The sequence below is a fragment of the Astyanax mexicanus genome, chromosome 3 (genome assembly GCF_023375975.1).
Source record: "Astyanax mexicanus isolate ESR-SI-001 chromosome 3, AstMex3_surface, whole genome shotgun sequence".
NCBI lineage: Eukaryota > Metazoa > Chordata > Actinopteri > Characiformes > Acestrorhamphidae > Astyanax > Astyanax mexicanus.
In genome coordinates, this window is record NC_064410.1 from 14080129 (window position 1) to 14219389 (window position 139261).

Genomic DNA, 139261 nt, shown 5'->3' on the forward strand with positions numbered 1-139261 from the left:
ACGCTACATGTCTTGCACGGCGTGTATGATAGGGCCCAATATGTTTAAAGCGCAGCAGCAAATTATCCACATTCTAGTGTGAAAACAGCTGAAAGTCTGTAACTTAAAACTATACATGGAAAAAACAGAATGAATAAAAATCGAAAGCTCACTAATGTTTAAACTTTGAACATAATTGATGCATGCATCAATTGATGCCTGTGTTAACAGGCCATCTTAAAATCATATTCTCCTAATATTTGCTTATGATAATATTGGCTATGAACAATCATTAAGCAATGACTCTGATTGATTCTCCATCTTCTCTCAGCTTCACAGCTACTTGTTTTTACCCAAAGGCTGCTCTGCGGTTTTCATGTTGGTTACTCCTATAACTATAAATGCACAGTCTGCACAGGCAAAACCCAAATCTGAAATTAAGTGTCGACATTCAGCGCTATTTATTGTCTGAATAGTCAGTGTTGATGTTGAGTGAGTGTGCACTGGGGGCAGGATTGGGATGGGGAGTCGAGCAGGGAATAAGTTCAGCATCCTCACAGGCTGATGGATGGAGCTGTCCCTCAGTCTGCTGGTCCTAGGCCCAAGACTCAGCCTTCTTCACCCTGACGGCAGCAGGCAGAAGAAGCTGTGTAGAGGGTGGGTGTAACGGGTAATGGGTTATGGCTTTTAGGGCTCCTGCAGGAAGGTAACGATGATAATGGTTATTTGATGGGTTCTGCTGGAAAGGCCTTTTTTTGGTTTCCAGGCTGACTGATGATTTGCCTGAGAACGTACACTGAATAAACAGCTCTTTTAACTGTTCAAACACATAAAAAACAGACATGTGAACCACTTGGGGGAGTAGTGTATATCAGTGGCGGATGCTGGTCTTTCAAGGAGGGGAAGCTCAATTTCGGCCTACATCTTAACATATGTCGTTTTATTTATATGTAAATTCTACTCTCCCTGAGATGTTTTTTTTTTGTAAACAAAAGGCATTATTTTTAAGTTTTCACTACACAAAAAAGGTACCCATTCTTTACATTGAACAATTATGTAAAAAAAAGACGCTATGACATGAATAAACATAAAATGATCATTAAAAAATACATTTCGCAAAATCTTTAAAGTTGGTAAAGGAATAAAATGCAGGTAAATTTAGTTCCTTTTTGAACAGTTTTAATTTCCTTGAATAATCCCTTTATTATTTGTAATTATTTTTAATGATAACACAATACTTACTACTGGTCCCTGTTAATTTATGTCCTGAGATGGTTTCATCAAGAGGAATGGCCATCAGTACATTTTATTTGTTACAGCACTTCCAGTCAGTCAGCTCACTTTATCACACCAGAAAAGCTGAAAATACCTGTTACTTTTCCCCACCTTTTAATCTGAGCAGTTGATCTGCCCTCCTGTTTAACTCTAAGTTTTTCTTTGTAAGGAAGACTATCAAATGGCTTCACCAAAATCCGTCCACAACATTAAAACTGTCTGACATTATGTGATGTCAGACAATGAACGTCGCCTCACTTTGCCAAACACTCACACAAAACAATCCAGACTGTTCTCATACAGAGTTCCCCAATGGTGGAACAAACTACCTTCCACTACCAGATCAGGAGAATCTCTCGCTATCTTTAATAAACTCCTGAAGACAGAGCTCTTCAAAGGGCACTTACTCTCCTAACACCTCTAACACACTAACTACTTCTAACCTCATTTCCTTCTTCCCCTCCTTCACTCCTCTATCCCTTTATTTCCCTTTGACCTCCTTTAAGCCCTATCTAAAAATGGGTTATCTTAATTCCTATTACTTTTGTACTTCATTATTGTAAGTCGCTTTGGACAAAAGCGTCTGCCAAATGAAATGAAATATAATGTAATGTAATGTAATGTGCAGCTTGCACTGGAGCGAGGCTAGTGTGAAGTGTGTCCATCTGTGAGTGCTTTGTGAAGGGCTGAGCAGCACCCGCTGGACAGAAACTGCGATAGAAAAGAGTGATAGAAGTCAGAAAGAGTGATAGAAGTTTTTAATAAAGAAAATGCCGCTATAAGGATTAGGAAAGTCTCCGGTTCAACTCAGAACAGAATTAAAATGCTCCCAGCGCACATGTTTACACCCAAAGATCGCTGATTGGCTCATTTCGCTGTCAATCAAAAAGGGACTCCGCCTCAGACAGGTCATCCAATCATCATGCAGAAGCCCATGCCAGCCCACTGCTCCATAGACCCCCAGAGACGCTGAGCGTCCGATGGGCGGGACAAAGCCCAGCATTTATCCAATGACTCTTCTTGTTTCGCCGCGCGCTTTGCTCCGCTATTGAGCTCTGTGCACTGTTTAAAGCAGCGCTGTGAAGCTGCAGGAATGAGTGAGAGGAAAGCCGCGGCGTTACCAGTGATAAGAAGCTGATTCTGAACTAAGTTTAGCGCGGTGTAGCACATAATTAATCTGTGACATGTACACACAACAGTATATATTTAATCACTTTTTTTTTACATATTAGAGGAAGCTGGGCTTCCCGACAGTCTTAGAGCAATCGCCACTGGTGTATATGTATATACTGGAGATATGTACTACTTTTCTCCCCCCCTCTCTCTAGTAAGAAATTTGCATGAATAACAAAGTTAAGTCTGAGCAATCCAGTCAATGTAAAGTCAATGAGTAATGACTCACTTTAACAAAGCACAACCTCAATTCTATTCAAATGCATATAAAAACAGTATGCAAGGTACTCTCATAGGCCCATATTTTATTGACGATAGAACGTAGAACACATATCAGAAAAAGTTGAAAGTGAAACATTTTACCAGACTGGAAAAGTAGGTGGTACTAAAAGAAACAGCTGCTATTGGAGCAATTTGCTAAATTTCATGACAATTAAAAAAGGGTATACTAGAGAAGTAGAGTCTCCCAGAAACCAAGATGGACAGAGATTCATCATTCTGCAAAATAATCTGTGTCTAACAATTGTGGGAAAAAAAATCAGAAAACCAACAACAGCTCATAATATTATTAAAAGATGCAGAGAATCTAGAGAAATCCCTGTGTAGAAGGCACAAGACCAGATGTCAGTATTGGATGCTGGTGATCTTTGGGCCCTCAGGGCCAGTACTAAATACTACTGCATGGACTCAAGAACACTTCCAAAAATCACAGTCTGTGAAGTTTACTGTGCTGCAGTCCACTAAAGCAGGTTAAAACAAAACAATTTAATAAGAAGCCATATGCTAATAACATCCAATTGTGCCAGTAAAGATTATAAAGATTATAAACATTATCATCCACTGAATATGGCTCAAAAACTTGATGATTCAAAATTGTCTGGCTTTCAAATAAAAAATGTGTAATTAAAATATATATTGTTTATTAATACAGTGATACAGAATACTGAATGTACCTTTTGGCTGGTTAAATGGTACACATTTGTACTTATTGCTGTTAGAAACTGCTTTGTACTTCAGAGGGAACAAATCTGATCCTGTGAAGACCAGTATTGTACCTTTGAGGGTACAATTATGAAGATTGTACCTCTGAGTACAAAAAAAGTACTCCTATCGTACCTCTGTTTTTTAGAGTGTACTTACACCAGTTGGATAAGTGGCCTGTGCCCACGATTGTGTTTTGCGTATCGGAGTGTATTTGACTAGAAAGGAATGCTTCAGTAAGATTCAGGGTGTTTCAAAATAAACATGTGACTCTGTTAGCATTATGCTTCAGTGATAGCCTTCATACTCTACAGTTCTACTAATGTCATGATGATGGTAATGTGATAGAACAGTTCCTCATTTGGCATCCAGGAGTACACAATGCACAATGGGAGGAATAAAAAGTGAAGCCTCATGCAGCATATTATTTGCAAACCTGTTTCTCTAAAAATATATGAGGAAACAATCTGCAGGTGAAGCTGCTGGTTGGTGTCTGTACTCTGTTTGAAAAGCACCTACTGCATAACATGAGGCCTGTACATTCTAACATTTATGAATAGAATAGATACAAGTGTTAATGGGAATGAGTTTTTAAACTTTTTTTGCCATTCTGGTCTACAATTTACTTTGTATTTCACCATCAAACATACTTTATCCCATTGTAAGGGCACCTATAGGGCACCACATCATAGGATAATCATATCCTGTTCACTAGAAAGAGCCCCTGCTGCAACACTGTCTAGTTAGGGTGTAAGAACTTCTGATTGACTGCTAAAATCTGGGGTGATGTGAAATGTCTTGAGGGTGTGGGTGTGACTTTAACATTATGTTTGGTACAATAGTTCATTAAGCATAATTTAACATTGCTGGGTGGATTTAAAAGCTATGAGAAGTGACAGAAACCATAAGATGAGCAATAAACAGACTGACAGATTACATTCACTGAACCCTTGTAGGGGAAACTGAACGTGATACACACGGAATATGCATAAAGTGAGGTCTCTGCTGAGAAAGGAATGAGGAAGGGTGTTAGACAATAAATGTTGATGTTGAGAGACGGTCTCAGGGTGAATTAAAGGATATTTGTGTGAATTTTTTGAAGTCAGTTTTTATAGAAATATGGTTTTATTGTGGAGCTCGGTGAGGCAGTGTTTATTAGGTCAGGCTGCTGTTGACAATGTAGATTTCTCACATTTAGATCTCACATTTCTGCAGTGACTTGCAAAAGTATTCATAACCCCTGGATCTTTTCCACATTTTGTCACCTGACAACCACAAACTTTGTTGAGATTTTAAGTGATAGACAAATATATAAAACAGCAAAACTGATATAAAACAGCTCAAGCTCAGTCAGGTTGGATGAAGAGCATCTGTGATCAGCAATTTCATTTTCATTCAATTTCCCCAGAAGCTCAATGCGATTAAAGACTGGGTCATTCTAACACATTATCAAATTCTTTGATCTATATCATTCCACTGTAGCTCTGGCTGTATGTTTAGGGTCATTGTCTTGCTGGAAAGTGAAGTTCCTTCCCAGCCTCAAGTCTTTTGTTGCCTTCAACAGGTTTTCTTCCAGGATTGTTCTGTGTAAAAATCTACCCATTTTCCCATTAACTCTGACCAGCTTCTCTGTCCCTGCTGAAGAAAAGAATCTTAACAGCATGATGCTGCCACCACCATGTTTTAGAGTGAGGAAGGAGTGTTCCCACTCCTCCATGAGGACATCACAGAGCTGCAGATATTCAAGACTTTGTGCTCCTCCAGCTTTTGCTTAAGGATGCCCCAAAGATGTTATATTGGGTTTTGGTCTGGAGACATGCTTTACCTTCAGCCTCTTCAATAAAGCAGTGGTCATCTTAGAGGTGTGTTTGGAGTCATTATCATGCTGGAACTGCGACCCAGTTTCTGGAGGGAGGGGATCATGCTCTGCTTCAGTATTTCACTGTATATATTGGAGTTCATGTGTCCCTCAATGAAATGTAACTCCCCAATTAGGAGATGGTTCCAGTAATCCATGTCCTCAGCAAACTGTTTGCGGGCTTTTTTGTGTACAGACTGCAGAAGAGGCTTCTTCTGAAATATTTCTTCTGAAATATTACTGGTTAGTATTATTATGATTGGCCAAGCTGTATAATCTATTCATGTATATTTCTTTTGATTTGTACAGGTTTCCCTGAGAAAAGTGCCCTCTTTTCTCCCCACCAGTGGATCCTGCCGGTGGGGTTAAAACAGGCATCACTTCAAGATTGGACCCATGTGGACCCCCAGCAGTTGTAGAGGAAGGACGACTTGGTAAGTACAACAAAACTATACACACTCTTATTAATGTCACATGAGTTTTGGTGATTGGGAATACTTTCAACCATCAGGGTATTTTTTTTTTCATTGATGGCAGGGGCATTTTCACACATGGATTGTTCACCACAGAGTCCAGATCTTAACCTTATTGAGAATCTTTGGTATGTGCTGGAGAAAGCTTTGTGCGGCAGTCAGACTCTACCATCATCAATACAAGATCTTGGTTAAAAATTAATGCAACACTGGATTGAAATAAATCTTGACATTGCAGAAGCTATTCAAAATAATGCCACAGCAAATGCCTGCCACAATAAAAACTAAAGGTCCATCTAAATTTTAGAGTTGTGACTTTGCTTTGGCCAGGCAGTGTACAATTGCACTTTATTTGCTATTACTTAATGTATTTATTTAATGCTTATTACGATTATGTTAATATTACAAATGTATCTATATTTGATTAGGTTATTAGGGTTTAGTTTCATATTCTTTTTTCATTGCAACAGAGTAATGTTAACAGGTGTGCAGACTTGAACAGGTGGGGTAAAACATGCTTTTGAACTGGAGCCACACCCACAGGAAGCAGATATGAAGGGCATTGCACAAATAATTGTCAACTAATTAACAGATTAGTCGCTGTGTCTGAAAAAATTACTGAAATGTCCTCTCCCACATTATGCTGATTTGATAAACATATGGGCCAGTTAAATAGTCAGCTCTGCTCATAAAAAAGTAGAGACAGATTCAAACTAATCCCTTCCAGACATGATTTTATTCAAACTCTGACCAAATGTGAGAAAAGAAAAATAAGAATACAGACACATCAAAAACTCAATCTATGTGAAAATTAGAAAACAATTCATCTTTATTGTTTAATTTACCGTAGAGGACTACAGAGGAGTAAAAGCTAATTCATACTGCTTTACTGTATGTCTACAAACTGACATGACTCCTGATGTCATTTAAATCCTTCCACAGAAATATGAATCTGACTGTAAACATGTCTCTGTACAATCAGCTAAGAAAGCTGCAGGTGTGTTTAATGAGTAACATGTTTATATTCTCTCTCTCTCTTTATCTCTTTTTATCTCTCTCTCTCCACGGCTACCTGATGTTCATCTTGACCAATCACTGCACAGCAGGGTCATCACCAGTCTTCTGAACCCCTCAGCGGTCCATCCCGCCATCCTCCTGTGGTTGCCGCCGGAAACAAGCCGCACGCAAGCGTTCACAAAACTCAAGCTCCTCCTGCAGATTGAGAGAGTCATATGTATATATTGCATTCATTAAATACAATTATTAAATATACACTGTTGTCAGAAATATTACCATATTAGGTTTAATTTGGTTTCTTGAGATAAATAAGGTTTATCTGAGTAAAAACTGTCCTGTCCATTAGATCAAAAAAACATAGTAAAAAAAAGGATATGGCTGAGTGTACCTGGCTCTCCTCTCGCCCCTTTAGTTCCTTGACTTTCTGGTTTAGTAGCTCTTCCAGCCCCAGAGAGGGATCTGTACAATCTGATACACCACGCTCCGACTCTTCCACTAAACTATAGACAGACACACACACACAAAGAGACACACACACTTGTATTTATTGAATAAACATTATTATTATGTATTTTTCTTTACGTAAGTGTGCTGTACTATTTGTGCAATGTTTAAAAGCTAATTAATACTAATATTAATGTAATACTACTATATTTCAGAGCTTTATAATTATTGTATGATTCACACTAAATGAATTGCTTCTGGAAATAACCTTAAGTTGCAGCCTTAAGGAAAGTACAGAGCATAGAGGGTCAGGGAGAGGGCAGACGCAGTAACTTTACTCACCAACAGAGGACGCCAACGACATGTTCATGCACTGCAGAGTGAGGAGAGCGAAGCACTGCAACTAACTGCTGTACCATTCCCATACACAGCACTGTCTCTGAGAGAGAGAGAGAGAGAGAGAGAGAGTAATAAGGAAGGGAATATGGGGAACTTTATTAAATAATTAAATTAAATTTCTACCTTTGTGTTCAGGGTTGCTGGTGAGAAGGTTGAGGAGCAGGAAGGCAGATTTGGTTCGGAGTTTCTCGCTCTCTGCCTGCATCCCCCTCATCAGCACTGAGAAACCATCCCGAGATAAGAACTCCCGCAGACCCACTTCCTGCTCCCGGACCAAGCCTGAAAGAGATCACGCACGCATATCAATATACTGTATTATTTTCATATTCATACAGATAAATCCAACATCATTAAACATGACAATTAACTTACAATTAAGCTTAATTAACATTGTTGATGATAATAGAAAAGTGCCATAACACATCATTAACAATAATTAAAAATCCATACTTTGATAACAGTATTCAATCTTTAAAGCTGACTATATTGTATTTAATTTGCTATATAGTGTGAAGTTTTAAGGGTATTTTTGTCTAATTGTTTGCAATTTATATAGATGCACTAAATGAGGGGTGTTCAAACTTTTTTGGTTGGGGGCCGGAAGAAGAAATATATTTGAAGTCACGGGCCACAGACTCTGTAATACAACAAATAATGAAATATACCACTTATTATCATTATTATTTTCATTTACACACCATTTTACACCATCTTATACAGTGTTGTGTAAACTAAGATTTTTCAAATTGATGTTTACTTTCATGATGTCTTTTAATATTAAACTCCTTAATTACAGCAACTTTTAGACTCTTTGCCCAGTTTTTCTGCGCTACAACTGTGCACTCTCTCCGCAAAGAGTCCAGAGTGTATTGTGCCCAATGACTGCCAGTAGTGGCTCTGGCTCCCCCGCGACCCGAAAAGGATTAAGCGGTTAATGATTAATGAGTGTTTGAGTGATAACATTAATTTTGTTGCAGTACTATATTCTTAAACTTATATTGCCAATATTGTTTATCGTAAAAAGCCCTTATAATGTTGGTATTATTACAGAGTTGATATTATTATAGAGCCATATTGCCCACCACTAGACAAAACAGACATGCACCCACACACATACTCTTGACTTACAGGACACAGCGTAGAGTGCTTTAACGCGAACGGTGGGATTTGTGTCGTGGTCAGTTAGCTGCAGCAGTGTGTGTAGCGCCCCCTGCTGAAGTAGGTACTCCTGTACCTCGGGCATGTTCTGGGCACAGCTGGCAATGAGCTGAGCTGCTCTCCAGCGCACACCCGCCTCAGAGTGACACAAACACCGCGATAGACACACCTCCAAACCGCCCATCTTCATCAGGTCTGAAAAACACACACACACACACACACACACACAGTAAGCAAATATACTACTGAAATATTGTTGCTGAGCAATATGTTCACACATTATATACAATACAAATATATAGAGGTTTTAGTGATTTTCTTAGCAGTAATAAAGCAGCAGTAATAGATCTCATACTGTTAAAACTCTAGATCCCATTAGGTCAGATAATAATAATCATAATTGCTGTAAAAAGAAAGAAGAACTTCACATTCTAAAAAAGTAGTTGAGATGTTGTGAGCAAATGTGAAGAACAAAGCTCAGTTCCAAATTTCTCCTGGTCAGCCCAGCCAGCTCCCCAGTGGTTGTGTTCAATTCCATCACCAGCTCACCTGATTTACCATCATTAAGCTCTGATTTAACAAACCATGTGATCTAAACTATAAATAGTACTAGACTTAATAGTGGTGTACAGCCACAACTTTTAAATCCCTATAGTAATAATTCTTTTTAAAAACAAATTATTAACGCTACCAGGTTTAACCCCAGCTTGCACAGTAATCTGGCCCATCCCCTCCCATTTCTTTTTTTCTGGAGCGATTTGGTTGTGGTAAGATTGTGATCTGATCTCAGTTTGCACAAGCTAATTAGCTAAACTATCTGAGATTTATTTTTTCTCAAGGATTATTGAATATTGCATGAAAAATGTCTTCTTACTTTACTCATTAAGGGGGTGAAAGTTTTAATTAGTTAGTTTATGGAACTCAAGTAAAAAAAAAAAAAAAGATAAACAATTTAAAAACTATAAACTCAATGTTAACGAGTAAAAAAAGAGAAAAACATTTTATGAATGTAAAAAACAAAATCAGGTCATGTTGTTAAGTACTTAATAAATAATTAATACAATAAGTGCATAGTAAAAGAAAACACAAAAATAAATTATATCATCTTGTTAAATATCTAGTTTTATGACAATATAGAGAGCAATGTTTTTTTAAACCAATTTTATTTAGGCTATTGTAAATTTAAAAAAAGAAATCTTCATTTTTTAATATCGAAATGTACTTTTGTGTCCACCTTTTTGTATGTTATGTTTTGTGTATAATTGAAAGAAATGTAAATAATGAGGCTGTTAGGAGCATTGGCTATAAGTACTGTATTTTAGAAAGCTAAGGGGGTGAACAAAGGGAGAGCTATTCAACAAAAGTTTGTAATTTTTTCATGTTACACTACAAACATTTTGCTCTCCTTTAAACATTGAAACTTATTATATTCACGCACTCTGTCTAAATACAGAGACATACAGTTAGCATCGCAACTAACACTCAAGCTTGTCGAGTCCGGCTGTTAGCATTGTGGCTAACCTGATATTCTAGGCTTTATAATGCAGGTTCACCTGGCTAAGACAGAGCCAGTTTAGGGAAATCTTGTTATAGCATTAAATCACTGCAAAATGAGTGCAGACGAGTGAGTGCAAAATGAATGAGGGTGAATGGAGCTAAACTGTGAGAATTTTTTAAATAGTAAATACCCAGTTGATTAGGATATTCCTTTAATTTTTTGCAGAATGAAGTAGAATACATTTCGCTAAAAAAGCCAAGAAAACAGGTTTTAGGCAATAAAGGCACAGTTGACTGGTTGGTGAGCTAATGCTGTTGTTACAGTCAGAGCTCTGAGTTTTAAAGGTTTATAACTGGAGTTCTAATGCTTTAAAAATTATGGATGCGGTTCTGAAACTTTTATTGTTCTGTCTTGATGAAATTTTCAGTATAAAAATGATCAAAGCTTCATAAACTATAATTTTGCTCAAATGCTCCATATGAATACATTCATTTTGGTGTATATTATTACTCAACCTGGAGCTCCCTCTGGTGGTGTAACCAACCCAGAAGTGATTCTTCAGTGAGTATTCTCCCCTCTAAAGGTTATTTGGCAAAGCACAGACAGATAAGAGTCCTCTGGCCAGATCGTATTTATCAATGACTGTACATAAACATTGGTGTACACAATTACTGGTATTAATAAATAAAAACTAACAAACAATTAGCTAAGGACATCCAGGTTTAATTTTACTTGGTACTGGCCAAGTGATCAGAATAAGGCACAAATGAAAACATATTCATAGTAGTCTAGGATCTTCTGAAAATGACATCTGGCATGTGTAACTGTTTTTTATTATTTTGGGGCATATTGCAATACATACAGCGGTGTGAAAAAGCGTTCCTTCCCTTTTTCTTTCTTCTTTCTTTTTTTTTTTTTTTGCATATGTCACTCTTAAATGTTTCAGGTCATCAAACTAATTTAAATATTAACCAAAGACAACACAAAAAATACATTTTTTAAATAATACTTTTCATTTTTAAGGGAGAAAAAAAACAAACCTTCATTGCCCTGTGTGAAAAAAAATAATAGCCCCCTAAAACTAATAACTGGTTGGTCCACCCTTAGCAGCAATAACTGCAATCAAGTGTTTGCTGTAATGAGCAATGAGCCTTTCACAGAGCTGTCGAAAGTTGTCCAGCATGAACTGCCTTTTTTGAGGTTTTAAGCAACTCAATAGGATTCAGGTCAGGACTTTGACTAGGCCACTTCAAAGCCTTCAGCCAATCAGTGGGGGACTTGCTGGCCTGTTCAGCTTGAGGTCACAAACAGATGGTCGGACACAAGTGTGGCAGTAATCAGGCATGGGCGTAGATAAAAAAAAAATGAATTTAGGTGTGATAAACCACAGTCAAGTTATGTTTTAACTCAGGGGCAAACGCTATTTCACAGACTATTTCACAAACGTTCACACCGCTGTACAACTTTTTGTACAGTATATGGACATTACCTTAATCATTTTTGCTGATTTCACTATCATCAGTTATGTTTTTTCTTAGCAGGAGGAACCTAAACATTAATGAGCCATTTGCATTCAGAACTTAGAAGTTTTATTTGTTTAGTATATTTAAAATATTTATATTCCAATTTCAACTTTTTTTTTACTGCTTTTTTAAAAAGGTACAACTGCATTACAGTATATACAAACAAAAACAGCTATCATAATAAATGGTAACTTATTCAAATCAACCAAAATTAAGAAAATTTCTATATCTTGTCACAGAGTCCAGCCCTAACATAGCCTCAATCAAACACACACGTACCTCTAGCATTATCCAGATTCTCACATAGATCAGACAGCAAATCCAGCACAGCCTCTCTTTCATCCTCCTCCTCCTCTTCCTTCTCTCCTTCCTCTCCCCCCATCTCTCCATCATCCCGCAGCAGCACAGATACACACTGCTTCATTTGCTCCACCTCATCCATCTGCCCTTTACACACCTCTGCCAGCGCTCCACGAAGAAACTCCAACCTCTGCGCACAGAGAGACAAAGAGAGAAAGGAAAAAAATGGATAAATTCATTATTTAACATAAAAAAGTCATTATTTTAGGACACTAGAAGAAAAAATATCACAGAGAATGTGTCGTTAGTTTTTTTTTTTTTTAATTAATAATCCATCATGCATTTACCTCCTGGGACATCGGCTCACTGGCTGTGGGGCCATCGGAGGCAGAGCCGGCATCAACAGCCAATCGCAAAACTCCCTGTAAATTATGCTGGTGTCTTCTGTTCCCTTCAGCCATCTAAACCCAGAGAAATAAACAATAACTGATTATTGGTCCTCAATGATGCAGACGCACAATTCATTATTTACAACAGAAACTTCCAGCTGTCGAGGAGGTCAAGTTTAATGACCACTGTACAGTACAGTATCCATAACAATGGCAATAAAAGTACAGCTAATTGTACCAACAATGGGTAGAGTAACAGTTACATTGACAGTAACAGAAACAACATCAGCAACATTGCCTGTACCAGTCACAGCGCAGCAAACAGTAACAGTGCCAGTCATTAATAGAAACAGAAACAGGAAGAGGGATAATAAAAGGAAAAACGCTAAAAGTAACACTGACAGTAACAGGAACAGTAACAGTACAAATAAAAGAAACAGTCAACAGTAACACTAAACTGTACTAATACCACTACCACCATAACACAGATATGATAATTATCAGCGGTTGTACATAAACCAGGACCAACAACAGTACAGCTAACGGTACAGTTAACAGTAACATTGGCAGTAACAGAACACCTACAATAATAACAGTACAGCTAACAGTTCAGTTAACAGTAACATTGGCAGTAACAGAACACCTACAATAATAACAGTACAGCTAACAGTACAGTTAACATTGGCAATAACAGAACGCCGGTGTTCTGTCGAATTCTCCTACCTTGTCGAACCGTGCTGCCCCAATGTATATTTAACTGTAAAAATACAAAAGAAGCACTATTTTAGGGCATGTACCCAGTGATATTGCAGTAGATGTACGTTATTAGATTTGGATTGCATAATTCATTGTACCATGGCAAAGTTATAGTAAATATAGCTCATTACAAACTGCTTTTGTATTTTATTTATGATAATAAGTGTAATTTTTAGTTTCCATTTACACTTTTGTGCAATGACAGTGCGTCCAGGTTGTTTAATGCACATAAACCCCCCCTAAACCAGATTAATTATACATAAAACAGGAGAAATAATTAAATTGTGTAGGTCGGCGCATGCGCAGTACGTTTGGGAAGCATGTATCGATGGGTAGGAAAATTCGACAGAACACCGGCAATAGTAACAGTGCGGCTAACAGTAACATTAAACAGCACAAGTACCACTACCACCAATCAGCATCAGCACAGGAACCTGTACAGGGTTAAACAACTTTACATACAATTGTAATACTGATAGATAAATGTACAACACACACACATAACTCACTTACCTCTGGGCAGGTGTTTTCAGTGCTCTTCTGTTTCTCCTGACAGTAACTCCGTGATTACTGATCAGATAGTTTGTAACAGTGTTTAAGAGAGTCTGATGGAGAGTGTGTGTATAAGAGTGAGTGTGTTCTAATGAATGAGTGTATAAGAGTGTGTGAGTGAGTGAGTGTGTGAGTGAGTGTGAGTTTGTATATAGTGCAGATCAGGCACTGGAAGGTTCTCAAACTCTCTAGTCGTCGCGTGCAGTTTACCAGCATGACAGACAGCGAACTGCGCTCTATGATGACGTTTATACCGTAATTATGTTAAACATAGAACCCTCTTCCTATAGATTTCGAGATAGGAGTCTGTTTTCTCTTTCCAACGGTATAATGTGTCCCGTACGCAAATACATAGCTTTCTGATCAGGGGTCAAGTAATCCCGTTTTTAAAAAAAAAAGATACTGTTAAGAATTGAATGATGTAACAACGATATTGTCCCGCAGTTATAATAATAAATAATGTACCATTTTAGATAAATTAAGAAAAAAAACATTAGAAAAAAATACGTTTAAGGCGAATTAGATACATACACGACAAGGTATAGATCTATGTTTAAGTAAAATGAACATTGTTGTTTTATTCTATAAACTACAGACAACATTTCTCCCAAATACCAAATACAAATATTGTCATTTAGAGCATTTATTTGCAGAAAATAAGAAATGGCTGAAATAACTCAGAGCTTTCAGACCTCAAATAATGCAAAGAAAATAACTTTGGTGGAATAACCCTGGTTTTAAATCACAGTCTTCATTCATCTTGGCATGTTCTCCTCCATCAGCCAACTTTATGCCACTCCTGGTGCAAAAATTCAAGCAGTTCAGCTTGATTTGATGGCTTGTGATCATCCAATTTATTTAACATTTTATAGCTATATATACAGTTTTAATAGCTTATGTACCTTTGTTTTTCTTAGGCCGTGTTTTAGGTGGTTTACGTTCGCTGTCTTTGTAGTTATGTTTTTGCACATGCGCAGTCCAGCTCTTCGTTCCTCGGAAATGGCTGCGCTCGTTGGTCTCCGTGCGGGTTTCTCCGGTAAGCGTGACCGGGGAGCGGCGGGGCTCGTGGCCGGGTGTGCGGGTGTGGGTTTTGGGAGTGCAGTGGGCCGGTACCGGCGGTATGAACCGGGCTGATGCTGCAAGAGGGGATGGCGGGAGGCAGCGCGCGCCGGACTGAGATCACGGGGCGCGTGGATGCTCCTGCAGCAAGAACAAGGTCACGGTTCCGCCGCGCGGAGGGAGCACGAGACTCTTTGCACCTTAAAACTTACCTTAACACACATTTAACACTGCGCGCGAGACACTACGGACACTGAAGCCTTTAAAGCTGTTGCAGGTGTTAAAAGCGAGGGCTGTGTACCAATTCACTAAAGTGCCCTACTAAAGTGTTTATAGTCTGTGTTAGACCCAGATTGTTCCCTAAGGTTCTTCAAGTTCACTAGACTAGTTCTTCACGATAAGACTAGTCTAGTGCTGTAAAGTTAAGCGTTTAAGACACGGCTCATATCGCGCATTCTAATTGTAAAAGTATGGCGTGTTGAGCATGGGCTGCGTCCTAAATGACCCTTTACTGTAAACCTAGTCCACTTTTATGATGCTATTAAGTGTTAAGCATGGGCTGTGTTCTAATGCACTCCTTACTGTAAAATCTAGTGCCCTAATAGTGTATGTAACATGTTAGACCCGGATTGTACCCTAAATAATAAATACATTACAGACTAACTAACACTTGGAGGTGACAGTTTTAGACATGGTTCATCACAAATGCATCCGTTTTGTAAAAATATGTTAGTCCGCTATTAAATAAGCTTTAACTGTTAGAGATGTTTACTGCCTGCTGAATTATTCACTTCTTTCTTGAAACCTATTAAAGTCTTTATAGTGGGTCTGTAAAAGGTGCTGTAATTGTTAAAAAACATGGCCTGTATATAGTGAAATATCCTTAGTGAAAATGTAGCTAGTGGTTAAGGTATGGTGTTATGTTGTTAAACATAGGCTACATCCTAAATGCCCGCTTACTGTAAACTGTATACTATTAAAAGTGCTGTAAGATTTAAATGCATATGCTGTTTACTAGCTAACTGTAAATCTAGTGCAATATTAAAGGGTTTGTAGTGTGTTAGACCTGGATTGCTCCCTAAATGAGTTCATTAGTTAATGGTAAGGGTTTGTACATGATAAAGACATGGTCTGTATCTCAAAAGCATCCTTACAGTATTTTTTTTTCTTTAATTATATGTATTCTTTTATGCTTTGCTTGACATGGGCTGTGTCCTACAAAATCCATTACTACAGAATCTAGTCCACTGCTAAATGTGAAATAGTGTATTTAGATTGTAAATCAAGTGCTATTATTTGGCACTTAATACTTTTAGCTAGACACTGTTAGTTGGCTAGTTTGCTTGATAATCTGCTTATTAATTTATTATGCAGGTAGTTATATAAGTAGTATAGTGTGGCTCATTTCTGGATGTGTCGCAGCCTAAAATTGTATGCTCAATTGTTGGGAGTATTGATACTTGCGTAGGTTATTCTGAGTGAATAGCTGAGTATAATGAAAGTGACTTAACATTTGACTGTATCAAAAGCATTACATAAACTGTTTCAAACTCTGTTTCAAACTCCAAATTGGGGTTACATATACAAACTGTTTTTTTGTTTGTATTTTAAGAATCTGAGGGGTGCAATATGTATTAATTATGTATTAATAATTTACGATTAAATTCAATATTAGGATAAAAATAATTATCATATATTGTATATCAAATATATCATATATCATACCAAAAAGAACCAAAAAGATGTACAATGGTTGATGTTTTCCCCTTTTTCTCTATCAGCTCTGCAGCTGACCTCATCGGGTTTACTGCACAGCTCCCTTAAACTGGTAAGCAGAAGCCGCAGTACAGCCATTCTGAAAACTGAACAGAATTATTTTCCCGAAGAGCGTGTAGGCCTGCTTATTTACTTTTATGACTCTCTCTCTCTCAGTGTGCAGTGCCCCTTGCACAGAGGAATTTTGCAGCTGAAGCAAAGAAAGTTTTCTCCCGAGAAAAGCCTCATGTTAACATTGGCACTATTGGACATGTAGACCACGGAAAGACCACACTCACTGCTGCCATCACCAAAGGTAACCCCTCTATAAAGTTTTGGAATGATTTGTAATATTTGTGATCCACAAGTTTGTTGTTACAGACTGTAATACACTACAGGAAGTGTAGAGGGCACTCTATAATCATGTGTTAAATGTGTTAGTTCTGGCGGAGGCTGGTGGGGCGCGGTATAAGAAGTATGAGGACATTGATAATGCTCCTGAGGAGAAAGCCAGAGGAATCACCATCAATGCCTCACACGTGGAGTACACCACAGCCAACCGGCACTATGCACACACAGACTGCCCCGGACATGCTGACTACGTCAAGGTAAACATTGGGGCTGAGCTATATGGAATTGTACATGATATTATCACAGCCATATTTTCTAAACAATAAAAAAAAATAAAGCAGTTATGTATTTGCGTTGCTATCTACTGTGTTGGATTGTTTACATTACATTATTTTTTACATTATTTATTTATCATGCATGAGTAATTGGCATTAAAACTTATTTATTTCTAAAAAATATTTTAGTTCTTTGTCTATCAATCATTCTTAATAAACACCTCTATATCCCTGTTAAATCTACTACAATACTGTCAATGATGTCCAAATGTTTGTTATACTTATATTGAATGTTCTCTCCCTCTCTTTCTAGAACATGATCACAGGCACCGCTCAGATGGACGGCTGTATCCTGGTTGTCGCAGCGACGGATGGTCAGATGCCCCAGACTCGTGAGCACCTGCTGCTGGCGAGGCAGATTGGGGTGGAGCATGTGGTGGTGTTTGTGAATAAAGCGGACGCAGTGGAAGATAAAGAGATGGTGGAGCTGGTGGAGCTGGAGATCAGGGAGCTCCTCACAGAGTTTGGCTACGACGGAGAGAACACACCAGTGGTCATCGGATCTGCCCTCTGTGCCCTGGAGGTAAAGAGAGATAGATGGATGGAAAACTGGATGAATTTATAGATAAATGGAAGGCTAGCTAAGAGCATGGATGCAGGGATAAACAGAACAATGTGTGAATTATCAATATTTTGGATGAGTATATGAATATTAATATTAATTGATAGGTGAGCAGGGTAGTAGTGGACCAGTGGTTAGAGCACCTAGGTATTGATGTTGTGGATTCAATACTAGGACTGCTGCTATCGATTAATTTTGTGATCGAGTACTCTACTGAAACATTGATTCGATTAATCGGATAAAATATATTTGCTTGCCTAAAAACCTATTAAAAACTTCACTTAATAATAAATGACCAATTTGTTTTTTTTTTAATTCACAAAATACATTTCCAAATTGCAAACATAAATAGAAATAAATAAAACAAAAAATAGACATGAATACCACAAGTAATAATTTAATAATTAAATAAATTAAGTTAAGTTAAATTTTGCCCGAGTTGGATAAGTGCGCTGCATTCTTTTACCACCAAGTCAGTGGATTCTCCTACTTGAACAAGAGATGTTCTCCAAAATACATCAAGACATGTGGAATAATTGTGACAACAAAAGTATTAAAAGGTTGTTTTTTTGTTGTTTATTTTGTTGTTTATCTACTCAGATCTAATTAATTGACATAACTAAGACTAAAAGACACAGTAAGTTCATTGCCGTGTATTCCAGCTTAAGTAACTTTAGCTCAGATAACTTTAACATGTATTAAAATGTTTATGTTCAGAACTCCACAGCGCTGTGTTTACTGATTACATAAAGGCTGTATTTTGTCTAGAACTTGTCTCCGTTCTAATAAAATAACCACACACATTAGACAGTATTCCTAATAATCAGTGTTCCACAGCGCTGTCATTTTGTTATTATGGTACATTAATGTTAATCTTATGAATTTTTTTTTATAAGTTAAATTTACCTGGTTTCTGCACCACCGCTCCAAAAACCTCCACCTCTTCCACCTGCTTCCTGTGCGTGGGTGACATAACGTTAATCGTGCTGTTTTACAATAAAAATCCACACTAGATTTTGTGCTCTGCGTTTTAAAATTAATTAAACAATTCCTCGAGGCACAGAAAATTAACTCGAATTACTTGAGTAATTATTTCACCCCTATTCAATACACAGTCTCAGTAAGCTTTACTGTCTTTTCTTATGATGGGATAAATAGTGAGGTAAACTTCATGGAAGAATGGACAATAACCTGTATCAAATTTGTGCGTGTGTAGAACAAGCAGCCGGACCTGGGAGTGGATGCCATTATGAAATTGCTGGAAGTGGTGGATGAGTACATCCCTTTACCAAAGAGAGAGCTGGAAAAACCCTTCCTGCTGCCCATAGAGAGCACCTACTCTATCCCAGGTATGTAAGAGTGTGTATGAGCATGTGTGTTTCCTGTGTATAGGTCATGGCGGTGCAATGAGGTGCGTGTGCGTTAAACAGTGTGTTTTCTTCTTGCAGGTCGTGGTACGGTGGTTGCAGGCACTCTGGAGAGAGGGGTGATCAAGAAGGGAGATGAGTGTGAATTTGTTGGACACAATCGCTCATCTAAGTCAGTCGTTACAGGTGAGTGGTTTCTCATTATAACTACAAACCAATCACTGAGTTCTGCAGACCTAAATTCTTCATACACTCTATGTATAAATATTTATGGACTGGAGTGAGGGTGCTAATAATAAAGCTACACTGTGATTGGACTCGGGTGAGGGTACTGTAATAATAAAGTGCACTGTGATAGAACTGGAGTGAGGGTACTGTAATAATAAAGCGCACTGTGATAGGACTGGAGTGAGGGTAGTGTAATAATAAAGCGCACTGTGATAGAACTGGAGTGAGGGTACTGTAATAATAAAGCGCACTGTGATAGGACTGGAGTGAGGGTACTGTAATAATAAAGCACACTGTGATAGGACTGGAGTGAGGGTACTGTAATAATAAAGCTACACTGTGATAGGACTGGAGTGAGGGTACTGTAATAATAAAGCGCACTGTGATAGGACTGGAGTGAGGGTACTGTAATAATAAAACTACACTGTGATAGGACTGGAGTGAGGGTACTGTAATAATAAAGCTACACTGTGATAGGACTGGAGTGAGGGTACTGTAATAATAAAGCTACACTGTGATAGGACTGGAGTGAGGGTAGTGTAATAATAAAGCACACTGTGATAGGACTGGAGTGAGGGTACTGTAATAATAAAACTACACTGTGATAGGACTGGAGTGAGGGTACTGTAATAATAAAGCGCACTGTGATAGAACTGGAGTGAGGGTACTGTAATAATAAGCACACTGTGATAGGACTTGAGTGAGGGTACTGTAATAATAAAGGGCGTTGTGATAGGACTAGTATAGTTAGGTACTTGAGTAAGATTTTTGTCACTAAATTCAGTCAAATACTTTTTGTCTATATGATGTAACTCTCTCTCCTTCTTTCTTTCTTTCTTTCTTTCTCTCTCTTTCTCTTTCTCTTTTAGGTATTGAGATGTTCCACCAGTCGTTAGACCGGGCTGAGGCGGGGGATAATCTGGGAGCTCTAGTTCGGGGGCTAAAGAGGGAGGATGTGAGGAGAGGGATGGTGATGTGCAAACCAGGATCCATCCAACCACACCAGAAAGTCCGAGCACAGGTGTGGGATGGCGGCGGGGCAGAGTCTGAAGCATGTCTTTGAATGGGTGGGTGCTGAAAAGTGTTTGTGGGGAAAACTGATAGTGTTTTTTTGTGTGCGTGTTAATTCAGGTGTATATTCTGAGTAAGGAAGAAGGAGGGAGACACAAGCCATTCGTTACAAACTTCATGCCCGTCATGTTTTCTCTGACGTGGGACATGGCCTGCAGAGTACAACTACCCGATCAAAAGGTAGGTTCCCTCGCTCACTCTGTCTCTCTCTCTCAAACAAAATAACAGGCACAGCTCAAATTGTTTTTTATTTATTTATGGATTCAGTATTAGGATTGGATATTGATCAAATATTAAAATTAACTGGATCAGGTCTCGGAGGATTAGGCCAGTTTCTGAATCATATCTGTTCAGTAGATCAGGGGCCTCATGTACTAAGACTTGCGTGGACTTCCTACTAAAATGTTCCGTACGCTCAGACCTGAAAAGTTCCGTACGCACAAAAAAATCCGGATTCATCAAACCGTGCGTAGGCAGAATTCCAAGTACTTTCTCTTAGTACATCGCAATCAACTTGAAATCAAGCTCAAGTGCAGGAAAACACCTGCCATGTCTCCTCCCTCAATTACGCAGAGTATAATGTTATAATAATAATAACAATAATAATAACAATAATAATATGCTAGAGTATAATATAGCGTAATAAGTAATAATTACCCATGTTTTAAATTAATTATTCTAAGATGGATAATAAATGCTTTCATTTAAATGCTTTAAATGAGTTGCTTACCAAGAAGCCACCCGTCACGCACTCAGCTTGTGATCTTATCCTCTTATGCTCTTGGAAATCTAAAACGGCTTATAAAACGGCCAAAAAACATAATGGTCACGAAAAATGAGCTCTTAATGAATTCGGCCATTAGCAATATTTTCCAATAATGCCAACGCTGCCATCTCCAACAACTCCAGCGCAAACTTTCATGCATGTTTTTTATAATCTAGGCTAAGTGGAAACACGTTGAACGATTATTTCAGTAAGCCAATGAAATTGTCTGATTAATTTACTTTATTTTACCCAATAATACTTACTACAATGTGTGCGTAAAGAATATCTTAATAATTGTAATTTCAATGCATCGCCTCTAAATGTTGCCAAATGATAAAAACACAATATATACGGACAAAAAAACATGCGTACGCCCGAAACGAAAATGCCGTGGGGGAATGCACTTTCTCACGTTCAAGTCACATTTAGTACATCTGACCGTGAGCTAAACTATGGCGTACGCAATGTTTTTGTGCGTACGCACCTTTAGTACATGAGGCCCCTGATGATTACATAACTGAAGATTAGAGTTATCTACAGACGTGATGCACAAACAATCTTACCAATGTGTTGCAAAAATAAACATCCATCGTAGTATCATCTTTTATTTGTTTGTTTACATATGTATAACAGTGAACATTATTTTAGCCAGTCATGCAGTGAGCAATTCTTAAATAGCTGCGACTCCATACATACAGTGTGGACAGCAGTAGGTGAAGAAAAAAGTATTTATTTTTCGAACTATGTTTAATGAAAATTGTATTGTCTTTAAAAGGATATGAATGCTTTGTTATTTAATGATCTTAAATTACAATAATATAGTTTACCAGAAATCATTTCTGGTACGATATATCAGCCCCAATTCCTTTTTATTTATTGTGACAGGACTAGTCTTGCCAGGCCTAGTCTTGCCTAGTCAATATATACAGTCATACGAAAAGGTTTGAGCCCAACTATTAATCTTAATCATTTTTAGTTGTAAATATTTGGGTGTTTGCAACAGCCATTTCAGTTTGATATATCTAATAACTGATGGACACAGTAATATTTCAGGATTGAAATGAGGTTTATTGTTCTAACAGAAAATGTGCAATATGCATCAAACCAAAATTTGACCGGTGCAAAAGTATGGGTACCCTTATCATTTTATTGATTTGAATACTCTACTACTTTTTACTGACTTACTGAAACACAAAATTGGTTTGGTAACCTCATTGAGCTTTGAACTTCATAGCCAGGTGTATCCAATCATGAGAAAAGGTATTTAAGGTGGCCAAATATGGCATCATGGACTCATCAAAACAACTCTCAAATGATCTAAAAACAAAGATTGTTAAACATAGTTGTTCAGGGGAAGGATACAAAAAGTTGTCTCAGAGATTTAACCTGTCAGTTTCCACTGTGAGGAACATAGTAAGGAAATGAAAGACCACAGGAACAGTTCTTGTTAAGCCCAGAAGTGGCAGGCCAAGAAAAATATCAGAAAGGCAGAGAAGAAGAATGGTGAGAACAGTCAAGGACAATCCACAGACCACCTCCAAAGAGCTGCATCATCATCTTGCTGCAGATGGTGCTTCAGTAAGTCAGTAAAAAGTAGTTAGGAGTATTCAAATCAATAAAATGATAAGGGTGCCCATACTTTTACACCGGTCAAATTTTGGTTTAATGCATATTGCACATTTTCTGTTAGTACAATAAACCTCATTTCAATCCTGAAATATTACTGTGTCCATCAGTTATTAGATATATCAAACTGAAATGGCTGTTGCAAACACCCAAATATTTAGAACTAAAAATGGTTAAGATTAATAGGGGTGCCCAAACTTTTTCATATGACTGTATAATATTTATTATATTTTGATGTTGTTGGTAAACTAATGTTTGAGCCAATACCAGTGCCTTAAGTATCTTCTTAAGTAAGGGATATTGTTTAATGTAACACTTTTTTTAATACAAAGTGTTGAATAGTTAAAGTAATAATTGTCCATCATCAAGATCCAAAACACAACTTTACTGCAGAATCAGAGTTGCATAGAGCTATTACAACTAAACATCTACTGAGATGTTTATCACTGCATACATCAAACCGTACTCTCCTGTGGAAAACAAAAGATTTAAAAATATGGTGAAAGTGCTTGAGCCACGCTAATACACCAGGACCACTAACGGCTGGACCTCCAGCGCCATGGGAAAATAACGACCGTTCACTACATAACAGTAGACTTGGAGAGGCGGAGTCCAGTGCTGCAGACGCGCTGAGTCACACAAGTAGAAATGTGCCTCAGGTACTGAAAAGACCCGTTACTGCGTGGAAACTACAGACCCAAACACAAATATACTAGTCACTAAAGACATTTTATACTTTAATAAACTAAAAACAGAGTTTAATTTGTCTTACTTTGTTGACACCATAAAAAGTTTGTGACATGAGCTCATCCGTTAGATTTGTGATCGGTTTGACCATTAGAATCGGGTTGGTATTGGGTATTGACAGTGTTGGGAAGTAACGGATTACATGTAACGGCGTTACGTAATCAGATTACAAATTATAAGTAACTGTAATCCGTTACAGTTACTGCTTCAGTAAGTGGTAATCAGATTACAGTTACTCTGCTAAAATAAAAGGGTTACATTGCGGTACTTTCCTATTTTTGCTCTTCCAATCCAACACTGACAAAACGCAAATAACATTTTGCGGTGAAATCGCTCTGATATGACAGGGAACTGTCTGCCCCTCCTCCCGTCTCGCTGCACACACACAGGGGGGAGGGGCAGCGGCTCTACGCTCACACAACGAGACGAAATTAACTGACATTTTGGTCAACGAATAAAAACGAGACGAAAATGTTTGGCAGGGACGAAATCCAATCAGAACTGATTTAGTTCTGTGAAAGGTAGGGACCAGTTAAGAAGAGATCCAATCACTGCTACTTTAGCGAAGGTGGAGTACCCGCCTCTCCTGCAGCAGCGCCGCGCGGAATTAAACTGTCGATACGGAGCTCGACTGGAAGTTAACTCGACAGAGTTCAGCAGGGAGAGAGGGAGAGAGAGAGAGAGAGGGGAGAGGCGATATATTTCTCCTTTGACGTCGCGAAAAACAAGATAACGTGTAAACCGCGTGGAGCGACTCCATTACCGGTAAAAACACCACTAATCTTTCAGCTTCTGCAGACCAGAGTCACACAGATCTCCTCCATGCAGAGATCCGCGTTTTAATGCTGATGTTATTTCATGAGCTGATGGGGTGTTTAACTCGGCAGTGCACTAAAACACAGAACTGATACAGAACTCACTCATTAAGATCAGATCATCTGTTTAGTCTCACAGTGGGAAAGATATAGCTAGTGTTAAATCAGCAGCAGGTCAGAAAGTAACTCAATAATATAACGAAAATAAAACAATAAAATAAGTGAATCTATGAACCCAAAAGTCTGTGTAAAGTTCCTTACAGCACTTTCTCATAAGTTTCTCACTTTAACTCATGAAGTCTCTCTGTACATCCTGAGAGCATCTCTACAGGACAGTGTGTGAATGTGTGTTCATTTATAGACTGTAGCTCCAGTAGGTGTGCTGGGTTAATGCTGGAGATGAAACTAGATCCTTTAAAAGTTTTTGCATCTACAGCTCTGTTCAAACTATAATTTAACTATTCAGATGTTTTATGACCTGATTTCTAGAGCAAAATTTTAAATGTAAAATATGTATAGTCACACACCTACAATAATAATAGTAATAATAATAATAATAATAATAATAATAATAATAATAATAATAATATATATTAAATCATATATAAATATATTTCACTTTCAAACATTAACAATATTACTCAAGTGGTTATTAAACGTTTCATTTTGTATACATGTAGAGTTAATAATTCAAGGGAACTGATGAAAAAGCATTTACATTTACACCCTTTACATTTTAGTCGACTAAATTTACTGTAATTTTAGTCGACTATATTCTTATGACATTAAGTCGACTAAAACTAAAAACATTTCAGATGACTAAATTGTGACTAAAACTAAATACTATTTTCGTCACAAGACTATTACTAAGACTAAATCACAATTTGTTGTCAAAATTACACTGGAGGCAAACCTGCAAATAGATAGCTTACAGTTGTTGTTACATTGTTTGGTTTTAAATGGTTTTATTATCAATTTATAGAAGTGTTTTATAAAATTGTTTGATGAAATGGTTTCATAAGTATTTTTATAGAGTGATTGAAAAGGCTGTTTTATTTGTTTATCTATTTGTTAACTGGAAAGAAAAATAAAATAATAATATGCAATATGTGGTTGCTACATTCATTCAGGCTTAAAAAAATGACAATATTTAAAGTAATCCAAAGTAATCAGATTACGTTACTCACTTGAAGTAATGTAACTGATTACGTTACAAATTACATTTTGAGTGATGTAATCAGTAATTTGTAAGGGATTACATTTTAAAAGTAACCTTCCCAACACTGGGTATTGATTGATGAAGTTTATTTAGTGATATTGTTTTCAGACATGAAAGTGCATCTCTACAATCTTGTGTGTGTGTGTGTGTGTGTAGGAGATGATCATGCCCGGAGAGGACACGTCTCTGATCCTAACTCTCCGACAGCCCATGGTTCTGGAGAAAGGTCAGAGGTTCACTCTGAGAGACGGAAACAAGACCATTGGGACGGGACTGGTGACTGAGATCATGGCGTCCACACCAGAAGACCAGTACAACTGGGGCTAAAACACAGAAATGGGAAGTGTGGAGTTTGGGGGGCGGGGGGCTAATTGAGGATTTGATGTTGAAGGGGAAAGGCTGGACAGGTGTGGAGGTAGGCATAGGGCACGTCAGAATTTAAACTGATCCATTATCTGCTCTGCTATTGGAAGATAGAATGGTTTTTGCTGGAGTCGAGTAAGAACAGGGTGGAAAACCTCAGATCTGCCCTGGTTAGAGATGATGTACAGTTCAATGACTTTCCAGCTTTAAAAAACTATCAACATAATTAGGTGGTTGAATGGCAGTTGTTTAGAGTCTGGCTTTGGTGTGAAACTGTAGTTCAATGTGGAGAAAATTAATTTCTGTACAGTGGTGGTGAATGGAACCAGGCCGCTACCACCAAGGCTAAACCTAAATATGGCCATTTTATTTACTATTCAAACCCACCAGTGAACCTACACACATCTTCTGAGTTTTATTTAGAATGATAATTATGGTAAAATGGAGTGAATGTGAAAATAATAAGATTTTCTTTGTTACACAGCATTCCTCATGTATCCCTTAGCTCATTAATGAAGTTTAAGCATACGATTTAGACCGAAGCTTGTATCAGAACCCAGATGTGAGACAATGTATTTATGAACTAATCTTGGGTGTAATAACATTCGGTGAGGGAGTTAATAAAGGTGATCAAGTATTCATAAACCTGGTTTCATTAATCACGCCTGTGAGTAATTCTAACTACAGAACACAGCATTTCACACCAAACCACTCTTTATTTACATTATTCGTTTAACTGTTCGTGGTGCACTACTGCACCCTGGTGGTCTGGATGATCAGTGCACTCTATTCTCATTACCCTTCTAATTTGTCAACTTGTCATAAAAAATATAACACTGTTTATTTTCTGTAATCATCCAGTCCACCATGTGGCGCTGTTTGTCCACCACTAGCTTTCATCTGTTTGAGAGGTATGAAGTTGAGATATTATAGTGTCTGATGGATGGACTTGGCTATGGATTCACACATCCAGTCATGCAATGTGGTTCCATACTGTCTGTTTTGCTTATAATTTGTCTGTATACATGCTAAGGAATGTGGTTGATGTAATAAATGTATTTAATAGAATTTCTGAGTGTGCACTTCTATATTTAGATGTCCTCACACATTGCTCCCTGCACTACAATTTCTTTCTCTTTATTGAATCTTAAAAAGTCTTCATAGTTAAGTTTATTACAGCAACAGTTTATTGACATGAAATATTTAAAATGTTTTACATGCAATGTTTTACAATTACAATGGTATGAAAAGGTTTGGGCACCCCTGATAATTTTCATGTTTTTCCTTTATAAATGATTCATTGTTCAGATCAGCAATTTCAGGTAAATATATCATATAGCAGATAAACACAGTGATATTCGAGAAGTGTAATGAAGTTTACTGAATTTACAGAAAGTGTGCAATAATTCTTGTATAAATTTTGGCAACCCAACAGATAAATTATTCAATATTTAGTAGATCCTCCTTTTGCAGAAATAACAGCCTCTAAACCTCTCCTATAGCTTCCAATGAGAGTCTGGCTTCTGATTTAAGGTATTTTGGATCATTCTTCTTTACAAAAAAATCTCTAGTTCAGTCAGGTTTGATGGTTTCTGATCATGAACAGCCTGCTTTAAATCACACAGATTTTCAGTAATATTCAGGTCTGAGGACTGAGATGATCATTCAAGACTGTTGCACTTGTTCCTCTGCATTAATGCTTTAGTAGATTTTGAGCAGTATTTATGGTCGTTGTCTTGTTGAAGAACCCAACTTCGTCACTGATTCTTGAACATTGATCTCAAGAATCTGCTGATATTGACTGATATCCGTCGAACAGAGTACCTGCACTGATCACACATTCTCACAGCATGATGCAGCAACAATTTATCCAGCTCATATAATAGAATGTTTACTATAAAGTTTTATAAATGCTTTTTAAATTGTGTTTATATAATATTTGTCTATGAGCGACGTAATTAATTTGACCGAAGGTTAAAGTTAGTGAAGTTACTTTGTTGACTCTAAAATGTGAGGAATGTTCTAATAATTTGAAGCTAACCATTATGTCACGTTTTTTCAGAATGATTCTGGAACACATTATTCTTTGTTAATTGGGTAGAAATCTAAGTAAGATGCACTAATACAAATATTTAAACACGGGTAATAATGTGAATATACATGAATTCTGTTATGTATCAGATAAATCTATGGTTGACTTTTAAATGATATGTGCCACTGAATAACTATACATATACAGATGTACAGTAACATAATAAAAAAAAAAGGCAGCAGCTAAGTTTAACACAGCACCCGCGAAATGACGTTCAATCTATTCGTGAACAGTGAACAGAATTTTTCTGGCTGATGTACGGCCATGTGAGCCAAGTAGTACAACCCATGAAAAACATGTTTTTAAACATATTCAAACATCTGGAAATTTGAAACTGATTATTTTTTATTATTAAGTACAAAACTATCAGTGTGAGGTGTTTCCCTTGTTCACACTGTCTTCTGTCTGAAGTACCACTGCTCCCCCTCTCTATCAGCCCTCTCTCGCACATCACCCGGGGCCTGGATACTGTCCATACGCTCATAAGACTCTGAACACACAAAAACACAAATAGTGACTTAAAAAGATATTTTATACAGGATTGTTTTATATAATGTGTCACATGGGACTAACAGAGACACCTATAGACACATACTTACCATCATCCAGGGTGTTTGTGCTGTTATGAGTGGTCAGATGTGACTTGTAGGGGCTGATGGTGCCCTCCATATTCTCATAGGACTCTTAAGTAAAGAAAAAAGAAATGGTGCAAAATATGTATTTGTACTTTAATAGATTGATGGTCAAAATTTCTAATATGAGAAATTAAATAGAAATGCATGTTTCCATCAAAGTTGAGGCATAACTTTTTCAGTTTCCCCACTTTATAAATATAACAAAAATATTAATTAGGGCTGTCAATGTTAAAGCACTAACACGTGATTAATTTGGAATAAGTTACGTGTTATTTTTTTAACGCAATTAATTATTCCACCAAGTTTGACCCCAACTTCCCCCATAATCTGCCCCGCCCATAGACTGTGTATAGCTGGACAGAGCATCATCTCTCAAAACTTAAGCCACCACAGGTCGGGCGCCCCCTGCTGTTCGGTTTCAGAAAGCTCTGTAACCCCACCCATCCCCATAGGTTTCAATGGCAAAACAGACAACTTTCAATCACGTTTTTTTCTAATAAACTATAATTCTACCTTCTTTATTTAAATGCAACAGCTAGTGTAACCTCTGCTTATATTTTTATATCTCCACAGAATTCGTTTTTAAAACGTTATTCAGCTCTATGCAAAAAGGTGTGGTTATTGTAAAAGGGCTGGTTATGTGCGGGACCAGTAACAGACCATCAGCTCCACTCCGCGGTTTATTCAAATGAGTAAGCTTCCTCTCCACAGTTTTGGTCTCTACTGCGCAGACTCGGGCAGTGTTGGGAAGGTTACTTTTAAAATGTAATCCCTTACAGATTACTGATTACATCACTCAAAATGTAATTTAACGTAATCAGTTACATTACTTCAAGTGAGTAACGTAATCTGATTACTTTGAATTACTTTTTCGTTTTTTAAAGCCTGAATGAATGTAGCAACCACATATTGCATATTATTATTTTATTTTTCTTTCCAGTTAACAAATAGATAAACAAATAAAACAGCCTTTTCAATCACTCTATAAAAATACTTATGAAACCATTTCATCAAACAATTTTATAAAATACTTCTATAAATTGATGATAAAACCATTAAAAACCAAACAATGTAACAACAACTGTAAGTTATCTATTTGCAGGTTTGCCACCAGTCTTAATTTTGACAACAAATTTTCATTTAGTCTCAGTCATAGTTTTGTGACGAAAATAGCATTTAGTTTTAGTCACAATTTAGTCATCTGAAATGTTTTTAGTTTTAGTCGACTTAATGTCATAAGAATATAGTCAACTAAAATTACAGTAAATTTATTCGACAAAAATGTACAGGGTGTAAATGTAAATGATTTTTCATCAGTTTCCTTGAATTATTAACTCTACATGTATACAAAATGAAACGTTTAATAACCACTTGAGTAATATTGTTAATGTTTAATGTGAAATATATTTATATATGATTTAATGTATATTATTATTATTATTGTAGGTGTGTGACTATACATATTTTACATTTAAAAATTTGTTTTAGAAATCAGGTCATAAAACAACTGAATAGTTAAATTATAGTTTAAACAGAGCTGTAGCTGCAAAAACAGCTTTTAAATGATCTAGTTTTATCTCCAGCACTAACCCAGCACACCTACTGTAGCTACAATCTATAAATGAACACACCTTCACACACTGTCCTGTAGAGATGCTCTCAGGATGTACTGAGAGACTTCATGAGTTAAAGTGAGAAACTTATGAGAAAGTGGTGTAAGGAACTTTACACAGACTTTTGGGTTCATAGATTGACTTATTTTATTGTTTTATTTTGGATATATTATTGAGTTCCTTTCTGAGCTGTTCCTGCTTTAACACTAGCTATATCTTTCCCACTGTGAGACTAAACAGATGATCTGATCTTAATGAGTGAGTTCTGTATCAGTTCTGTGTTTTAGTGCACTGCCGAGTTAAACACATCAGCTCATGAAATAACATCAGTATTAAAACGCTGATCTCTGCATGGAGGAGATCTGTGTAACTCTGGTCTGCAGAAGCTGAAAGATTAGTGGTGTTTTTACCGGAGATGGAGTCGCTCCACACTGTTTACACGTTATCTTGTTTTTCGCGAAGTCAAAGGAGAAATATATCGCCTCTCCCCTCTCTCTCTCTCTCTCTCTCTCTCTCTCTCTCCCTACTGAACACTGTCGAGTTAACTTCCAGTCGAGCTCCGTAAGGACAGGTTAATTCCCGGGTTTGTAACTGAGCGCGCGGCGCTACTGCAGGAGAGGCGGGTACTGATTGGATGAGTACCCCGCTTATCCCGCCTCTCCACCTTCGCTAAAGTAGCAGTGATTGGATCTCTTCCTAACGGGTCCCTACCTTTCAGAACTAACTCAGTTCTGATTGGATTTCGTCCTTGCCAAACATTTTCGTCTCGTTTTTATTCGTCTACGAAAATGTCAGTTAATTTCATCTCGTTGTGTGTGCGGAGCCGCTGTCTGCCCCTCCTCCCGTCTCGCTGCCTGCACGCACACAGACACCGCTGCACACACAAATAGGGAGGAGTGATTGCGTTTTGTCAGTGTTGGACTGGAAGACCAAAAATAGGAAAGTACCGCAATGTAATCCATTTATTTTAGCAGAGTAACTGTAATCTGATTACCACTTACTGAAGCAGTAACTGTAACGGATTACAGTTACTCATAAATTGTAATCTGATTACGTAACGCCGTTACGTGTAATCCGTTACTTCCCAACACTGGACTCGGGTAACAGGATCGCTAACATGGTGGAAGATTTTGGCTTCATTTTCATTGAATGAATGAGAACAGCGACACAGCGTCCATCTGTTTTTTACAGTCTCTGGCCCCGCCCAACACGCAGATTTTTTTCCGGCTGATTAACTAAAAAGCTCCAACACGGGCGCCCCCTGCTGTTCGGCTGCAGAAAGCTGTGTAACTCCACTCATCCCCATAGGTTTCAATGGCAAAACAGACAACTTTCAATCACGTTTTTTTCTAATATGCTGTAATTCTACCTCCATTATTTAAATGCAACAGCTAGTGTAACCTCTGCTTATATTGTCAAATTTTTATATTCTCACAGAGTTCGTTTTTTAAAACGTTATTCAGCTCTATTCAAAAAAGGTGTGGTTATGGTAAAAGGGCTGGTTATGGGCGGGACCAATAACAGACCGTCAGCTCCGCTCCGCTTCGCTCTGCAGTCTGTGACCGCGAGGCAGCCCTCAGGGGTGGAGTTATTTAAATGAGTAGGAGCTCTCCACAGCCTTTCTCCCTCCTCTGGTCTCTACTGCGCAGACTCTGGTCTCTGAATCGCCAAAATGGCGGAAGATTTTGGCTTCATTTTCATTGAATGAATGGGAACGGCGACACGGCGTCCATTTTTATATACAGTCTATGATCCCAACTATCAGATATATTCCTTTTTAATTGAAATAGGCTGCTTATAAGGCACAGGTTAATTTGATATAATAGCCAGATAATATACTGCTATGAATATACGCTGCTATTTACATGCTGGACGCTGCATGTTCAGCGTTTGAAAGCAGAGAACAACAAATGTTTAGCATTCAGTTTTAATCTTCTGCATAGACATGCTGTTGAGAGTAAGGAGTGTGAAAGTGTGTTACCGTCATCTTCAGGGCTGACTGTGTGTTTGCGTCTGCTGTTGCGAGGCTGAGCATAAACACAGGCTTCCATGTTTTCATATGACTCCCCATCTGCAGACACAGAGTTACAGAAAGAGTGTGTCAGATTAGATTAGATTCTGATCTTTAGAATAAAGTAGGTTAGATTTGTTAAGGTTAAACATTATATGATTAGGTTAAGTTACATTAGAATAGATTAGATTAAACTACCTAAAATTAGATTACATCAGATTAGATGTAAAAAAATTTTTTTAAGTATATCTATGACTAAACTAGACTAGAACAGATTTGATTAAATTATCCTGCACTATAGATTTATATTATATTAATTTAGATTAGAATAGGTTAGATTAAATTACTTTAGATTACTTTATATGTTTATATTAAATTATATTAGATTATATAATTAAACTGACTAAAGTTAGTTGTAGAAAACATTTTAATGTATAAGCAAATTAAACTATATACATAAAAAGTGCCATGATATATTTTAAATGATTAACATTTACCTGTATCTGTTGTGTTGTGAGGTGGTTGAAGGTGGTTGCTCTGGTTTTGCTCTTGCATTGTCATGTAATCTTCCATTGCATCAGGGGTGATGTAGTCTAAAAATGATATTTAACAATAAGTAACTCACAAACCACACAGGCACGCACGCATGCACGCACACACTCTCGCACACACACACACACACACACACACACACACACACACACACACACACACACACACACTGACCATCATCCTGGGTTACATAGTAAGTCACTTCATCCTGATTATTGTAGATGGCTGCAGAAACATTCTCATAAGACTGGGCCTCTTCTGTGAGCACACACACACATAATTATTAATATAATTATTAAAAGATATTAGTTGAGGAAAACATCATGTACATTTACAATGAACGTAAAAACAGAAGAGATTTAATAGAAAATGTATAATGAAATATACTGTAGGTATTAATATTGATCATGTTTTTCTTATTTTTTATTATCTTATTTAAATGTTATATAATATCTGATAATATGATTTTAACTACTTCTTACTAATCTGGTCTTGGTTTTGTCTCAGTCTTATTCTTAATCTTGACTTTTAGTCAATTATTTAAAGTCTTGGTGATCTATTTTAGCAATCTATATATAAGCTACAAATTTTAGCTTGATTTTGGGAGTGGCAGAAGGGCACCAATAAATTGCCCCTTAAGACATTGTACTATTGAAAGAAGGGACACTGAAGTAGGAATTTGGTCACCTAATAGGGCTCTTTGTCTTTTTTTTGCAACTCTAGAGGGCAAGATACCATCTTTTTAAATCGATAAATGGTGTTTAAACAGTTAGTAGTTACGTTTTTTGAGGCTGGATTCTGTTTTCGGATCAGCTACAATGGATCCAGAACTGCAAAACATACACACACACATTAAACACACTTCTATAGCTTCAATTGTTTGCTTGAACATATGAAGAGAGGGAGTGAGAGAGAGAAGTAGTAAATGAGTGAGAGTACCATATGTTATTGGGTTCTGATGTGGTTCTGTTTTCTATTGTCTTTATAGCTGAAACCTTTCTGACTCTTGCTGCTGTGAACAAGGCACACAATGAGATTATTGAAGACACTCAATTTAATTTTTATTGTTAATTTTTTATGTTTGTGTGTGTGTGTGTGTACTTACACTCTCTGGGGCGCAGTTTGTTGCACACAGTTATGAATAACAGGAGTCCGATCACAAAGGCAATGGAAGGAATGGTGTACAACAGCCAATCAGGACGAGGGGCTACACACACACAAACACACACACATACACACACACACACACACACTTAAATTACATTAATTACATTAATTACATTACATATTGATTGTCCCTGTACTATTTAGTGGTCCGTAACAATTTTAGAGCCCTGTAGAAAATTATATGTACACTGCCTGGACAATCAAAAAGACTACTGCGTGGATGAATATGTTTCAGCTGGCAACAAGTTATTTAACCTTAACTGATGCAGTGAGTAGCTTCTCAGTTGTAAAATACCAATGCACAAAGACACATTCTGTGGTCATGGAAAATATCTGTTTCAGAAGGGTCAAATTACTGGCATGCCTCAAACAGAGAAAATATCTTAGGAGAGTAGTGAAATTTATAAAATCGGGTTAAGCAGCAGAAGGACATTATCTTCCAGTGAGGAATGTGATCAGAAACAAAATCTTGAATAATTGTGATTGTCGATCACTTATACATTTGCTGAAATCAAGTGATAGAACATCAGTATAACTTTGTAATAGTGAAATTAAGAGCAAACAATGTGAACTCAAGAGATTGGGACTAAACCGCTGTGTAGCATTAAGAAAACTTTTCAGTGAGGTTAACTGGCAAAAACGGCTTCAGTTTACTAGGGAGTATAAAAATTGCAAGATTGAAAGAACTCTGAAGCAATGGAAGATGGTGATTTGATGAGTCCAGTGTGATGGAGGATCAGGGTAAGAAGAGAGGCAGCTGAAGTGATGTACCCATCATGTCTAGTGCTTAACGATCAAGCCTGTGGGTAACTAGATTACTGACATCGTGATGTCAGTAATCTTGTAATCCATGATGCTAATTATTATCAGTATTGAGTAATCTAATGTGTTACTTTTTCCAATCCAATAATCAGATTAAAGTTTTTTATATCCAAATCACTGTGTGTTCTGTAGCATCCGGCTGGACGCATTGAAAGGATAGACAACAAAGTTTACACTCATCGCCTTATTGCTGGAATTGTTGATTGCAACCATGCCAAAATAATAACAGGCTAGCAAGCTGACAAGCTAACAGGTTAAAACTAGAACTCGGCCTCAGCACACAAACACACACACACACACACACACAGACCCCTGGCTCTGTCCACCTCACACACACACCAGCGCTCCCTCCACCTCACACAAACACAACAAGCCCCCTTTCTTGTGCTCTTCACACACACAAAAACACACAGTTAGCCTCTTCCTCTCCCCACCTCTCTGGCCCCCCATGCTTTTCCCGGTCTTATACCCTAAACACAACAGTGCATGTTTTATCAGTCAGTAAATAGAGAACATTACTGAAGATTCACTACTCACGTTCAGCAACAGTATGTGCTGAAAGAATGATTTCAGCTGACTACCTGAATATACTGAATATAGACCAGATTATTTGATCAATGGATTTTTTCTTCCCTGATGGTGCGGCCATATTCACAATGGCAGGATTCATGGGGCTGGAATTGTAAAAGAGTGATTCAGCATGAGATCATCATTTTCACAGATTGTTTACCACAGAGTCCAGACCTTAACCTCATTGAGAATCTTTGGGATGTGCTGGAGAAGACATTGTGCAGTGGTCAGACTCTACCATCATCAATTCAAGATCTTGGGTAAAAATAAATGCAACTATGGACAGAAATAAATGTTGACATTGCAGAAGCTTGTGGAATCAATTCCACAGTGAATGTGTGCCATAATCAAAGCTAAAGGTGGTCCTAGCGAATATATAGAAATATACTTATGCAAATAGTAAATGTACCTGATGTACGGATTCTTTGGGTCACTGCTGTGGAGTTGGTCTGATTTTGATTCACTGAAAAACATGGTAAACACACAGACTGAGAGGAATGAAGCAGTGTAATTGTGTTTGTCTTTTGCTGGGATACATTCTGTGGTAAGATATAGCTGCCATCAAATTCTCAATGAGTTACTGTTCATTACATTCTGTCTACAAATTACATTTATTTACATTTTACACAATGCACAAAGGGCACTGTTCAGCACACTGTCCAGTATGACTGGCATAGAAGGCAATTCAAAGTGCAGAAGCATATCCATACATGGCATTTAGTAAGACATATTATTCAATTCTTGATATTGAGACACAACATCCTAATTTATTGCAAGAAGGGGCACTCTAAAAGGCAGCCAATAGAGGTCACGTTTTCTGCACCTTTTCAACCATTGAGGTACCAAGGGAAGTGGTTGCCCACCCTGTCCCCCCTTGAGTCCACCAATTGAGTCCTCCAATGCACACACACACACACACACGTACCTGATGTCCGAATGCCGTGGGTCACTTGTGTTAAGTTGGTGTGGAGTTGATTCCCTGAAAAACATGGTGAAACACAGACTGAATGGATTGCAGAGGTTAAATGCTGGTGTTATTAAGGGTTAATAACAGTCTGTAGGGCTCGTTGGAGCACACATCCTGTGGGACATCTCTGATGGCGTTACAGTCTGTAGTTAAAAACAGCATTTCTCAGCACATCCTCCACTTCTCCTCCACGCTCACCCTCTCCAAACAGCACAGCAAGGTGTCGGCTGTGGTCATGAGTTACAAAGTTTTAAAACACAGCCACCCACACCTATTACTAACACACAGGTTTGTGTGTATTCAGTGTGTATATTACAGTGGTGTAATTGTGTGGTGATCACCACATGGCCTATGAGTTAAAAAGTGTCTAAGAAAAATATTCAGTGTTCACTATGAATTATTTAATTTGAACCATTGTTTACTCATTATTAATTCCTTGTTTATGTTTTTTTTCTTTAAATTATTATTTAAGTAATATTTACTTTTAAATATTTACTTTTAAATATTTTATTTAGCATCCACCATTAATAGTTCAGTATGTACTATGAATTGATTTTTTTCCTGTGAATTAGTGTCTACTTTTCGTTTATTATTCAGTATAAACTATGAATGTGTTATTCAGTACAATTTTCAGTTATTTAGTTTTTATTATGGATTATTCAGCACCTGCTATCAATTATTCAATATTTATGTGTTATTTAGAATCTACTATTAATTTAGCATCCACTATGAATTATTCATTTTTACTATCAATTAGTCAACATCTACTGTGAATTATTTAGTATCTACTATCAATGTGTTATTTAGTATTTACTATTAATTACTCAGTATAGACTATAATATTTTTTTATTAGTTTATTTTTTGTTTAATTAATTAGTTATTTTCTATGTACCATTGATTATTCAGTATGTTCTACAAATTATTCAGTAGCTATAATTAATTATTTAGTATCAACTAATCATATGTATTATTTAGTATGAATTATTCTGTATCTACTATCAATTATTTAATATCCACTGTGAATTATTCCTTTTTACACTTATCTATTCAGTATCTACTTCTAATACATTGTACAGTATCTACTATGAATTATTTAGTATCTACTATAAATGTGTTAATATACTATACACTATGATTTTTTTACTATTAACTATTCTGTATTTTCATTATTTTTAAGTAGGCATTCTCTATCTACTATGAACTATTCAGTAACCACTATTAATCACTTAATGTCTATTATGAATTACTTAGTATCTACTACAAATTGAATAGTAGCTACTAATTAATTATTTACTCTCAACTAATAATATTTAGTATTTTGTATGGATATCCACCAAAAACTAATGTATAATTCTTAATATTTTAAATAATGAACCCCTTAAACCTAATTACTAAAAAAAAATAATCATCCTATTAAATTCATGGATTACTCATAGCTACACATTGCTAGTTCGTGGTGTTTAGTTGATAGATAATACTTTCTTTTGATTATTACATAATCAGTACTGAGATAGTAAAAGTTGACTGTGAAAAGAGTTCATAAAGGAAATCACCCATTGAAGAAGCACACACTACACACACCGTGTGTGACCGTGCTGTAACACACACTCTTAAAACCATTCAGTGTTAAAGATATAGGCCGGTTTCCCAGACAGGGATTAAGCCTAGTCTTCCTCTACAGCACTGAGGTTTTAAAAGGAAAATATGGTTTACGAGCACACTGTCTCAACTACATCCAAATGGGATCTTTGAGTTTAATCAACTTATAATAATGGAGTTTAGTCCATTCCTTTTGCTTCTGGCACCATCTGTTTACATACTGTTTCTAATCCATATAGTCTAGTATATCAAATCTATATTTTAGTAAAATGAAATAAAAAAGACTAAATAGAAATCTATTTTATTTACTATAAATTCTATAAGTATTTCTCAGTAAGAGAACTCTTTGGGTGTATAAAAGAACCATTTTTTATGCAAATAACATTTAAAGTACTCTACTGGTTATTTTATTTAAACAAAACAAATATCATAAATAATTAAATTTACCTTGGTCAGTTGTAGCTGTAGTTTGATTTCTGGTCATGATCACACACACACACGTACACACACACACTGATAAGAAGATGGGAGCAAACAACAGAACAGATGTGACGGAAGACTAGAGGAGTGTGTGAAAGGGAAGATGCTTAAAAGGGGAAGTGAGAAATCACACAGCATGCACACAAACATTCTATCCTTACAAAAACACACATATTTTAGTCTGCAAGGCCTTCTTTATGAGTGTGCTCAACCTAACCCATCCTTAATCTTAGACCTTGGCCTTGGACCCAAAGCAAAATTGATGCTTTCACCCCCATGCTTAGCATCTAGTAAAACGTTTTTTTTTCCAGTGCTGGAATGCAGTACTTGATTTGCACAAATCATTACACTTTTCTAAATCAGAATGTTCCACAGAACAATAATTCAAAAAGTGTAGACTTATTTATGTCTTTAAAAAATGAAAAAGGTTGAAAGTACTTAAATTTATAATACAAATTCTTTGTATTATAATTCTACTTCAAATTTTACGTTCATGTGAATAAAACTCATTTTTATTTAGTTTTTTTCCCCTCCTTCTAATCTAACTAAAATACTGATTTAAAAATAATCATAGAAAAATATATTTTAGAATGTTTTGCTTGTATTAGTTAAGTTCAGTTAAACCCTAAATGAATGTTAAGGGAACACTAAATGTCACTGAATGGCATAAAACAAATTCTTTAATAGAATAATATTTGCTCTGTACCAAATACTGACAGCTTAATTTACTTTACTTAATTTACAGCATAATTAATGCTATAGTAATTAGACCTTGCTTTAACAACTTAAGGCATGGTAGTTAATCATAATTCATGATCTACAAGTTTACCTAAGGTAGTTTGGGAAAATGACAACACACTGACGTTGAGTATCAGTGACTGGAGAAGACACATAGTACCAATAGATAGTATCAGCAGTAAACATAAAAGAAGAAGTATTCTTTCTCTGCTAGATTCATTAGCTTCCAATAGATTTTAGGACACAGTAAAACAGCTTTATTTATACATTTCTTAATGGGTTAAGTCCTAATTATTTACCTGAACTGCTTCTGCATTATATTGCAGAACAATCCCTCAGATCTGCTGATCAGCTTTGGCTGGTGGGCCACAAATCGAACCTCATCCAGAGGAAGAATTCGCTGCTGCTGCCCTTTTAACTCATTATTATTCTATGGCTTAAACACAGTGATATCGCTTTTACACAATCTCTTTTTATTATTATTGTTGTAAGACTTCATTTCTAACTTTATGCAGCACAAGCTTTGGTCAGCTTATGTTATTTGTAAAGGTACTTAATAAAATAAATTGACATTGACTAATCAACAGAGAACCCTTCATTTATAAGAATAAATGCATTTTTTGCTTCTTATGTCAATAATATTTTTCTCAAAAAAAAAAAAAAAAAAAAAAAAATATATATATATATATATATATATATATATATATATATATATATATATATATATATATATATATATGTGTGTGTTTGTGTGTGTGTGTGTGTGTGTTTATATACACTGCTCAAAAAAATAAAGGGAACACTCAAATAACACAATATAACTCCAAGTAAATCAAACTTCTGTGAAATTAAACTGTCCACTTAGGAAGCAACACTGATTGACAATCAATTTCACCTGCTGTTGTGCAGATGGAATAGACAACAGGTGGAAATTATTGGCAATTAGCAAGACACACTCAATAAAGGAGTGGTTCTGCAGGTGGGGACCACAGACCACGTCTCAGAACCTATGCTGTCTGGCTGATGTTTTGGTCAGTTTTGAATGTTGGTGGTTCTTTCACACTCGTGGTAGCATGAGACGGACTCTACAACCCACACAAGTGGCTCAGGTAGTGCAGCTCATCCAGGATGGCACATCAATGCGAGCTGTGGCAAGAAGGTTTGCTGTGTCTGTCAGCATAGTGTCCAGAGGCTGGAGGCGCTACCAGGAGACAGGCCAGTACACCAGGAGACGTGGAGGAGGCCGTAGGAGGGCAACAACCGAGCAGCAGGACCGCTACCTCCGCCTTTGTGCAAGAAGGAACAGGAGGAGCACTGCCAGAGCTTCAGCATGACCGGTTTGGCAGTGGGTCAGTAATGGTGTGGGGTGGCATTTCTTTGGAGGGCCGCACAGCCCTCCATGTGCTCACCAGAGGTAGCCTGACTGCCATTAGGTACCGAGATGAGATCCTCAGACCCCCTGTGAGACCATATGCTGGTGCGGTTGGCCCTGGGTTCCTCCTAATGCAGGACAATGCTAGACCTCATGTGGCTGGAGTGTGTCAGCAGTTCCTGCAAGATGAAGGCATTGAAGCTATGGACTGGCCCGCCCGTTCCCCAGACCTGAATCCGATTGAGCACATCTGGGACATCATGTCTCGCTCCATCCACCAACGTCACGTTGCACCACAGACTGTCCAGAAGTTGGCGAATGCTTTAGTCCAGGTCTGGGAGGAGATCCCTCAGGAGACCATCCGCCACCTCATCAGGAGCATGCCCAGGCGTTGTAGGGAGGTCATACAGGCACGTGGAGGCCACACACAATACTGAGCCTCATTTTGACTTGTTTTAAGGAGATTACATTAAAGTTGGATCAGCCTGTAGTGTGTTTTTTCACTTTAATTTTGTGTGTGGCTCCAAATCCAGGCCCCATTGGTTAATAAATTTTATTTCCATTGATGATTTTTGTGTGATTTTGTTGTCAGCACATTCAACTTTGTACAGAACAAAGTATTCAATGAGAATATTTCATTCATTCAGATCTAGGATGTGTTATTTGAGTGTTCCCTTTATTTTTTTTAGCAGTGTATATATATATATATATATATACACACAATAATTCTCACACAAAAATTTAGCTGCGCTAAATGTCATGCAGTGCTGTTTAGCTTTACTTTAACACAAGAAAACATAAAAAAGTTCCCAGTTAGTACAAATACATTATTAATGAGGAGATCCACATGTGGTTAAAACATTACTGGGATGCAAAATGTTACAAACTTTTTTTTTGCTGTTTTTTAATCATATTTTATCCTTATTTATTATAAAATACATTGTTGAAATGGTAATTAGACTTTGGTTTACAGTATTCTGGTCACTACCCATTAAAACAGATGGATTGCTGAATAAAACTTCTGGCATTGCAAATAAGTCACTAAAAGAAACTGACTTTGGTCTCCCTCTGATGGAGAAGTGCCTCACCAGTGGATTCAGTTAAATAGTTCATTTCTTAAGATATTTTGTTTCCTTTAATTTAAATGTTAATGTTTTAGCAGTGTGTTATCAAATCTTTACTTTGTTATGTCAGTTTTTGTTTTAATTGTGATATCCTTGTCTAGTTTTAGGGATTAAACAAAAGTGAATCAAATCACACTAAAATGTGTGAAGACAAAATGTAAAGGGTCCCAAGCTTTATTTTAATAACAGCATCCATCATTAAAGACTAAGTGCTAAAGGCAGTGTATTTATACCAGTAATAGCATCAGTACTGAATTCTTTAATATGTTTTTTTACTTTATTTATTTATTTATTTTTTAAATAACTGGATTAGAAACAGTAGACTCAATGTAAACATCATTTCTACATTATATTTATAATTTTATTTATAATATATTAATCTATTTTTTAATTAAGTAAAGTATCTGTTTTTCTATTGGTGGGTTATAACTCCGCCCCTCAGTCAGCTGACCGGGCGCGTGACAAACACAAGTTCGGTTCACTTCCTTTACAGGACAGCTGCTGCTGTGTGTATGTGTGTGTCTAAGTGTGTGTCTAGGTGTGTAAAAAAGAGACAGTGCTGCAGAATGAGATACGGTAAGTGTGTACACTCACTATTACACACCTTACTCTCCTTCTCTCTTTCGTTGTGTCTCTCTCTCTCTTTCTTCCTCTGTTTTTCATAAAGGACTCATAACAGAATGTGTTTTCACTCTGGCATGTTTAAGTTCAGAAGTGGAGTATTATTCTTATTCTGTCTCTCTCTCTCCCTCTCCCTCTCTCATCTCTTATTCTGTCTCTCTCCCTCTCTCCTCTCTTATTCTGTCTCTCTCTCTCCCTCTCCCTCTCTCATCTCTTATTCTGTCTCTCTCCCTCTCTCCTCTCTTATTCTGTCTCTCCCTCTCTCATCTCTTATTCTGTCTCTCTCTCCCTCTCCCTCTCTCATCTCTTATTCTGTCTCTCTCTCCCTCTCTCCTCTCTTATTCTGTCTCTCTCTCTCCCTCTCTGCTCTCTTATTCTGTCTCTCTCTCCCTCTCTCCTCTCTTATTCTGTCTCTCTCTCCCTCTCTGCTCTCTTATTCTGTCTCTCTCTCCCTCTCTCCTCTCTTATTCTGTCTCTCTCTCTCTCTCCCTCTCTCATCTCTTATTCTGTATCTCTCTCTCTCCCTCTCTTATTCTGTCTATCTCTCCCTCTCTGCTCTCTTATTCTGTCTCTCTCTCTCCCTCTCTGCTCTCTTATTCTGTCTCTCTCTCTCCCTCTCTGCTCTCTTAATCTGTCTCTCTCTCTCCCTCTCTGCTCTCTTATTCTGTCTCTCTCTCTCCCTCTCTCCTCTCTTATTCTGTCTCTCCCTCTCTCATCTCTTATTCTGTCTCTCTCTCCCTCTCCCTCTCTCATCTCTTATTCTGTCTCTCTCTCCCTCTCTCCTCTCTTATTCTGTCTCTCTCTCTCCCTCTCTGCTCTCTTATTCTGTCTCTCTCTCCCTCTCTCCTCTCTTATTCTGTCTCTCTCTCCCTCTCTGCTCTCTTATTCTGTCTCTCTCTCCCTCTCTCCTCTCTTATTCTGTCTCTCTCTCTCTCTCCCTCTCTCATCTCTTATTCTGTATCTCTCTCTCTCCCTCTCTTATTCTGTCTATCTCTCCCTCTCTGCTCTCTTATTCTGTCTCTCTCTCTCCCTCTCTGCTCTCTTATTCTGTCTCTCTCTCCCTCTCTGCTCTCTTATTCTGTCTCTCTCTCCCTCTCTGCTCTTTTATTCTGTCTCTCTCTCTCCCTCTCTGCTCTCTTATTCTGTCTCTCTCCCTCTCTGCTCTCTTATTCTGTCTCTCTCTCTCTCCCTCTCATTCTGTCTCTCTCTCTCTCTCTCCCTCTCTGCTCTCTTATTCTGTCTCTCTCTCTCTCCCTCTCTGCTCTCTTATTCTGTCTCTCTCTCCCTCTCTGCTCTTTTATTCTGTCTCTCTCTCTCCCTCTCTGCTCTCTTATTCTGTCTCTCTCCCTCTCTGCTCTCTTATTCTGTCTCTCTCTCTCTCCCTCTCATTCTGTCTCTCTCTCTCTCTCTCCCTCTCTGCTCTCTTATTCTGTCTCTCTCTCTCTCCCTCTCTGCTCTCTTATTCTGTGTCTCTCTCTCCCTCTCTGCTCTCTTATTCTGTCTCTCTCTCCCTTTCTGCTCTCTTATTTTGTGTCTCTTCCTCTGCTGTTAGTGACTATCTCTGTCTATCTCTCTCAATCTTCCCTCTTTGTGTTTGTCTTTCTGCTCCTCGTGTTTTATGGCTGTCCTATTTTTTACATTAGTTAAGAGTGATTTAATAAAGTGGGATGTAAAGTCAAAGTCTCTGTCTCTCTCTGTCTTTCTCTCTGGTGTGTATGGTGGAGTTAGTGCTAACAATTATCTCTCAATAAGAATCTTAAATAGATAATGACAGGTCAAAGATCAAAGTCAACTCCTAGGTTTAAGTGTGTGTGTAGGTATGTTTGTGTGAAAGGGTGTGTAGGATATAGTTTTTAGTTTGATTTTGCAAAGCATTTTCGGAAGCAATGTAAGTTTTTTGGACCAGTGTAAGCAATGCCTACATTCAATTTTGTTTTACTTTTCAAAGCATATTATGGTTGTATAAATGAAGGTATGAATGTGTTTGGGTTGTTTTTAGGAATTTGGCCAAAATTTATATTATCTATATTTTATATTTCTTATCTATATCTATTTTCTAAATTCTGATATCAATATGAACAGTATAAAAGCCACCACCTGTGGTATACAACATAACACTGTTAGAGCTGAGTGATATGGTAAAAAAAGATTACATCACAGTATTTAAATACATTTTCACAATGCACATTATTAACTGTAGTTTGTTTGCACACAGACAAAAGGCATAAACAGTGACAATCACTACTACGATTGAGAACAATGGTTTTTTTTTTATTCTTTTTTTGTTGGGGACATTGCAATAGTTCTGTCCTGTGGTGTTAGCTGTAGATAAACTGTGAATAATAAGAGGCATTTTCCCTCAGGGAGAGGCTGAGTGACTGTGAGAGATGCCGTCCAATAAGAGTGTTTCAGACGCGCCAATCACTCAGTTCATAAACTGCAGAATCCTCAGAGACCATCGGCTGCAAAGGTACACACACACACATTTATACACCGCTCAATATCAGGGAATACTTCATTATTACAGTGTAACACAGTCATTTAAACTTTAAGGATGTGCCTAGATAGGAAACATAAGTGATTGTGAATCAAGTTTATCTGCTTTGGTGCGAAAGAAAATGACAACAGGCACACAAGAGAAACAACAGCAAGACAACCCACAAAAAGGAATTGGTTTTACAAGTGGTGGACACAGACAAACTCACTCTTTTTTTCATTTTGGACTCATTCTTTTATAGTTTTGTTTTTGTTAAGTGTCCTTGTCACCTCTGGTAACATTAGCTATCAACTGCAGCTCTTTCAGTTTATGTTTCAGAAAATGATATGTGTTAAGCGTATAACAATGTGAGTATACTTCTATGTGTCTCTATATAGAGAGGACCTGTGGGTGCGAGAGGGAAAGATTTTGGACCCAGAGAAGCTCTTCTTTGATGAGGAAGGTTTTGCCGACTGTAAAATCGACTGTGGGAATAGAATCCTCACACCTGGATTCATAGATGTTCAGATAAATGGTGAGACACCACAGGCATGCACATATACGCTCAGCCAGTGGCGCGCAGTTAATACAGTGGGTACCCCTTCTGCAAGTACCAAACCCCACCCCCGCTGACATACACATGTATAAATATTACAATAACTACATATTCTCTGTTTTTACTTAATTTTGTAAACTTAATACACATTAACAGCCCACAAATACAGCTACAAATGACAAAACAAACCACAACAATCAATGCTTAATTTTAGTACAATTACATTGAAGAACAGCCTTTAAAACAGCTTTTTAATTAGATATGACACAATATTTGTCTCATTTGCAGTTGCAATTCAATGATGGTTAGCTTACTATTGAACTAATCCAGCATGTGCTCCGTTTTATGCCTAACCAATGCATAGCCCCTTAATCAGAGCGCTGAGAAAGGGTTAGACAGTCATAGCTCCGCCCATGTAGTAAAATCATGAATCTGATTGGTTAGATTGTCCTACGACTTTGCTAACAGTCTCATTACTACACCCTTCACAAAATCAGTAGAAGGGTCACGCAGACACGGGAGCAGAAGCCATTTAAAAGAGCAGTTTTAATTGTTTAGTACCGCTGTCAGTCAGATATGTGTCCTATAGCAACTGAAAAACACATGCTTTGAATTAGTTGCTGTTTTTTTTATTTTAGTTAATTTATAAAATATATGCTTACAATTTACAATAACTATAAAATATATTTCCTGATTAAATATAACGTAATGATTTCCATGCACCTATTGTCATCCCTTCTCTGAAGGGTTAGAAGGGCCTTACTGCACACCACTGCTCTCACCATACACACACACGCACATACATGCATACATTTTTATTACATATTTAACATACCGTTACACTTAATAATATGCCGTTCTTCAATTTTTCTACAAAACATATTGTAATGTCTTTTTAAACAGCAAGAAATGATAGAAATTGTATAAAAATAAATAAAAGATTGTGTAGGATGAAAAATGCATGTTGTTTTTAAAATATTGGATCAACCTTGTAATAGAGCATGTGCTGTAATTAAACTTTATTTTCTGAACTCTTATAGGTGGATTTGGCATTGACTTCTCCCAGGCCACCAATGACATCAAACAGGGCGTGGCTTTGGTGGCCAAAAAGGTTCTGGAACATGGAGTCACCTCCATCTGTCCCACCCTCGTCACGTCTCCTCCAGAAATTTATCACCAGGTACTGCCTTTCACCTCCCTATCACCTTCATTTCATCAAAACCACTGACACATTATATATTATAAACCACTGACGCACATTGTATATTATAAACCACTGACGCACATTGTATATTATAAACCACTGACGCACATTGTATATTATAAACCACTGAAACACATTATATATTATAAACCACTGACGCACATTGTATATTATAAACCACTGACGCACATTGTATATTATAAACCACTGACGCACATTGTATATTATAAACCACTGAAACACATTATATATTATAAACCACTGAAACACATTATATATTATAAACCACTGACGCACATTGTATATTATAAACCACTGACGCACATTGTATATTATAAACCACTGACGCACATTGTATATTATAAACCACTGAAACACATTATATATTATAAACCACTGAAACACATTATATATTATAAACCACTGACGCACATTATAAGTTATAAACCACTGACGCACATTATAAGTTATAAACCACTGACGCAAATTATATTTTAGAAACCACTGACGCACATTATATATTATAAACCACTGAAACACATTATATATTATAAACCACTAACATGCATTATATATTATAAACCACTGACACATATTATATAATATAAACCACTGAAACACATTATATATTATAAACCACTGACACACATTTTATATTATAAACCACTGACGCACATTATATATTATAAACCACTGAAACACATTATATATTATAAACCACTGACACACATTTTATATTATAAACCACTGACGCACATTATATATTATAAACCACTGAAACACATTATATATTATAAACCACTGACACACATTTTATATTATAAACCACTGACGCACATTATATATTATAAACCACTGAAACACATTATATATTATAAACCACTAACATGCATTATATATTATAAACCACTAACATGCATTATATATTATAAACCACTAACATGCATTATATATTATAAACCACTGACACATATTATATATTATAAACCACTGACACACATTTTATATTATAAACCACTGACGCACATTATATATTATAAACCACTGAAACACATTATATATTATAACCACTAACATGCATTATATATTATAAACCACTAACATGCATTATATATTATAAACCACTAACATGCATTATATATTACAAACCACTGACACGTATTTTATATTATAAACCACTGACGCACATTTTATATTATAAACCACTGACGCACATTATAAATTATAAACCACTGACGCCCATTATATTTTAGAAACCACTGAAACACATTATATATTATAAACCACTGACGCACATTATATTTTAGAAACCACTGACGCACATTATATTTTAGAAACCACTGACACACATTATATATTATAAACCTCTGAAACACATTGTATATTATAAACCACTGACACACATTATATATTATAAACCACTGACACACATTATGTATTATAAACCACTGACACACATTATATATTATAAACCACTGACACACATTATATATTATAAACCACTGACACATATTATAAACCACTGAAACACATTATATATTATAAACCACTGAAACACATTGTATATTATAAACCACTGACACACATTATATATTATAAACCACTGAAACACATTATATATTATAAACCTCTGAAACACATTGTATATTATAAACCACTGACACACATTATGTATTATAAACCACTGACACATATTATAAACCACTGAAACACATTATATATTATAAACCACTGATGCACATTTTATATTATAAACCACTGACGCACATTATATTTTAGAAACCACTGACGCACATTATATATTATAAACCACTGAAACACATTATATATTATAAACCACTGAAACACATTGTATATTATAAACCACTGACACACATTATGTATTATAAACCACTGACATGCATTATATATTATAACCACTAACGCACATTATGTATTATAAACCACTGAAACACATTATATATTATAACCACTAACACACTTTATATATTATAAACCACTGACGCACATTATATATTAGAAACCACTGACGCACATTATATATTAGAAACCACTGATGCAAATTATATATTATAAACCACCGACACACATGAAAAAATAAAAAACACTAATCAAGAGCAGGTTTGTGTATATTATAAATATTTATATTTGGTGTAACTGTGCTGTGTTCTATAGGTGATCCCAGAGATAACTGTGAAGGATGGGGGAGCAGAGGGTGCTGGTGTCCTAGGTAAGTCTATCTGATATCTGAAGAGTGTTATTCAGTATCCACTATGAATTGTTTGGTAACTTTAACTATTTAGTAGCTATAAATTATTCAGGTTATATGATACATTATGAAGCCAATATCTACTAAGAATAATTCAGTGGCTACTATGAATTGCAATTATTGTTTTCCTGTTTCTCTTTGTCTCTCAGGTCTTCATCTGGAAGGTCCGTTTATAAGTAAGGAGAAGAAAGGCGCTCACCCTCCGCAATTTATCCGGCCTTTTAAAAATGGGGGCGTGGCCGATTTGATGGAGACATATGGAACACTAGAGAATGTTGCTGTGGTCACGATAGCCCCGGAATTGACTGATAGCGGGCCAGCAATCCGTGAACTGGTGAGAAGAGGCATTACAGTGTCATTAGGTAAGCAGGAAAAAAAAACACACACACACGAATATTGTATCACTCTAAGCAGAAAAGGTCTGAAGAAAGTTCCTTACTCGTAGCAGTAATGAAAGGGTTTGTTCCAATAATGAACAAAAAACCCATTATTATAAAGGGCCCATTATTATTATTTAACCATGAAAAAGGCACAAATAAAAACGGAAGAATAGTTTTGTGAGTATTCATGGGTTTGTTTGAGAATATTTACCTTTTCGGTAAAATCCCAGAAGAACTTCATTTTACCAAAAATAGCTTGTATTACATGTTAGCTACATTAGCCTTGGAGCTCCAGTGCCCAGCCAAAAACACCAAACATCATCTGTGTTTGAAGTAACAGCATCTGGATATTTTTAATCAGTGCTTTGCTGATAATTATTACTAATAAATGGATTATTATATCTGATTATTGCTAATGTTGGTTTGGGGGCGTTTAGGACACTCCATGGCTGATCTCTCTCAGGCTGAGGAGGCTGTTCAGAATGGAGCTTCATTCATCACACACCTGTTCAACGCCATGCTGCCTGTGAGTAAAACACACAGTTAGTTTCCTGATTTCCTAATTTTTTTTTCTTCTTTTATTTATGCTACAAATAAAAAAAAAAAATTGTCAATACTCAAACAAATAATAAATAAAGTAATAATAATATTGAAATTGAAATTACTAAAATACTTTATCTGTATCTACTGGAGTATTTATTTTTTTCCTACCTCCACTTTTACTTCACTATATATTATAAAAATGTTATGAATCATTCCCAACACACATTATCTCTAAGGCCAGAGCGGTAGATGCTCTGCACTGTCAAAGGGTTTGATGAAGCTCCTCATCATTCAGAGAATTAAGTGATCAAGCTGATCTTATAAGAAGATCTCGCTGCTCCAGTTCTGCTTTTCACTCTGAGAACTTTCTGTAAAAACTACAATACTGTAGTTTTTACAGAAATACTGTACAATACTGTACAATACACAATACTGTTTTTTTTTATTATTTTAAGTACTTCAGTAGTATATTTTACAATAAACTACTTGCTATAAAATGTTGAAAAAATGCTGAGTACCACTACTTAGGTGTGGAGTAAAGAACACTATAGAGCGCTTGTACTTTTACTCAAGTCTGGGTCTCTAGTACTTTATACATGTCTTTGAGTATCCCAAAAATGTTATGCTCAGTTTCTACATTTGCCGAACTCACTAGTGCAGAATCTTTAGTGTCCTTCAAAACCTTTCATACCACACCAGTCCATTTCAGGCCAGACTGAGTGTACAGTTATTGAAGGTTTCAGCTGTTATTATTTCTTATGCAGTTTCATCACCGTGACCCGGGCATTGTGGGACTGCTGACCAGTGACAACGTGCCTGCAGGACGCACTGTGTACTACGGCATGATCTCTGACGGAATACACACACACCCTGCAGCACTGAGAATAGCACACAGATCACATCCAGCAGGTACACAGGTATACACACACACACAGTGTTTGTACAGTATGACAAATGTACCCCATATAAAGATAGCTATACAGTGATGTCAAAAATGAAGCCTTTTATTATTAAGAGAGAAAAGAAAAGATGCGTCTTCACACAGGACCATGTGGTTTTGTTTTTTTCCCCTTAATAATAATATTCAATTAAAACAGTATTTTGTGTTTACTTGTTTTGTCTTTAACTGATATTTAAATTTGTCTGATGATCTGAAACAGTTAAGAGTGACAAACGTGCAAAAAATAAGAAATCATAAAGGGGGCAAACACTTTTTCACACCACGGTATATACATTACCTAAATAAGGACATAATGTGTGTACATTTATGCAGCCACAGTCATGTAAAAAAAATTTGAACACCCCATGACAGCCTTTTCTTTTTGTACATATTTATGTTACTAAACAAACAAAATGGAAGAAATTAAAACAAGTATTAAGCTAATATGGAAATATGTGCATGCTCTACAGGTTTGGTGTTGGTCACAGATGCCGTTCCAGCAATGGGTCTACCAGCAGGCCGACACACACTTGGACAGCAAGAGATTCACATACAAGGACTTCATGCATATGTTGCAGGTTGGTCTCACACACACACACACACCTTCAAACACTACAATGTGCAGTACAGCGATCGGGTCATTCATGATGATTTGGAAACAGTAATATATAGAGAATGAATTAAAATGGGTGTTTCTTCTTCTTCTTCCTTTAGGAACTACGACTCTGAGTGGCAGCATCGCAACCATGGACATGTGTGTGAGACACTTCAAACAGGCCTCAGGTGAGTGTCTGTCCCTGTGTCCATCTGTCACTGTATTGTTGTACTTCCTTGTCTCTGAAGTTTAAGGTTAGGTACAAGGGTAATTTGAACAAGGATAGTTTAGGGTTAGGGTTAAGGACATCGTTAATTTAGACAATTGCAATATGTTTGCAATGTGAATGGGTGTTCCCATAAAACTCATTGTGGCACCTGTGTATGGATAATGTCCCTTTTTTTCCAACAAAAAGAGCCAGTCAACTTGCTCCCTACACTGAAAGTAAAGCCCCCTCAATGTGGAGATCTGTACAAGCGCAGTATATTTCGTGCATTTTTTAATCAAACTTTACAAACTGTTCAAACTCTTTTTTTTTCAGATTTTATCAGTAATTTAAAATATGTTTAGGAAACTTTAGGAAATTTTACCTTTAGTTTCAGTATTCTGTTTTCAACTTATTCAAAGAAATGGGAGACTGGTCTTCACTAGAGAGAACTGCTCAGTGGTGCTGCATAGATGACAAACTTGCAGATCTGCCAATAAGGTCTCTGATTTAGAGTTTTTTGTACAATAGTATATAAAAAAAATGTGTGCATGTGTGTGTTTGGGTGTGCTTATAGGCTGTACAGTTGAATCTGCATTAGAAGCTGCTTCTCTGCATCCGGCTCAGCTGCTGGGAATCAGCCACAGAAAGGGAACGCTGGACTACGGTGCAGATGCAGGTACATACACTGCTGTAGAAGAGTCTGTCTTATACTGTATATCATTATTAAACAGTTTTTATTAGACAGTTTTTGACACATTTAATGGGACAAATACATATTATACCTAAAGGAGCTTTAGATTTAGTTTACATAGTCTTACACCCCGCTCTGTAACTTTACATGATCTCACACCCCGCTCTGTAACTTTACGTAATTATCATACACCTCGCTCTGTAACTTTACATGATCTCACACCCCGCTCTGTTACTTACAGTCATACACTCCGCTCTGTAACTTTAAATGATCTCACCCCCCGCCCTGTTACTTTACATAGTCATACACCCCGCTCTGTAACTTTACGTAACCATCATACACCCCGCTCTGTAACTTTACATGATCTCACACCCCCGCTCTGTTACTTTACAAAGTCGTACACCACTTTTCTGTTACTTTACGTGATCGTACACTCTGCTCTGTAACCTTACATGGTTGGACACCCTGCTCTGTTACTTTCCATGTTCAAACACCCCGCTCTGTAACTTTACATGTTCAAACACCCCGCTCTGTAACTTTACATGATCACACCCCCGCTCTGTAACTTTACATGTTCAAACACCCCGCTCTGTAACTTTACATGATCAAACACCCCGCTCTGTAACTTTACATGATCACACCCCCGCTCTGTAACTTTACATGATCACACCCCCGCTCTGTAACTTTACATGTTCAAACACCCCGCTCTGTAACTTTACATGTTCAAACACCCCGCTCTGTAACTTTACATGATCACACCCCGCTCTGTAACTTTACATGATCACACCCCCGCTCTGTAACTTTACATGATCAAACACCCCGCTCTGTAACTTTACATGATCACACCCCCGCTCTGTAACGTTCCATGTTCAAACACCCCGCTCTGTAACTTTACATGTTCAAACACCCCGCTCTGTAACTTTACATGTTCAAACACCCCGCTCTGTAACTTTACATGATCACACCCCCGCTCTGTAACTTTACATGATCACACCCCCGCTCTGTAACGTTCCATGTTCAAACACCCCGCTCTGTAACTTTACATGATCACACCCCGCTCTGTAACTTTACATGATCACACCCCCGCTCTGTAACTTTCCAGAGACTTGTTGCAATAGGACTAAATTAAACCCTTGAATTCAGTGACTAAGAGGTGTGTCCCAATACTTTTGTCCATATAGTGTGTTGTTATTAAGTACACATTAGTTTATGCAATTATTAAGCCTCATATAATGTTCTCTAATTTTATATTTAAAATCTTTGCTTAATTTTTTTTGTGTGTGTGTGTGTGTGTGTGTGTGTGTGTGTTCAGATTTTATCATCCTGGACGATACCCTGACTGTCAGAGAAACATACATCGCTGGTCAGATGGTCTGGAAAAAGTGATCCCCCCAAAAAATTACACATGGGAGCATGAATGAAGCACAATGCACACACAAACACACACACACACACACACACACACACATCAATGGGGCCCGTTGACTGTAAGTGTGCAATAAAGCTCAGGATCTGAATAAGTGGCATTAAAATAAGATACAGTGTACAGTTTGAGGTTTTATATACATTTCAAATCATTATATTAATTTCTGAACCTCTAAGGGCAGTTTCCCCAGACAGGGATTAAGCCTAGTCTTAGACTACACAGCATTTTCATAAAGAGATTTTCCACTGGAAGCAAAGCAGTTAATAAATAGGCTAATCCCTATCTGGAAAAGCAACCTTCAAGGATAATTCCTCAATCCAACACAATATAATTTCATATATTCCTTAAATTCCTTTGATTTATATTCATGATTTTTTTTATATACATTGGCACTGAAGCCACTTGTTGAATCAATCATGTAGCACCTAGATCAGCCTGTGTGGAACTCCTCTTCAGGGTTGATTTACTTGGTTTACATAAGATGTAAGCTCATCAGCTTGCCTTGCTACAGGCTGCGTGCTGATTAGAGGCATTATAAAAGCTAATAAAACTCTGCTGACTGAAGCTGACACTCGTCTCTTTTCATTTCTTTGATTATTCCAGGTTTGACAGTCTAGAGTTAGGGAGACATTTCTGCACTTTTGCCTGCTTTTATTTTAACTTCATTACATCAGTTTTTCTGAGGAATGCTACTAAGGCTAGAAGGTTGGAGGGAGCTCCAACTACTGTGTAAATCCAGCTGCAGACTCAACAGTTGGGCTGTATTTTCTCCCTGCTGATGGATATTTCCCAGTTTCCCCGTCTGTATTTTTGGAAATTTTCTCTGTTTATCGGTGACTGAGCTAGGAGACCTATTATAATGTTGTGGCATGTCTCAGTCATGCATGTCCTAGCAATGCTGACAGTGCTACTTCACTGAATGAGAGGATTGTTCCATGACCAATCAGAAATGCTGAAATCCATGCATCCAGACCAATGTTTCAGACTGAGACACATCTGTACACATCTGACTGTAATCACATTTCAAACCACCTCCAAATTTGGTTTGAATCCAATTTGCAAAGATCAGATTTCATGTGGCTTCTGGCTGTCCACACTATCCCAAATCAATCTGGATATAATCTAGATAAGTCCAAAATGGGTTTGGGCTTTCAGTCTAAACATGGCCTAGGATCTGTGATCTATCATTACTGTATTTTATTTTCTTATTATATTATTTCTTAAAACTAAGTGCACCATGCCTCATCTGCTCATCTGTATATTTCTCTGTTTCAGTCTAAAGATGCTGATAATTATTATAATTGTGTAAACAGTATCCTTCTAAAGTTTGGACACACCTTCTCTTTCAATGTTTTTCTTTATGTAATTTATTTTTGACACTGTAGATAACATATTGAGTTATATATAATATATATATATATATATATAATATATATATATATATAATATATATATAATATATATAATATATATATAATATATATAATATATAATATATATATAATATATATAATATATAATATATATATAATATATATATATATATAATATATATATAATATATATATAATATATATATAATATATATATAATATATATATAATATATATACACTGCTCAAAAAAATAAAGGGAACACTCAAATAACACATCCTAGATCTGAATGAATGAAATATTCTCATTGAATACTTTGTTCTGTACAAAGTTGAATGTGCTGACAACAAAATCACACAAAAATCATCAATGGAAATAAAATTTATTAACCAATGGAGGCCTGGATTTGGAGCCACACACAAAATTAAAGTGAAAAAAACACACTACAGGCTGATCCAACTTTAATGTAATGTCCTTAAAACAAGTCAAAATGAGGCTCAGTATTGTGTGTGGCTTCCACGTGCCTGTATGACCTCCCTACAACGCCTGGGCATGCTCCTGATGAGGTGGCGGATGGTCTCCTGAGGGATCTCCTCCCAGACCTGGACTAAAGCATCCGCCAACTTCTGGACAGTCTGTGGTGCAACGTGACGTTGGTGGATGGAGCGAGACATGATGTCCCAGATGTGCTCAATCGGATTCAGGTCTGGGGAACGGGCGGGCCAGTCCATAGCTTCAATGCCTTCATCTTGCAGGAACTGCTGACACACATCAGCCACATGAGGTCTAGCATTGTCCTGCATTAGGAGGAACCCAGGGCCAACCGCACCAGCATATGGTCTCACAAGGGGTCTGAGGATCTCATCTCGGTACCTAATGGCAGTCAGGCTTCCTCTGGTGAGCACATGGAGGGCTGTGCGGCCCTCTAAAGAAATGTCACCCCACACCATTACTGCCCCACTGCCAAACCGGTCATGCTGAAGGATGTTGCAGGCAGCAGACCGCTCTCCACAGCGTCTCCAGACTCGTCACGTCTGTCATGTGCTCAGTATGAACCTGCTTTCATCTGTGAAGAGCACAAGGCGCCAGTGGCGAATTTGCCAATCCTGGTGTTCTCTGGCAAATGCCAAGCGTCCTGCACGGTGTTGGGCTGTGAGCACAACCCCCATCTGTGGACGTCGGGCCCTCATACCATCCTCATGGAGTCGGTTTCTAACCGTTTGTGCAGACACATGCACATTTGTGGCCTGCTGGAGGTCATTTTGCAGGGCTCTGGCAGTGCTCCTCCTGTTCCTTCTTGCACAAAGGCGGAGGTAGCGGTCCTGCTGCTCGGTTGTTGCCCTCCTACGGCCTCCTCCACGTCTCCTGGTGTACTGGCCTGTCTCCTGGTAGCGCCTCCAGCCTCTAGACACTACGCTGACAGACACAGCAAACCTTCTTGCCACAGCTCGCATTGATGTGCCATCCTGGATGAGCTGCACTACCTGAGCCACTTGTGTGGGTTGTAGAGTCCGTCTCATGCTACCACGAGTGTGAAAGAACCACCAACATTCAAAACTGACCAAAACATCAGCCAGACAGCATAGGTTCTGAGACGTGGTCTGTGGTCCCCACCTGCAGAACCACTCCTTTATTGAGTGTGTCTTGCTAATTGCCAATAATTTCCACCTGTTGTCTATTCCATTTGCACAACAGCAGGTGAAATTGATTGTCAATCAGTGTTGCTTCCTAAGTGGACAGTTTAATTTCACAGAAGTTTGATTTACTTGGAGTTATATTGTGTTATTTGAGTGTTCCCTTTATTTTTTTGAGCAGTGTATATATATATATATATATATATATATATATATATATATATATAAGTTTTTTTCCCCACAATCCCCTGATCCCCCTAAACCTCATGAACTGTGATAGTGATTTGGGATGAGCTGGAGCTTCACAGCATGGAGGAAAAGCAGCAAATTTGTTCAGTACCTCCAGAAACTCCTTCAAACTATTCCAGGTGAAAATACCAAGAGTGCAGATCTGTCCTCAAAGATACTTAGAATAATCTAATGTGTAAAACATATTCTGTTTAAAAAACACTTTTTGTGTTACTAAATAATTTCATGTGTTCATGTATAGCTTTAATATATTATTCAATATTAAATATACAATGAAAGGTAAAATAAAAAAACACATTAAATGAGAAGAGGTGTGTCCAAACGTTTGACAGGTGAAAAGTAGCTTTAGGATTTGTGTTTTAAATGCAAACGAGTCAGAGTCAATACTTTTGTTACACATTTATTAATAAAAGCAATTTGATTTGACCTTCTTTTCAACATATAAAAACTGCCCACCAAACACATCTACACTGGTAAATACATTTACAGTAGGCAGTGTTTCTGGTACTTTTAGCATTTATTAAGGAAGTTATTACTTATATTAAAACTTTACTGACAGATCATTTCACTTCCTAAAATCCCTTTTTTGGAAATAGACTCAATACAGTAAACTGATCATTGTAGCATGTCAGTGAACAAAGAGCTCTGATTGGTCCTTCTGGAGTGATGTTAGTGAATAGAGAGCCCTGATTGGTTCTGCTGGAGTTATGTCAGTGAACAAGGAGCTCTGATTGGTCCTTCTGGGAAATGTCAGTAATTTAAGAGCTCTGTCTTTCTGGGGTGATGTTAGTGAATGAGGAGGATTCTCTGGTCGTTCTGGAGTGATGTTAGTGAATGAAGAGCCCTGATTGGTCCTGCTGGAGTAATGTCAATGATTGAGGAACATTCCGTGGTTGTTTTAGGGTGATGTCAGTAAACGAGGAGCTGTGATTGGTCCTTTATGACTGAAGTCAGTGAATGAAGAATTTGACAGTTTGACAGAAATTAACCCAGGAAGGTGGAGATGAAAACACTTGTGTCCAGGTTTAGTGTAGCGTGCCACCAACGGTCTGGGAAATACAGCACCTAATGTGTGCAGACAGACGGAAAGACAGACATAGAAGGTTAAAATTATTTAAAATATCACATTAGGAATACTTGCTGTGTTTGTAGTTTGTTTAAAATTAATAATAAACTACCCATCTCTGTTCACCCCATTTCCCTGCTTGTGTTTCATCAGTCAAGACATGTTTAGAGCCTAAAGTTTTAATTCTTTATTTTATCACTGGAACTATGCGGCTAATTAATGTTTTTAAAATATTGATTTTAATTATAAGTAATCACCGACTTTAATTTAAATATTTCTTGACACTTCTAAGATACAGGTCATTTCATTCATCTAACATTAATTAATTTATTAATATTTAAAGCACCATTTTTATACATTACGTGCACTTGATTATAAGGTGCATTATGCGGGGTTTTGCCATGTTTTTCTTCTAATTCAGCAGGTCTCGGTGGGGGTAACTAAGTTAAGTAAAGCTAAGATAAGTAAACAAAATTGTAATAAATTGTAAAAAAAGTGAAACAAGCGCTGGATGTTAATCTACACATATTTTTTTGGGGTTTCCTTAAATTTCCAGATTCCACTAAGGCTGCGTGCAGCAGCATTAGCATTAGTGGCTAACCACTAGCGCTAGAGCATCCCCACAGCACGAGACAACTTGACTTGTTCAGGTGTGATGGATCTCGTATAAACCAATAGGTACACTTCTCGTCCAACCACAATCAGATTCACTCTATCAGGACGGAGCATTTTATTTGGACAGGATTGGATAGGATTTTTTGAACAAAGAGAAGCTGGAGTGAAAACAAGCTGAAATTAAAAAGACGCTACATATAAGTATAGTTCATGTCATGATATGTAAAATATGTAAATTATTAACCTTTTAAGTTATTACAACTAAAGTAACAACATATATATGCTTAGTTACTTGACATCTCTGGTTTGTGGTTGTCTGCAGTGTCATACACAGTTCCTAGTTTAAAAAGCTCCATTGACTTGTGTGTGTGTGTGTGTAGTCACCTCTCCTGGTCTGATGGTACACTCCAGTGGTTTGTTGTGCGTCTCCAGGAGGGGGTAAGACTGTGTGAGCCAGGACAGGGTGGTGTAGTTTGGGTGGAACTCAGGAGAATGATCAGGAGGATACAGAAACCAACGCTGTAACACACACACACACACGTAAACTTTAATAAGTGACGAATAAATATGACAGCAATATTATGGCTTTTAAGGCATGCAGACTCACCTTTCTACCGTAGATGACCTCAGAGTAGCCAGGACCGTGCCAGTGGAAAGGCACTCCTGTACCTGGACCTGAGGGGGCGCGAGAGAGAGAGAGAGTTAGAGATGGAGAGAGAATTATTAGAAATTAGCAAAACCTGGAGGTAGCTTTAAAAACAGAAAAATGCAAACTTAGGGTGGAAAAATCTGTCCAAAAATATAATATATTTGGCACCCTGTTGGAAACAGAGACTCTGCAAAAGAGAAGAGAACGCCCACCTAAAAGGTAACTAAACACCTGATTTTGTCTTACTCCACCCACAGCTCAAATTTGAAGAAAAAGAAAGAAAGAAAAAAAAATATATATATATATATATATGACATAGTTGTACATTACCAGAGGGGCGCAGAAAGGGCGCTGCAAGGGTGCTGCAGAGGCAGTAATGTTCGCCATGAAAACATTTTTAAAGGTTAGAAAAGGCTTAAAAAATGTAATCAGGACTGGTACGTTTCATTTCTTTAAAAGGAACACATTGTATCTATTAATGAAAAAATATGGTTTAGGGATTAGTGCCTTGTTAAGAATCTCCTCCTCTGGTTTGATTGACTATTAGAAGGCCCTTCTAGGTGAGTCAAAAATTAATTGGTTCACATGGAACAATTCAGCAAAATTTGTTTATAAGTATTTAATAATTTTCATATTGAAGAATGCACTGTCCCACCACAAAACAATATCAAATGTTTTACTACTGCAGATATCATTTTAAAAGTTTAAAACTCCAGAATCAGCTCAACAACCAGCCAATCAGCTCACAGTAACAGCACTACTAGCAAATTTATTGTGTTAAACCCGTTTGATGTAGAAAAATATAGGCCAGTATTTTTTTTGCTCCCACTCTTATTTATAGAGCGGATGCTGTTCTTAACTCTCAACTATGATCTGAGAGGATTTTTTAAGGGTGTAAGTTACACGCCCCGCTATTTCAGGCAATTTTTATCTAGGAGCCATCTAGTTGAATTATGTTCCACAATGGAGCAAACTCTAATTTCTGTGGGAGAAGGAAATTAAAGAGATCAGGAAAAAAGGAGCAGAAAACACATTATAGCTTGTCTACCCCAAATCTAGAATCAGAGTCTGTGTGAAATCATGTTTTTATGTTTGAATAAATCAAACTCTGTGTGAAGCTTTACACGTCAAGTTTTAGCAGCTCTATGACGAACGTTATGGGGCTAAAATGTAAAACCTCAAGTATTGTAAAAAGAAAAGTGTGATCAGCTCTGAAAAAGCTTTTTCTGTGTGTAGGGAGGGGGGGGGGGTTGGGACTATAAAGAAAGACAGTGAGAATTTACAGAGCTACTGTGTGTGTTTGTACCTGCAATTCCAAAGCTGTAGGCAGGGCTAGTGTAAGGTAATCCGTAAGGTGGCGCTTTATACTCCTCAAACAGTGAATTCCACTCAGTAAAGTTATTATCACCAAAGAAATACAGCGTATCTGAAAACACACACACACACACACACACAAACACACACACAAAATAAACATCAGAATTCTAACGCGCCATCTCAGGGAATGCACAGAGGTCACTGTAAAGGTTTCTGCGAGCGTTTTAGTTGATAATTAACAATTCACAGTGGATACTGAATAATAAATGTAATAAAAGTAAAATAGAGTTTGTGTTTAGAGTTAATAAGTCGTCTAGAGATTGATGTAGAGTGAATTAAAGAACAGCACTGACCGCTGCCCAGCGTATCTTCAGACTGAGGGGTCAACAGGACTTTCACAAACTCCTCAAACCGCACGTCCACTACACAGAAAAACAGACTCAGACTGCAAACCTCAGCATACATGTGCTTGTGTGTGTGTAAAATGCATACGTACATATGAATACATATGTATATGTGTGTGTTTACCTTTTCTGTAGGAGTGTGTGTTAGCAGTACTCAGTCGGACTGTTTTTTTACTGTACTCTCGCAGCAAATTGTCCTTGGAACACAGTAATCTGAATTTCTAAAAAACAAAAAAAACAAAAAAAAAACCCACCAATCACAGCATAGATCTATAAACTCCCACCAATCACAAAATAGCAGTGACAACATTAGAGGTACACACACACAACTTTCTATTGTACACATTGTTTTAAACCCACTGGTACAGAACTATAGCAAAGCCATGTTTTACCGTGTTATCAGTGACTCCTTTCAGTATCACAGGCTTAGTGTATGCGTATCTGTTAACAAAACACACACACACACACACACACAAATTCAAAATTAGCTTCAGCATGTTGAAAGCCAGCTTTGGCAAGAACATGGGCTATATTAATAAAGTAAACAACGGCAAACACAATAGCTAATTGAGTAAATATTTTTTATTGTAAAATAATTTACTGTGTGTGTGTTTGTTAGAGACTTACTCCCGTATAAACTCTGTGTGTGTGATTGAATTCACATCCCGAACTTCAATGTTGCATTCACCTTCATCATTCAGACTGGACTCCCGACCCCTACAGTAACAGCATTAATACACTGTTAAACACACACACACTAGCACACGTAAGCACATTGTGCTGTGTGAAAACAGACCACGGTAAGGGAGATAAGTGAGCAGTGTTTAACACAGCACCTGCGAGAAGCTGTCCAAACACTTTTAAAGCCAGTCAGAAACTGAAGGTTTGGATCATCGGCATCATCTAGCTGATGTATGACCGATACTAAGTCGATGTGTTGAATAAAGCTGCAGTGTGTTTTATTCTGTTTGGAGTTTACTGGCTGGTTGCAAAACAAAAATCCTAGTTTGACTCATGTAAAATTAAAGATTGTAGTTTTTTTTTTACAATATCTGATTATCCAAGTAATGCTAAACATAATCACTCATTTCAGGAGTGTTCAATACATCACGATATCCACCTTACTCTGCAAAAATGACAGCGGACATATTTGTTTACTCTATGTTATAATATCCAACGCAGCAGTGGACCATTAACATAGACTGCACCTGCAGTGACAATGAAAATAGAGAATTTGTAATATAATATACTTAGTTACAGGGTGTAGCAGTAATTAAAAGATATGGAGAATTTTGTATACAACACAGAAATTTACTAATTTAAATGAGTCCCATGGAGCGGTGTCTACAGTAAAAATGTACACGTTCAACCAAATGCCCATACATGTGCTCTTCCCATTTTTAAAAGATAAACCAACACCAGAACATCCTAACCCAGAGAAATGGTTCTCGGTTCTGAAGCTCTGGTAAAGCGGGTGAGCTGTGAGGTTAACCTACACACCCTGTGCCCCTGCACTTGTAGATTAGCTCTAAAGCATTTCCTTGTACAGAATCACAGCATGGTAAGATATATGGATAATTGGATGGATGTGTTAAATTTAGGTCCTTCAACCACAGACGCAGCTCCCCTTCTCTGGAACGCAGTGGATATAAGTTAGCAAGGTTAGTTAGCAAGCTATAGCTCCACACAGCTCTCTTATTTTTTTGTGTGTTGTTGTGTGAAAGCTGGTTAGCTATGCTGTAAATAAGGTTAAATAGCCTGTGTGGAATGTTAAGTTAGCATTGCTAGCTACTTTGTGATCAGAGTCAACAGCAGTATCTACTTCAGACTGCATTTACTTAAAATATGATACGACCCGAAATCATTTACTATGAACTGAGCTGATATTCTAACACACATGCATAATAAACGAACTCTTAAAAGTGGGCGTGGCAGAATAAGGTTGATATTGCATATCTAAAAGCAAGGCGAAATATTGCATTTGGTTAAATCAAATTCTAGAAAAAACTGTCATAGTATACAAACACATTAGCATATATAAAAAGCATACATAGAATAAATAAAAAAAGAAAATGTACTTTCTTCACCAAACAGAACAGTGGGATCTAACAACACATTTGAGAACAACACTGCTAGTGGGTGGGGTTTAAATACATCACAAAATGAACTATTGTCTGACACCAATCTTCACCTATAACTAACAATAAAAAATCCATACTATGGGACACTAGGGGTGGAACAATATATCAATTGTACAATATATTGTATTGTTTATATTGCATTGTATTTATATTTGGTGTCAAATATCAATATTTTTACAGGGTAAAAAAAACAGAGTATATTATTCTCTTTAGTAACACAGATGCCGTGAAGTATCGCAGAGAATTGTGGTATATAGAGGGTCTCAGAGTCAAAGTATCATGATATAATCGTTATTGTGGGCAACATACTGTGATGATATCGTACTGTAGTGATGGGACGAACGACACTGGTGCATCAGCACTGCGCCGAGCGCACAAGCGTGAAACCCCGTATTGATGCGTGTATTGCTTTGAACAAAAATCACGTGACCGATACAGGAAGTGTATCGTTTGGATGTGACGCGTCAAATTGTGTTTATTAGGAAACAAACTGTATGGACATGTCGAGGATTTTTTGGATGGAGTTTTGCCGAGGCTTTTGGATTTTGTATTTTTGCTTGTCCTCACGGATCATGGATCGAACCAGGAAGTTTTCCACTGTCTGGAATCATTTTGATCTTTTAACAACAAATAAGGTATTTTTGGACATTGTTTACTGTTATTTTTTTTAATATTAAATATGTTTGTACTCTTACCTGGTAAGGGTTTTTACTTGTATTCAGATAAATTAACTTTTTATTTTATTGTAGGTGAAGTGTCAACTCTGCTCCACAGAGCTTTCTTACATCAACAAGAGCACTTCCTCAATGCTGAGGCCTTATAGAGCTCAGCATGGCAATGAAGAACTGGCAGATACTGGTGTGAGTACACCAGGTGTGTTACAATTCTCAAATAAAATTAAAATGTTTAAATGTGAAATAGTTTATTACACACAAAAGGCTTTGTGTAACTATGTAAACTTTATTACTTTGATAAGGCAAAAAACACAAAACATATCCACACCTTTATCTACTTGCACTTAGATATTTATGCACACCATCTTCATCTGTACCCTGTAAAAGAGTTTTTTTTCTAAGGCAGGAGAACTTGTATCTAAAAGGAGAAATCACCTTGGAGTTAAGACATTTCAAAAAATTTGTTCCTCAATAAAAATACAGAAATTTATGCATTTTATTGTCATTTTTTGTCATTATTGTCACACTTTCATTAATGAAAATCCATACATAAGTTGCACAGAATAACTGAACTCAAACAAATTGAGCAAATTAAATTATAAAATGAAGAGATCATATTTTCAGTAAACACATGTCGATAAATTATTTCACAAGTTGATATGTTTTCAGGGTGCTTTTTCAACTTATTTTAATTTTGTTTACCTGCAATGATGTTATAACTACTGCAGGGGTCACTATTGAGTGACCAACACAGTGTCAATACAGTGTCAACACAGTTTGTGTAGTGTGTCGATACACTCCTTGAGGTATCATCTTCCCATCACTATCGTACTGTGAGATGCCCTGTGATTCTCATCCCTAACACACACACACACACACACACACACACACACACACACACACACACACACACACACACACACACACACACACACACACACACACACACACACACACACACACACACTATAAACAAACACTCTTCTGAGATGCTGCAGAACTACAGTCAGAGAGATGGTAATAATAGTAAGACCCTCACCAGCCTCCAGTATCTTCCTGCTTCACCCACTGGACCAGCAGCAGCAGCACCACACACCTTCTGAACCAGGCCATCAACCTAACACACACACCAGCTCAACACACACCACCAGTTTCACACACCTCCTCAACACACACCACCTGTTCCTCCTCCATTCATTTCCCACTGCGACCTCTTCCTCACTCCTGCAGTCTAGCTTCCAATCAGCGCACGCCACGCCTCACTGTAGGGCGGGGTCTAAACGAGACACTACTGGAGCCGTTTTATGTCGAGCCCGCCCACTTCCTCAGAAAATACCTGCAAACCGCAAGAGGTCGCCCGCGAGTGAGTCCTCAGTGAATGGGATTGAATAGAGCTAAACTGCTAAAATCACAAATTACTAAGAGTTACTAACTGCATATACACAACCTTTATTTAGTTTTCTAAATTAGATTAACATGTTTTGCTAAAACATCTAAGAAAACGTACTTAACCATTTTCATTTTTATACAGTAAATGTTTTTTTTGCCGATGTAGACGTTAGCGTTACTGCTAACTTTACTGTGAGCTGAGTGGTTGGTGAGCTGATGCTGGAAGACTTAACACTGAAGTTTAAAAGCTTTATTAAATACATGTCTGCGGTACTGAAACATTTACTCTCGTTTAATGTTGGGAAAATTATTCATTTTTGTATTGTAAAAATGATCAGACTTTCAAATTATGATTTTGCTAAAATGCTCCATATGAACATATTCATTGTAGATCACTCTGGAGCGCCCTCTACTGTCTAACACAGTCTAAAATCGGGATTCTCCTCTTTAGCAGACTGATAAAAAAAGGAATAATAATAAATAATAATAAAAAAACATAATAGTTGTTATTGTTGGATATTTCCTTCACTATCAGTATCTGATTGATATAACCTAATATTTACTTTATTATTTCATATATGTGTTTCTATTACTTTGACATGCTTACTGTTTTGAATCTCATACACATATGTTCATATTTATCTTTTATTTTTGCTGCGAAAAGTGAATATAAATTAAGTTTTAAAACTGTATTTTCAGCTTATTGAAACTAAAGAGCTGTTTTAGCCTCTAAGTTCTGAGCTTAAATTGGGATAGGAACTAATCCGACGAGGGAAAGTGACCGGCGGCATCAACGATTCGAAAACAGTGACGGACAGAGGGCGTGTTCCAATAGCTCACACGTCCACTCGATCACTGTGCCCTATTTAGACAAAACCTCCGGGTGTAGCAAAAAGTGAGGTAACATGGTGACAAAAACAGCACAGCATGTGCTAATAACACATTTCTACACGTTTTTTTGCCTTGCATATCGCCTTTTGTGATAAGCAATTTTTGATAATACTTTTATTATGTTCTATTTATTTATTTATAGGCCTGGATAATGTGTTGTTGATTTAACTGCGATAAACAATATTACATCTTTTTTTTACACTAATTTAATTAGGGATTTTAATGATTGTTACTTCAAAGCCCAAATAATTAATAGAGATAGTATAATAGATTATAATTCCCTACTGCACCATTTACACTATACTGACAATAGTATTGGGACAACTGCTTATTAGTTGTTTCTTTTGAAATTATGGGTATTAAAATAAGAGTTTATTTTGCTTTTGTTGGAGTAACTGTCTCCAATGTCCAGAGAAGACTGTTCAACTGTGAATAGCTAAATGTGTTGAATAGAACACTCATTTTTGTGAGCAATGCAAATACAAACCACTTGATTTCTGTAGTGCTTACTGTATAATTATTTCACAAAACTTATTATTTTATAAAACATAGAAAAGACTGTCCAGTCAGCTCACAGTAGCAGTAATGTCCAAAAATCGTTTAATGGGAAAAAAAGTTTCCTTTGCCTTTTTATCAAAATACTTAAGTATACTTTCCAAAATTAAACTAATATTTTGACAAATAGTTAAACTACTATTTTTAATTGCAAATTTGAGCCATTGAGCTGTTTTGACCCTCATTTATTTAGGACTCCCTCTAGCGGTTAGCAGTTATTTTCTGGTTGAGGAAGTGGGCAGGCTCTCCATAACCCGGCTCTGTGTGTACTACTCAGTGCACTATTTCTCGGCGGTTTGGGACGCGCCCGCAGCGCTGCTACTCACTGGGTGTGTGTCAGTTTGCCCTCATGGCGAGTTCATAACACTGTCAAGGAGCCGCGCGGAGTCGGTGACCCGGTGATGTAGCGGGTAAACGCGGGGACGCTGGTTTATTACACGCCGCGGCTGCTGCAGGTTCTGATCCTCTGGAGGTAAGAGTCTCTGGTGTTCGGGTGCTGAAAGCGGTCAGTCTGTAAACTCCTCAGTTACTGGGTGAAATAAAACACTGTAACTGAATGTCCTGAAGTGATCGGTCGGTCTGTGCGGCTTATTATAATGCTCTATTAATCTGTCGATTCATTTTTATATCACTTGATTAATCAGTGATTATTATTGTCATGCTCACAGGGCGTATCTTGGTACAATATTATTACCATACGTTGCCCATGGTAATGATGAAATCACCATACAGTAAATCTGCTACTAACTACCTTACTAATAAATCCTCAATATCTACAATTCTACAATACTTTACAACATCTGTGTTACTGAAGAGGATAAAATACTTATAAATAAGGAAATTCCAGAATTTATCAGATTATAGATTTATTGGTGTCAGTTTCACAGAATTTAACAACCAGTATTATTCACCACTGCAATTTCAGGAAGCAGTAACTTTATGAAGTCAAATTGTAAAGCGAGTCTAAGGGAATTTAGAGTGCTTATGTTTCTTTTTTTTCTAAGAGACAATCCTATCTCAGCATTTACACATCATAACAAGATCGGTTTTGTCTCTTAGAACATTTTCATACATTTATAAAACAGTCAATTATAGCAGTGAAAACCAAACAGAAAAGAACAGTCACATGTGTGGCAGGTTGGAGTTTTACAATAGTACTGGAGTGTGGTAAAACAGAAATACACTGCTCAAAAAAATAAAGGGAACACTCAAATAACACATCCTAGATCTGAATGAATGAAATATTCTCATTGAATACTTTGTTCTGTACAAAGTTGAATGTGCTGACAACAAAATCACACAAAAATCATCAATGGAAATCAAATTTATTAATCAATGGAGGCCTGGATTTGGAGCCACACACAAAATTAAAGTGAAAAAACACACTACAGGCTGATCCAACTTTAATGTAATGTCCTTAAAACAAGTCAAAATGAGGCTCAGTATTGTGTGTGGCCTCCACGTGCCTGTATGACCTCCCTACAACGCCTGGGCATGCTCCTGATGAGGTGGCGGATGGTCTCCTGAGGGATCTCCTCCCAGACCTGGACTAAAGCATCCGCCAACTTCTGGACAGTCTGTGGTGCAACGTGACGTTGGTGGATGGAGCGAGACATGATGTCCCAGATGTGCTCAATCGGATTCAGGTCTGGGGAAAGGGCGGGCCAGTCCATAGCTTCAATGCCTTCATCTTGCAGGAACTGCTGACACACTCCAGCCACATGAGGTCTAGCATTGTCCTGCATTAGGAGGAAACCAGGGCCAACCGCACCAGCATATGGTCACACAAGGGGTCTGAGGATCTCATCTCGGTACCTAATGGCAGTCAGGCTGCCTCTGGTGAGCACATGGAGGGCTGTGCGGCCCTCCAAAGAAATGCCACCCCACACCATTACTGACCCACTGCCAAACCGGTCATGCTGGAGGATGTTGCAGGCAGCAGACCGCTCTCCCCGGCGTCTCCAGACTCGTCACGTCTGTCATGTGCTCAGTGTGAACCTGCTTTCATCTGTGAAGAGCACAAGGCGCCAGTGGCGAATTTGCCAATCCTGGTGTTCTCTGGCAAATGCCAAGCGTCCTGCACGGTGTTGGGCTGTGAGCACAACCCCCATCTGTGGACGTCGGGCCCTCATACCATCCTCATGGAGTCGGTTTCTAACCGTTTGTGCAGACACATGCACATTTGTGGCCTGCTGGAGGTCATTTTGCAGGGCTCTGGCAGTGCTCCTCCTGTTCCTTCTTGCACAAAGGCGGAGGTAGCGTTCCTTCTGCTTGGTTGTTGCCCTCCTACGGCCTCCTCCACGTCTCCTGGTGTACTGGCCTGTCTCCTGGTAGCGCCTCCAGCCTCTAGACACTACGCTGACAGACACAGCAAACCTTCTTGCCACAGCTCGCATTGATGTGCCATCCTGGATGAGCTGCACTACCTGAGCCACTTGTGTGGGTTGTAGAGTCCGTCTCATGCTACCACGAGTGTGAAAGAACCACCAACATTCAAAACTGACCAAAACATCAGCCAGACAGCATAGGTTCTGAGAAGTGGTCTGTGGTCCCCACCTGCAGAACCACTCCTTTATTGAGTGTGTCTTGCTAATTGCCAATAATTTCCACCTGTTGTCTATTCCATTTGCACAACAGCAGGTGAAATTGATTGTCAATCAGTGTTGCTTCCTAAGTGGACAATTTAATTTCACAGAAGTTTGATTTACTTGGAGTTATATTGTGTTATTTGAGTGTTCCCTTTATTTTTTTGAGCAGTGTATATAACCAGAAACTGCTTATTCACTGGGTATTTCCATGAAATGTGGTCGTAATTTTCACTTTGTAAACAGAGTGAAAATGTATTTTTCCATAAGGGCCTTTCCACCGAATGGGTGCCATTTGGGGAAAAAGAAAATCATTTAAAAAAGCATGTTTAAAAGCAAGTCCACTAATTCCTATGATTTGAAGTCTTTATTTTAAAGAGATGGTTGAATGCATGTCCAAATAATTGATATTGATGACAAAAAACATCACTGTATATGCATGCGCATTGTGTTTTTCTAAAATATTCAAAGCTATTTTTATATTTAAATAATTAATACATTTATTTACATGTAATGTATTAAACAAATGGATAAATGATAAACCAAACAGAACTGTCGAAAGTGGGTTACATTAATATTTATATTAATAAATCAATTGTTGTTAGAGCAGTAAATGAGGGCAGAATCCGGATAACACTGCAACCAATATTCCTCACTGCTGGTTTACGTATTCTTTAGTGCCACCATGTGGAGGAGCACCTATGTTTCAATAAAAGAAAAATCTATATCTGTTAGCACATATCGATAATGTATGACAAGCCAAAGTAGGACTGGTTATTGTTTTAAAACTGTTGATACCGGTTTGATAGGATACTTAAAATACCTTTTTCTAAATTGTAACCAAAAAAAAAGATAATTGTTATTATACATTGTATTTATTTAACAGCCGACATGAGTAATCTCATTTTCGCACTGTCCTCAGGAGAGACTTCATCTTTTTGGATCTGTGGTGCTTTATTGAGAACAAAACTCACTGCTTGTGCTTAAACTACAAATATTGCTACAATATTGCTTTATGAAACTTTAGTTTTAATATTGTGATTTTTGAGAGGTGGGCAGTAATAAAAGTGTAGTGTGGTTTAGGTCAGGCAGACTAAAGCTTTTTTACTGTATTATAAGATCTCAGAGAGAAAGAAAGAGGAGGGAGACGGCGCGAGAGAGCAAGCACCTAAGAATTTAGCACATCGGCGGTGTGTTGACAATTTAAATGATTACCAATTTGCATGCTCACTGTGTTTCTGCGCACAGTCTCTGCTTGTGTGCACCAGGGCATTATCGTGTTTGTTTTTACCTCGCTGTATGCACTCATGCATAGTATCAAAACAGGCTCTTTTTTTTCTAATTTATTTTTTATTTTTTTTAGTCCTTTTGGTATTCAGTAGTACCAAGAGATTTCAGATGGTGCCTTTTTGGTATCGAATTTCATTATCCAGCCTAAACGAAAGTGATATGATATATCACAATATCGATATTTTGTCCAGCCTCTCCTTTGCACTGCTGTAAAAATGTTTTTTGGTCACGTTTGTGGATTCTGTATAGTTTTAAAAGTGCTTTCTGGTGCTGTGTGTCGTCAGCCTGCAGGCTCCACTGGAGAGCTGGGATGGTGGGATATGACCCCAGTTCAGCTCTGACCCCGGAGGAGGCCGCTCTGGCCGGGTCAGCTGCCGGCATGGTCACCCGGGCCATTATTAGCCCACTGGATGTGGTGAAGATCAGGTTCCAGGTAGGACTGTAATGATAATGGGGGATTCCTGTAATGCTGCTACTTTGTTACACGCATCAGCAGAGGGACAAAGAACAATTCTGTAAAAGTTAGTACACTGTGTAAAATAAAAATACATCAAAAATATATTCACAATAGAACATCGAACACATGTCACTAAGCTTAATCCCTCTGGGTTGGCTTTCTGTACAGGGATTAGTCCTTGTAGTGATAGACTACATGTCCCTTATTATGGAAATTCTTTATTTGCAGTGCTGTATATTTCAGGATTAGGCCTAATCCCTGTCTGAGAAACTATTTAACCTTTTTAAATTGAGATAAAAAAAAAAAAGATGTAAAGGGGAAGAGGAAACGAACCCATAATAGAACAGCTAAACTCATTTAAAGTGGGCTGAAGCAAAACTGAAAACTGTTCTATTTAACATTTCAGGATGGTGTTGTCATATGGCTTTTTCTTTGTATGATACACGTTAACCTACATTTATACATTTAATCAAAAACTGATTTTTGAAGTATATCCTGAGCCCAGGCTTTGATTTCCAGTACAGAATCAGTACTTATTTTATAATGTAGTGCCGCCTGAGAGCCCGAAGATCACCAGCATTCACTTTGTACCATCAACCCTGTCCCTTTCACACAGGGATTTCTCCAGAATTTACGAAAAGAAACATTTGTTTTACAAGTTTTTGGCAGATTAGTAAACATCTGCCTATTTTGTTTCTGAGAGACTTGGACTTGTTTTAAGCCCTTAATTGTCCAGCCTTATTTGGCTCTGTCTCAACTATTTTATCAAGTTCTAAATGAATTAAAATTTTTCACTAAATAATAAAATGTCTTACTTTCAAATCTGATAAGTGTTCTTCTAGGTTCTATTGTGAATGAATGCATTCAGACCCTTCTAATAAAAAGACAGTAGTGTTATGCTCCTTAACAGCAAACTCAAACAGCAAAATCAGTCTGTATTAGAATTGGAGAGAATCTGAATTAAGCCAATAAACCTTTTACAGAAAGACAGTAAAACACACTGGCCTTGTTTTCTTTCTCAGAAACAGTTCAGTACTTTGCGGTTCTGCCACAGACACTGATCTCATGTGGAAACAGTGTGAATGCTTACAGCATGAATCACTGTCTGACTCACAGTTCCTCTCCACCCCACTGCCCAACTCAAACTACTTCTCAGGATGGAGGGAAAACTTTAGAAACCATATTCATATTATGCTTCACTTGAGACGAAAATAAAAAAGTTACAGAAAATATCAAGTCATGGTTACAAAGTGTCAGAAATGGGTCATATGAGTGCAAAAATAAGTATCAAATGATTATGACCACTTCCTTGTTCCTACACTCACTGTCCACCTTATGAGCTCCATACAAATCATATAGAAAACTTTGTAGATCTGTACTTCTTCTGTTATTTTACGTACTTTATTATCTTCCCTTCATCCCTTTAAATGTATAATTTATTTATAACTTTATTTGAACCTTTGTTCTTTATAATGCTCAGCTATATTATAAACTAAGGGTTATCCTCATTATAAGTGAACAGTAACAGTTGATTGTTTCTTGTTTGTGTGTGTTTTTCTCCCTTTTCACAGCATTAATTTATTTTTGTGTATTTTGTGGTTGTGTGTTGTTGGTGATGTGTTTGTGATGTGATCTGACGGTGTGTGTTTGTGATGTAGCTGCAGATTGAGCGTGTTTCCTCCAGAAAGCCTCAGGGGAAGTACTCCGGCCTGCTGCAGGCATCTCGCTGTATCCTAAAAGAGGAGGGACTTCCGGCTTTCTGGAAAGGCCACATTCCCGCCCAGCTGCTGTCTGTGTGTTACGGAGCCGTTCAGGTAACACACACTCCACAGAGAGGGAACAGCATCACTGTGACTCTAATCATATCTACACATCTGTATACTGACTGTACCGAAAATCCCTGCTGAGAAATCCAGCTAAAGACTAGCTTTTACTGGTAGCTGGGTTCAGATGGTTGAAACATGTACCTGTACTGGTAAGCTGTCTGGTTAACCAGCTCTTCATCAGCACAGTGTATGTTGGATTTGATTTTGGTTAGTTTGATCATGTTTCTAGACTAACTAAACCATTACACTTAAACAAAAACATACCCAATCAGCTTAACCAGTTTGAGCTGGCCAGGCTGTTTTTCTATAGCAGGGCTCTAAAATAATTAGGTCTAAACCCTGTTATAACTACTTTGTAGTATTTTACATACACAGCAAAGTAATGGAACTGCATCAGCGTCACATTACAACCTAAAAACCAGCATGGGTATTTAAATATTACACATTTTAAAGTAGCTCTCTTATCTAATCTCTAAAACTAGTAATCTTAAAGGCTGCGCTCACAAAGCAGGTAGTGTGTTAATCTGATTTTCTCACCAAATCTTATGTTTATTTTAGGATGGCCATATAATCGTATTAATGTTACTCATATCTGACATTCATCTGAGCAGTTCACGCTCCTAAACAGACATGCATGTGCTCAAGAGCAAACCTTTTATCTTCTCCAGCATCACAGGAGCTATTAAGTACTTCCTAAAAAGAACATATTATTTAGTCAGACCCACTTCTTTAGTTTGTGCCCTTCGGACCCCGAACCCCCCACCCAACCCATGTTAAAAAACAAAAAACACAGGGTTTGCAACATTTCTCTTTCAATTTGTTTGTCATTACTCTCTGTTTTTTAAAGATATGCCCAAATCAGATAATGATAAAATACATAACTGAAAAGTATACACAGAAGCGCAACATAGAACCTACTCCTATTCTGTGCCCCCTTTAGCCCCCCTTTGCAGGCCTCCAGTTTGAGAACCGCTGGCCTAATAGACCTAATAGACTGCTTTTTGTTTAAAAAACAAACATATAAAAGCATATTGTGATAAAAAAGGGATCACCAGGAATATCATTATCACAAACATTTACTGAAATACTGAAATATTATTCAGGGCCACATTTCTCACACAGATTTTACAAACCTTTAAGCAGTACTATCAGCCATCTACTGCCTGTCCTGTTGTCCATTTTTATAGATACTATGTGGCCAATGGCAATTGGGTTATTACAAACTTTGTGTGTGTGTGTGTGTGTGTGTCCGCATGTGCGTGTGTGTGTAGTTTGCCAGTTTTGAGGCACTGACAGAGTTGGTCCATAAGAACACTTCCTATAACAGCCAGATGGCCGGGGTTCACTTTCTATGTGGTGGTTTAGCCGCCTGCTCAGCAACCATCGCCTGCCAGCCACTCGACACACTCCGCACACGCTTCGCTGCCCAGGGAGAACCAAAGGTACACACATACACACACACGCACACACACACACACACCTGCTGCAGGTGGCACCATGCTTTACTTTCCATTTAGCACAAACTTGTAGATGGGTTTTGCACCAGTATATAAATGTAACATAGCTAATCACCCTATTATTTACATAATCAGTTACATAACAATTTCATTTAGTTAAAATTATCACCAAAAACGGCTTTTCATTCAGAGTACTTACCTTATAACTTGGAAATTGACAACCTACACAGATTAAGAATAACATTATGATCACTTTGTAATTCTGTAATAATTACAGACTGTAGTATCTCAGCATACTTCATTATCCTCCTATCACTCTGTTCTTCAGTGGTCACTATTAGAGCAGCTAGAGCAGCTATTATTCTCAGGGTTAATCTCAGCACAGCAAAGACACTGGCATGGTGGTGGGGTATGTGGTGGTGTTGCGCTGTGTGTTTGAGTGTATCAGACACAGCAGTGCTGCTGGAGTTTTTCAACACCTCAGTGGGGAGCGTCCTATGGGCACTGATGAAGGACCAGAGGATTACCAGCACAAACTGTGCAGCAACATATTCAGAGCTTCAGTCTCTGACTTTACTTTATCTAAAAGGTGGAGCAGATATAGGTAGGAGTGTCCAATAGAGAGGAGGACAGTGAATAAACACAGTGTTCAAAAACTCCAGCAGCACTGCTGCATCTGATCCACTCGTATCAGCACAACACATACTAACACGTACAACACTATTCCAGTGTCACCGCAGTGACAATTACTGAATGACTGCAGTCTGTGATTATAGAACTGCAGAAGGTCCTGTGTGCTCAGTGGAGCTGAACAAATAGATAATGGGTATAGTAACAAAGGAGGTGTTAATAATGTTCATAATGCTTGATCAATGTAAACACTTGTTATGTTGTGTTACTATTTTGATAGAGCTAAATGGATATGTGTGGTAACAGAAATGACTTGCAGGTGTATCGAACACTCCGGCACGCTGTGGTCACCATGTACCGGCAGGAGGGGGCGCTCACCTTCTACAGAGGCCTCACCCCCACGCTGGTGGCTGTTTTCCCATATGCAGGCCTCCAGTTCTTCTTCTACAACATCTTCAAAAAGCTGCTGGACAACGACAGCACCAAATCTAAAGGTCAGGGCTGCATATTGGGCTGTATATTGGCAAGAATCTGGCAATACATATGATTCACTTTACAATACAAGGACCATCATTCATTATACTGATATATTGTGATAATGTTCAAAAAATCAAAACTAATTTAAACTAAATCTAAGCATCAAAACCACCCTGAGATATAAAAATAAAGTCAGCAAAGGATCTAGTCTGTATTATTTTATTTAGTGATTGCCACCACTAATATAAATATTCCATCTAAATATCCACTAATGAAAGTCTTAAAAATGCGTTGTGAGTCTTATTACTAAGCAAAGGACAAGGTTGCCAGATTCCAGATTGGTATTTTGGCACAGCGCTTTTATAAACTTTCAGTTTGTGTGTGTTCAGAGCTTAGCCGGTTATGTTTGTATATGCGACCGGTGTTGACTCTGACTACCGAATTCATACGTTTTTACTGTTAATAAGTAGACTAAACAGTCTCTTCCTGTATAGAGCAAAACCAATAAAGGACTTTGAAGCCATTTTGCTAAAAGCCAGGATATCACAATAACTTACAATATCACATTTACACAAAGTAAATTTTTACATTAAGCTTTCATTAATGTTTTAGCCACATTACTTTTGTGTCTTTAATGTAACATGTCTTGATGTTTATTAGGTGGTCTGCAGAGTCTGCTGAGTGGCAGCGCCGCAGGGGTCATCAGCAAAACCCTCACCTACCCATTCGACCTCTTCAAAAAGAGACTGCAGGTCGGCGGATTCGAACAGGCCAGAATGCACTTCGGCCAGGTACAGTCCACACCCTCATATGCGCTTTGTTGATGTGAAAGAGCAGCTATATGTATCAAGAATAATTATGACGGATTTGAAATTTAAAAAAAAGTTAGTCTGGAACCCTGATTAGGTATGAACATCAAGCTATGTGGAGGCACTATGGTAACTATGGTAAGGCCCTCGTCTCGTCTACGTCCATGGTAGATATTAAACAGCCATTAGCCTGCTGCTGTCGATTAGCAAAACATCTTTCATTAACATGCACTCCTGCTGTAAGTCATGAAGCTGAAGAATAGTGAAGATTTTAGGGGTGCCGAGTGGTCCAGCGGTCTAAAGCGTTGCCACTATGAGCGGGAGGTCGCAGGTTTAAACCCCCGCTCATGCAGCTTTACCATCAGCTGCCGGTGTTCAGAGGGAGCACAATTGGCCCTGCTCCCTCTGGTGGGTAGATGGCACTCTCTCCCCACATCACTCCTACCTAATCTGCTCAGACATAAAATCCTGCCTTCAAGCTCATTAAATACATTAAAAACTCATTAAATACATTAAATACTCATTAAATACATACCATTCCATTATTTTTTAAATATTCACAAAAGTCAGCTTTCTGCATAAACAAAGATACCAGATAGCTTTCTGCAGGATCCCAGGCCACTGTGGGTTTACAGGAAATGATATGGCAGATGACCTTGCCAAGAAAGCATCAACAAAAGAGATCTCAATCCCACTTTTGGCCCTTTTTTACATCATAAACTCCTTCATCAAATCCAAATGGCAAGAAGAGTGGGACCAAGAGCTTTAACTCAAGATCAAATCAGACAATCTACACAAGATGCCGCATAGGTCACTTAAAACTAACACATAGACCATATAACAAACAACAAAATGCCATCTTGTCAACCATGCAACATCCCACTAACAATGAAACACATCCTCATCGACTGTTCTGCCTTTAACCATGTAAGACAATTTTACTATCAAGAAAAGAACATAAAAGACCTTTTTGGGAAAAAAAACCCCACCAGAGATGTGAAGTTTTTTATCACATCTTAACCTTAAACACCTAATTTAATACACCTATAGAGAGTTTAGGTTTTTCCTTATCATGCTATAACCTTTTAACAACTGTACTCTATCTAGACATATAAAACCAAGTGTATGCCACAAATAGCCAATTTTGTGCTGAAGTGGCAATAAAACCTCAACAACCAACCAACCCCACATCACTCCAAATGTGATGTCCGCAGCACAGCGTCTGTGAGCTGACCTTTACCGAGTTACTGCGCTTTCCTCTGAGTGCGCTTTGATGCCACTCGGAAATGGTGCATCAGCAGCAGCTCAAAAAGAAGTGGTGGCTGACTTCGCATGTGTCGGAGGAGGCGTGTGCTAGTCTTCGACTTCCTGGTCTGTTGGGGCATTACTAGTGATAGGGGGAGTCCTAATGTGGGTTGGAGTAAAATTGGGGAAAAAAAAAAAAAAAGAATACAGAAGATTTTATGCTCGGTCCATATCGTGTGTAACCATATATCAGTGGGACTTGTTTGCATACTGGCTATCTGCTTCAATTTCTTCTCCAAATTGTTGCTCCCCAAATCTGTGCAAAAATGCGTAAAATAAATCAGGAAAAGCAGAATCAACAGCTGAAGGAGTCTTTGTCATGTTCAGGACCACACTGTTGGGACCTTGGACTCCCAAATCTATGATTAGTCTGAAGAATTTGTTCAACTTATTGGTGTTGTTCAGTGTCGCTTTGCTGCATCGTAATTAATTTGCTTAAAAAATGTAAATAATTTTAACTTGATTTGTCAGTTGTTGCTCTGTCACGTTCTCCTATAGGCACTGAATGGTTCTTAAAGTGGTGTTTCTGTGTTTGCTCTGCAGGTGCGGACGTATCGGGGCTTTGTGGACTGTGCGATGAGAATCTTGAAAGAGGAGGGTCTGCGCGGATTCTTTAAGGGCCTTTCTCCTAGCTTGCTGAAAGCTGCTGTCTCCACTGGACTTACTTTCTTCTGGTATGAGTTCTTCACAAGTGCCATCGCCAACCTGAAGAGCCATCCATGAGCAGAGGAGCTGAAACATGGAGGATGTGGGAGCTACTGCTGTGTGTGTGTGCGTGTGTTATGTTTGTGTGTGAGGGATTTATAGTTTATTTAAAATATTTTTTTTATCTTCTTAATACCTGTTAAGTGTCAGAACTACACAGTGATGGTTTAACACAAACACAGATTTTCACAGATTTTCACAATTTTCCACCGAAACCCCAAAGTGATGTTGATCAGTCACCTCCAAAAAGGTCTAAAATTAGCTTCATGTGTTTTGCACTTGAGCTGAAAGGATGAAGGCTTAAATCCTAACAGTTAGCATCACGCTGCATGCCTAAATCACCACGTTTATCTTAAACCATGACATGGTTCTTTTATCTCAACATGAATATCTATAAACCTACAATTGTTTTTTTAAATAGCTATTTTGAAGCCTGAGGTAAGATCTGTGTAATTACTGCTGTGCTCTAACAGTTTTACACTCTAATGCTTTTCCACTGCAGGTCCAAATGATTGTTAAGGCTGGTCCCATACTGTTCTGTGCTGGTGTGGAACCATTAACCTGTTAACTGTTTATTTTTCCATTTGCAGCATTGTTTAATCGGGCCCAGGAAGTGCAGGAAACTAGCAGGCATACTAGCTAACCAAATACAAACTGAAGAACTGTGTGTTTTTACGTAAATACCAGCCTCTCCCACATTAACCCACATGGCTACTGCTGTGTTCACATTCCGGTGACCAGATTTGTCCAACGATGCAAATGCTGCGTTAGCCATACTAGCATACTAGCATTGCTGGTGACTGGGCTCATCCAACATCACTTTGGCAGCTGCTCAGTTCTCCCATTGGACAGTTTCATGGCCTGAAATACAGTTAGCTAACTGTGCTAAGAACTGCGCTTGTTCGGCCCTGCAGTGGAAAAGTGGTTTAAGGCTCTGAAACTTCATTTAGCTTCTCTCAAGATTAGTTTAAGCAACTGATGTTAACATAGCTAATAATAAAACTGTCAGTCATCCTTATGCGAATACTAACTAGCAGCTATTCATTCACTGTAAGCCATGTTGGATTAGATTTTGGATTGTCTCTTTAAAAGAAGAATTTGGTATTAAATGTAACCAAATGACACCCTATACCAGAACCAATGTGATTTAGGCACCCAGTTTACTTTATGCTAACTGTCAGACATGTCTTTGCTGAGGAAAATGGAAATATCTGTCATTTTTTTTATTGTTTTAAGGGGTTAGTACATCCAAACATCACTAACCTGGCTAATACTAATTTAAAACTAGGCTTTTATTCATAGCTTTTCCTGGTTCACTATCCGTGAATAATGATTTTAAAATTTTACTTTGTAATATTTTTAGCAGATTTGTTCAGTCAGTCAGTCAGTGTTTGTAAGGGTGATGGTTGGTCTGGAACTTTTTAATCACACACTTCAGCAGTAATGATCTGCAGTCTAAATGAACACTCAGTGATCCAGTAGCTCACAAAACCTAAATAACACTCATGCTTAACTTTCCTCATTTCTCTGGACTCAGGGACTGTCTCTCTCTCTCTCTGTTGTGATGTGGGTCTTTTCAGAACAGGAATTAAATACATTAGGCTAGCATAACGTATCACAGGAACAAAAATGGATATGAAATAGTTTTGAGGTGAAAAATCATCTCAGTCACTTGTTGTTTACTGTTGTTCCTCAGAGGGGCTTTTAAATGTTTTTGAACCCGTTTCTACAGGTCACATGTTAGCACTGAACAATATCATGGTATAATACATAGATTGTTATTGCTACGGTTACATTTCTTCATAGTTGTATATTCATGTACCGCTTTAGCTGATGTTGAGTTTATTAAATATCAACTTCATACACAATGTCATGATTGTTTTCAGTGACGTTTTGCCCTGGAATATGAAATGCGAATATCGATTATACACAAGGCAGGCAGGCTAACATTGCTGCACACTAGAAATACATTACATGGATGTTAAAACTATGTCAATACCAATATACAGGTTGTCAAAAATTTGGACACAAATTCTCATTTATTTTTTGAAATGTATTTATTTTAGTATTTTCTACATTGTAGATTAATATTGAAGACATCAAAACTATGAAGGAATACATGTGCAATTATGAAGTTAACTAAAAAAAAGCCAAAATATTTTTACACGTTCTTGTTAACTAATTTTCTTCACTCTGCCTGTGCTCCAACTCGTCCCAAAACACCTGGGTTGTGTTTTTATGTCAGGTGTGTGTGAAGCCCAAGCACTTTATTTGTCTGTTATCTAATCATGTATTTGTTCCTTCATAGTTTTTAAGTCTATAATATTAATCTACAAATTTAGAACAAATTTTAATGAAAATGTGTGTCCATACTGTACAAAGATCAGCCATAACATTAAAACCACTGACGGGTGAAGTAAATAACATTAATGGTTCCAAAGACATATGTTTAGTGTGCAGCAGTGCAAAATTTGTCTATCCAGTGATGTTTAGAATAAGGTATGTAAAGTACTGAGCAGTGGGTTTAGGTTTACTGTGAAAATTAAAATGGAAAAACTCTATCTGGCAAAAAAGTGTTTTTTCTGGTTTGAATTTAATATAATAATTAAGTGTTTTACTGAAAAATATTCATTACATTCTAAATTTCACAGATTCCTGAATTATTTGTATAGTACTGTAGGATTTATCTGTTTGTTTTTCCGTCATGGTTTTAGAATGTGCTTGCAGTGACATAGGAAAATGAAATAAATTTACTTTCTAGAAATGTTATCATTTTCTAGTTTTAAAACCTGTACTCTATAGTCAATTATTAATTATACACACAGTTATGGTTTCTCTTTATCCTGTTAAAACATCACCTTGTAACTAGAACTTGTTGTGTATTTAAAGGTCAATTTCACCAATTTTTCAGAATTCACTACATAATTAAATGGTCAAAATGTAAAAACTCATTTCATTATCTGATTCTGACTTCTTACATTGCAACCACTGGATTGTGCAGTGTAATGAAAAAGTAATGAAATTCCCTTTTAACATGAAACATATTTCTGGCTTGATGTTTTCATTTACTTTTGCTCATCTGTTTATCAGTATGCACAAGTGCCTACAGATGAATTTCTTTTTGTATTTATTTAGATCATATAGCATTGCATTCTATAAAGCTTGTCATACAGCTTGTTCATGATTATCAGTTGTTCATTAAAGTGTATGGTTCACATATTGGGTTATGGAGCCCTTTAAACACCTTTTAATTTTTTTAAACGTTACATTAGAAATTGAATAATGTGCCTGGCCAAAAAAAGCTTCAATTGGATTTAACTAGGTAAATTATGTGGAGTTGCTGCAGTTGGTCAGGTCTAGGTTCAGCAACAGTATGTGCTGATGTGCTGAAAGAATGAGGTCAGCTGACTACCTGAATATACTGAATATAGACCAGGTTATTCCATCAATGGATTTTTTCCTTCATGATGACACGGGCATATTCCAAGAGGAATTGTGAGTGATTCAGGGAGCATGAGATCATCATTTTCACACATGGATTGAGAGAGTTCACCACAGAGTTCAGACCTTAACCCCATTAAGAATTTTTGGGATGTGCTGGAGAAGACTTTGTGCAGCGGCCAGACTTTTATCATCATCAGTGCTGCATTGCAGAAGCTTTTTGAAACAATGCCACAGTGAATGCGTTCTGCAATCAAAGCTAAAGGTGGTCCAACTAAATATTCGAGTGTGATCTTTTTTTTTTGGTGGCAACTTGTTTTTTTTTTTTTTTTTTTTTTTTTTGGCCAGGCAGTGAATACTTGGTTATTTTTTTTTAATGTCTGACAATCAATTTTGAGTATTTGAGTATTTTTTTGCAGTGTTTTTGCTGTAGTCCTGAATTTAACAAGTGCCCTGAAGTGGCTCTCTTCAATCACTTGGTGTATTTATGTATGTTGCTATACTGTCTGTGTGTATTTGGAGTGGGAAAGTGTTTTCTGAAATATTTTTTTTAATAAAACCCAATAACAACAGTGTTGTAGATGTTGTAAGAATGAATAGTACTTTGATATGAATATTAGGGTTGTGAATTGGCAAGGACAAAGTGATACAATACATGGGGTACAGTTTAGCACATTGTAATAAACAGTATATACTGTACTTATACCCCTTAAACGTTTTTACATTGTCACCTTACAACCACAAACTTCAATGTATTTTATTGAGATTTTGAAGTTATATATCTTATATATATATATATATATATATATATATATATATATATCAACACAAAATAGCAAATAGTTGTAAAGTGAAATGATAATGAAACATGGTTTTTAAAATTTGAATCAAATAAAAATCTGAAAAGTGTTATGTGCAAAAGTATTCAAATAACTGGCATGCTAGTGCCACAATTAGATGCGATTTAATCTGAATGGTATTAAGACTAAAAAGGCTGTGTGCGTCACTCTCTGTGGTCCTACTGTCCTAATTATGTAAGTATCTGCTGGCTATCATCCTCTGTTCAAAAGTTATTAGCGCTGGAAGTCGAATATCAAAAATAAAATTAACTTTACTGTGGCGGCACAACCAAGATATTAGTTTAGGGGACAAACACTTTTTTACACAAGGCTAGATTTATATTTACTCAGGTTATCTTTGTCTAATATCAAAATTTATAATCGGAAGAACATCAGTGTGAAAAACAAGCAAAAGTATATTATTGCACTGATAAGGGGATAATAATATTAAAACTATGAATATACAGATGTGTAGAGAGTTTCTGTACAAGGTGGGGACACTGCTCACACCACACAAGGGATTCCAGAAATATGTATAGATTCATCTACTTGACAGAGCCAGACTGCTCTCTGTACACTTATTAGGCATATTTTATAGGGCCTCACAAATTAATGAACTCCCCTCGCATCATGTTAAGCTTACACTACAAGACTTTTAGATGGATTTTAACAAAGATTTCCAGTTGTGGTTGAGTTGGCTAGTTGGCTCTAGTCTGTAGACTGTGGTGCAGTCTGAGCTGACAGTCAGAGTGAGTGTCGTGTAGTGCAGCGATTCTCAACTGGTGAGTTGGGACCCAATAAATACAAAAAAAAACAAAGATTTTGAATAAAAAATGCTGATTTTGTCTTATATTGGAAAAAAGGGACAGAAAGAGTTTCTTACTAATGTAGTCTGAATACAGAGATATGCTGAAAAGTGAAATATTTACTGTTGTGGCCTTATTTATATAATCTTTTATACATGTAGTTGTCATGTTCCTCCTGTTTTTTGTTTAATTAAGGTAATTCTGAATTTAAATTTACTTTGCATGCATATATGTATGTTTAAACGCGTTTCGAAGGCTATTTTTCAAAAATAAATTTGTTTGGTTTGTATTCTATAAACATGGATCACGACTTAATGAATCCAGCCCGATCCGGATGGGATTAGTTTCTCACGGGGACGTCTGTGAAAAATATTTCACACTTCTTCTCATTAATAAAGCTCAAAGTATTCACATACATTACTCAGTTAGAGGTATAGATGTTCTGGTCTGTCTCTGTGCTTTTCCTCTACAATCTTTTCCTCTAGTTTGTCTCACCAAGTGCTCTTTAGCACATGGCTTTGTTTTGTTTTAGTTTAGTCTGCTCTCTTATCTCCTGCTGCTCCTTCCCCAACACTAACTCCATCCCCGAGGTGGTCAGTACACAAGAGCAAGCTGCAGCATGGAAGCTAGCAAGTGGTGCTGCAGCATGGAAGCTAGCAAGCGGGCTGGCTCAGCTGAAACCTTAGCTGCTACACAGCCTAAAAAGCCTTGGCATGTTTTTAAAAAACTCGGTGACCAAAGAAGGAATAAAACAAGAGTAAGTGAGTGAGTAAGCAGTGAGTTCGGAAGTTTCTCTGCCTCTCCTACCAGCAGCACCTGCCCACTCTTGACAGCAGTGAGGTCATAACTGAGATCTAGGTCAGGCTGCAACAAGATAAAACGGTAGGCTACTCAAATATATCTGCTTAACCAAGCAGTATATTACTAGGACCTGTAAAGTAATAATTCTAGCTCTAGGGTGTGTTTTGTTGGAGCAGTGTTTTTTTTTCAGAATAACCGGATTGGCTTAGCTAACATATAAAGCTAATGTGCATAAAGCTAGGTTAGCTAACTACAGATAAAGTTCACATGAGATGGTTTATAATGTGCAAACAAGAAAAACACTCCAAACATATTAGCTGAACTCATCTTTTACTGGATTGTAGATTTAGCCTCATCAACTTGGCAACCTGAGCGAGTTTCTCGTCTGTGGGCGGGGCTAACAACTCTCTGTGGTGTTATGAAATTGGACAGCTGTAGCTATTTAACACGCTTGCTCTCTTTTTCCTATTGTATGCACCTCTAAGTTGCAACTCTATGTACAAAAATAACAAAAGAAAAAAGTCAGATTATGCCATGGTGAACCATGAATTTTGTGTAGCTTTAAATCCCAATTATTTACAAATTTTTATGACCAGTTTGATATTTTAAACAACCATAAACATACTGCCAACATAATTCATTTTACATTAACCGTGGACAAATCAAATAATAATTCAAATGTTTTTTTCTTTAAAAACAGAATTCATGCTGCTGTGTTGGGGTCCTGTTTTATATAAAACGTGAAGTATGATAAATTAAAACCTCAAATGTTTTAGGGTTCTCCAGTTTCACCTCTGCAATATATACAGGATATTTAAATAAGGCCAGCTCAATTGTAATCTCCTCAGCAGTTTTATAAGGTATAACATGGCAAATTTACTTGCAGTGGGATTACTTTATTCTGACCTGCTACACTGGCAAGACAGCCAGCATAAAGAAAACCCCTCCCACACACTGTTCTGTTGTAATATTCTATACTTTACTAATGTACTGTACTCCACTATTCTGCAAGAAGTTTCCCAGAATCCACAATATATGCTCCAGTCTGTAAAACAGCTTCTGTCCATAAGCTGTTAGACTCCTGAACTCTGTGCTCCTTCAAACAACATCCATCATACAATGTCAATTCCAAAATTAAAGGCTTATCTAGAAGCAAAATCAATTATGTAGTCTTTTATTCAAATTTGAATCTTTAATTTCGTTGCATTAAGGATACATACATAGTAAATATACAGTGTAAAATTATCATTGTAAATCGTGTAAAAAAAAATAAATAAAAGGTCCCCTTCTATTTTTAGGGGGAAAAGCAAACTTCAGAGCAGAACGTGCAGATGCTGGTTTCAGACACAAACAAATGTTTGCAGAAAATCTGAGACATTTGAACAACTGTGCCTGATGTATGATATCCTTAAACAATCCTTCAAACATTTGCAATTGAAACATTTTATACTGTGAAAATACTGTACGAGCAAATAATACCACCAATATCACACCAAATCACACTCCTAAACGTAAACAGGAAAAAAACTGATCTCTGATCTCTCTGTTGTTATTTGTTATGTTTATTTATATACTGTTAATGTGAAATATGTAAAATGTTATGATTTTTCCTTTGTTCTGCATTTAATCACCATTGATATATGTTTTACTGTTACACCTTAGTCTATTTGTAGTGACTATTGCTTTCTTGGTTTGTTCTGTTCCTGTCTTGTGTTTTTCTGTCTGTGTTCTTGTTTGTATTCCTAGCCATGTACTCTTTAAGCACATGGCCCTGTTTTGTTATTGTCTTGACTCCACCCCAGCCCCACCCTGTCCTTGTTTGTAAGATGTCAGGTGTTTGTAACCCAGCCATCTCATTACTTCATCGGGTGTTCCAACCCAATGCTTTCCTTTGCTTAAACATTCTAAGAATGTTAATTTTAACCTCCAGAAAACCTTATAAATAACACAAATTGGGTAAAAAGTGAATAAGCTCTGAATTACAACACTGTCATTTATACAGATATTTGGGGGGCATCTGTAGGCCAGACTCTAGCAAGAAAGGAGTGTTAACTTTCTTTTTCTTTAAAGATCATCAGGTTGTTCTGTCTGGCACAGAGTTGCTGTGGAGTAATAATTGTAAAGCCCAATCCCTGCGTACAGAGGCTCCGTGAACTCAGCATGGAAAGTGTGCAGGTGTGTGAGCGAGTGTGTGTCCTCTGAGACGCTGTAGAAGGACAGAGTCCCGGACGGCCAGTCCAGATACACCCCCACTCTGTCTGAGCGAGACGGAGACTCTGTGATATCCGAGCTCATCTGGTTGTGTTTAATGGAGTAGCTGATGTTAGAGCAGCTCAGCCTCCAGGATTTCTCGTTGTGTCCAAAGACGCAATCGTGACTAAGGCCCTTTCGTGTGATTCCTTTGTAGGACACCGTGACTGCCACTTCACCGCTCCATTCAACCTCCCAGTAACAGTGTCCACACATATGTTCTGCACACAGAACCTGCTCCCAGTACTCAAACCTCTCAGGATCCTCTGGATACGGCCGAGGATTTTCCATCTGATAACTGACAGTCCTGTTTCCAGCCATCACTGTGAGAGACCTGCATGCTGAGTTTAGGTTCAATGACAGCCTGCAGAAATCTGAAATAAAGACAAATAGAGTTCAGATGTGAAGTAATAAAATAATGTTACAATTAGGATAGATGTGTGTATCTTACTCTACGTTCACACAGCAGGGCCAGATCAGATTTTTTTTCCCCAAATCCGTATTTATTTTCAGGTAATTTACCTGAACTGAGACATCAGTCCTAATATTTTAATATTGCCGCAAATCAGATATGTATCATATTGAAGTGGCCCAAATCACATTTAATCAGTTTTACACATAGACATGACACATCTGTGTTACACATGACAAAAAATTGATAGATTTGGGCCACTTTTACCTGCTGTGTGAATGTAGAATGTGTATAAACTTACACTTTTGTAGTCCTGGTTTGATCAAATCCAGCACAGGAGCCACACTAAACAGAAACACACACACACACACACACACACATCAATAATCAATGACGGAATAAAGGCTAAAAAATTTTTACAGTTGATCACAGGAATCAGTCTAAATCAATGTCCAGTAGGAGGGCAGGACTCATTTAAGACTGTGTGAAACAGTTCAGTTTTGCAAAAGCCATTTTTATAGATATTTTATAGACAGTTTAATTTCTAATGAAAAGAAATGTTTGTAACATAAATTCCTGGTTTCTTAATTGAGAATCATTAGCACATTTCAGCTAATGTACTGCTAGTATTTGTGTAATACTAATACTAATAATAATGTGTAAATTGAAAAGTGTACATTATAAACTCAGGGTTACTTTTAATCCCATTTGGAATTATCCTTAAAAAAAATTATATCCTACTTTGGTCAGCTGAGTAGTGAAACTACAGTGATGTGGAAAAGTGTTTGATCCCTTTATTGTTTTGCATGTTTGTCATTCTCAAATGTTTTAGATCATCAAACAAAATTAATTTCAAATATTATTCAAAGACAACAAGTAAAAAATGATAAACCTAATGAATCTCAGATTCATTATATATACATGTGTATATAAATTATATTTGTGTTATTCATATATTGTTACTAAAGATTTAATATTTTGTGAATAGAGCTTAAAGGTGATGCTTGAAGTTGATTTAAGTTAATTGCACTGTGAAAACTAAAGGGTTGGTTTTTTTTGTATTTGCTTTACTGAAGTGGAGCTGAGCTTGATTGCCTGTAGGCCAATTATTATTAATTATTATGGTGTTTCATTGGCTTCCTTTTTATCTGATTATCTGTGATCCAGAATATTATGAAGATTTTACCAATATACTGAGTTTCCTATGCTAATTGTGTGTTAGATTATTGTGGAATTGACTGATTTTTATTCTCTGTTTCGAATTGGCTTATCGTAACCTTTCATTATTTGGGGCAAGTGGACTGGGCCATTGAGTATTAGCGGGGCTATGCTGCCCTCTACTGCCCTCTACTGCCCTACTACTGATCAATTGACCCAATGTTTTATTTTATGATTTGTGTAATTATGTATCACTTCTGCTTAATTGATTTGCAGTGAGTTTATTATTTGAGTGATTTAATTTCTCTATTTTCTTTGGGTTGTAGGGTAATGAAGTGGTTAGTGGTTTGCTTTTGGGTTGAATTATTGGTTGACAGCAGAGGTGCTCCATGTTACATTTTCTTTTGTTATTTTCTTGTTTTCGAGTTATTTGGTTCTTTTAGGGTCAGTGCTACTTACAATATTATTGTCTTGAGGCCCTTGGTCTATGGTAACGTACACTTGCTACTAAAAATTAATTGAGTGTTATTGATTATATTACTGCCTCTGCGTGAGACTTGTACTCATTATAAATTTTATGTCTAATTAACTGAGTGAGGTCCTAGCGGCCGGAGTGTAGTCTAATTGTCCCTTAACGCCTTTATTGTGATAAATGTTTAATTTTTCAAATAAAATATATTTTTGTTAAACAGCCTGATCACTCATTTATTTGAGAAAAACCTCAGAGGGATCCCCTACCCTACATAGTAAATTGGGGTGGCGTAGTCTCAACTTGGGGATCGCAGACAATGTGCTGTCATGGTTCAGATCGTACCTCACTGGGCGCTTGTTCAAGGTGTCGTGGCAAGGACAGCTGTCCTCAGCCCGCTCCTTATCCACTGGGGTTCCCCAAGGTTCGGTACTGGGACCCCTTCTCTTCTCCATATACACCACCTCTCTTGGTCAGGTTGTCCGCTCACACGGATTTTCCTACCATTGCTTTGCTGATGACACCCAGCTATACCTGTCGTTCTCACCTGAAGATCACTCAATCTCTGCACGGATATCGCAGTGTCTCTCTGACATATCCTCATGGATGAAGGAGCATCACCTTCAATTAAATCTCTCAAAGACTGAACTTCTGGTTATACCAGCAAAACCATTTTTTCAACACAACTTCTCTATAAGTATCGACTCTCTCTCTCTCTCACCGACAAAGGTTGCTAGGAACCTGGGTGTTCTGGTTGATGACCAACTCTCCTTCACGCACCATGTGGCCTCAGTTGCTCGGTCCTGCCGCTTTGCGCTCTATAACATCCGAAAAATTAGACCGTTCTTGACGCAACAGGCCACCCAACTCCTGGTGCAAGCGGTCGTCATCTCACGCCTCGACTACTGCAATGCCCTGCTAACTGGCCTCCCGTCCTGTGTAGTAAAACCACTCCAGATGATCCAGAACGCAGCAGCACGTCTGGTCTTCAACCAGCCAAAACGGGCACATGTCACCCCGCTGCTCATTGAGCTCCATTGGCTACCAGTTGATGCTCGCATCAAATTCAAAGCTCTTACAATCGCCTACAAGGTGATGACAGAACAGGCTCCTTCCTACCTGCACTCGCTCCTGAAGGCTTACGCTAGCTCCCGGCCGCTGCGCTCCTCCAATGAACGTCGCCTCGCTTTGCCAAACATTCACACAAAGCAATCCAGACTGTTCTCATACAGAGTTCCCCAATGGTGGAACAAACTACCTTCCACTACCAGATCAGGAGAATCTCTCGCTATCTTTAAGAAACTCCTGAAGACAGAGCTCTTCAAAGAGCACTTACTCTCTTAACACCTCTAACACACTAACTACTTCTAACCTCATTTCCTTCTTCCCCTCCTTCACTCCTCTATCCTATTATTCCCCTTGAGCTCCTTTTATCCCTATCCAAAGTTGTTTTTACCTTTAAACTTATTTTACATTGTACTTGACTATTGTAAGTCGCTTTGGACAAAAGTGTCTGCCAAATGTAATGTAATGTAATGTAATGTAACTTTACAGCCGGTTGGGTCCCCTAATTTAGTGGGACCCGACCCGCTACAGATATTATCATTTTTATACAATACGCTATGTGTAAGATACTTTTACATGTACTTACAGTATTATATTTGACTCTATATTTACCTGATATTCAGTCTCTGTTTAGCTGCTATTATACAGTACAATCATTTGCACTCTTACTGCATACATTACGTACATGTGAGTACATGTTGTCACGCAGCCTTGTTCTCCTTCCACACTACCGGACTCCATTTCTCAGAATTCCGCTGGTGATGACATCAATAATAACCTTTCACCTTCACCCAATCGCGTTACGCTCCGACGCTCTGATTCACCTGTATTCTGAATTACTTCCGGTTCATTCTTGTCTAGCTCATGTATTTAAGGCATCCGTTTGTAAACAAACACCGCGAGGTATTGTCGACTCATGTTGCATACTAAGCGTTTTCCTATGTTCTCTTTTTGCTTTCTTGTTACGACCCTGTTTTCGGATTATCGGTTTATGTCTTTTGTTTTGCCCTTATTGGATTTGTTGTACGGTTGGACTGTTTCTCGGTTTCGAACTCGGACTGTATTTTTGACTACGTCTTCTGGTATCGGTGAGACCGCTGTTTGCCTGGCTTTTCTGTTAGCAGTATCTGTTAGCTTGCCTGCTAATAAACCTGTTTGTACTTTTAACTCGGCTCGCGTCACTCCTCTCTACCTGGCGTCACATCCTCGCCGCAGGTGATGGCTGAGTTTAATGACCTCCAGCAGGCAGTCGGGAACCAGGGGAGGGTTCTCGAACAGCATAGCCAGCTTTTTGAGAGCCTTGCTAACACCGTTACGGCTCTTACTACCCAGCAGTCAGATCAACACTCTCAGCTAACTCAGATCACCGCTAGCCTTCAGGATATCGCTACTCAGCTCGCCCAGCTGAGAGTAGCAACTCCAGCTAGCCTAGCCTCTGCTAACCAGGCCCCTGTTAGCTCTCCTGCTATCGCTCCCTCGGCAGCCACTTTTCCGGTAAGCAAGCCCGATAAATTTGACGGTTCCCCAGATTTATGTAGAGGCTTTCTCTTGCAAATGTCACTTTTCTTTGCTAATTCACCGGTTAGTGTTGACGCAGCTCGTATTTCGTTTTTTATATCTCGCCTTACCGGCAAGGCTTTGGATTGGGCTACTGCTATTTGGCCTAGCATTGAGCGTAGCACGTATGAGCATTTTCTCAGAGAGTTTAAGCTGGTATTTGATCATCCGCATCATGGACAATCTCAGGGGGAGTTATTAGTTCAGTTATGCCAGGGGAAACGTTCTGTTTCAGATTATGCTCTGGAATTCCGCACTTTGGCTGCAGGTAGTGGTTGGAATGAACCAGCGTTACGAGTAATGTTTCGTAATGGACTCCGGGCTGATGTGTTAGCCGAATTAGCTTGCAAGGACGATGGATTACCCTTGGAGGAACTTATCTCCTTAGCCATTAGACTTGATCAGTTAAAACCAGGCTCAGTACCTGGTCGTAGAGCTGCTGTTTCTGCTCCTCGTTTTGCTACACCTCGTGCATCTGGATTTACTTCACGGGCCACATTCAGAGAGGAGGAACCAATGCAAGTCGATGCTACGCGTTTATCTCAAGAGGAGAGAATGAGACGATTACGAGCTGGATTGTGCTTTTACTGTGGAAGCGCTGGACATGTATTACGTAATTGTCCGCATTGCCCTTCCCGAGGTCAGCGACAAGATTCTTCAGGCTCGTCCAACGGTGGGCTCTCCCATGGTTACCATGGCAACCCGGACCGTCCATATGAGCCACCTGCTTCTGACTCGGGAAAGCGTGTGGAAGGGGTTCCACACGCTAAGAGGGTAAGCCGACCCAGCTCTGACATGTATTCAAGATTATTTATAATCTCAGTTATACTGTTCTGCCAGTCCTCTTCCTTTGTGTTTCCAGCCCTGATCGATTCCGGTGCCGAGGGGAACTTTATTAATGAGCAGCTGGCCAGACGACTCCAGATCCTGTTTGAATGCCTGGAGAACCCGATGAGACTGTCAGCGGTGGATGGTACCCCAGTTGGACAAGGAGCCGTATCCCACACCACCACACCAGTCAAGCTGAACGCCAGCGCTTTGCACTCAGAGGAGATCAGGTTTTTTGTGATGAGGGACACAAACTATCAGATTATTTTAGGACTTCCATGGTTAAAGAAACACAATCCTCAAATTTCTTGGTTCAATTGTGAAATAAGTTCTTGGTCTCCTTTCGTCGTCCTCATCCTTCGGTATCTTCGGACTCTTTGGAGGGGGGAACTGTCACGCAGCCTTGTTCTCCTTCCACACTACCGGACTCCATTTCTCAGAATTCCGCTGGTGATGACATCAATAATAACCTTTCACCTTCACCCAATCGCGTTACGCTCCGACGCTCTGATTCACCTGTATTCTGAATTACTTCCGGTTCATTCTTGTCTAGCTCATGTATTTAAGGCATCCGTTTGTAAACAAACACCGCGAGGTATTGTCGACTCATGTTGCATACTAAGCGTTTTCCTATGTTCTGTTTTTGCTTTCTTGTTACGACCCTGTTTTCGGATTATCGGTTTATGTCTTTTGTTTTGCCCTTATTGGATTTGTTGTACGGTTGGACTGTTTCTCGGTTTCGAACTCGGACTGTATTTTTGACTACGTCTTCTGGTATCGGTGAGACCGCTGTTTGCCTGGCTTTTCTGTTAGCAGTATCTGTTAGCTTGCCTGCTAATAAACCTGTTTGTACTTTTCATCACCAGTTTATCATTACTTTTTTATAATAGTTAATCAATATACATACATTAGTGTCTCCAGTTTATAGTGTGGATCCTTTTGCAGATCAGAGAGTATCTTCACTCCAGACTCTCTCAGTTTATTGTAGCTCAGATCCAGTTATCTCAGGTGGCAGGGGTTTGATTTCAGAGCTGAAGCCAGAGGAGAACAGCCTTCATCTGTAATCAAACATCCTGACAACCTGCAGGTAAAAAAGCAAACCTGATGACAATAATATATATCATATTTACCATTTTTAGTTACAGAATAGCAGTAGCACAGCTTGGCTGATATATCCACTGTGCCCAATAACTCCACGCTGTCACTCTCAGTGTTGTATTTGAGCTGGAGAAATGTTGGTACTGTGTAATAGCCATAAATAAAAAACTGAAAAGTTTGGTGTGCAATATTATTCAGCCCCCTTGCGTTAATAATTTGTAGCGGCACCTTTTGCTATCAGTTTTGCACTTAGAGAGACTGAGATTTTTGCCCATTCTTCTTTGGAAAACAGCTGGAGCTCAGTGAGGTTGGATGGAGAGCGTTTCTAAACAGCAGTTTTCAGCTTGGTCATTCTAACACCTGGACATGTTTATTTGTGAATCATTCCATTGTAGATTTGCTTTATATTTTGGATCATTGTCTTGTTGGAAGATAAATCTCTGTCCTACTCTCAGGTCTTTTGCAGAGTCCAACAGGTTTTTTTTCCAGAATGGTTCTGTATTTGGCTCCATCCAACTTCCCATCCATTTTAACTATCTTCCCTGTCCCTGCTGAAGAAAAGCAGGCCCAAACCATGATGCTGCCACCACCATGTTTGACAGTGGGGATGGTGTGTTCAGGGTAATGAGCTGTGTTGCTTTTACGCCAAACATAACATTTTGCATTGTGGCCAAAAAATTTGATTTTGGTTTCATCTTACCAAAGCGCATTCTTGTCTCCTAGGTAGTGTGTGTCAAATTTTAAACAAGACTTTTTATGGATATCTTTAAGAAATGGCTTCTTGACACTCTTCCATAAATGCCAGATTTGTGCAGTGTACGACTGATTGTTGTCCTATGGACAGAGTCTTCCACCTCACCTGTAGATCTCTGCAGTTCATCCAGAGTGATCATGGGCCTCTTGGCTAATCTTTGATCAGTCTTTTCCTTGTTTGAGCTAAAAGTTTAGATTTGCAGCGGTCTGATTCTCCTCTTATTTCAGTATGATCACTTGCACAGTGCTCCATGAGATGTTTAAAGCTTGGGAAATCTTTTTGTATTCAAATCCGGCTTTAAACTTTTCCACAACAGTATCTCGGACCTGCCTGGAGTGTTCATTGGTCTTCATGATGCTCTCTGCGCTAAACAGAACTCTATCACAGACTATCACAGAGCAGCTGCATTTATTTTCATATCTTTATGTTTAAAGCCTAAAATGTGGCAAACGGTGCCTTTTGCAAGGCACTGTAGCTACACAACCAATTGTTTATCACCCTATTATCTTCATTAAGGGAGCAAATAATTGTAAATTGCTGTGCTGCTCTCTTGCCGGCTCTCGACGAATCTGTCAGACAGTGACATCTATCGGTTAGGAAATTAGTGTAGTGCACGCAGAGCTTATGCACCAGTGATGGTGCCTCCACCCACACACACACAGAGCGGAGACTGAGTGTGTGGAGATGTTAGCTTGTGAGCGTATTCAAGGCTAATAGGAACTCTCAAGGTTCTCAAAACTAAACAGCTTAAGAGAATGTTTAGAGTAGTCCAGTCCGGGATGGACTTTGTTCCACGTCTCCGGTGTGGGAGTGTTTTGGCTTTAAGCCAAATTACAGAGCAGAACCCATCAACGCTAATGAGCGGGTATGTTGACTTTGTTTCAAAACAGTGGCAACGAAGCTTTGATCTCATTTTAAAGCACAACCATCCAGCCCATTTTTCCAAGCTGAATATTGAATATTGTTACCCCAGAGAGATCCTGCCTCAAACTCCACATGTTAAACATGCTGGTGTTCCTTGCTCTAAATTTGTCTGACAGTTACATTAAAAAATAAATTTATTGCAACAGCAATGGGCTGCTGAGCTATCTGTGTCTTTCATCATATGGACACTTGTGTTTTTGAGGTAATGTGTGTTTTACAGCATATACATCTATGAACAGAAAATCTGCAAGTGCCTTTGTGTTCTGTCCAGATAAACAATTATCAATGTTAATGTTACTTTAATCTATTTGTTGTTAATTTATTTTTTATTAAGGTATTTTTTATATATATATTTAGTGCCGAATCCCAGGGTGGTTATACTTTGTTTTATATATTTTGGATATTTTTTTATTAATTAATTAATTAATTAATTAATTAATTAATTAATTAATTAATTAATTAATTAATTAATTAATTAATTAATTATTTTTATTTCTCCTCCACAGAACTGACACTGAGCCTCACAGGAAACTCACCTGAGTACCTGCAGTTTACAATGTGAACTCTCCAGCCCAGCAGAAAGGAGCTCCAGTCCTGAGTCCTGAAAGTCATTATTGCTGAGGTCCAGATCTCTTAGGCCTTGATTTTCTGACTGCAGAACAGACGCCAGTGTTTCACAGGACTTCTCACTGTGTTTACAAATGGCAAGTCTGCAAAAAAAAATATGATTTCACACTGGATCACCAGTCATCTTTGAATACTGAAAAACATTTTGCAAAAGAATTTACACATGTAAAACGAGTATGAACACTCAGAAGGTCATCACTGCAATATACCTCAAAATCTCGAGTTTACAGTGAGAACTCCTTAGTCCAGCACAGAGCAGCTCCGCTCCTGAATCTTGCAGGTCATTGTTACTCAGGTCCAGTTCTTTCAGAGGCGAGTTTGGTAATTGCAGAACTGAAGACACGTTTTCAAAACACTGGGTTGTAAGATTAGAACTCGAAATTCTGAATTGAAGATGTAAAAAAATAAAGATCACAGTTTATATAAGATATTAAGTCATTAATTTATTAATTATTATAAAAAAACAGTGTTGATTTTGACACCCTTGCTGTAAAACGCTGAAGATGTTTGTGAGATGCTTAAAATGAAGCAGTTTATGAAACACTAAAATCTACTCACCTCAACTATCATGCCAGGTTCAATAACATTATATGCACTAGTTTTGTTTTAGTAAAATTTAGATGCTAGAAGAAATATGGGTCTGCCTGATAAATTTTACACATATAAGGGTGATTGAACCATATACATGAGGACTGAACTATACGAAGTCCAATGTGTGATGTGATGTTTGTTTGCAACTTTAAATTTAATAATGTTTTCAAGGTCTTTAAATTTGTCAGTCTTTAAAAAACACACTCACAGAGCCTTCCTGCAGTTCCCCACAGCCTGGACCAGTCTCCTGCAGCCCTCTCTTGATGTGTTGTATTTCTTCAGGTCCAATTCGTCCAACTCCTCCACTGACATCAGAAGTATACACGCCAGTGCTGAGCACTGGATGGGGGTCAGCCTTTTCTCACAGCGCTTTTCTGATCTTTCCGCAGGGAGGAAAGATCAGAAAAGCGCTGACTGATCTTTCCGCAGGGAGGTCTTCTTTCTGGATTTGGTCTTTGATGAACTGGCTTGTTCTACTGATGCTGTCTGCATTCCATTCTCTACTCATCAGAAGCTCTTGTAGAAGTCTCTGACTGGACTCTAGAGAGATGCCCAGCAGAAACCGAAGGAAGAGGTTTAATTGGCCGTTGGGGGTCTCTAGAGCTTTATATACCGCTCCTTTTAACAGTTTTTCCAATTGAACTCCTCCAGACCAGTTTTCCTGCTGCTTAGACTGGCCACTGCACTGCCTTCCTCTCAAAGCAACCTCAAAAATATGAAGAACCTCCATATTCTTGTTTAAGTAGCAGTAAAACACGTAGAGGGCAGCCATAAACTCTTGAAAGCTTAGATGGACAAAGCAGAAGATCTTCTTTTGGTAAATGACAGTTTCCTCCTGAAAGATCTCAGTGCAAATCCCAGAATACACAGAGGCCTCAGTAACATCAATGTCGCACTCCTTCAGGTCTTCCTCATAGAACATTGAATTGCCTTTCATCAGTTGCTTGAAGGCCAGCTGAGCAAGTTTCAAAATCACCTCTTTCCAGGATTCATTTCTCACATTGTATTTCTCGTCCTTCATTGCTGTCTGGGTGAGAAGAAAGTGTGCATACATTTCTGTCAGAGTTTTAGGAATTTCTGCAGCACCACTTTGATCCAGAATCTGCAGTACAGTGGCGGAGATCCAACTAAAGACAGGGATGTAGCACATTACATAAAGGCTCTTTGTCATCTTAATGTGTGAGATGATTCGCCTGGCTTGCTCCTTATCTGTGATTCTCTTCCTGAAATACTCCTGCTTTTGTTGGTCATTGAATCCCTGAATTTCTGTTACTCGGTTCACATACTCTGAGGGGATCTGATCAGCTGCTGTTGGTCATGAGGTTATCCAGACCTTAGCAGAAGGAAGCAGCTCTCCTTGGATCAGCTTCGACATCAAGACACTGACTGACGATGATGTGTTGATGTCAGAAACTCTCCTAATTCCTGAAAACTTAAGAGGAATTCTGCTTTCGTCCAGACCATCAAATATGAACACAGCATTTTGCTGATCATAGATGTGTGGCTCCAGATCTTTAATCTCAGGGTAGAACGCACAGAGGATTTCATGAAGAGTGTACTGCTCATCTCTAATCAAGTTCAGCTCTCGGAACGGAAGAACAAACATGAAATCTACATCCTGATTGGCTGTTCCTTCAGTCCAGTCCAAAATAAACTTCTGCACAGAGACGGTTTTTCCAATGCCAGCAATGCCTTTAGTCAGAACAGTCTTTATTTTATTTTTTTCCCGTGCTCCTGTTGTCACTTTCATGTCTACGTGTTTTTCTTTTGCATCCCACTTAAAAACGTTTTCCTCACAATGTTTAAAAATGTCGTTGCAATTAATGGGAATGTCTTGACTTCTGGGTTCAACACGTAAAACCTCATGTTCTTCATTCATCCCTTGGCGATCTGCCTCTATGATGTAGAGTTGTGTGTAAACAATATTAAGGTGAACTCTTTTCTTTGGACTTCTGTTGCCCTCAAACAGATACTCATACTTCTTCTTCATGTTGGCTTTGTGCTTCATTACGACTCCACATACATCATCATCTACTTGTGGCTTGAAGTCCTCATGGGCTTTTTGTGGGTGGAGAACAGGACGTGTTTTAGATCTCTTTCTGCAATGGGGGCATAAAAAGCCTCCGGAGGGGTTTGAATTGTCCCAGTAGTTGCTAATGCATTTCATACAGAAATAATGTCCACAGGTTATTGAGACTGGATCTTTCAGGAGCTGCTTGCACAATCTGCACCAATCTCTACTGTAGAAACACAAGAAAAGGAGATAAAATGTTACATGTGAAATTACAACAAAAACAAAAAAGACTATCTGTTGAGTAGAGTGAAGTGCAAATGTATGTTTAATGAAAGCCAGGTGATATACACTCCCTTCCAAAAGTACTGGAACAGTGAGGCCAATTCCTTTACTTCTGCTGTAGACTGAAAACATTTGGATTTGGCATTAAAAGATGAATGAGAGAGAGAATTTCAGCTTTTACCTCCAGTTATATATAGAATCTAATGTACAGTTTAGAAAGTAGCACCTTTTTTCTGAACCCATCCAAAGCACTGAAACATGTGACTATCAGGTGTGTCCTGCAATATAAATTATACAAACAATAGTTTCAATAATTTTTATATTTGGGTTTCGCTGTGCATTTGAAGTTGGAAGAGTAAACAACATAAAAAACAGAGAACTGCCTTTGGATGAAAATGCCTATGGATGTCCTGAAGAAAAAAATCATAACTGGTGTACTAAATAATATAATAGGTAACAGCAAGGAAAACAACGGCAGTTGATGACAGAAACCTTGTGTCTGATGTGAAGAAAGACCCTAAAAAAACAGTTTGTGACATCAGCAGCAACCTCCAGAGGGCAGGAGAAAAATGTATCACAGTCTAATGTTCACAGAAGACTTTATGAACAAAAGTACAGAGGTTTCACCAGAAGATACTAACCACTAATTACCAAGAGAATAGGAAGGCCAGGTTATAATCTGCCAAGAAGTACAGAGACAAAGATCAACTTTTACCAATGTAAAGGAAACGCTAATTTATTTGGAGTTGGGAGAAGGAAAGGATCTGCTCATGACCCCAAACATACCAGTTTACCTCTGAAACTCAGTGGAGGTTATTTACAATGGTAAAGGTAGCAGTACAATGAAGTACCATTGTCACTCACTTTAAAGAAAGATGCAACTGATAAAAGACTAATTTTATAAAAGAGATCCGCAGCAAGATAATACTAGAAGAATGCTTTAGTTTAGTGATGTCAGTTGATGCTGTTATTGCAAGCAATGATTTGCAACTATATATTACGTCTTATCCACTTTTATGATCTTATACTATATGTTTGCTTTCAAGAAACAAGTGGGTTCAGATAAAAGGTGCTATGTTCTATTTAACTTTGTATCAGATCCAGATGTAAATATCAAAAAAAAAAGCTGAAAAGTTGATGTTTTCTTTTTTGGTCTCATATTCATCTTTTAATGTCAAACCCAAAGTTCTTCAGTCTACAGCACTAATTACACTTAAAACAATGGTTCTCAATTCAGGTCCCTGAATACTATTGAATTCTATAGAACACTTAAACAAGCAGGGCAGAGATGCCGCAGGACCATGACTGAGAACCGCTGCTTTAAAACATTAACCATACACAAACTTGAGGAACTTTCAGTAGTTTAATAAAGCCTGAAGGATTTAATAGCTATTGTGGTCATTTTCAGCTACTATATGTAGCATAAAGCAATTAACGTGCGTGCGTGTTATATGTGTGTGTCGTATAATCTTACTTGAATATTTGTGTTCTTCTGAGCTGGTTTAGCTCCAGTTACTGTTCAGACTGTAGTCCCGCAGCTCCGACTGATTCAGTTTTTAGGACGTCGGACTCTGGACTGAAACTCCGCTGTCCTCGCAGACTGGAAAAGAACACAGCGGTCACGTGTTCTGCACTTCTGAAAACGTTTCTTTACCGAAACCCCCTAATGCGCGTCTAAACCGGTACGGTAGCCGCGCGCACAGTGGATCTGGAAGAGAGTTTCGCGCTTCTTGTGCAAAGACTGAACATGGAACAGAAACACAGCTATAAAAACATTTAACCAGGTCTAATAAACAAATATACACCAGAAAGACTATCTGTAGAACAGTGAAACGCTTTGGAAATGTTTGGAGTGCTGTTAAAAAGCAAATCAAATGGTTATCATATCACAGCACACAATTCTTAAATATCTTATTCTCATGTATACCAGATAACGTTATATGTTTGAAGTGATATTACTGTATCATTGTGGAGTAATTGGATACCAATAATGTCCATTCGGTTTTATATAAAAAATTTTGGAGTGCTACATAACCAAAACATTAATTGTCCTCAAATCAGACCATAAAATCCTTAAAGAAGACATTCCATACTATTATTGTCATGCATATTAATTAAGTAATTATATTACTGTATCATTTTGGAGTAATTGGATACCACACTTAGAAAAAATGTTTATTTGGATGTGCATAAACCAAGATTCTAAGTCCTATAAAGCCAGCAAATCAAATTTTATTATGTTATCCAATAAAACCAAGACAGTCTTCAAGAAAACACTCCATACTATTAATGGCATAGTAGGAAAAAATGTCTATTCGGTTGTGCATGAACAAGATTTTGAAGTGCTATAAAACCAAACAACTACATTGTTATCCAATGTCACCAAGAAAACTTTGCAGAACACATCCCATACTATTAATGTCATGCATATCAGGTGATATTACTGTATTATTATTGTGTCATTTTGGAATAATGGGAGACCAAACTTGGGAACGTTGTCTATTAATTTTTGCATGAATCATATTTGGAGTCCTATAAACCCAAGAAATCAAAGAATTATCAAATAAGACCATCACATTTTCCATCACTATGACACTTTCCATGAAATCAGCGTTGCAAATATCAAATGATAGTGTATTATTTAGGAGTAAATTGATGTGTCCATTCTGTTTTGCATAAAGCAGATATTGGAGTTCTATAAAATTAGCAAATCAAAGAGTAATCAAATGACACCATGAAAACCTTTACATTCCATTAATCCAAAATGATACAGTTAAATCACTTATTTTCTATAATGTCGATGAAGAATTACATATACCATACTTATGGTATATGTTCTCTAAAAATTTTATGGTGTCATTTGATAACTCTTGCTTTATAGGACTCCAAAATTTGGTTTAGACAAAACCAAATGGACACAGTATTGATGATACAGTACTATCACTTGATCCTTATATCATTAATAGTATGGAGCGTGTACTTCAATGATTTTATAGTGGTATTTGATAACTAAAACGATACAGTAATATTACTTGATGCGCATGAGATTAATATCATAGAAGTTTTTCTTCAAGGTTTTCTTTGTTGTATTCGATAACAGTTAGATTTTTTGGTTTTATAGCACTTCAAAACCTGGTTTATGCACAACCAAACAAACATTTTTCTAAGTTTGGTATCCAATACCTCCAAAATGAAAAACATGACCTTAATAGTATGGGATGAGTTCTTCAAGGTTTTCTCGGTGAAATTGTATACCAAACTTTTGGTTTTTATAGTACTCAAAAATTGGTTTATGCACAACTGAATAGACATTTTTTCATTTCAATTTTGTATCCAATTACTCCAAAATGAGTACAGTAATATCACTTGTTACTCATGCCATTAAAAGTATGGAATGTGTTCTTTTATTTTGTTTTTGTTTCATTGGATAACAATTTGATTTGCTTTGGTTGTATATCCTCTGGGTCCTGACCACTGAATAACAGGGTGAAAGGAGGATAATAAAATATACAGAGAACAGAAGCACTACTGTCTGTACTTATAGAACTACAAAGTATTCTTTATGATCAGTGAGACTGATAAGATAAATAATGGGTGTAGAAACAAGAAGGTGATCATAATGTTATGCTTGATTGGTGTACCTAAGACTGTACTGTGATGAGAACCGGTCCAGAATTCATTGAGATTCTAAGCATAATTCTGATAAGGGGTCATACTAGACAATAAACACTTTTCACTTTTTCTGTTTTAGAGTTGAGTTCATGTGTGTTTACTGTGGTGCTGTGAAGCTTTTAAGGTTGTGGAGAGCTGCCAGCTGCATGTGTAAATATGAATTACAGACATCATTTACAGTGGAATGCATTTAAACTGGTATAAACGCGCTGTTAATTGGGAATCCCCTAGTTTCTCAACTGCAGTTTTCTCACAACAAGCACAACAAAAACAAATGTTTCAGTACCACATAAATAGTTTTTCACTCTTATTTATGAGCATTTTAAACTTACATTTTTATTCTCTGGCTGCAACTTTAGCATTAACTTACCAACCAATCAGCACACAGTAGCAGTAATGCTGGTGGCTTTGTTTTTCCAAAAACCTTTGTTGTAAAAAAAACAGAACAATTTTAAAACACCACAGAGAATTGGTTGCCCCGCCCACCCCTCCCCAGGTGCAAAACTCACTCGGGTTGCCAAGTTGAGGAGGATGAATCTTCAGTGGAAGACGAGTTCAAAACCTTCTACCATGGCAATCAATGACGAGTCATACTCTGTAAGTTAATCAGCTAATGAATACGTTTGGAGTGTTTTTATTATTTGCACATTATAAACTGGCTCATGTGAACTTTATCTGTAGCTGACCTCCGGGGTGGAGATAGTGTTGGGGAACGAGCAGCAGGCGGAGGCAGAGGCCAAAACAAGCACATATACCCGTTATGGTCTGCACATTCAAAATAGAAACCTACGTATAATCCCTATTGGTGCTTTAAATTCTCCAAAAATTATAAAAGCAGGTTTGCTTGTAATACTTCTACTATACTGCTCATAGCAACACTACCTTAAACATGGCACTGTGGTCAGTTACGCATGATAAACACACGTGACTGTCAATGAACGATTCAGAACTGGGTCTGGGCTCTTATGGGTTAAGGGCGGGATTTAGGCTGGGTATATTTACTGGACCTGGCAACCGTGCTGTAAACGCCGGAGTGGCCGCGCGGTGCTAACGTGCTAAAGTTTTAATAACAGGAGAACCCGGGGAACAGCAGGAGAAGAGCAGAAGAACCCAGAGAACAGGAGGATGATGAAGGAAGGAGCTCCGCCAGCAACAGCGCTTCTGAGTTAAGTAAGTTAAGTGTTTATAGTGACTTTAGTTCAACTAAAGGAAAAAAAAACACGAGAACCAGGCTGACTTTAAAGCTAAAAAATCACAATTAAACTCTGTAATCAGCGCAGACTGACTGAAGATCAGCGCGTGGACAGAACCACGGAGTGTGAGTTTAGTTTAGTAGTTCAGTCTAGAGTTTTTCACTATTTATTTAACAGTAAAAGGATTGTGTAAAGGGCTGGGCGGATCAGTTGACTGAAAGCTGCAGGGCGAGGCTGAGCTTCATTTACGAAAGCCAGTCAGTCCGCAGAGCACCGACACAAACATCCCTGATGGCAAACACTGAATATTTGAACATATTTTGATCGTATACATGATTATTTTCCTTAGTTCAGTGTTTTTCATTGTTTTAAAATGTTCTACATTGTAGATTAATACTAAAGTCATCCAAATAAAAAATGTGGAATTATTTAGTAAACAAAAAGTGTTAAATAAACCAGAATGTTTTTTTCTTTAGATTTTTTTTAAATAGCACCTTTTATTTACTTAGATGGCATCTTAGCATTTGCATTCTGGATTATCTTAGTCAACTTCGTGAGGTTAACCTTCAGTTAACAGCTGTGCTGAACTTTTCAAGAGTAAATTAAATTTCTTGTTCTCTTAATGTTTTGGAGAGCATCAGTTGTATAGTTGTGAAGAGGTAGAGTTGGTATACAGTGAATAGTCCTATTTAAGTAATGTTATAATCCACAGTAGGACAAAAACGAGTCAACTAAGTAAATATAAAAATACTTTAAGAAATGAAGGTCAGTAAATCTGTAGAATTGAACGATTTTAAGAACAAAAAAATAGAATGAGAAGGTGTGTGTGTGTGTGTGTCTAACACACCGTCTTTAGCTCTGTTTGGGCACTTCTATTTCACTTTATGCCCAAATCCTCACATCACAAAGCTTACTATCTAGCTGAATTCTGGCACCATTTAAATTTATAGACCACAGTCTATTCCTGTTTAAAGAGGAAAACAAAATCTTAATAAATATTTGGACCGTGTGGGAAAATTAAACATGCTGGGACAGACAGCTCCTTCTCAGTCTGGGATTGCAGTGCATTGCAGTGGGATTAAAAAACTGAATTATTAACTATGTAGAATCCATGTAGCTAGTAGCTACCAGTATCAGAATAACTGTTTTTGTTTGCAGTTTACATGCATGTACTGAGTATTATTTACTTAAGTATTTTGGTAGATTTATTTGCTTTTTTATAACATTGTTTTTATATTTAGGGTTCAAGGACCGAAGTTGTGTAAAACCCTGTGGTTATGCTCAGATTTTACTTCGTAGAGATGTGAAAATATGTAGGTAGGTGTAGAATTAGAGCATCCTGGCTGACAACAAAAAACACGCAGTTTGGTCAGTGGGGAATGAGTATTCTAAAAACTTCAATAGATTTGTACATTTGAAGTAAATCACTTGATCATGATAAAGCCTTCTAAAAAAAAAAAACCTTTAATCTCTAAATGTCACCATCCCCAACCTATTGTCCATTATTTCTATATTTTTTTACATAATTTTTATTATTATTTTATAAAAAATCAGTAAGTTAGTGTTTCTGCTGAACGTTTGGAACTATTATTCTATGTACAACTTTTAACCTTTTTTAGTTGCAGTATTATATATATATATATACCCTAAAAATATTGTGATATTATTTTAGGTCTATATGGCCCTCCCCTAGAACAGTGCCTCCCAGTTTCAACCCAGGATCACTGCATAGTTGAATTCCCAACAGTACGACTCTGTAGGGCTGTGATTGTATCAGCTGCTGGTCACTTCTATTGCCTGTTTCTCTGGGGCCTGTGAATCTGCTGAAAGGGATTGGACAGCATGACCCACTCACCTAATCCTGCTTATCCCTTCCACACAAGCAGCAGATACAGGCTTTCAATAGTCACATCCAGTCTGGTGACAGCACACGTTCTGGACCTGTAGTGCTGCAGGACTGTAGTTTAAATCAGTTGGGACTGTTGAGTAAAACCTTCAAAACCTCAAAAACATCAGAAAAGCTTTAACAGCAGGTGTGTTTTGGCGTCAGAGTCGTAATGTCTGTGTGGTAAGTTCTGATCAGTAGAGGCTGGTCTAATCTAATCTGAACTCTATTAGAAGCTGTTCCTGCACATGTACTGAGTTCTGTTTCTGTATAATCCTGCAGTGCAGGTGTTCCGCTGCCCAAACCCTGTGTTCTGAAGAGAATGGAGGATTCATCAAAAGAAGATTACAAGATCCATTCCTTCGACATGGAGACGCAGAAGTTGCTGAAAACAGCACTTAAAGGTAAGAGTACTTACCTGTGGAATTTAGTTAATGAAATCATGTTGAAACAGTTTAACATCATGTTCACATTAAATAATGGTGTTGGAATCTGAATTGTGGGTTTGAGTTTTTTAGAGCTGTTCTGAAAGAAAGGATCTGTTTTTGATTTGTAAGATCCAGGCTCCGTGGACTTGGAGAAAGTGTCTAGCGTCATAGTGGATCAGTCTCTGAAGGATCAGATGTTCAGTAAAGAAGCTGGACGCATCTGCTTCACCATAGTGCAGGTAAATATGTTGACCAGACTGATGGACCTACTGAACAATACAGAATCAGTACTGAACAATACTATATGTCCCAAAGTGGAGGTATTAACTCAACATAACAGAGCTTAAATGTCAAAATGTAGTTCTATAATTACAGACTGTAGTCCTGTATCTGTTTCTGTATACAACTCTGCATACAAGAAATAAGAGACCACTTAAAAAGTATGAATTTCTTTGATTTTACCAAATTGAAAACCACTGGAATATAATAAGAGGAAGATGGATGATCATGAGCCATCAAACCACCAAACTGAACTGCTTGATTTTTTTGCACCAGGAGTAAAAGCATAAAGTTATCCAAAAGCAGTAAGACTGGTGGAGGAGAACATGGCAAGATGCATTAAAACTGTGATTAAAAAACAGGGTTATTCCATCAAATATTGATTGAACTCCTAAAACTTTGTGAATATGAACTTTTTTTCTTTGCATTATTTGAGGCCTGAAAGCTCTGTATCTTTTTTGTAATGTTCATTTTTTGCAAATAAATGCTCTAAATGACAATGTTTTTATTTGGAATTTGGGAGAAATGTCCATGGTTTATAGAATAAAACAACAATGTTCATTTTACTCAAAATCAGAGGAACTGGTTCAGAAACTGAAGTGATCTTAAATTTTTTTCCAGAGCTCTATTTTAGTGTCCTTTTTTTTTTTTTTAAACTGTTCTTCAATGGACAGGACCCCACAGGATAGACCACCACAGTGCAGCTATGAGTGGGCTTGAGTGTGACCTATTAGTGTATATTGTGCTGTTATTAGTGGAACAGATACAGCAGTGCTGCTGGAGTTTTTAAACACTGTGTTCATTCTCTGTCCTCCACTCTATTACACACTCCTACACACTCCTACACTCCTCAAACTTGTAGATTAAGTAAAGTCAAAAATAGAATTTCTGAACCTGTTGCTGCAGAGTTTGTGTTGGTCATCCTCTAGTCCTTCATTAACTGTGTATCTTTGTCTTTATCTGTATCAGGTCTCTATCTTATTTTTCTTTTGTAACTTCTGCAATGTGGTAATGACCCCTCTACTCCTCGCTGCCTCCTTCAGGCAGAGTCCAAGCAGAACGGTGGCAGCGTGTTCCGCCGGAACCTCCTGAACCGCCTGCAGCAGGAGTTTAAAGCTCGCGAGGAAACGAGGAAGAGATCCACTCAGGAGTGGGTGTGCCTTGTCTCCTTTATCTGCAACATCTTTGACTACCTCAAGGTAAAGCAACAACACACATGTTAACCAACTGCAGCTTTATTAGGGCTGTGCTTTGGCATGAACATAAATTATGTGCATCACGATCGAGGGCTTACGATTCCATATGCTCCAATATATTGCAATAGTGAAGTTTTTCTGATGTATTTCAAATGTTCAGTTGTTTGCAATTAATCTGGGAACTTTAATGCTAATATTTATTAATCTTTTAACGCCAATTAGATTTTTATTTAAACTATCCTGACATCTAATAATAATAATAAAGTAAAAAAAGGATCTGGTCTCCAGGCACACCACACCACACTGCACAATTATTTTGTCTCCCTCCAAACATTACTGCATTCTAATTTTAATAATAAGAATAGTGATGTGATGGTTTCAATATTTTTTAAGCATTTGACACCAAAAATATCGATACAATTCCATTCTAATTCCAGTCTTAGATTCATTCTTTTATTTACATTTAAATGTATCCAATCATTTTATGCTGAATTCTTAAGAACACATGTGAATAATCATGATTAATCACAGAATATTGTGACAAAACATTTGACAATTGACACCACTTTAATATATAGCTGTCAAATTATATATATATATATATATTAGTATTAAATGTGTCCCATTTTTCCCTCACAAACTGAGAGAGGGTTAAACTCTAAAATCATTTGAAAGTGGTTTAACAAAAGAGACAACCATACAAGACCATGCTTGTGCTGAAAGCACACATGGATTTATGCCTGGTTCACACTACACAACTTTTTGAGTGGTCAGGTGGTTGTGCTGTTCACACTACATATCTGGTTGAGCTGTAATCAGTCTTCTTGTTGTTGTGGCTTTCACACTGACATATCGCAATACTGGGTCGCCAATCCAAGCCACGGATGCGCGGTGTGCGCATATTAAACAGCATACTAAAACCTTTATCCTACTCAATACAAACAGAATAGAACTATTTTCATTTTCCATTATACCAGAGGCAGATTATATTATTATATTATATATTTGTCAACAGAAATTAAGTAAACCGACGAAATAATTTGTACCAAACTGTAATGATTTTTTAGAAGGCAAAACATAAATCCATTTAGGCAAATACATTTATGCAACAGTGAAAAATGTGGCAAAATTAATGAAAATCTACCAGAAAAAAATCATGTATTGTGAACTAGACACAACCTATCTATACAGTAAATACACATATAGACCTTAGTGAGCATTGACACACAGTGACGTATAGTGAGCACACATGCCCAGAACAGTGGGCAGCTATTGGGGGAGGCGTGAGGATTAACAGCCTTTACTCAGTGGCCCAACAGTGACAGCTTGCCAAGCCCAGCTATTAAATCCACAATAATTCCTGTGGAGTCCCTGTTTCAGCTAGGGAATTCCAAAGGATTTGAATTTGTGTGTATGTGTTTGTGTGTGTAGATATGATTTGTTGTGGTTGCAAAAACTGAACAAAATTCCTAAATACAATGACACCACCATCACCTCATTTAGCCCCACCCTCGTAGAAAAAGTATCCACGAAACGTCTCGTGTGAGTGTTAAGGGTTTTGATCTACAGATACCAGTACAAAACATGGTTGAATATCTGATTCACAGTGTTTTTTACTGTAAAAATCATACTAAAGCATTTGTTGTGTTTTTAGGTAAATAATATGCCCATGATGGCGTTGGTGCACCCGGTATACGACTGCTTGTTCAGACTGGCCCAGCCTGACGCACTCAAAAACGAGGAGGAGGTGAACTTCATTCATCCACACTCTTGTCCCAGTTCAGCCATTTTTTCACCCACTTGTAATAATACTGCTATTGACTTTTCATTCAATATATGGCAGTAACTAGTGATTTTACCCTTGAATCTAAAGCTTGGAAGTGTGTCGAAAAAACAACACGCATTTGTTCCAATCACGTGACCAATGACGTTCGAAGCTTCATTTAGGCACACAATCACTTGACTGCTCTAGGGAAAGATTTAAAAGCAGGAGATCACGGCGCGCACCTTGAGAGTTGAGAGAAAGAGGGAACCTCAGTGAACCAATAAAACCACGGCTGAGGATCACTTGAGATCCTGGGCATCTCAAAAAAATGTTATCCCTACCTTTATCGTCTTGCACTGGAGTTTTTATGCACACCAGCCTCCTCAGGCCCATGTGAGCGGATATTTTCAAAGGCTGGAGAAGTTGAAGAAGTAATAAATAACAAAATGATTGTTTATGGCTATAATTTATGGGTTGATTTATCATCCAATATAAAAAGCTATTGTGACAGGTCTCTTTATGCTTTTATCCAGTTCAGTCACTGCCCAGTTAAAGTGGTAGTTGACTGCAGCGGGCCTTAAACTGGGATATGTTTTGGGTTTTAAATGTTCTGGAATGTGTGATGAGTTGGGTGTAATGTGTTCCAGGTGGACTGTCTGGTGCTGCAGCTGCACCGTATCGGAGAGCAGCTGGAGAAGATGAATCTGCAGCGGATGGACGAGCTGTTCTGCCTGCTGCGGGACGGCTTCCTCCTGCAGGACGGCCTCAGCTCTCTCGGGCGGCTCCTCCTGCTGGAGATCCTGGAGTTCCGCGCTGGGAGCTGGACGCTTAGCGAAACGGCTCAGAAATACTACTACAGCGAGGTGACTGACTGACTGACTGATGCTGTGTGTGAACAGGACTCAGGCCAGGTCAGGCAAAGCTATGAAGACAATACAGATATTTATGAAGAGACTGATCACAATCAACTCATCGTCTGGTTAAACATTTCCTCAAATACAAGGAAAACATCTTGTAGATAATTTTTTGTGGAAAGGGGGTTTGGCTTAGAGGGGAGGTCTCATACTACTGGCATATGGTCCCGAAACAAGACCTAAAATCTGGCCTGCAATCTTTTGTGCCAAGCTCAGACCAGACAAAAATTATCAACTTTTCAAATGCGAGTACTGTAGATGCATGGAGCATCAAGTGGAGTGCGATAATTCATATTCACCAAAGGTGTCAAAAGTATTCAGAACAATTTCCCAGGTAGAAGTAGATACTACAGTTTGAAAATTATTCTGTAGAAGTTGAATCAACTATTTTTTTTACTTAAGTAAGTAAGTGAGTAAAAGTACTGCTTTCAAAACTAAAAGTAAAAGTAATGTAAAAGGGGGAAAATGCCATGAAGGACAACTAAAGGCATGCCACAGCAGCCTATAGTGCACTACCCCCATGATAACTGTAATGTTGTATTAAAATGTTAATGTTGAAAAATTTGAGATCAGATGCATTTATGCCCATTAGTCAAAGACAACCCAAGTAAACACCAAATGCAGTTTTACATTAAGGTAAATTAGGTTTTTATTATTAAGGGAGAAAAAAAATCCAAACTTATTAGGCCCTACATGAAAAAGAGATTGCCCCCTTAAATTTAATAACTGGTTGGGCCTCCCTTAACAGCACCAAGTGAAATCCAGCGTTTACCGTAATTTGCAATTAGTCTTACATCTCTGTGTAAGAGGAATTTTGGCTCCACTCTTCTTTGTGAAATTGTTGTAATTCCACCACAATGGAGGGTTTTTGAGGATAAGCTGCCTTTTTAAGGTCATGTCAAGTATCTCAAAAAGATTCAGGTTTCAGTCAAGACTTTGACTAGGGCAATCCAAAGTCTTCACTTTGTTTTTCTTCAGCCATTCAGAAGTCGAGTTACTGGTGTGTTTTGGATCATTGTCCTGCTGTAGAACCCAAGTTCATTTGAGGTCACGTAGTGATGGCGGGACATTCTCCTTCAGGACTTTTTGGTAGACAGTGGAATTCTTGGTGTAATCATGAGTGTTGGCCTTAAGTGAGGCCTGCAGTTCTTTGGATGTAGTTGTGAGGTCCTTTTGAGACCTCTTGGATGATTCATTGCTGTGCTCTTGGGGTAATGTTGGTCAGCCAGCCACTCCTGGGAAGGTTCACCACTGTTCCATGTTTTCACCGTTTTGTGGATAATGGTTGTCAATGTGGTTCCCTGAAATAGCTTTATAACCTTTTTCAGACTGATAGATCTCAGTTATTTCTTTCTTATTTGTTCCTAAATTTATTTGGATATTGGCATGATGTCAGAGAAACAGTCACTGATCCTTACATGTTATGGTCTCCCAGTAAGGTAGTCATTGATCTCGGTGACCAGGTGCATATCCACCTCCATCTTCATCAGCTTATTTAGATTCATGATTCAGCGTTCATGATTCCACCACTGGGCAAAAACGGCCTGCATGGCAGAGTGCCAATACAAAATGGAATGATGAATTCCACTGTCTACTAAAAAGTCTACCAAACAGAGTGACCAATTTTAACGTGTTTATTACTTTTGAAGGTCTCATGTCGTGATTGTCATTAAATGTTGTGGTGGTGTGTAGTATGAAGGAATGCCCTGTTTCAGTTCGGTGGAGGAGTGGGATGAGAAGACTGACTTGATTTCAGCACTTACTAGTAATTATTTGTGATATGCAAATGTCTCACCTCTGATTGGCTAACAGCACTGTGAAGCTCCCTCCACGGCTCTGCAGTTGGTGGCTGCAAGTCAAGATAGGTGGGGTCATAAATCCTAATTTATGGTTTGATGTCAGTCCTAGGGCTTTTTGACTCGTTTTTCTGTCTATTTTTTTTTTTGGCTAATGCAGGCAATGGGGGTAGAAGAACAGTTTCATGTGCAGCATGTATAGACCGTTTCAGAGGAATATTCATGAGCGTAGGAAGTGACGTAGCTGTTCCTAGGACACTTCCGTTTAGCGGTAAACAGCGTTCAAAACAGTGGACATAACTTTTTAATTTAACATAAACGCAAACTTCACCTAATGTGAGAGTCACAAACATTGAAAATCAGGTCAAATTGTTCTTTAAACAAGTAAACTATGGAGGACCAAAAATTACATAAGTATAAATAAACACACACATAAATGTATACATATATAAATAAATACATGAATAAATAAATGAATGTTGAAATTAATAAATATATAAATAAATGCACATATAAATAAATATATATATATAAATAAATAAATACGTTCACAAATAATTGTATAGGTAAATAAATTAATTAGTAAATACAGTTCTTATTTACATATTTATTTATTCATTTATATGTGCTTTTATTTATTTAATCATTTATTTATTTTAACATTTATTTATAAATCTAATTTATAAATAAATGGGGATAATCGCAGCCTCCAAATGATTGTAAAGAAAAGGCCATTCAAAAGAGAGTGGCCCACCCTCCTGGATTATACTGCCTGGCTAGTGACCCCCACATCATTTGAATTTGAGCCCCCTGGCTACGAGTGTAAAACTTTTATAAAATTGTCTGCAAGGTCTTGTGCATTACAGTGATTTAACCCAAGATTAGAGGCAGTTAATTACTATGCAACAAATAAAAGCATCTATTATACCACTTCACCACAATTCTGACTGGGTTTCCCTAGAACAAAGCACTTCACATAGAACCCGGCTAAGAATCCCACCTTTAAATCCACCCCCCCCCCTCCCCCCCCACGTCAACAATTAAAGCTATTTTCTTCATAGTAAAATTTAGCAAGTTAATGAAACAGAAGAAACCTGAGTGCAGTGCTTTTTTCTGTGCTCTAAATTTCAATCACAGTTTATTTTTACACATGGACAACATTGTTTATACCCTTCTGTTAAAGAAAACCCAACACTCACCAAAATAACTTGAAACTGGCAAATAAAACTAATGAAAATCATACCTTGCAGAATCATTTGAAAAACAAACTAACAAACTGGCCTCAACAAAAATAATATTTTGTTGTATAATCTTTTGAGTCGATCACTGCGATTAAGTGATATCCATTACTCTCAGTGACACTTTTGCACCTGTCCACACTTGTTTTAACCATTGTGGATTTTCCTTGTTTAACAGAAATGTATCAATATTAGTATTCAGTTGGATATTTGGTGTTAAGTGAATGGATCTAGTCACAGTAGTAGCAATAACATCAGATCAGTGCCTTTAATCAGCTTTCACTAAACAGCTCACAGACTTTAGATTCAGCCTTTACTTATTTATTAATTAACTGAATTTTAATTATATTTAGTCAGACTAGCCAATAGCGAGATGTCTTACATACGCAGCCTAAGAGCAATTGTGATTTTACATTTAATTATGAATTATGTATATCTGATGCTAACTTATTTCATAGACTCGTAACTTAGCTATGCCTTAATCTAAGTGTGTTAATATTCTAAACTGGTCAAATATTAGTTTAAATTGAATGCTGGACTTGTGAAGGACAGCTGACCTCTATGAGGTCAGTCAGTGATATTTTAAATATATTTTAAAAAGAAGAATTTTATATTTTCAACGAGGAGTGATAACAAAATATTTGTGCCTATTTCTATCATGTTAAAACTAAGCATTTTATATTTTTCAAATTTTGTACAAATAAAAGTTGAAATCTGTCACCACAAGTTTCAGTATTCACTGTGTTGTTTTGACCTCATTTTAAGCTGAGATGTTTCCTTTGTTATAGCAAGCAGTATACAGGGATTGTCTTGGAAACAAATAAAGATTTATGAAAACTGAACCCAGGCTTCATAAATGTGTCTGATTTAAACACACAGAAAAACACAATTATAATGTTGATTCAGAAATCCAATACTGAACATCTTTAATAGCTCAAAAACAGTTTAAGGAACATAAAGGATTGGGTTTCCAGACAGAGATTATGAATACTACTGAACTACATTTTGTTTTAATGGTAAATCTATATTTAGAATGCTGTTGTAGTTTAGGATGAGACTCTGAATGACAGAATGAAGGACAATGTTTGTGGTGCCAAACAGACTCCCCACTTCACATTTACATATCCCATGAATCTACTAATAACATGTTGGTACCTAGGCCTATCACAATAATTGTTCAATGAATTCACCTCAGGATTGGCCATTAGGATTTTCTCAGCAACAAGAGCCCATTAATGTGTATAAATGTCTGTTTTTTTTACTTATGTATGTTCCAAACACTGTCCTATTCTAAATATTCTTAATAATTAAAAAAAAAAAAACTTACTTTTCAAAAGTGTGTAATTGCGTTATAATGCTTCATATCATGATGTCAGTGGCTTAAAATGACAATATTGTTCAATAACAATATTCTAGTGCAATAATGTCAGGGACAGTATATTGTCCAGTCTAAGTTATTGTGACAGGTCTATGATACCAGATACCACAGGACACCTTCAGAGGTCTATGGGTTACAAGCTGTTTTTTTGGCACAAGGGACACCAAAACTATTAGGTAAGAGGTGTTGCCATGGATAATTTGTGTATAAAAGTCTTAATTAATTAATTGATCGATTGATTGAAGGAGCCTCATTAAGGAAAAACACTTTTAATAACAGAATGAAGTGATTTGCCACAGCAACAGATTTTATTTAACATTATTATGTAACTATTATATTACGACTTGTATTAACACTACACAGAACAGGCCTTTGGATGACTCTTTACTCCTACAGTCAGTCTTCAGAGTCCTTAAAGATCTAAAGTTGGGTTGAACAATAAGGTTAAACTTAATGGGGCATTTTCCCAGACAGAAATGAAGCCTATTCTTGGAATACATAGCGTTTTGAATTGAACGTTTTTAATGAAAGTAATATTATAGTTTATAACAAGGCGTAATCCCTGTCTGGGAAACTGACGAAATGTTTCCTGTAACTAAAACCATGTGTTGAACCATGTTTGCTCATGTTTTACCTACATAACAAGGGATTTCTGAGTTAGCTTGATATCCTGAGCCAACAACATCCAACAGGAACATCTTGGCGCTTCTCTTCTTCTCTTGCTGAGCAAAATTTAGACTTGAAACTCTGGTTAACAAAGAAAATCTGCTTTGTGAAGCTCATTCGATTTTTCAACACAGATGTTTATCTGGTAATTCAGTCCATCAATACGACTCAGAGTGAAAACACACAAGAACCAAATGTCCGTCTCTCTTCTACCACCAGCGGAAGTGAGCATACGCTCTGTTGGCCTCGGCCATCTTGTGAAGTTCATGTTTGCGTTTGATGACGTTTCCCTCATTAGCGAAGGCAGACAGTAGTTCCTGGGAGAGCTTCTCGTACATGTGTGTGCGGCGGTGCTTGTTGTCCCGGCATTCCGTGATTATCCACTTCATGGCCAGGAAACGTCGCCGTTTTTCCGTCAGCGGGATGGGGACCTGAAAGACACACAGACAAAACATACAGCACTGCTGAGCTGGTGTTGTGTAGTGGATAACAACACTGCCTTCACCTTGTTGGGTTCACCTGCCAGACTATACACACACATCGCTCAACAAACCACTGGGCAACAGTTCTTCATTATAACTAATAAAATGGCAATATAATAACAGCATAATAAAACCATTACACCATATATATGTACATATATACACACAGCTCTGGGAAAAAAGAGAGAGATTTTACCAAATTAAAAACCTCTGGAATATAATCAAGATGAAGATGGATGATCACAAGCCATCAAACCAAGCTGAACTGCCTGAAATTTTGCACCAGGAGTGTAATAAAGTTATCCAAAAGTAGTGTGTAAGACTAGTGGTGGAGAACATGCCAAAAACATGCATGAAAACTGATTAAAAACCAGGGTTATTGCACCAAATATTGATTTTTGAACTCCTAAAATCTTCTAAATATGAACTTATTTTTGTTTCCTTTGCATTATATGTGGTCTGGAAGCTCTGTATCTTAGTTGTTATTGCAGCCATTTCTCATTTTCTGCAAATAAATGCTCTAAATGACAATGTTTTTATTTGTAATTTGGAAGAAATATTGTCTAAATTGACATTTAGCTCTGTCACGTTAATGAGCTCTTTAGCACAATGGGTTATATTGAGGTCATGTTCATATATTGTACAATAAGTTGTGACAGGCCTACATAGATCTTCTAACTCTGCATTTTATACCTCCCTTTACCAGGACTCTACTTTAACTTTCTGAACTTTAAACCGCGCCTCAAGTTACAGCCTGGTTTATCTTATTAACATGAACTTGGGGCATTTCTAGTGACAGAGTCCTAAATGGTGGGTGGGGTAACTGGCCTTTTAAATTGGGTGGAAGATTTTACAAAATTAGAAATAGATTATATAAAAATTAAATGTGTCACTCTTTAGATCACAGTAGACCAACTTTAAACATTTTGAGATGCAGATAAACCGTAAAAATCTAGAGAAAACTTTTCACTGTTGCTAAATTCAAACTGAAATAAAAGTAAGAGCTAATAAAAGGATAAAAAAAATTATATACTTTTTAAAATTTGTTTGGTCGTAAAGTTCAAATATACCATCTATTATTTATCCCACATTTTTTGCTTAAATAGCCCATAAACAGTGAAGCGCACTGACCTGGTACGTCCTTGATCCTTTCTGGATGTTGGCCAATCCAATGACCGGTTTGCAGTTTTCTAAGGCCTGGTGGAAGATGGTGTATGGGTTACACTCGATGGCCTCCCTCTCTGCCGCTGGAGCTTTGTGGTATTTCTCCACTTGTTTCCGCTTTATGGCCTCTAGAGTCTGAACACAGAGAGGAGTTGCAGGTAGAAATCAGAGTCTGGCTCCTGTTCAACTTTCTAACTCACAATAAATCATAGGATTGTCTCGTTTCTTACCTGTGTCACGATTTCTGTGGACAAGACTTTATTTCCATCTTGCATAATCATGTTGATGAACTTGCTGTTAACAGAAAAAAAAAAAATTACAGAGTGTAGAGTTTAGATTAACCTCCTTTAAAGTGACTGACCTAACTGAGCTGAGGTTTGGTCAGTCACACCTATGGTTTAATTAAGATAATGGCAATGAAATGCAAACAAAAACAGTGTGATATAATTTGATATTGATATTTTGTTCCAGCCCTACAGTGTCTACAGATTCCTAAAATGTTACGTTTGTTTATCTAAAAATAGCCATATTTTGTCTTAAAAAGTATCAAATCCATCTCTTAATTGTTAAGAAAAAAAAAAAACAGCACAGATACATCACAATTTCCCACACTGATATACTAAAGAGCATACTGATTTAACGTTAGACTGAACTAAGCAGAAGCAATGAATTATCTATGGCTCAGAGGGGTGCTATTTAAGGATGTGTAGTGTAGACAGTACTGTAGGTACAGGGAAATGTTAGCCATAGTGGTTACATAAACTCAGCAGGTGGAGGGGGTGATGTGGATCCTGTTTTTTTCTTTACACAATAAAATGTGTAACTCTAACAGAATTTGTAAACATGGTAAATGCAAAGAAGGAGAAAGCAACAAAAGGCTAAACACTTACTTCATTAAAGTGACAGTGAAAGTGACTTCTAATGCAGGTTAAATTACATAAATAGTAAAATATAAAATAAGCTGCTGCACTATTGCAGTGGTACAGGTGGGATTACCTGATGACCGGATCATCAAATGGTGAGCTGGTGGTGCTGGACAGTGCTGCTTTGATGGGACGGGTGAGCTTCTCCTCTTTTAGTTGTTTCTGCTCTGGGGTCAGTTCAGATTCGGGGATCATATACACATCCTTATTGGGCTCCGGTTCCAGGTAATAGGGGTTATAGCGAGTCCACCGCACCAAACTCAGCCTAGGGAAACATCAGAAAGCTTTAGTGGTCAGTCTGTCTGTTTTCTTTATATGTAATGTGCCTCTCTATATCTCCACTGTTCTGTCGAGTTGTGCTTCACACCAAGCTACATACGTCTATGTTCATGATGGAGTGCCGGCGTGACGTGTACAGGTGTGATGGATTAATCACATATAAACCAATAGAGTATCGGAGTGGAATATTTGTATACTTCTAATCCAACCACAATCAGACTCACTCTATCTGGACAGAGAGATTAATCTGGAAAGGGTTTCTTATAACAATGAGAAGCAATAATGAAAACATGGTGAATGAAAATAGGATTATAGGACGAGGTTATTTATAAAATATAAGGAGCAGAAAGTGTGAAATGTGTGAAAAGTAAAAAAAATGTTACTCCAGTAAAGTATAGATAACCAACATTTCTATTTAATTAATGTAACTCAGTATTTGTGAATTGAAACCTCTGTACTAACTGAACTGATCTGAACTGAATCCCTGTAATCAGTAAAGGTGAGGTGAGTCTGTAGGACACGAGTTTATAAACATTAGAACAGTAAATACAGCTCTACTCACACCCCGATCATCACACAGTGACCCTGTTTGCGCTGACAAAGCTCGTAGATGTTTATTAATGCTGTGAAATGGTTAAGAAATCAGAATTAGGGTTTATTTACCTCGGAATCCACGGCTTCAGCAGGCTGGATATGGAGGCCGCCATCTTTTCGCATGTGGTGCCCGCGCTGCTGCCGGTTTATAATAATACACGGAGGAGTTTTTACTTAAAATTTAAATAAAACAGATAATAAAGAAATAAAGAGCAAAATATAATACACATACAAAACATTTAAAAGCCCCACAGAGTCGCTGCTACGGCCTAGTTTATTTAAACAATATTTTATTTCCATAAGGCAAATATATGTAGAAAATGATTTCTTTCAGTTTTGCCCTCTAGTGGTCAGTCAGAGAACAGTGGCTGTGACCGAAACGATTCCCTACTCCATCAGTAGTGCCCTACACACACACACGTTTATATATATATATATATATATATATATATATATATATATATATATATATATATATATATATATATATATATGGCTGTGACCGAAACGATTCCCTACTCCATCAGTAGTGCCCTACACACACACGTTGTGCTTAAATTCAGCTAAATGCAGTTAAAATCTACAGGCGGCCGCATGTAACTGCAGTACGCATTTAAGGTGGAACGGAAATCCGAATAAAACGCTCGGGATAAGCGAATTTTCTGGAAAAAACTGCACTGCATTTGGACTTGATATAACTCAGAGGACCAACACCAGCAGATAACATATCTCTCCAAACCATCACTGATTGTGGAAGTTAGTGCAGTGTTTTCCACACAAAATCTTACAGCACTTCATTCTTCCCTCTGCTGACAACTTTTAATAATCAGATGCGGAATTCATTTCCCAGCAGGAATTGGCACACTGCCAAAAATACCAATTGGTCATATATAATATTTAAATTTTCTAAGACACTAATTTATGGGTTTTCATTGGCTGTCATAATCATCAACAATTAAATAAACTCTTAAAATAGAGCATTCTGTGTGTAATACAGCTATATCTTATATGAGTTTTACATGACTTTTTAATGATATTTACAATTTTTGAGGTGCACTAGTACTTGTTGGGGACAAAATTAGACTTATACTGTAGCTGACCTGGCAGAGACACATCTAGTTCTGCTGATGCAAACTGGAAACATGTGGTTATGTTGTTAGTTACTATGTGTGAGTAGCTCCTACAGTAATCACTTCCAAATGTTTTTCATAGTTACTGTTACTATAATGCACTAAACACACATATAATACACATGCTAAATGTATATATATAAAAATATTTAAGATAAAGCATTTTATTTTAGGGTCATATTTGAATAATTATTGTAATATTAAGGATATGCTTTTTTCTCTCAACAGAAAGTTCATCAACATAATTTTGCTATACCATATACCAGAACAGGCCACCGGACTCTGCACAGTGTATTTTTGAACGTAGAACCATGTCTGGTCCTTATTCGGTTTCTGACTCCTCAAAGCTGGCTGAGATTCGGTCACCAAACTCAGCCCAGTGTCTTTTTGAATGAAGGACCAGGATTGGTCAAGCTATTTGTACATAAAATTAATGTAAATAACCACTTTGTACATCAATATGAGTATTATATATTATTATAGGAAACTCTAATAAGGAACTCACCATTGGTTTAAATAGAGTATTCTGTCTACTCAATTAGTGTTAATGAGAGAAAAACGGTTTGTCTGGAAGCTCAAAGAAAGACATTAAACAAAGATTTATATTACATTTATGTTTAATTCGTACAATTATGTTTAATATGTACATATGCAAATCCTTTTTAACTCATATTCACTTGAATACACTACAAAGACAATTAAGTTAGTGTTGCAAATATTTACTCATTTTGGGTGGTATTGAAGTTTTTAATACCGTCGTCAGATATGGCAGTATATGGTATTTCTGGCGGGGTGGGGGGGTTTTCTATGGTTTTCTATTTTTGGTGAGGAAACCTTAGCTTGAGGAGCTTAGTTTAGTTGGTTATTTTCCTATTTTATATCTATTTTCTGTTTTTATTAAATGTCGTTGTTAGCTTATTAGCTTGTTGCTGCCTTCTTTGTTATTTAGCATACAGAACATCTCACCGGTCTTTTCAATTAATGTTGATTTATTCATTTAATAGCTGTATCTAACTATTTGAAGCCAGACAGACACTGTGTGATTTTTTAATCGAATGCGGAGAGCTCATCCGCAAGTTTGAATGGTTTGTCCTGTAGGAAAATGCACACAATTTATTTGCTGACGCTGTAGTCTGTTGACTGGCAAGCTGAGAGACCGCACGTCATGCAGCCCGTAGGCAGTAGATGAAGCCGCGCACCCATTAATCCACCTGTGGAGCTTTAAACTCGCGGGTGAGCTGTAACTTTTCGATTATCACAAAAATCACAGTGTGTTTTGTTACATTGAACATAGTTCTACGTCATGTCACAGACCATTAGCGCGCCAGGAAAGCGGTGAGAATTCAGTCAGTCTTCATGTTCGGGCATCTGGTTCGAGCAGACAATCTAAACTTTAGTATGCAGAACTATATTATTATTGTTATTAATTTTCCATTCTTTTAAATAGCAGGATACTTTGACCATCACTTTCCTCAGGCCGGGTCCAGGCTCCACGTAATAGTCTGTGATGTAGGCATCTGTTTTTTAATACTATTTTTATTTTATATAAATCTATGGCATGATAATCATCATATTGCTAAGTAACCAAGTATTATTGTTAACGAAAACACAAAATAACAAAAACTGAAAGTTCTCCTTAACTGAAACTAATAAAAACGGTCATTAAAAAAAAAAACTAAAACGAACTGAAATTACAGATTGAATACCCTAATTTTCATGTTTGTTTACTTATTTATAAGCACTTTTTCCACTACAGCAGTTTAACAGCGGGTGGTGTTGTGCCGTTTCTGCTTGCAAAGGGGAGCAGGGGTTCAGAGTGCCTCATGGTCCGCAGAATTACTTCTTTTTACAGCGTTGAGCTAGCCGAGAAATAAAGACAGAAAACCCTGAGGAAACTGCAGAATTCTGTATGGGATTAGAATATGAGCGAGAGGGAGAAAAAAACCCTGTTTTGTAGAGATACAGGAGATGAGGAATAAACTCATCTCAAACATTTGAGAAGAAGCAGTAACTTTACCTGTGAATAACTTTACCTGTGAGTAACTTATACACCCCACGCGGCAGGATAAACTGATAAATCTCATAATTTCTGTGAAAATTAGTGGAACCTGTATAGTTTATTGAGTTTTTGCTGTATGATCTCCAACTGCTAACCCCTCCCACTGCTCTTTGTTTGTGGATGTGCTTTTTCAGATTAGGCACGTTTTAGGCAAGTACAGATTTGGCACGTCACGTCACGTGGTTAATATACCGTCACCATTTTACAATACAGTCATCATATTTAAATACTGTGGTATACCGAAATACCGTCATACCGCCCAACTCTACTGCCAGTTATAGTTGAGTACAAAAAACTGATGTGACATAATAAAAAATTGTAATAATTTTTTTTTTTATAAAAATAGGTTCTGGCTTAGCTCTCAGGGCAGAACATGACACTTAAATCTTTTGAGCTTAACAGAGGTAGTTTGTTAAGGCTGTTTGCCTTACCTCTCTCTTAGAAGACACCATATAATTGTAACCATGGAAATTAAGGCTTTGTGAGTCTCTGTTTTTAAGCGCACTATACTCAGCTTCAGGCTGTTTATACAGGTTACCTTACCAGGAACATGGAATCAGGTTATGAAATGTTTCAAGTGTCTTTCCACAGCTTTGATCTCACTTGCTTCCCCTACTTTCCATTTCCTCAGTGATCACTATTTGCCTAAATAAAAGAAACACATATTAAAGACAAATGCTAGGTAACATTAATTCACCAACATACAGTTGCAAGAAAAAGTATGTGAACCCTTTGGGATTTCTGCATAAATTGGTCATTAAATGTGTTTTGATCTTTATTTAAGTCACAATAATAGACAAACACAGTCTGCTTAAACTAATACCACACAAAAAATATAGGTTTGCATGGTTTTATTTAACACATGTTAACATTCACAGTGAGGGGGAAAAAGTACGTGAACCCCTAGGCTAATGACTTCTCTAAGAGCTAATTGAAGCCAGCCAACCTGAAGTCAAACACCAGTTTTAAGTTAAGAAGTATTGCTTGATGTAAATCATGCCTCGCACAAAAGAGCTTTCAATAAACCCATGTTTAAAAATTGTTGGCTTGCATGAAGCTGGAAAGGGTTACAAAAGTATCTCTAAAAGTCTTGACGTTCATGTGTCCACGGTAAGACAGACGCTCTACAAATGGAGAGAGTTCAGCACTGTTGTTACTCTCTAGGTGTAGTCATCCTGTAAAGACGACTGCAAGAGCACAGTGCAGAATGATCAATGAGGTGAGGAAGACTTACAGCTAAAGACTTACAGAAATCACTGGCACATGCTAACATTTTTGTTGACAAATCTACAATAAGGAAACCATTAAACAAGAATGGAGTTCACGGGAACTATGGGAATTGTAGTGAGGGCTGATAGTGGGAGCCGGTGAATTACAGGAGTTGAAGTAAGGGTCTCAGAGTACTTGACCAATATCAAATTCACTCACACACATTTGGCCAAATTCTGCCTTGTGGGGACTCAGTGAGGTCATTAAAACCAACTACTTTTACAGACCTAAGAGGATGGTTTGGGCATTTCAACCTTACTCAAATGATCGTTTTCTTGCTTAGGTTCTTATTGTACATATTGTAAAGCTCAAAAAATCAAGCTGTGGCTTGCAGACTGACACACAGCTCTCACAGTATCCAGAATACATACATTCCGAACTAAGAAGCACTTGATATTGAAAACAGAAGACTCACTTGTTCTTTTGCACAAAAAGAGGTAGTCAGAGCCTGTGTTGACTAGGTAGACTGCTGCTGAATGTCTGGGAGATTGTTCTCAGTGTCCATCTCAGATATCTGTAAATATGTTGAATATGTCAACAGACTTCCTGTAATTTTGTTGGAATGCAATTCAGTAATGTAAACTTGTTTCTTTTTAAATTTGTGTCTTATAAATGAAAGAACAAACAAGTACTATCTCACTCTTTTGTCTTCCTTACAATGATTAACCCCAGAAACACATAGCAACATACCAAATATTAACATGCAAACATGTTTGCAAACATGCAAACATAACATGCAAAATTCTGATACATCATTAGATTCTGCAGGTCTCAGGTGTTCTTTAAAACTACCTTTTAATGGATTTAGGAACTTCACTAGCTTTATCCAGATTTGATGTATTGTCTGTATTTGCAGTTATATGCTGCATGTTGATGTCGGCTGATTCATTTTAACTACAATGAAACAACCACATATAACAACATAAAACACCAATACACCAAAGAACACACTACAAAATGCCCAATAATGTGTTCTCTGATTGATTTAGTGCCAGTGGGTTAAGTTGTTCTGTCTTGGCACAAAAGAGCTGTATAAAGTACATTTTTACAGCACTTTACATTTAAGGAATGCAATTTTAGTGCACTACACTATGCTCAGTTGATTGTACAATGACTCAAAATCCCAGTCAACCAAAAAGCCTTTTATTGTGCAGACATTCAATACAATTGTCTTAAATTCTTAGTCTTTCCAATAATAGTACTACTACTAGTAATTAAAAAGCTATTGTCCATATTACTATTCCTAATATTAACCAAATGTTAATATTTCAATGGATAAATGTTGCATGCAATATATGTGCAGAGCTCTCTGTGTATTATAAACTGAAGCCTCATAATGCTTAAGTCATACCTTAGCCCATGTCTGTCCTGTGTTTTTCTCTTTTTTAGTTTTCTGTGCTCCTGCCCTCGTTTACTGTCTTGCGTTCCCAGCCATGTGCTTTTTTGAGCACATGGCATTGTTTTGTTATTCTCCTGTCTCCGCCTGGCCCGGCCCTAGCCCAGTGTTGTCACCTTGTGTCCTGTTTGTAACCCTGCCCCCTCATTACCGGTCCTCACCCTCCTTGTGTATAAATAGCCCTTTGTATGAGTGTTTCTGGACGAGGAGAGGAGCTCGCGGAGAGGAGGGGGAGGGGGAAGTATGGACTGGTCGGAAGTTCCGGAAGACGTAGTTGTAGATTCAGGAAGTGATCTCGAGCAGTCGGGTGGTTGCGGTGTAGATGAACTTGGATGGCAACAGGTGGAATATAGGACTGCAAAAAGAAAGAAAAGTTCGGGGTCTGTTTTGGATGGCAATTCTGAACAGGTAGTACAGAGGAAAGACTATAGGGAGTATAAAGTGATGATTAAGGTGTTGTCTGAAAATGTTGTCAGCTTAAATCCGTTTAAGCTGACGAAAGATTTGAAGAAAGCTCTGGGGGATATAGTTTCTGCTAAGCCTATAAGAGATGAAAGGATTCTGTTATGCTGTAAGGACAGGAGACAACAAGATCACTAACTGGTCAGAGAGTGGCTTGTTCAGTTCCTTTGAATACGGCATGGGTCAAAGGAGTTATAAGTGGGATTCCGCCTAAAATGTCTGAAGAGCTAATTAAATCTGGGGTAAAAGGTGCTAAGGTGAAGGAGGTGAGACATCTTAAGACAGTTAGAGATGGTACCAAGGTAGACAGTCTCTTTGTGATGGTGGTTTTTGATCAAGATAAGTTGCCTGATCGTATTTATCTGGGTTTTGTGAGCTATGCAGTGAGGGCGTTTGTTCCTCAACCACTCAGATGTTTTAAATGCCAGAATTATGGACATGTAGCTGGAGTATGCAGGGGAAAGTTGAGGTGTGCTAGATGTGGGGGAGACCATGAATATGGAATATTCCTGAAATCAACTTTTGCAACTTGGGATGTCTGAATTTGGTAGGCATGACAGTTGAAAGACTTAATGAGAACTTGGTGTCCCAAGTGTCAGGTTCTCAGGTAGTCTGTGGATCGTAATGGTATCCTTTTTATTTTACACTGGAATGCGAGGAGTTTAATAGCTAACGGACCTGATTTTAAAAAGTATGTTGGGGAGATAAAACCTAGTATAATTTGTGTCCAGGAAACATGGTTAAAACCCTTTCTTGATTTTACTTTAGAAGGATATGATATTGTTCTTAGTAATCGGGAATTGGGAAACGGTGAGAAATTCTTGACAGAGTGTGTGGTCAAGTTATTGGTAGAGTTTTGTGGTGTGGGGATTTTAACGCACACAGTACTCTTTGGGGATGTAACGGCACTGATCAGAATGGTTTAATTATAGAGGAAATGTTGGAATGTAAGGGTTTGGTGTGTCTTAATACGAGTGAGGGGACAAGGTTCTTAGCTAATGGACGTATGTCTGCATTGGATTTGAAGGATCTGGCAGGGTTAGCTGATTGTTCGGTTCGAGAGGGAGATTTGTTAGGAAGTGATCGTTTTCCTATTTGGTGTCGGGTTGGGTTAGACATGTGTCTTGAAACTAGTAAGATTAAGCGTTGGAATTTTAAGAAGACGAATTGGGGGCTATTTTTACAGCTGTGCGAGGTAGGGGTAGATAAGCTTTCTTTTGAGGATGATATTGAAACCCCGAATAGAAAGGTACAGAATCTTTTAAGTTGCTCGGCAGACAAAGCTATTGGGAAAACAAGAGGTAGATCTGGGAAAAAAACAGTTCCGTGGTGGACTCCAAACTGCAGCGAAGCTGTTAAAAATTGGCGTAGGGCTTTTAGGAGGCTGAAATCTTTTCATACATTTCAAAGGATGCTTGAGTTTCAAAAGGTGAGGGCAGTTGCTCAACATGTTTTCCGGACATCTAAAAGGAAATTCTGGAGGGACTTTTGTTCTTCACTCGATAGGCAAACCTCTGTTAGTGATGTATGGGGTATGATAAAGAAAATGTTAGGTAGTCTAATGGAGGCATTCCAGTTTTGCAGAATGGGGTAGATGTGGCTGTCTCTGATCAAGAAAAGGCGGAGATTTTAGTACAGGCATTTGTTAAGATTCTTGGGAATGATAATTTAACACCTGAAGCAAGGCTGTTCAGGGAAAGAATTAGACAAGTTAATCAAAATCTGTTAAGCAGGCGTGGTGATGGTTGCAGCTCTCTAGATATGGATTTTAGTTTTGCTGAACTGAAACAGGCATTGGATTTGGTGAGACAGACGTCGCCTGGGAAAGATGAAGTTTGTTATATTATGTTAAAAACATAACTGATAGGGTGCTTTTATATGTTCTTGCTTTGTTTAATAAGATATGGAAGGAAGGGAAGTGGTGTGATCGTTCCAGTGGCTAAACCAGGGAAAGACAAATCTGATGTAAACAGTTATAGGCCGATAGCTTTGACCTCTAATTTTTACAACCTCATGGAAAGAATAGTTGTGCAGAGGCTATGGGTATACACTAGAAAGTAGGGGTCTACTGTCCCCCTCTCAGTATGGCTTTCATCAAATCAAATTTATTTGTATAGCGCTTTTTACAACTGGTGTTGGCACAAAGCAGCTTTACAGAAACATGATTACAGGACAAAGAATCAGGCAAAAGATTAAACATAGAAAATACAGAATACAGAACCCCCAGAGAGCGCGGAGGCAAGGAAAAACTCCCTCAGAGCTGCAGGAGGAGGAAGAAACCTTGGGAGGACCAAGACTCACATTTAAGGGGGGACCATCCTACCACTGGTCAAACGGCTTTTAAATTAAAATTTAAAAAGTCTTTTATACATCCACATAGGTTTTATGTATTCAGGAGTATAATAGCGCCACTAATGGCTTTGGTGTAATCAGTAGTGGAGAGTAAGATGGATGATGAGCAGCTGATCTGTGGTGGGTGGTGGATGGAGAAGAGCTGACTTCAGAAACTTCCATCAGTCTGGCCGGACAGGAGACGCGAGAGCCTGAGGGTCCAACATCGGTATCGGGTCAGACAGGTGGGCAGTCAGTAACTCGGAGGAAGGCAGAGAGATGGAATTAGTTTTGACTGGATTTATGTAAAATGGAGAATATAAAACAATATCAGAGTGTGGCTAATGAATCCAGCAGAACTGAATAAAACAGCCTAACTAAAGGCAGAGAGCCAGAAGGTAACATGGACACAGAGGCTCCCTGAAACACTGGCATCCACCCACTCCACCGTCCACAAACCTGAGTGACCATGTGCAGTGGGAGAACAACAGCACCAGCATCTCAGTTTACCACAATTCCCTCTGTCCATGAACCCCTGGATCTGCAGCCTTATCTAAAGAGAAAAACATGAATTACCAAAAGCTAAACTAAACAAGTAAGTTTTCAGTCTAGACTTAAAGATCAAGACTGTGTCTGAGTCCCGAACATATTGTGGGAGATTATTCCAGAGTTGAGGCGCTTTATAAGAGAAAGCTCTTCCTCCTGCAGAGCTCCTCTGAATTTTAGGAACTACTAAGAAACCAGCACTCCGAGATCTAAGTAATCACGGTGGTTTATAATAGGAGATGAGGTCTCGCAAATACTCAGGAGCGAGCCCGTGTAGGGCTTTATACGTTAACAGGAGAATTTTATAGTCTATGCGGAATTTGATTGGAAGCCAGTGCAGTGCTGATAGTACTGGACTAATATGGTCAAATTTTCTCGTTTTAGTAAAGACCCTGGCGGCAGCATTTTGAACTAGCTGAAGATTATTTAAATTACTGCAGGAACATCATAAAGGTCGGAGTACTTTGGATGCAATGGTGTGCCTGGAGTCAGACATTAGAAAGGCTCAAGTGACTGAGGAACTGGTAGTGGCAGTTTTTTTCGATATAGAAAAAACTTATGATATGTTGTGGAAAGATGAACTTCTGCTCCAGTTGCATTCTATGGGTATTGGGGGTAGAATGTTTAATTGGATAAAGGATTTTCTTAATGGTAGAACGGTTCAAATTATAGTGGGTAAATCTTTTTCTGGGACATATACTGTTGACAATGGTACGCCACAAGGTAGTGTTTGTAGTCCGGTGCTGTTCAATGTAATGATTAATGGTATTTTTTTCTCGAGTCGGACCTTGAATAGGGAGATCATTATATGCTGATGATGGGGCTCTGTGGAAGAGAGGAAGGAATTTGGAGATGGTAAAGAAGTCGCTTCAATTGGCAGTCAGTGCAGTTGAAAAATGGGCTTTTGAATAGGGTTTTAGATTCTCCTTGAGTAAGACTCAGACAATCTGCTTCTCCAACAAGAAGAACAAGCCTCAGGTTAGGTTACAGTTATACGGACATCATTTAACTCAGGTTCATGAAGTGAAGTATTTAGGGGTGTGGATGGATAGCAAGTTGACATTTCAATCTCATATTGAAAAACTGGTTTCAAAATGTAAGAAAGGGATTAATGTGTTGAGATGTTTGGCAGGCTCGGACTGGGGTGCGAGTCGTCGGGCCCTTAGGCATGTGTATATCTCATTGATTCGTGCAGCATTGATTTATGGTAGTGTGGTTTATGGTTCGGCTTCCGATACTTTGTTGAAAAAGGTTAGTGCAATTCAGCTTCAAGCAATGAGGGCATGTTGCGGAGCTTTCAGGTCGTCACCTAATTCTGCAATTTAAGTAGAAATGGGAGGATCCCCTCTGGTTATCAGAAGGAATCAAATACTCTTATCATATTGGGTTGGGTTGCAGGGACATGGTGAGGAACATCCAACAAAAAATGTGCTAAAATCTTTTTGGGAACATGGGGATTCTCGGGTACGGAGTTTTGGTTGGATTGCGTATACCTTGGCTCAACGAATGGATCTGTCGAAGCTTATTCTGAGAAATACAGTAGTTTTGCCATCAGTTCCTCCATGGATTCTTCCAATGTTCCAATGTTGATGATGAGTTTCAGAAGCAAAAGGCAGCGATTCCTAAAGATTGTGCTGTTGTGAATTACTTAGATTTTAATTATAAATACTATCTTCAGGTATATACAGATGCGTCAGTGGATCCAGTGTCAGGGAAGGGTGGAGTTTCAGTGTATGTTCCTCAGTTTTGTACAGAACTTGCTAAAAGGGTGTCAGATGATGTGACGGTGTTTACTGCAGAATTGGTGGCCATTATGTTGGCTCTGGTTTGGGTTGAAGATGTTCAACCTCTTCGTACAGTGGTTTGCTCTGATTCTCTGGCAGCGTTGAAAAGTCGCAAAAACAGTCAGCGGTCTGCTAGGGCTGATATTCTTTTGATCCTCCATAGGTTGCAGCATCTGTGTCTCTCAGTTGGTTTCATGTGGGTACCTGCTCATGTAGGAGTGGTAGGCAATGAACAAGCTGATAAGCTGGCCAAGCTTGCCCTTAAGTTAGAACAGGTTGATATTCTCGTACCACTGAATAAGCAGGAGGCTAAACATATTATCAAAGTGGGAACAACAAGTATGTGGCAGGATTTATGGGATTCAGATCCAAAAGGAAGGCACCTTTATAACATTCAGACTCGGGTGGGTAGTAGAATTACTAGGGTTTGTAGTAGACAGGAAGAGGTTTTTGAATTGGGCATAGTGGACTGAATCACACATTATTCAGAATAGGTAAGCACCCAACAGGTAGCTGTGCTTTTTGTAATCAACCTGAGACAATTGAGCATGTGTTGGTTCATTGTCCAGCATATGTCAGGGAATGGACTGAGGTGTTTGGGGCTTCTAGGGGTGCAGGAACAATGACAATAGGCAGTATGATATCAGAGGAGTGCAAAATGCTGAAGTTTCTTAAACTTTCGGGTCTGGGCAATAGACTCCTCCCTCCTTCCTCCGTTTTTTCTTAATAATATAAGTTATTTTATTATTTTATGTGATTATTTATTAGTTTAATGGTTCTGCCTATCTATTTACTATGTGGTTCTATATGTGTCCAGTAAGTGGCAGTAATGCACCATGCCAACTGCCAAAATCCAACAGAAGAAGAAGAAGAAGAAGTTTCTGGTTGAGTCTTTTGTGTCCGTGTCCTCTGTATGTATGTGTATTGGCTGTGTATTTTTATTCCCTGAATCTCTGTTTCTTGAATCCAGGTCTGTTTTGTTTAGTAAGTGTGCCTAGTTTGTTCATTTTGTATTTTAGTGTTATTCTAGTTTTTCAGTTTCTTGTTTGATTAGTTAAGTTTTGTTCTTGTCTTTTTTTATTCATCTTCCATGTTTTGTTTTCTTAGTTTTTGCGTTACCCATGTTTGTTTTCTGTTTTAATTTATTTATCTTCTTTATTAAATATTATAACTGCACTTATGTCCACCATCTCATTCGTGACAGTCATAAATTGTTTTGTTAATTTATTAAATAATTTCTTCAGTTTTAATATATAGTTTCCTATCAAATAAGGTAATTCTGTAAGGATTTACTTCTGTTTAGTAGTATAGTGCGGTAGCTGCTGGTGTAGTGGAGTATTTTACCCATTTCCCACTCTCCGTTTTGCTGGCGGAATAAATCTTCAGTAGGAACCGAAAATCAGAGCAGCGATTTCAGGCCGGACATATGAGAATCTGTTTCTGATTGGAAGTTGCCGCTGCTCATTTGCATAAAGTTAAGTTCTGGTCAACTCTCTTGCATCGCTGAAACTGCCTGCTTCGCATCGCGTTGCGCCGCGTCGCGCCGCTGCCTGTCGCCCAGTGTCGCTCTCATTGAAAATGAATGACTTCTGGTTGCTTTGTCGCTCCATGTCCTTCATGTGAAGCAGTGGCTCTGTTTTTGTTTTGGTCTTGTCTCAGCCCTGTCATCTGTAATCCCTCCTGTCTCATTTTTAACCCCGCCCCCTCATTTATTCCACAAGTGTCCCTTGTGTGTGCTTGTGTATAAATACCCCATGTGTTCTTTCTTTTGTTCTCTGTTGTGCTTTTTGTATGTGACTCTGTCTTTATGTAAGATCCAGCCTCTCTGTATTTGTACTTTGTCTGTTGTTTGATTTCTCTGTTTAATCCATTATCCTGCTGTTTGTAAGTTTAGTTTCTGGTTTGTTCACTTTAGATTGTTTTATTCTTTGTTTGTTCATTTAATTTATTTGTTTAAAACCTGGTTATTCATTTGTTTTATAGTCTGTTTTTTTAGTGTTTTTTTGGTTGTCTCAGTTTTTGTTTGTTTCTGTTATGTCTAATGATAAATCCAACTTGCGTTTGTATCCTGCCTCCACCGTGATACAATATAAAAATACCAGCATTTTACACACATTTTCTTAGATGATGTGAAGGTCACTATGACATGCAATGTTTATTTTAAAAAAATAACTCATAAATGGGTCCCAGCGCAACTCACACAAATCTGCCAATGGATTAAGCTATTTTTTTAAAGTAAGAATTCTTAATCTCAAAAACCTGGAAACAAGTTGCAATTTGGAGACTAGCTCTGTAATGTTATATGCTGTGTTTGGACACAATAACCAGAATAAACTGACCAATAACCTTCTGTGCTTATTTTGAGTTTAATAAATCTAATAAAATTCTAAGACTGAATAAGAGCAATATTACAAAAAAGGCTAAATAATTACACTTACAATGAAAAATTAATTTTTTTTAAATAAGCTTAGCACTTATATTTACTCTATACATCTGTTGTCTACGCATCATGGCTCTCATTTTGTTCAACCTTACTGCAGCCTCCTCATCTACTTTCTTCCTCCATTCTGGCCTTAATTTCATTAATCCGTTTATTTGCCCTCTCCTCTTTTCTCTGCATCTTGGCCCTCATTTTGGTCATCCTCGACCCAGGCTCCAACTCCTCTACTTCCTCTATTAACGACTTCATTTCACAAAGCTCCATCTCTGCCTTCTTCTCTATTCGCTCGATCTTGGTCTGTAGAGTGCTCCTCACCTCCACCTTGTGGGAGGTCCTGTGCAGGGAAGGGCACTGCTGCTGAAGCCTCTTTTAATTTCTCCTCCTCTCTCTGGTGCGACACCTGGGCATCAAGGTCTTTCAGCACGTGGGATAGGGGGCGGCCACTGCCAACAATCACCTGCCCGGTTGTGCGCTCCTCCTTCTCACTCAGCGCGCGGGATAGTGGGTGGTCACTGCCGACAATCACCTGCCCGGTTGCGCGCCTGGTATTGTGAGATACCACTACACCATTACAATTACAAACTAAATTATGTAAACGCACAATTAAAGTCTATAAACACAGTCCTGTGAGTTGTCGCAAGACATGAGAAGCACCGTATCAGATACAGGCCTCTGGTATGTCTTGAAGATCTTGACCTCGACTTTTCTGACCTTACCATCTTTGTCTGGAAAGGTGTTGTTGATGAGCCCCATCAGCCATTGGTTGCGATTCACGTGCTGGTCTTTCAGCAGCACCAAATCCCCAACTTGGAGGTTTGGACGGTCGGCCTGCCACTTTCCCCGGCTCTGAAGCGTCCCAAGATACTCCCGTCTCCCGTCGTGTTCCAAAACACATCTGCAAGGTGCTGCACCTGCCTCCATTGCTGCCTGTGCAGATCTTTGCCGTCGACACCACCTGGGGAAGCAGGAGGAGCATTGACCTTTTGGGTGAGGAGCATCGCTGGTGTGAGCAGAAAAGGTGAGTCTGGGTCTGTTGTTATAGGGGGCAGTGGTCTGGCATTGATAATGGCTGTTATCTATGCCATGAGAGTGGAAAGCACTTTGTGTGTCAATTGAATGCGGCAGGACTGGAGAAGCATTGCATCTAAGATGCGTCTGGATATCCCTATCATTATCGGGTGGTAGGTCTGCCATCAGCTGAGTGTTTGTTTGGCCCCTGAGTTTTCTGCAGGTGATGCAGTTGTGTAGGACATGCTTGATCATTCTTCTTGCTCCAATGATCCAATATCCAGCAGAACGCACTGCTCTTTCCATGAAAACTCGTCCCTGGTGCATCACTCGCTGATGTTGGTGCCCTACAAGCAGTTTCGCAACGTGACCCACTGGAAGAACAAGAGGATGTTTCTCTTTGTATCACAATAGGGACTAAGTTTGTGCAGAGGACTGTGTGTGGGGATGTCTTTTCCACCGGCATGTCTGATCCTGGGCTTTGTTTTTGACGGATTGGACAATGTGGACTAGCAAGATCATGGCCCTTATTAGCTTCTTCCATGAAGAAAACCTTTCGAACCTCTGACATCCAAGCTGAGCAGGTGAGTGGCAGTTGCTCGTACCTCTGCATCCAAATCAGGGTAAATGAGTTTGTAGGCTTCTGTGTCTGGGTCTTTGTTGGCATGTGACAAAAAGGCAGGCCCCTTGAGCCAGGTGCTGTCACTCAACATGGCTGCAGACACAGACCGAGTGCCTATATCAGCTGGGTTACAATTTGTGGAGACATAGTGCCACTGCTTGGGTTCTGACGATCTTCTGATACGTTGCACCCTGTTGCCAACATATGCATAGAAACTCCTAGTCTGGTTACTAATGTACCCAAGGATTACACGACTGTGTGTAAAATTCAACAGCATTCAGATCGATGTCCAATTCACAATGACCTCCACAATTTCCGTGGCTAGGACAGCAGCACCCAGTTCTAATCTGGGGATGGTGTGCGCAGACTGTGGAGCTAGTTTAGCTTTGCCCAGTACAAATCCGACATGAGGCTTCTCTTCTGTATCAAAGACTTTGAGATAGCAATAGCTGTCACTGAAGCGTCTGAGAAAACATGTAGCTCTTTCCTTTTAGCCATTGAAACTGAGGTAGCAGCATAAGAACTCCCTCTCGATAAAGCAGCGTGCATCTGAGCCAAATTCCTCTTCACCGTGAGCTGCAGCGCGTCAAAGTCCATATATGGCAACTGAAGGAGAGGGACTGTTGCCAAATATATGAACCTTCATACGATACTCACAGAAGTCATTGGCAGGATCATTGTGCTTGTGCCAGAGGAACCGCAGGAAATCTCGGTGGTCCTTCCTGACCACAAAACTGTGAAACATCTGTTCTATGTCCACAGTTACTGCAATGGCTTCACGTCTGAACCGCAACAAAACGCAGACCAAGATGTTATTTAGATCGGGTCCAGACAACAGGACGTCATTGAATGAAACACCATGGCTCTTTGCGCTTGAGTCGAAGACCACCCTGATTTGGCCAGGTTTCTGCGGGTGGTAAACTCCAAAGATTGTTAAATACCAGCACTCTTTCCCAGCTGGGAGAGGAGGAGCCTGCTCAGCATGATCACGGTTGAAGGTGTTCTGCATGAAGGTGACAAAGTGCTTCTTCATTTCAGGTCTTTTCTCCAGAGTGCGTTGGACAGAAGCCATCCGCGTGAGTGCCTGGTCGCAACTGTGAGGTAGGCGTTCGCGAGGTGTTCTGAATGGAAGTGGAGCAACCCAGCTGTTTGCATTGTCCATGAACATCTCTTTCTCCATAAGCTCTAGGAACAGTCTGTCTTCCACAGAGAGTCCTATCTTGCTGTCATCTTTGGTTGTCTCAAAGACTGTGCTTCCTAGTGAACACTCGAAAGATCTGTGAATGTCTGGAACTGCTGTCTGTTCAGACAGGGACCCAAACTTCTCCTTGACATGAAGCCTGTTAGGACAGGGGCTGAAGAAGGAAGGGCGTTGGTTCTCAAGGATGTTGGTGCGATAAGTTTGAATAGCTGCAGGCCTGTGTGCGCTCCCTAAGCAGACGTCACCTACGATGACCCACCCCAGGTCCACTCTCTGGGCATATGGAGTATCATGTGGACCATTCCGCTGCTCTCTCACTTTGTGGACTCTTAGTAAGTCGCGACCCAGCAACAGGAGGATCTTGGCCTCAGGATCCAGCGATGGGATGGAGTGAGCTATGGGTTAGAGGGGAGGGTGGTATAAAGCCGCTTCAGGAGTGGGGATCTCAGCACGGTCTCTTGGAATGTTGCTGCATTCAATTAGCGTGGGCAAGGTGAGCGTTGTAGTTCCATCTAGTGACAGCACAATGAACCCTGTGGCTTCTCTACCCATCATCTCTGTTGTCCCAGCGCACGTACGCAGTGTGAAGGTTAAGTCTGATCCCTTGATGTTGTACATGTCAAAGAAGTCGGGTCTTGCAAGAGACCGGTTACTTTGGTCGTCTAGAACCGTATAAGCTCTTGTCACTCTCTCTGGGTGTGCTTCAGGATAGACCTTCAATAAGCAGATCTTGGAGCAGGACCGTGGGCTTTGGCACTCTCCACACACCTCAGTGCAGCTTGACTCGACAGTTGGTGGTGGTGTGTCTTCTGTGCTCTCCCCGCCATGCCCAGATGGTGATGGTGGCGGTCCAGGATGCAGAGCTGAGACGTGATTCTCACTCTCACACTCCCTACACCTAATGACTGCAGTGCACTCTTTGGCCATGTGCCTAAAACAGACACCGATGTCCTTCAAAAGGGCTTTACGTTCCTCTAAGGGTTTACTGCAAAACCCTCTGCAGTGCTTAAGAGGATGCGGCTTCTTGTGAAGGGGACATTGCTTCTCAACATCACCAGCTTTGTGGCCTGAAACCTCCTTCCTGTCCTTTGCCTGTGATATATCTGTCTTGTGGGCAAACACTAGACTCTTCTGCGGTTTCTTAGCAGCGGCGCCGTGCTTTAGGTACTCTGTGTTACCAGTTTGCAGCCTGAAACCTGGATCGTTGCGTGCCCGTGCTTCATTGCAGACGAACTCACAAAAGAAGGAGAACGGAGGAACAGTTACACCATGAGTGGCTTTGTACTTGAAGCCCTGTTTAAGCCACCCCTCTTGGAGGTTGTATGGTAATTTCTCCACTATAGGAGCGACACCACGTACAGTTTCCAAGTAGCTAAGGCCAGGGAGATAGCCTTCTAGCTTAGCGGCTTCTAACTCATGAAGGAGGTCAATCAGCTTCACTGGATCCTTGATGGTGACCTTTGGGAAGTTAATGAGCCTTTCGAAGAGTGACTTCTCTATAATCTCTGGAGAACCAAAACATTCTTCCAGGCGTTCCCAAGCCTTGGTCAATCCGGTAGAGGGGTTACCTACATGGACAGCTCTTATTCTCCTGACATGCTGTGCTGACTCTCTCCCTAACCACTTAATTAGGAGGTCCAGCTCTTCACTGGCGCTGAGGTGTAATCCAACGATGGCGTTGGTAAATGATGACTTCCACGCCCAATAGTTCTCAGGAGAATCATCAAACTGTGACAGGCCAGAGGTAATCAGATCTCTGTGTGCCAAGTATCTACCTACATCACTAATGTCTGGACTACCATCTACTGGCTGTTGTGAAATGCCTTGGGGAGATGAGAGCCATCCTGCACCAGCTGTAGCTTGCCTTGGAGATGTGTGATGAGGTATAGTCTTGGTGGGTTGCGATGTTGGTCTAGAAAGTTCGGTCATTTTACAAGAATGAGCTTCAACTGTGAACTCAGTAAGGCGCTGTCTTGGGGGAGACTCAGATTTTAGCACATGAATTATTGGTGATATGGGTTGTGTGTGTGGCTTAACATCTTCTGTTAACTGTAGCTGAACATACTGATGTGTTCTCTCTTCCACTTCTTGCAGGAGTGATTTATCATCAACCACTTCAGACTGCTCTGCTGCTTCAAGTGCACTAGCTTCTGCTAACGCTGCTACCACCTCCCTTTCATGTCTGAGTGTGTTTAATCTAGCTTCAATTTGTGCTTTCTCAATCAGAATACCTGACTCCTTCTTAGCAAATTCAGCTCTTGCGCGGGCTGCCTCCACTTTAGCATAAGCTGCAGCTATGGCTCTGCTAGCTGATAATTTGCTTGACGAAGATTTACTGGAAGATGCATGAGCAACTGACCTGGTTTCCACAGTAGAGTGGGGTGTTGCATCTTCAACTGCTGACTTCCCATCCATCGTTCAGATATGCTGCGAGCCAGGTGTGAGCAGTGGTAACGATGATGAGAAGTAGGATGACAATTGAAGATTACTCTCCTTGAATAGTTCTGCCTGCTGTGCTGGATGTTTTTTTTACTGTTCTGTCCTTATCAGGCACCCATTTACTAGACTAGACAGACAGCTAACAATGGAATGAATTTCTGAGGCAGAAGTGAGTTTTAAAGGTTTACTCCAATCTTCAGATACACAGAATTCTTCCTTGAGATTTGTAAAACTAAATAAACAAACAGAAATGTACATAAAAGTGTGTTAGCTTCATCCTTCTACATACATTCACAGTAGCATATAAATTACATGAGTAAACAAACATGTTAGTTAGCTTGTTAGCTCTCCATGACTTGCAAAAATCTTCAGAGATTCTATCTACACACAAAACCATATATTGCCATTAACTTCCCTAGAAATTAACTTAAGATGCATGAAGGCATAAATTGGTCCTTAATACACAAAATTACAAACGATATTAACTCACAAGCAAGGCCTTTCCAAGGGCAAGAACGACCTACAAGGATGAGCACCTCTTCACCTTGGGATGGTATGACTCAACTAAAGTAATGAACTTCTTCCTCTAGCTAGATATAATGCCACAGGAAGTAACATCAACTGAAGGTGAGTGTCAAAATAAAAGGTTTAATAATGGATATTTCCCACTAGAAGACACTAGGTGGCGCCAAAAAAAAAAAAAAAAGTTCCAATGCCGTGACAATATACATTTTAGTCTGTGGCTTGTAAAAGCTATGTATTTTTGTTTTAATATTATTAAAATGTGCTTGTTTCGTGGTGAGGGCTAAAAGTGCTACTCTGTAAACACGCTGTTTTATCAGTAGTAGACACAGGAGAAATATCTTGTTTCAGTCGTGATTACAATTAAGTAAAAATTTAATGCTAAAAGAGACAAATTGATGATGGTTGTAATTATTTTTGTGTGCTTTTTACTTTCTGATGGAAAAAGCTTACATGCAGGTGGATTTTCCACTATTTATGTAGTACATAAGAGTCTACTGTATGTATGTAAAAAATATATAAATATATAAATTGAGTGTGGCTTGGTTTGTTTAATTTAATCCCCAGACGCTTGTTTGTTTTTTCATTTTTTTTCAGTATTACAAGTTTTAGTAATTTTCTTTGGTTGTGTGGAGAATTTTGTTTTATTTTTTTTGAAGTTCGTTAGATTATATTTTTGTCAACATTTTGGGTTTATTTTCGTTTGTTATTTTTCTAATAATAATAGTAAATACATAATTGATTTTTTTTTGGTATTTATTTTTAACGGGGCGAATAACAAAATGTAATGCAATAGTTACTTTTACTGGTAACTAGTTACTTTCACAGTTGAGTAACTCGGTTAAGCCAGGCGGACACTGTGCGTTTTTTTTTAATCGGATGCGTTCTGGAGAGCTCACACTGCACGTTTGAATCGTTTGTCGTGTATGAACAACGCCTGCGATTCATCTGCACACACTGTACGGTCCGACTGACCTGCTGCGACGGGGGAGCTTACACTGCACGTCTAAACGCAGCCCGTAGGCGGAGCTTTCTTTGCGTACAAACTCTCGCTTCAACACAACATGTCGCCTTGCAAAAGAAAGCGCTTCTTTGCTTATTTGTGCCCTGTTGTGCGCTGAAAGTCCACGGAAGAGACGTACATGGACTCGCAGGTGGCTGAGGCGACGTGGACTCTACGGGTTGTCCGTTTTACAGAAGGAGAGCGCATAGAAAAATGACTGCGCGTCAGGCTGCGAAAGAAACACCAGCAGCTTAAATAAAATAAAATTATTTTATTTTTTATTCTGTTTATTGTTTATGTAAAAACTGGTTTTGCAACACTGAATATTAAACAAGCAATCGATTATTCACACTGGATAGAGACCCCCATTTACAGTGCCGCTGAGCATTAACAGTTTAAAAGGGATTCAAAAAATATATAAAAAATAGAAATAAAAACTGACATTTATTATAGACGAATAAAATATATACGTAAAAAAGGAAAAATAGGACCTTTTAAAAAGATCATAAAAATTGACATAAAAGGTAAAAAAAATTATATCTTATGAAGATATATATTTAATGATTTGATCAATAAAAGAAGAAAAAAAATTAAAATGAATAAATATAAAATATAAACTCATTAAAAATTTGTTTAAAATAACCCAGGCTTTCTGCAGAATATTCAAAGTTTCAGTTAGTTTCAGTTTCAAATCATGAAAACAGCTCACCAAAACCTCAAACTATTCTTTATATTTGACAATATTTACTTACAGGTCCTTTGCTTGTACTTACAGGCCCTTACTTCTTTTTATTCAACTGAACTGAGTTTTATATTATCTGTAGCCTCGCGCTGAATTCAGCTCCGCGCTGCGAAAGAGAGCGAGAGAGAGGCGCAGCACATTTTGTCCGATTTATCTTTATTAATTATCAGTACATTTATTAGCTTTAGTAAGTTTAATAGCATTAATTTTACTACACTTCTCCGACCTTATTTATTAAAACGTTTATTTTAGAAGACAGAGGTTATTCTGCGCGCAATGCCTCGCGCAATGTCAATGCAATGACATGCCCTGCGCTAAGCTGGCTTTGCGTGGCTAATATTCTGGAGCAC

General features: G+C 38.2%; 9 protein-coding genes and 1 pseudogene across 11 annotated transcripts; 4 read left to right on the forward strand and 6 right to left on the reverse strand.

Annotated features, from left to right (window-relative positions):
- Positions 1-6456: 6456 nt before the first annotated feature.
- On the reverse strand, positions 6457-14008 carry LOC125799359 (hsp70-binding protein 1-like). The gene is made up of 8 exons (XM_049475905.1): positions 13737-14008; positions 12426-12539; positions 12058-12268; positions 8728-8952; positions 7723-7878; positions 7543-7639; positions 7145-7256; positions 6457-6951 (listed from the first exon to the last, which is right to left on the reverse strand). The coding sequence occupies exons 2-8, from the start codon at positions 12537-12539 to the stop codon at positions 6871-6873; spliced, it is 996 nt and encodes a 331-aa protein (XP_049331862.1). The 5' UTR covers positions 13737-14008; the 3' UTR covers positions 6457-6870.
- Positions 14009-14722: 714 nt separating this feature from the next.
- LOC125799353 (elongation factor Tu, mitochondrial-like) lies at positions 14723-27107 on the forward strand. Its single transcript, XM_049475897.1, has 10 exons — positions 14723-14811; positions 16616-16662; positions 16767-16905; positions 17031-17197; positions 17529-17798; positions 19054-19186; positions 19286-19390; positions 20302-20453; positions 20564-20683; positions 25833-27107. Exons 1-10 carry the CDS (start codon positions 14733-14735, stop codon positions 26001-26003), a joined length of 1383 nt encoding a protein of 460 aa, XP_049331854.1. The 5' UTR covers positions 14723-14732; the 3' UTR covers positions 26004-27107.
- Positions 27108-28454: 1347 nt separating this feature from the next.
- On the reverse strand, positions 28455-38621 carry LOC125799360 (uncharacterized). Of its 2 annotated transcripts, none has more exons than XM_049475908.1 (11): positions 38516-38621; positions 36427-36480; positions 35911-35964; positions 34048-34149; positions 33882-33951; positions 33723-33772; positions 33117-33200; positions 32888-32983; positions 32361-32450; positions 28731-28814; positions 28455-28621 (listed from the first exon to the last, which is right to left on the reverse strand). In XM_049475908.1, the coding sequence occupies exons 1-11, from the start codon at positions 38550-38552 to the stop codon at positions 28521-28523; spliced, it is 822 nt and encodes a 273-aa protein (XP_049331865.1). In that variant the 5' UTR covers positions 38553-38621; the 3' UTR covers positions 28455-28520. The 2 variants fall into 2 exon arrangements, with proteins under 2 accessions (XP_049331865.1, XP_049331864.1); XM_049475907.1 differs by having other exon boundaries at positions 33882-33954.
- Positions 38622-42251: 3630 nt separating this feature from the next.
- Positions 42252-54260, forward strand: LOC125799356 (N-acetylglucosamine-6-phosphate deacetylase). Its single transcript, XM_049475901.1, has 12 exons — positions 42252-42358; positions 44767-44873; positions 45278-45414; positions 46476-46615; positions 48815-48869; positions 49058-49270; positions 49726-49814; positions 50596-50740; positions 51242-51349; positions 51486-51554; positions 52149-52250; positions 53578-54260. The coding sequence occupies exons 2-12, from the start codon at positions 44791-44793 to the stop codon at positions 53649-53651; spliced, it is 1215 nt and encodes a 404-aa protein (XP_049331858.1). The 5' UTR covers positions 42252-42358; positions 44767-44790; the 3' UTR covers positions 53652-54260.
- A 3074-nt stretch (positions 54261-57334) lies between these two features.
- Positions 57335-65022, reverse strand: LOC125799361 (jmjC domain-containing protein 8-like). Its single transcript, XM_049475909.1, has 9 exons — positions 64853-65022; positions 61626-61715; positions 61391-61439; positions 61123-61219; positions 60948-61016; positions 60584-60703; positions 59236-59303; positions 59013-59147; positions 57335-58012 (listed from the first exon to the last, which is right to left on the reverse strand). The coding sequence occupies exons 1-9, from the start codon at positions 64924-64926 to the stop codon at positions 57932-57934; spliced, it is 783 nt and encodes a 260-aa protein (XP_049331866.1). The 5' UTR covers positions 64927-65022; the 3' UTR covers positions 57335-57931.
- Positions 65023-66962: 1940 nt separating this feature from the next.
- Positions 66963-82202, forward strand: LOC103042047 (mitochondrial thiamine pyrophosphate carrier). Its single transcript, XM_049475906.1, has 7 exons — positions 66963-67120; positions 70808-70956; positions 72639-72794; positions 74078-74248; positions 75213-75387; positions 76031-76161; positions 78028-82202. Exons 2-7 carry the CDS (start codon positions 70834-70836, stop codon positions 78205-78207), a joined length of 936 nt encoding a protein of 311 aa, XP_049331863.1. The 5' UTR covers positions 66963-67120; positions 70808-70833; the 3' UTR covers positions 78208-82202.
- Positions 82203-85233: 3031 nt separating this feature from the next.
- On the reverse strand, positions 85234-98108 carry LOC125799312 (NACHT, LRR and PYD domains-containing protein 12-like; annotated as a pseudogene).
- A 4691-nt stretch (positions 98109-102799) lies between these two features.
- mif4gdb (MIF4G domain containing b) lies at positions 102800-113313 on the forward strand. Of its 2 annotated transcripts, none has more exons than XM_022667257.2 (6): positions 102800-102947; positions 105138-105259; positions 105413-105522; positions 106606-106761; positions 108413-108505; positions 109171-113313. In XM_022667257.2, exons 2-6 carry the CDS (start codon positions 105178-105180, stop codon positions 109396-109398), a joined length of 669 nt encoding a protein of 222 aa, XP_022522978.2. In that variant the 5' UTR covers positions 102800-102947; positions 105138-105177; the 3' UTR covers positions 109399-113313. The 2 variants fall into 2 exon arrangements, with proteins under 2 accessions (XP_022522978.2, XP_022522977.2); XM_022667256.2 differs by lacking the exon at positions 102800-102947 and adding an exon at positions 104452-105038.
- A 789-nt stretch (positions 113314-114102) lies between these two features.
- mrps7 (mitochondrial ribosomal protein S7) lies at positions 114103-118297 on the reverse strand. The gene is made up of 5 exons (XM_022667259.2): positions 118027-118297; positions 117158-117349; positions 116392-116455; positions 116129-116296; positions 114103-114946 (listed from the first exon to the last, which is right to left on the reverse strand). The coding sequence occupies exons 1-5, from the start codon at positions 118068-118070 to the stop codon at positions 114725-114727; spliced, it is 690 nt and encodes a 229-aa protein (XP_022522980.2). The 5' UTR covers positions 118071-118297; the 3' UTR covers positions 114103-114724.
- Positions 118298-134594: 16297 nt separating this feature from the next.
- LOC111191682 (uncharacterized) lies at positions 134595-137284 on the reverse strand. Its single transcript, XM_022667245.2, has 2 exons — positions 137135-137284; positions 134595-136876 (listed from the first exon to the last, which is right to left on the reverse strand). Exon 2 carries the CDS (start codon positions 136618-136620, stop codon positions 134608-134610), a length of 2013 nt encoding a protein of 670 aa, XP_022522966.2. The 5' UTR covers positions 136621-136876; positions 137135-137284; the 3' UTR covers positions 134595-134607.
- Between the last annotated feature and the right edge of the window lie 1977 nt (positions 137285-139261).

Excerpts from the sequence above, each read along its gene's own strand:
- mif4gdb (XM_022667256.2), top strand. Across the intron at positions 105,260-105,412 it reads GCTGAAAACAGCACTTAAAG|ATCCAGGCTCCGTGGACTTG; the intron begins GTAAGAGTACTT and ends TTGATTTGTAAG. Across the intron at positions 106,762-108,412 it reads ACATCTTTGACTACCTCAAG|GTAAATAATATGCCCATGAT; the intron begins GTAAAGCAACAA and ends TTGTGTTTTTAG.
- LOC111191682 (XM_022667245.2), bottom strand. The coding sequence starts at position 136,620 with ATGGATGGGAAGTCAGCAGTTGAAGATGCAACACCCCACTCTACTGTG.
- LOC125799359 (XM_049475905.1), bottom strand. The coding sequence starts at position 12,539 with ATGGCTGAAGGGAACAGAAGACACCAGCATAATTTACAGGGAGTTTTG. Across the intron at positions 8,953-12,057 it reads GAATCTGGATAATGCTAGAG|ACCTGATGAAGATGGGCGGT; the intron begins GTACGTGTGTGT and ends TGTGTTTTTCAG. Across the intron at positions 7,879-8,727 it reads AGCACTCTACGCTGTGTCCT|GCTTGGTCCGGGAGCAGGAA; the intron begins GTAAGTCAAGAG and ends GATCTCTTTCAG.
- LOC103042047 (XM_049475906.1), top strand. The coding sequence starts at position 70,834 with ATGGTGGGATATGACCCCAGTTCAGCTCTGACCCCGGAGGAGGCCGCT. Across the intron at positions 70,957-72,638 it reads TGGTGAAGATCAGGTTCCAG|CTGCAGATTGAGCGTGTTTC; the intron begins GTAGGACTGTAA and ends TTTGTGATGTAG. Across the intron at positions 76,162-78,027 it reads CCAGAATGCACTTCGGCCAG|GTGCGGACGTATCGGGGCTT; the intron begins GTACAGTCCACA and ends TTTGCTCTGCAG.
- LOC125799360 (XM_049475907.1), bottom strand. The coding sequence starts at position 38,552 with ATGACCAGAAATCAAACTACAGCTACAACTGACCAAG. Across the intron at positions 35,965-36,426 it reads CCACGGCATTCGGACATCAG|TGAATCAAAATCAGACCAAC; the intron begins GTACGTGTGTGT and ends CATGTTTTTCAG. Across the intron at positions 33,201-33,722 it reads AGAATCCAGCCTCAAAAAAC|AAGAGGCCCAGTCTTATGAG; the intron begins GTAACTACTAAC and ends GTGTGCTCACAG.
- LOC125799353 (XM_049475897.1), top strand. The coding sequence starts at position 14,733 with ATGTTTTTGCACATGCGCAGTCCAGCTCTTCGTTCCTCGGAAATGGCT. Across the intron at positions 16,906-17,030 it reads CACTGCTGCCATCACCAAAG|TTCTGGCGGAGGCTGGTGGG; the intron begins GTAACCCCTCTA and ends TAAATGTGTTAG. Across the intron at positions 20,684-25,832 it reads TACAACTACCCGATCAAAAG|GAGATGATCATGCCCGGAGA; the intron begins GTAGGTTCCCTC and ends GTGTGTGTGTAG.
- LOC125799361 (XM_049475909.1), bottom strand. The coding sequence starts at position 64,926 with ATGGCCTGGTTCAGAAGGTGTGTGGTGCTGCTGCTGCTGGTCCAGTGG. Across the intron at positions 61,220-61,390 it reads AAGGAGTCACTGATAACACG|AAATTCAGATTACTGTGTTC; the intron begins GTAAAACATGGC and ends TTTGTTTTTTAG. Across the intron at positions 61,017-61,122 it reads CACACACTCCTACAGAAAAG|TGGACGTGCGGTTTGAGGAG; the intron begins GTAAACACACAC and ends TTTTCTGTGTAG.
- mrps7 (XM_022667259.2), bottom strand. The coding sequence starts at position 118,070 with ATGGCGGCCTCCATATCCAGCCTGCTGAAGCCGTGGATTCCGAG. Across the intron at positions 117,350-118,026 it reads CTGAAGCCGTGGATTCCGAG|GCTGAGTTTGGTGCGGTGGA; the intron begins GTAAATAAACCC and ends ATGTTTCCCTAG. Across the intron at positions 116,456-117,157 it reads TTTGATGATCCGGTCATCAG|CAAGTTCATCAACATGATTA; the intron begins GTAATCCCACCT and ends TTCTGTTAACAG.
- LOC125799356 (XM_049475901.1), top strand. The coding sequence starts at position 44,791 with ATGCCGTCCAATAAGAGTGTTTCAGACGCGCCAATCACTCAGTTCATA. Across the intron at positions 45,415-46,475 it reads CATAGATGTTCAGATAAATG|GTGGATTTGGCATTGACTTC; the intron begins GTGAGACACCAC and ends GAACTCTTATAG. Across the intron at positions 49,271-49,725 it reads AGGCATTACAGTGTCATTAG|GACACTCCATGGCTGATCTC; the intron begins GTAAGCAGGAAA and ends GGGGGCGTTTAG.